At 44.8% G+C, this 123,538-nt stretch overlaps 2 protein-coding genes and 1 long non-coding RNA gene across 5 annotated transcripts; all 3 read left to right on the top strand.

Moving 5' to 3' along the window:
• Positions 1 to 6,220: 6,220 nt before the first annotated feature.
• On the top strand, positions 6,221 to 9,516 carry LOC118401551 (claudin-1-like). Its single transcript, XM_035799161.2, has 4 exons — positions 6,221 to 6,953; positions 7,322 to 7,486; positions 7,749 to 7,839; positions 8,457 to 9,516. The coding sequence occupies exons 1-4, from the start codon at positions 6,734 to 6,736 to the stop codon at positions 8,644 to 8,646; spliced, it is 666 nt and encodes a 221-aa protein (XP_035655054.1). The 5' UTR covers positions 6,221 to 6,733; the 3' UTR covers positions 8,647 to 9,516.
• A 1,634-nt stretch (positions 9,517 to 11,150) lies between these two features.
• On the top strand, positions 11,151 to 117,826 carry LOC118401550 (prolyl 3-hydroxylase 2). 2 transcript variants are annotated; one of them, XM_035799158.2, is made up of 15 exons: positions 11,151 to 11,244; positions 76,202 to 76,354; positions 78,521 to 78,710; positions 94,022 to 94,153; positions 97,996 to 98,123; positions 102,690 to 102,779; positions 103,179 to 103,219; positions 103,733 to 103,824; positions 104,590 to 104,717; positions 108,139 to 108,234; positions 108,971 to 109,121; positions 109,647 to 109,764; positions 113,753 to 113,828; positions 113,956 to 114,096; positions 116,453 to 117,826. In XM_035799158.2, the coding sequence occupies exons 1-15, from the start codon at positions 11,164 to 11,166 to the stop codon at positions 116,552 to 116,554; spliced, it is 1,719 nt and encodes a 572-aa protein (XP_035655051.2). In that variant the 5' UTR covers positions 11,151 to 11,163; the 3' UTR covers positions 116,555 to 117,826. The 2 variants fall into 2 exon arrangements, with proteins under 2 accessions (XP_035655051.2, XP_035655052.1); XM_035799159.2 differs by lacking the exon at positions 11,151 to 11,244 and adding an exon at positions 55,301 to 55,391.
• On the top strand, positions 70,814 to 73,738 carry LOC127910666 (uncharacterized). Of its 2 annotated transcripts, none has more exons than XR_008075706.1 (4): positions 70,814 to 71,070; positions 71,222 to 71,302; positions 73,290 to 73,424; positions 73,458 to 73,738. It is a non-coding gene; the product is annotated as an uncharacterized LOC127910666 (long non-coding RNA). The 2 variants fall into 2 exon arrangements; XR_008075705.1 differs by having other exon boundaries at positions 71,195 to 71,302.
• Positions 117,827 to 123,538: the final 5,712 nt, after the last annotated feature.

Raw genomic sequence — 123,538 nt, 5'->3', positions numbered from 1 at the left:
ATGAGACGGTGCTCACACATTAGCATTATGTCTCCTCTATGTTGGACTCCACAGAAACACAAAAATAACCACATAAATATTCCCTTACCTTTGATGTTCTTCGATCATAAGCCGTGGAAGTAGTCATACTTACCAAAAACTGTGTTTGGTTTTCAAGTCTGTGTCTTTGGGCTATCAAACACGACAAATTCCGTCTGAAATGCAGCCAAAATTCTAGTGGATGCGCATCTAAACTTCAAAATTACATATTATATGTCGACGAAACTGGTCAAACTAAGTGCAGAATCAAGCTTTAACATGTTCTGAACATGCAAACCAATCCTTAGCTCGAACAGACAAACAGACATCGTTTGGTCAACCCTGGAAGAAAGAGAGCTCTGGACCCGACGTGCGCATCAAAGTGCATATATTTTCGCTTGACCTGAAGGTTTCAGCCCACCAAAAGTGGAGGCAGCGCGCGATTCTCACAATGACAAGCCCCATTGAAAGCAGACATAGAAACTGTTCCCAGATCTGTAGCTGGTTGGGAAGGGTGGGGGCGATGACGTCAAAGTTGGCCCAACTTTCATGATGACAAGAGAGAGTTTGGGAGAATGGCTGCCCTGAGAGTTCTGCTTTACATACAGACAGAATTTGAACGGTTTTAGAAGCTTTAGAGTGTTTTCTATTCAATTATAATTATTATATGCATATATTAGCAATTTTGGACAGATTTTTTTTCTGTTTACTATGGGCACGCAATTCCTCCAAAGGGGGCAGTAGTCAGCCCTATCTTTGCTCAATCGCCACATTCTTCAATAACCTTTGCCCCCTCTCCACGTGTGAAGGTACACACTGTCCTCTAGTCTTTTTTCATCTCTTCCACACCCACTTTGCTGAACTTAAAACTACAGTCTTTCCTTATTTGGTACATTATGCATGAATATGAAGGCTCAGCATTTGTTGTTTGCATGTCGTGTAAATTTGCTAATCTTGTCATCAAAAAAGTGAATAAACTGGTTGGCAATATCAAAGGGTTTTGATATAAACAAGCCATTTGCCTCAATGAAGGATATAAGTTCCTTATTTTTGTTTAGTTACGTGATTTCTAAATGTGCTGTATTTTTGCCAGTCTGCTATGTTGTCAGACTTATTTGCTATTCTCTTTGCCTCATCGCTCTCATCCATGCAGTTTTACAATTCATCGTCTCTCCATGGGGATTTGGCAGTTCCAACAATCCATTTCTTGATGGGTGCATGCCTATCAAGTGACTCCTAAGTGGCGCAGCGGTCTAAGACACTGCATCTCAGTGATAGAGGCATCACTACAGGCCCTGGATCAATTCCAGGCTGTATCACAACTGCCCGTGATTGGGAGTACCATAGGGTGACGCACAATTGGCTTAGTGTCGTCCGTGGTAGGCTGTCATTGTAAATAAGAATTTGTTCTTAACTGACTTGTCTAGTTAAATAAAATATCAGCAACAGAAGAAGCAGTTCCATAAATGCTTCAAGTGTAGTGTCAGGCTGTTCCTCAGAACAACAAATATTTTTTACTTATTCGACATAGGAATCATTGCAAAACCTCTTGAATTATGGTTACTACACAACTTTAGGTCCGGTCTTTGGAATATTTTTTTTCTAAATATGTCTATTATATTATGATCACTACATCTGGTGGGTGTACACTCCTTTAGTGAAGAGGCGACTCCAGGATGCTGGCCTTCTAGGCAGAGTTGCAAAGAAAAAGCCATATCTCAGATTGTCCAATAAAAAAAAGATTAAGATGGGCAAAAGAACACAGACACTGGACAGAGGAACTCTGCCTAGAAGGCCAGCATCCCGGAGTCGCCTCTTCACTGTTGACGTTGAGACTGATGTTTTGCAGGTACTAATTAATGAAGGTGCCAGTTGAGGACTTGTGAGGCGTCTGTTTCTCAAACTAGACACTCTAATGTAGTTGTCCTCTTGCTCAGTTGTGCACCCGGGCCTCCCTCTCCTCTTTCTATTCTGGTTAGAGCCAGTTTGCGCTGTTCTGTGATGGGAGTAGTACACAGTGTTGTACGAGATCTTCAGTTTCTTGGCAATTTCTCACATGAAATAGCCTTCATTTCTCAGAACAAGAATAGACTGAGTTTCAGAAGAAAGATCTTTGTTTTTGGCCATTTTGAGCCTGTATTTGAACAAACAAATGCTGATGCTCCAGATACTCAACTTGTCTAAAAACAGTACTTTGTTGAAGCACCTTCGGCAGCGATTACAGCCTTGAGTCTTCTTGGGTATGATGCTACAAGCTTGGCACACCTGTAATTGAGGAGTTTCTCCCATTCTTCTCTGCAGATCCTCTTAGCCTATGTCAGGTTGGATGGGGAGCGTTGCTGCATAACTATTTTCAGGTCTCTCTAGAGATGTTCGATCAGGTTCAAGTCCGGGCTCTGGCTGGGCCACTCAAGGACATTCAGAGACTTTTCCCTAAGCCACTCCTACGTTGTCTTGGCTGTGTGCTGTCATGACGTTGGCCTGGGGGGTAGGTTTATGACAGTCATGAATACCTCTTTCCCCCCTTTTCCTCTCTCTACCCTACTGATGTTACATTTGCAAAACCATTGGTTAACAGAGATTCTGGGAACATCAGAAGGTGGGGGGAAATTAACTATATTCTGGTAATGCGACCAATTGAACATGGTACTTAATGAATATGATGTCAGTTTGGTTGTCATCTGAGAAAGTCTCATCAATGTTAAGATGACAAACTCTACAGTGGAAAGTCTACACATCAGAGTTATCGGATTCACATGGAATTATCGTTCAATTTAAATGTTTGAATATGAAATTATTCAAGATGGGCTGAAATGTGATTTCAGCTTCTAAAATGTGAGATTTGGGTTTTCATAAGACTGGGTTCTGCTCAATCAGTGGCTCGCCCCTGTGAAGGGACATGGGCTATAAAACTTTTCAAACACGCCCTCCTCTCCCTTCCTATATAAGCCCTTGACGACAATATTAACCTCCTGTACCGAGGATGTAGGGCGACGGTCCGATGTCAGAATGGTTCAGATAATAACTACAGAATGAAGCTAACATCAGCGTGAGCTTTGGTTGCGAATGGTATGAACTTTGAACTCTTATTCACTACAGAAGTGATACCTCCTAGCCGTTGAGTTAGCAACAGCAGATGCAACGAGGGTTAGGAAGGAACAGACAGAGTATCCCGTCTATCACCCAACAACGTTACTACAACGTATCCAACTGACAGAGACATTCTTCAAAGGACTCGGTTTGGCAACACGGCCTTCCATCTACCACCAACCAACCTACAGCGCAGCTCAGAGTAAATGTTTATTGCATTTTCCTTTTCCAAATGGGCGGTAATTTAGAATGCATCAGATACTGTATTTACGATAGCACAGCTTCTCCCTGTGTCAATCAGTCTTCCCGCTCTTTCACTCAAACCCAGCCCTTTTCCTTTGTGTAACAAGCTGTCATATCTGTTCCGCCCACTAGGGACGTTTTCCTTTATGACGTCATTTGTAATCAAGTTTTGATTTAATTATGTGTGTGTAATTAGTTAGGTATTTAGTAAATAAATAATTAAACCCAATTTTGTATTGCTGATTCAAATTGTTAGCCAGGGTTCGTGCAGATAACCAACAATTTACAACTTTCAGATGAGACTGAATTAAGATAACGATTGATATTGACTGCTATTGATGTAAAATATTACTAGGTCTTTAAGAGTTTATTCGGAAGATAACACCTCTATAAATAGTATTTTGTGGTGCCTGACTCTCTAGTTAATTACATATACATGATTAGCTCAATCAAGTGATATTAATTACGGAGAAATTATTTTATAGATTAGCATGTCATATCACTTAATCCGGCATAGCCAAAGACACGACAGTGTTTAGGGTCATTGTCCTGTTGTAAGGTGAACGTTTGCTCCAGTCTGAGGTCCTGAGCACTCTGGAGCAGGTTTCCATCAAGGATCTCTCTGTACTTTGCTCTGTTCACCTTTCCCTTGATCCTGACTAGTCACCCAGTACCTGCCACTGAAAAACATCCCCCCAGCATAATTCTGTCACCACCATTCTTCACCGTAGAGATGGTGCCAGGTTTCCTCCAGACGTGACGCTTGGCATTCAGGTCAAGGAGTTCAGTTTTGGTTTCATCAGACCAGAGAATCGTGTTTCTCATGGTCTGAGAGTCTTTAGGCGCTTTTTGCCAAACTCCATGCGGACTGTCAGGTGCCTTTTACTGAGGAGTGACTTTCGTCTCTTTCACTCTGCAATAAAGGACTGATTGGTGGAGTGCTGTCGAGTTGGTTGTCCTTCTGGAAGGTTCTCCCATCTCCACAGAGGAACTCTATCAGAGTGACCATCGAGTTCTTGGTCACCTCCCTGACCAAGGCCATTCTCCTCCGATTGCTCAGTTTGGCCGGGCGGCCAGCTCTAGTAAGAGTTTTCGGTGGTTCCAAACTTCTTCGATTTTAAGAATGATGGAGGGCACTGTGTTCTTTGGGACCTTCAATGCTGCAGACATTTTTTGGTTCCCTTCCCCAGATCTGTGCCTTGACACAATCCTGTCTAGGAGCTCCATGGACAATTCCTCCGACCTCATGGCTTGGTTTTTGCTCTGACGTGCACTGTCAACTGTGGGATCTTATATACACAGGTTTGTGCCTTTCCAAATCATGTCCAATCAATTCAATTTACCACAGTTGTAGAAACATCTCAAGGATGATCAATGGAAACAGGGTGCACCTGAGCTCAATTTCGTGTCCCATAGCAAAGGGTTTGAATACATATGTAAATAAGGTATTTATGTTTTTTATACATTTGCAAAAAATTCTAAAAACCTGTTTTCACTTTGTCATTATGGGGTATTGTGTGTATATTTGTACATTTTCGAATAAGGCTGTAACGTAACAAAATGTGGAAAAATTCAAGGTGTCAGAAAACTTGTATGTAAATGTGATGTTTCAGCTTTTATATACATATATATAAAAAATTGCAAAAATTCATTAAAAAAGGTTTTTGCTATGTCATTATGGGGTATTGTGTGTAGATTGATGAGGGTGGGGAGACGATTTAATACATTTTAGAATAAGGTTGTAACGTAACAAAATATGGAAAAAAGTCAAGGGGTCTTTATACTTTCCGATTGCATTGTATGTAAACATAAACTGTGTTTGTGAAACATTTAAATACAGTAAACATGGCTAACATAAACTCACGTAAATTCGTACATCGCCTGGGTCTGTACAATTGCCCTTATTTTAGCGCCCCGAAAACGTAATACTTCCAGATCAACTGTAATGTCAATACCATTGTAAAGCACAATTTCTCCCCTTTCCAACAGAATCAATTACATGACCTAAACGCTGCCCGTTTCTGCATAATTCAAGAAGGCAATGAGCCCCGTCGGGTCTTTTTAAAAATGGCGGGTGGGGAAGCTAAACTAATGCGTGATAGTGAGAAGGAGAAAATAGCTTTTTTCACTCGGTCTGTCCAACATCACCTTATCGCCTCTAAAATGTAAATAAAACACTATAAATACTTTATATACTGTGTCATTACATACCTATTTGAAGGTTTGTGTCAAATTTGAATAATGATGCTAAAGTGACCTTAGAAGTAAACAGTAGCTTTGAGAATGATGATCACATGCAATGATGATGAAAAAAATTACTAGGTATCCCCCCTTACCCCTGTCACTGTCCATTTCTTGTTTTTAAAGGATGATAGAAGTGCTACACCTGGTGGAGAGAGATTGTAAGACAGAAATAGTTGCTGTATGCCTGATGTACATTACGACATGACACGTCAAGATGTAAAGGAGGGTCAGTTTTCTCAACTTTTCTCCAATACTATAGATCCATTACCATGTCATCAACGCTTGACTAGAAACCTAATTCACACCCCCGATGTTGATGTTGCGGTTGCGCACATTTGTACGGAATGGGGTGAGTTTACATTAGTTTTAAATACAAATTGCATACAAAACCTGACAATCCTGAAAATGTAAGACCATTACATAGGCCTAAAATCAACTGCATTGATTGGATTTAAAACTGGTTTGGATTTTGTGTAAACTGGGGAAAAAATCACCAAGGGTTTGATTTTCATATGGGTTGGAAAAACGTAATGATAAGCAAACTCATTTAACAGCTCAGACTATGTCATAAGCATATAAATATGAATTATGTGGAAGGCCATCTAATGTGAATATATTGTAATGAAATTAATAAAACACAATTATCACAAGTAGGATGTGAGTGACTATAGCAGATTAATACACATCACAGCTTTAGTTTTGTGCCGTGGAATAAATTTGTCTTAGTTGATTTTCACGTAGTTCTTAAAAATAAAAAAAATAGGGCATGAATGGTAGAGGGAAAGACTATCACACCCATTATGAGAACGTGCTGAGCTTTTCATAGAAATCGATCTATGTATAACCACTAGTATGCGCTCGAGAATTGTCCCGCAGACGGTTTAAATAGCCAAGAGTGGATGCACTAATCACTGAACACAGGCGCAATGCTGAGAGTACGAGATAACGGTCCACAACGCGGCAGGAATTAAACTTTAACGGAGTTCGGTTTGCTTCAATAGATTTAACAGACATTGAGAATCAAGGACATTTCAACAATTTAAAGATTCGATTTTCCACTGTTCATGTATTTTGTCTATTTTTCATCAACCCCCATTTTAGTAGCCTTTATTATCAATCATAATTTCATCGGAATACCATGACGAGCTCTGCGGTTCAACTTCCCGGTTATGCTCTTGCTTTGATCGGTCTTGTTGGCTCAGCGATTGCCACCACTATGGTGGAGTGGAAAAGGCACTCTTACACAGAGAGCACGATAACATCAAAGGAAACGTACCTGGGGTTATGGATGTCATGCACCGTCGACGCCACAAGACACACGATGTGCGTCAATTACAAGTCACTCTTTCACCTGCCAGGTACGTTTTCCTTAGTGTCTGCCATCATCACCCACTATTCGATCACTCGTGGTCACTCACCTTCATAGCAGGCACAATATAGCTTAATATAATGGTGGGCTACTTGTTGATGTCCGATTACAATGAAAAGATACAAATAAGCCTAATAATACACAATACATGTTGATAATTGAAACAGATGACTACAAACATTTATTATTACAAATCATACTTGTTCACACACTGTTCCAGTGTCTATGTTCTTTCTCTCAGTAAGTTTCACACTGACTTGTGACTTTGATATGGATGTGTTCAATGTAGCCATATTCAATCTCCGACTGAGTGTTGAGAGTTTGCGTTGGCCTTTGACATTTGCCCTGTGCGTATAGCGGAGATTCTGACCACCCGAGTGGTGATGATCCTCAGTGTCCTGTTGTCAGCCATTGGGGTGCTGGTAGCCACGCTGGGGATGAGATGCACTCGATGCCTGGAGGAGGATGAAAAGCAGAAGGATAGAGTTGCCATTGTTGGAGGATTCCTCTTCACCATTGCAGGTACAGTTGGCTACATTATCATATCAGTAATGAAAGTTGTTTTTATTGATTTAGCTCTGAACAGTAAATGCTACATTGTGAAATGCCAAAAAATGGTCCCATCTGATACTACATAACTCTGTGCTTTAGCATACAGCTCTGTACCATAGCCCAAAATGCTGCTTTTACCACTGAAAATGCTGATAGTTTTAACTCTAGGTGTGAGAGAAGCTGATATGAAATTGTGTGTAATAAGATGTTCTAATATTGCTCTTCTCTGTAGGTGTTCTGGCCATATCGGTAACCTCCTGGTTTGCCAACGCCATCATCCAGTCCTTTGAATTCTCAGACTCACCTACTTCCTTACATAACAGGTACTGTCGAGTAGCACGGTAGCAGAATCATCCACAACTCTGTCTGTTAAGAATTGTAATAGTCTTTAGGCTGAGCCTTATGAATGCACTAATTTTGACCAAGGACCCATAGGGTGGATCTAGTCAAAAGAAGGGGACAAAATAGGGAATAGGGTGCAATTTGTTGTACAAGCTAAGAAACTACACCTGGCTGTAGTGCAATTAATATCAAATTGTTATTTCGATTTAGAATTCTACACATAGTTTATTTAAGCAATAAGGGACGAGGGGGTCTAGTGTATGTCCAATATACCACGGCTAAGGGATGTTCTTACGCACAACGCAACGCATTGTGGAGTGTCGAGATACAGCCCTTAGCCGTGGTATATTGGTTATATACCACCAACCCCCGAGGAGCCTTATTGCTATTATAAACTGGTTACCACTGTAATTAGAGCAGTAAAAATAAATGTTTTGTCAGACCCGTGGTATACGGTCTGATATACCACGGCTGTCAGCCAATCAGAATTCAGGGCTCGAACCACCCAGTTTATAATCTGTGTTTTGTGGCTGATGTGGACTACATTCTGTGGTGTTGACTGGGTGTGTTATTTTGTGTTTCTTTTTTAAACCGATAGGTTTGAGTTTGGCAACGCTGTGCTGGTGAGCTGGGGTGCAGGTATCTGCTCTGTGGTGGGCGGATTTCTCCTGGGCTGCAGGTATCTGTGGAGTTGTCCCCAGGGCTCACGCTCCGTCTCATCCTTCACCCAACGCAAAGTCATTCCTGGCACCAGGCCTGGCACCAGGCCTGGCACCCACTATGTTTAATGGGCCACACTATGCCTAGAGGACGCCCAAGGAAGCTCAATTCGTTGAGGCTTAAACCAGAGAGCCTACTACTCACACTGAAGGACTACAGTAGAGCAGAATACGTGTAGTTACTCAAGTACTCTACTGTGTGTGACTCGCCTACATTATGATTGTGAGAGTTCATTTGGGAGGTTTGTGTGCTCCATGAAAGTATTTTTGTTATTAATTGTGTTTGGATGTGTGAAGATGGTTGGCTGTAGTCATGATGTGTAACACCTGCCATATCTCTGTTTTCAACCTCATGTCAAGTTCCTCCACTAAAGGAATTTTCAAATATAGCCAATGTAGCTACCATTTCATTATATACCATCACCAATGTACAGTGCTGCAGAGTAGTGTTCCTATGACTCTCAAAATGTACAGGGGGAAATAAGCAGGAAATCCGGAATCCCCTAACAAGGGCTTCTGGGAAAGCTAGGAATTCTGGTAATGTTACTGGAACTGTGCAACTCTACTGCAGAGTAAGCTTCCATAAATATCAGCTTGATTGAACTGTGCCTGATTGTGTTTTGTTTGGGGCCAACAGATTAGAATACACCTTCCATTTAAATGATTTTCACTTTTCACCAAGGGAAAGTATTGGTTTGGACATGCAGATGTGCAATCTGTGCCGTAGGTCAACCACCTGTATGCACATGACAAGAAACTTTATTTATTCAAATTTCTTCACATTTGTACATTTGAAACGTGCAATTTAGAGTGTACTGTACTGCAATTTTCCCTTAATTTAGTACTTGATCACGTGCTATATATGGTAAACTTGTCATAAATCTGCTGTTATTATTATCAAGATGAATTTGCATAAAGATACTTCATTAGATAAAGATACTACTGAATGTGTGTTATGTTTTACAGCCTTCAAATTATGTCCTTTTTACATTCTCTTTCTTTTCTTCTATTTGACTCTTTCAGGTTTCAGGGTTTTACTACCATACCCCGTTCAAAGGCACTTAAAACCTACTACCAAACCCCATTCAAAGGCACTTATAACCTACTACCATACCCCGTTCAAAGGCTCTTATAACCTACCACCATACCCCGTTCAAAGGCTCTTATAACCTACCACCATACCCCGTTCAAAGGCACTTATAACCTACTACCATACCCCGTTCAAAGGCTCTTATAACCTACTACCATACCCCGTTCAAAGGCTCTTATAACCTACCACCATACCCCGTTCAAAGGCTCTTATAACCTACCACCATACCCCGTTCAAAGGCTCTTATAACCTACCACCATACCCCGTTCAAAGGCTCTTATAACCTACTACCATACCCCGTTCAAAGGCACTTATAGCCTACTACCATACCCCGTTCAAAGGCACTTATAACCTACTACCATACCCCGTTCAAAGGCACTTATAGCCTACTACCAAACCCCGTTCAAAGACACTTATAGCCTACTACTATACCCCGTTCAAAGGCACTTATAGCCTACTACCATACCCCGTTCAAAGGCACTTATAACCTACTATCATACCCCGTTCAAAGACACTTATAGCCTACTACTATACCCCGTTCAAAGGCACTTATAACCTACTACCATACCCTGTTCAAAGGCACTTATAGCCTACTACCATACCCCATTCAAAGGCACTTATAACCTACTACCATACCCCGTTCAAAGGCACTTATAGCCTACTACCATACCCCGTTCAAAGGCACTTATAACCTACTACCATACCCCGTTCAAAGGCACTTATAGCCTACTACCATACCCCATTCAAAGGCACTTATAACCTACTACCATACCCCGTTCAAAGGCACTTATAGCCTACTACCATACCCCGTTCAAAGGCACTTATAACTTACTACCAAACCCATGTTCAAAGGCACTTCAATATTGGTATTGCCCATTCACCCTCTGAATGGCACACATACACTATCCATGTCTCAATTGTCTCAAGGCTTAAAAATCCTTATGTAATCTGCCTCCTACCCTTCACCTACACTGATTGAAGTGGATTTAACAGGTGCCATCAATAAGGGATCATAGCTTTCACCTGGTCAGGCTATGTCATGGAAAGAGCAGGTGGTCCTAATGGTTTGTCCACTCAGTGTATAATAATCAGTTGTAAATTCAAACATAATACTGTACTTGCATCAGCATCAAATTATTTTGCAAATCATCAAATGTCTGCATTTCTCTCTCTCCATGACCAGGGTTAGCTATTGGAAATCCCATACACATGTAACAGGCGAGAACTGAAACGATCCGCACTTGGCGTCCATTTTAGGGCAGAGTCTATTTAAGGCCGTTTCAATAAAAAACACTCAGAAACACTTCTGATTCCTGGTCCTTTCAGTGAACAACCTGTCAGTTGTTTGTCATGTGACAGTAGGCCCATGTTTCTCATACCATTTGAAACAAGCACCCGTTTGATTCCGCCTCCATGGACCTGCAGTTCTTTGACGTGGTTCTCCGAAGATCCTATTGTCAGAACGAGTGCATTGAAGAAAAGTTGGAACACAGTCCATGCACAAAATCAGCGAGGATGTCATCCAGGATTTCCACAGGCGAATCCCGTACAACTATCTTCAGTTGGCTTATCAGAAGGTAAAATATTTTTTTTGTAAATCTCACCAACAACTTTTGATGTAGTTATTATATTAGTCATCTTTATTAGGCTACAGTGCATCATTCGGTGTCCTACACAGGCCACTGCAATAAGCTGTATTCTCACCCAGCTGCTGCTGCTGCTGAGCAACGTGACGCCGTTTCTACCCGGTGAGCTGTTGGCTGTGTTACAGTGCTGTCCTTTCCGTAGCGACGGGAGAAAATACACAATGTTACGCTCAAGTATATCTGGTATAGCCTACTGTATCAGTTTTGTTGCAAATCATTTTGGGGACTTGAGTAAAACTGTCTTTCCCCATCCCTACTGTATCTAATTACTAGCGTAAATATAACACAACGGGCTATAGTAGCACATGTCCGACACTAAGAGGGTAATTTCCGTCAGTTATATGAAGCATCTTCACAAAACGTACTATTTCTCTAAAGCTAGCACGACTTTCTCAAACACGCATGCACATCCATAGTAGGCCTACACACACCGCAGGTTATGGAATTGTGATGGCACCTCCCCCACTATGTCTCTCCCTGCATTCATTCATAACGTTTTCCAGACAATGCCTCTGCCATTGAATCGAAACAGGTACACACACACATCGGTGAACTTGTTCTCCATCAGAGAATTTCACGGTTCCTTTTTTTATGGCCTGATGGTGTGCCGTGTCATGCCAACAGCTGGCAGCAGCCACTGAAGTGTGTGTATGTGTTTGCTTTGGCTGCCAGTTACTCCTCGGATAACCAACCAGCCCATTACACAGACACTGGTATCTGATTACTTATATTTGTATTTATTTAACTAGGCAAGTTGGTTAAGAACAAATTGTTATTTACAATGACACCTACCTGGCCAGACCCCAACGACCCTGGGCCAATTGTTTGCTGCCCTATGGGACTCCAATCACGGCCTGATGTGATACATGGTGGTGCCCCTCAAATCCAGATTTGACATTGGACTGTCTAAAAACACATATGCCTGCCTAACAACATTTCAAAAATAGCGAATTATTCCTATCTCTAAAGCACCAACAACATCATCTATTTGATCAAGATCTATTTGAACTGTGAAGAAATCTCAAGTGCCCCGTTCACCGCTCACCTCTCCTCTTTAACATTAGAACCGCTAAAGCAGTCATTTTCACTGGTCATGATTTTATAGTTGCTATTACTCTGCTATTTAAAAAAAATTAAAAAGTCAAGCCCCCTTACTTCATTGACTTGTCCTATATAAGTCTACATAACACACTGTGCTTGTTAGAATCTTAATATCACAAACAGAACTGGAGTGGAGTTATAACCAGTTTTATGAGGCCATGTCACTTAAAAAAAAATGTTTTTCCACCGTTGCTCCTCCTTTTCTTGACAGTAGGGCCTGCTCCTTCTTCTGACAGTAGGGCCTGCTCCTTCTTCTGACAGTAGGGCCTGCTCCTTCTTCTGACAGTAGGGCCTGCTCCTTCTTCTGACAGTAGGGCCTGCTCCTTCTTCTGACAGTAGGGCCTGCTCCTTCTTCTGACAGTGTAGGGCCTGCTCCTTCTTCTGACAGTGTAGGGCCTGCTCCTTCTTCTGACAGTAGGGCCCGCTCCTTCTTCTGACGGTAGGGCCCGCTCCTTCTTCTGACGGTAGGGCCCGCTCCTTCTTCTGACGGTAGGGCCCGCTCCTTCTTCTGACGGTAGGGCCCGCTCCTTCTTCTGACGGTAGGGCCCGCTCCTTCTTCTGACGGTAGGGCCCGCTCCTTCTTCTGACGGTAGGGCCCGCTCCTTCTTCTGACGGTAGGGCCCGCTCCTTCTTCTGACGGTAGGGCCCGCTCCTTCTTCTGACGGTAGGGCCCGCTCCTTCTTCTGACGGTAGGGCCCGCTCCTTCTTCTGACGGTAGGGCCCGCTCCTTCTTCTGACGGTAGGGCCCGCTCCTTCTTCTGACGGTAGGGCCCGCTCCTTCTTCTGACGGTAGGGCCCGCTCCTTCTTCTGACGGTAGGGCCCGCTCCTTCTTCTGACGGTAGGGCCCGCTCCTTCTTCTGACGGTAGGGCCCGCTCCTTCTTCTGACGGTAGGGCCCGCTCCTTCTTCTGACGGTAGGGCCCGCTCCTTCTTCTGACGGTAGGGCCCGCTCCTTCTTCTGACGGTAGGGCCCGCTCCTTCTTCTGACGGTAGGGCCCGCTCCTTCTTCTGACGGTAGGGCCCGCTCCTTCTTCTGACGGTAGGGCCCGCTCCTTCTTCTGACGGTAGGGCCCGCTCCTTCTTCTGACGGTAGGGCCCGCTCCTTCTTCTGACGGTAGGGCCCGCTCCTTCTTCTGACGGTAGGGCCCGCTCCTTCTTCTGGCCCGGTAGGGCCCGCTCCTTCTTCTGACGGTAGGGCCCGCTCCTTCTTCTGACGGTAGGGCCCGCTCCTTCTTCTGACGGTAGGGCCCGCTCCTTCTTCTGACGGTAGGGCCCGCTCCTTCTTCTGACGGTAGGGCCCGCTCCTTCTTCTGACGGTAGGGCCCGCTCCTTCTTCTGACGGTAGGGCCCGCTCCTTCTTCTGACGGTAGGGCCCGCTCCTTCTTCTGGCCGGTAGGGCCCGCTCCTTCTTCTGACGGTAGGGCCCGCTCCTTCTTCTGACGGTAGGGCCCGCTCCTTCTTCTGACGGTAGGGCCCGCTCCTTCTTCTGACGGTAGGGCCCGCTCCTTCTTCTGACGGTAGGGCCCGCTCCTTCTTCTGACGGTAGGGCCCGCTCCTTCTTCTGGCGGTAGGGCCCGCTCCTTCTTCTGACGGTAGGGCCCGCTCCTTCTTCTGACGGTAGGGCCCGCTCCTTCTTCCGACGGTAGGGCCCGCTCCTTCTTCCGACGGTAGGGCCCGCTCCTTCTTCCGGCGGTAGGGCCCGCTCCTTCTTCCGACGGTAGGGCCCGCTCCTTCTTCCGACGGTAGGGCCCGCTCCTTCTTCTGACTGTTAAAAGTGCATCTGATAATCACCCTGATAATTGCCTCAACTGAACCTAAAGTATTCCCGAAACAAATTTCACACATATAACAGCAGATTAAATACATTAAGAAAATTATGATGGGGTAGAATGGGCGAGTTAATGAAGCGAACAATGAATAATTATGCAATCACCAATTGTGAATGAAGAACAGGTCTGGCCATTTATTATATTGATCCATTCTAATCTTAGTGGTATGTACCCGATATCAGTCCACTAAATAAAAGCAGTAGTCTATTCTGACATACTTGGAGAAGGCCACACAGTGACAGCGTGCGTAATTGTACATGCTGAACAGCTTTCAATATCTGGGAAAATATCCACATTGGGCAGCGGGTGAGCAAGTGTCTGAGAATGTGGTGGTGAGGCTTGTTGAACTTTAATGTCACCATGGACAATTTCTTCACTTCACTGTCAATGGCGAACAAGTTGCTTGCAAAGAAAACAAGTCTGGCCCGTCCCCATGAACAAATACAGGAGCTCCCTCCCTCTGCACCAAATAAGGCACCTGCACAGCCATGGTACAGCACAACAGTGCTGAAGAATGACAAGATGACAGGGACACGATAAAGAGAAAACCGGAGACATAGACATTTCTGATATTGGCAGAAAGCTTAAATTATTGTTAATCTAACGGCACTGTCCAATTTTCAGTAGCTATTACAGTGAAATAATACCATGCAATTGTTTGAGGAGAGTACACAGTTTTGAACATGAAAAGTTATTAATAAACAAATTAGGCACATTTGAGCAGTATTGATACAAAATTTTGAATAGAAATGCAATGGTTCATTGGATCAGACTAAAACTTTGCACATACACTGCTGCCATGTAGTGGCCAATATCTAAATTGCATCTGGGCTGGAATAATACATTATGGCCTTTCTCTTACATTTCAAATATGATGCTACAAAACAATACCATTTTTTTTGTTGTATTATCTTTTCACCAGATCTAATGTGTTATATTCTCCTACATTCCTTTCACATTTCCACAAACTTCAAAGTGTTTCCTTTCAAATGGTATCAAGAAAATGCATATCCATGCTTCAGGTCCGGAGCTAAAGGCAGTTGGATTTGGATTTGTCATTTTAGGTGAAATGTTAAAAAGGGGGATAATCCTTAAGACTTGCCTAGTTAAATAAAGGTTACACACCACACTGAACAAAAATTTTTTTTTTTTTTTTGGCATTTACGGAAATGACCAGTAAAACATAATCAAAACCTATTTATTTCACTTACTTGCTGTGCTGTTTTGTTGTTCATTTGTTCAGATGTTCCATTCTCAACCAGGATTTCTATGAAACGCCGTTTGGGTCTTTGTGTGTCAAAAAAAGATACACAATTTGACGTGTCAAATAAGCTTGTTGACCAATCAGGACCTGAATATGACTGCACATCACATAATAATTTAACGCGGCCATAATTGTTATTAACGTAGTTATTACACATTGATTACACTATCACTCGTATTTCATATGTCTCAACGATTCATCGATATGCATGCTATGATGCTGGTAAAGTTGTCTCACACACCTACAGTGCTGGTCATAAAAACAGCTAGCTAGCTCATGGATGCAAATGATGTCCTTCCCCCAAAAACATAGCAAAACGACATCTGTTTCAGTTGCTATATAGTTACCTAGCTGATTATATAGCTAGGTGTCATCATCTAAAATAACCCTAATTTATAAGACCTGTCTTATTTGATTAATGGTGGTCGTACCCGTCTGAGAAGCTAGCCACAATAAAGATTAGCCACAATAGTGGACTTTGCGGTTAGCCTTCAAAATAAAAGTATGTCATTGACAGTGAAATAAATGAATTCAAATAGTAGAATTATGCCAGAATTGAATAGATGATGCTAAACGAGGTTGGAATGCTATTTTATAAAATGACAATTTGTTAATTTGACAATCTGTTGAAATCACACTGTATTCGACTTTAGAATTGCATTGGGGGTATACTCATTACACTGTACAGCCTTACCTGTGGATCAATGACATGGGGTATCAGTCTACTCAGTGACACCCAGAAAACGTTCGCGTCGTAGCTCTTATTGCGGGACTCTGAAACAACTGAATTGAGCCACATTTATTGTCAACCTATGTGTATTGAACATTATTCCTGAGGAAAAACAATACTGCGTGGATGTTTTGGAGAAAATTGAAAAAATATTTGGGGTATTGAGTAGCCTGATACCCCGTTTCATTGATCCCCAGTCCTTAGGCAAAGCTGTACAGTGCAATATGAATGTAAACACACAATAGGCTGACTGGGGAGGTGATTTCACACAGTCACAGTCCTGCGATAAGAGCTACAACGCTAATATTTGCATATACTCTTCACAGTTGTGTTCTGTGGGTGTCACCGAGTAGACTGATACCCCATTTCATTGCTTCACATGCCAACCTTGTTTAACATTATCTCTGCTAAATATGGCATGATTCCACCAATTTTAACCTTCTGCATCACTTTCAAAGAGGTACTTTTATTTTGAAGGTTAACCACAAATTCCACTGTTGTGCCTAATCCTTATTGTGGCTGGCTTCACAACACATAACCCAGTCCGGTCGAGTGTCATTATCCAGATGAAACTAGCTGGCTGATTATAACGTTAGCTTTGGGCAACAGGGTTAAGAAGCTGGTTAGCTATTTATTTTAATGAACTGAAGTTAAATTTCAATAGGCAAGTGGCTACCTAGCTAATAGTTACTCACAAAGATTCCTAAATCATTGCTAAGAATAATGAAAATGACTGCAGTTTCTACTGGTCATTGTTTTCAGGCTGGTTGTATTGGTGCTAGCTAAGTACCAAGCTAAAGCTAGCTAGCTGCCCCAGCAGTGGCGTCGATCAAATAATGCTTTATTACCAACGCAGTATTGTAAACACATTGTTCATGGCCGGTGTTTGCTTGTTTACAGACTTTTTTGTACAGCTTTGACAGTGCTACTGATAGTAGTGGTGGCACTTGGCTTGCACATGCAAATTCAGAACACTCTATGATAGGAAATAGTTCCATAGTCTGTATGTCGTGATGCTGTTGCTGTAGTGCAACATCTGAAAAATAGTGCTGAGAGTGTGTGTATGTTGGCATCGTCTACCACTTAGGCCAGATGTCCTCGCAGAACCTTCACTGTACATCCCATGGCTTCCCCAAAACTCTGGGTTATGTATGTCACGACCCTCACGGAAAGACTCTATAGAGTTATTTCACAAGAAGATGTTCCACTGGCTTACACAGCACCCCAAGCAGATTAGCTTGGTTGATGGATGGAATGTGGAGAGAGTTTGAGAAGAGGATGCCTGGGATCTGGCAGGTCCTGATGACCATAGCAGTCGGTTTGGGGTCATGCCTTTTGGATAACAAAGCCTTTGTCTTGTGAAATAAACCTGAGTAATAGCACTAGGGAGAGAGTAATCGGGTTTATGAGAATTGAGCATTCTTCGTTGGGATTCAATCAAATGCAGTTGACTGACTGCTTCCTGCCAAGGTCATAACCCTGTGAAGATTCCACATGGGGTGTTGGGTTGGAGAGGTAGCTATTACTTGTCTTAACCTCCCCTGACCAATATGGAAGAAAACCTCCAGTGAGTGTGACAGCTTAGACATCAGTGTCCCCTGACTTGGGCCACACATGGTCCCTGTTTGTACAGGGCTTGTTTTTGTTGTCTTAGCTATATAAAAAGACACTCCACAAGCTTAACCCCCAGTTCAACCTTTCAATGTTTCCCTTATGTCAGAGTCCTGTTAAGTGAAGTTTTACATGTGTTCTCTGGAAGTATTCGGAATGGAATATATCTTTGCTGGTAGTGAGTCTCAGGACTAGCTAGCTCTCCCTGGTGGAGTCTTTTGACTTGCTGTGGAGATTCCTCGTTAGAATGACTTAGTTCCTGGCGAGAACAGACCAGTCCAGCACAGATGACAGACAGCTGGTGCCCCTGTCTGCAGTGAGGAGATGAGGACTGTTTGAAAAGCAGTGTAGAAAGAAGCCATGTAACCGGCTAGCCACTGAGATCCGCTAAAGCAAATTACAGAACAAGGGAGTAGATTGTGTTGTGTGCATTTAAAGAGAATGAGCAGGTCTATTTACAATTGGTCTTCATGATCGAGACCTTGCCAAATGGATGCTGTGATGTGTACACAACTAGAACAAACTCTGCTTTCGTGTTCCCAGGAAAGCAGGCAGCACAAGCTGTGCTCTCTGCATTTAGTACTGAAGGCTTACTTGGAGAAGGAGGGATAATGAGGAAGGATTCACTCTCACTTTAAACTTCTGCCATTGAAACAGAGTAAAACCTGCTTAAAATTCTTAGACAAGTATTAGCTCAAGTAGTCTGCTATCGATAAACATGTGTGCAGAGTTTTATTTTACAACTGTTTTTACAACGCCTGCCTGCGCTTGACTTTTATTAGGGTCCTGTCAGCTTTATTTTCCAGGCTATTAACTTGTCATTAGGGTGCTAGTTTCAAAGTCAGATTTGCTGTGTAACATGGATGGGTAAGCCCTCCTCGTGTTCATTTTCACAGTCAGACTTGCTGTGTAACATGGACGGGTAAGCCCTCCTCGTGTTCATTTTCACAGTCAGACTTGCTGTGTAACATGGACGGGTAAGCCCTCCTCGTGTTCATTTTCACAGTCAGACTTGCTGTGTAACATGGACGGGTAAGCCCTCCTCGTGTTCATTTTCACAGTCAGACTTGCTGTGTAACATGGACGGGTAAGCCCTCCTCGTGTTCATTTTCACAGTCAGACTTGCTGTGTAACATGGACGGGTAAGCCCTCCTCGTGTTCATTTTCACAGGCAGACTTGCTGTGTAACATGGACGGGTAAGCCCTCCTCGTGTTCATTTTCACAGTCAGACTTGCTGTGTAACATGGACGGGTAAGCCCTCCTCGTGTTCATTTTCACAGTCAGACTTGCTGTGTGACAAGGTCGGGTAAGCCCTCCTCGTGTTCATTTTCACAGTCAGACTTGCTGTGTAACAAGGACGGGTAAGCCCTCGTGTTCATTTTCACAGTATGTCGAGGCTTTGTCTCCAGTCATGATTTTGAGGGAAAATGACTGCATTGCCAAAACGACGTCCACATGCGCTTAATAAGAGGCAAGGCATACGTCTTCCTGGATGCCTACACACTAAGGTGACCATAAAACTCTGGAAAGTAGAGGATGGGAGAGTAAACGAAAGAGATCCATTGCGGTGAAATCGCAAACATCGTGACAAACCCCCCTTAAGACCCCATGCAGAATAGATTGGAGTGAAGGAAGAGAGAGTTCTAGAAACTGTCTGCTTGTAGTCTCACGGACGTTAATGCTATCAAATAGCTGTATCTGACCACGCGTCCCTTAGGAAGATGTTTATTGGGTGGCATGTTTACATTTCTGTGTTTTGTCTCTGAAGCAACTTTGTTTTGTCAGGCTCCAATCTAACACAGAATTGGGCTTCATTGTAGCTATGCCTTGAGTATAGAGCTTTTTGAGGCTCTCAAGGCCACAGAGAGAGGGGGTTAGGGTAATTTTAGACAATGATTGTCCTAGATTTTTCTTCATTGGGAACATATTGTTTAGAGTTCTCTCAGCTGTTTTTCTGGGGGCTCACATAGTTATAGCATGTCCCCATCGGAACAGACTTGTCAGATGTGTGTACACAGAGCTGCTCCTCCTAATTCTCAGGCTTTCCCATCCCAATTAGCCTGGTAAATATAGATGTTTGGTGATCTACACAACTCCTTTCTGTGTACACGGTGGTGTCAGAGAGATCTATTTTGCGTATTGAATGAGATGAGAAAATGGATTCAAAGTGATTATATGTTGTAGGCCTGTTATGAGAACACAATTATTAGTTCAGCACATCACAGCTTGTATACACTGAATGTACAAAATATTAATAACACCTTCCTAATATTGAGCTGCACCCCCTTTTGCCCTCAGAACAGCCTCAATTTGTCAGGACATGGACTCTACAAGGTGTTGAAAGCTTTTCACAGGGATGCTGGCCCATGTTGACTCCAAAGTTTCCCACAGTTGTGTAAAGTTGTCTGGATGTACTTTGGGTGGTGGACCATTCTTGATACACATTGGAAACTGTTGAATGTAAAAAAAAAAAAAAACAGCAGCGATGCAGTTCTTGATACACTCAAACCGTTTATCTTTTTCTTAGCCATGCTGAAGCAACTACTCACATTTGCATATTGAACATGTTGCCAATGGCATGTCAGAATATGACTAATTGGGCTAAGTATGTATCTATCTAATGAAGGAGCCCCACATGAGATCAAATGCTTGGCAAGACAGTTTACAGTCTAGGAGAAATTAAATCAAGAAAACAATGCCTCTTTTTTTTTGTTCTTATACAGTGGGCTTCAGCTCAATGACTTGCCATATCAGATATCTCAATCTCTCCTAGCATTTCCTCAGAACATCCGGAAAACAATCATCTGGGCAATTCTCTCAATTCTCCTGCCATCTTTCAACTTGAAAATGACTCTCAAGAGCTTTCTCAGATATGCTCTGAAGTGTTCTCCGGGTTAGAGCAGAAGATTAAGGGTGAAGCAGCATTTTCCAGGATGTGGGGACCTTGCTGGTTCAGTGGAATCATTTCTGGGGAACTACAGTTTCATAAAAAGCTGACATCTTAGACATTTGATGGAGCTCATAGTTTCAGAGGCTGGCTTTGATGTTGGTTTACTAGTTAACCCTAAACTCTTGTAAAGTTAAGCCCAAACATATTCTCTCTTAATGATCTAAATAAGGGTATGCCACGATAGTTATGTGGTTTCAGTTAATTATAGGTGCTTATTCCTAAATACTTTTCACATGTTTACTCCATATGCTTATGCAAGAGAGAGAGACACTGGGATCTTGGTGGCCTACTGTACACAAATGTTAATATTCATTACTTAAATAAATTGTAAGGCAGACCTACATTGTGTAACTGAGTTAAGTCAGTTTGAGTAATTTTGGTCCTCACTATTCTCATGCAATAGGAATTTCTGAGGGGAACCCTCAAACCAAACCATTCCATGCTTTGCCTGAGTGAATAAATACTTCTACACAGTAGGACACAGTCACGTTCTACACAGTAGGACGCAGTCACGATTAACCACTTTGAGGCTGGTTGCTAAGCATCTGTGAAACAAACAGAAGGACCAATGAGTGGTCTGGTTCTCTATGTGGGGACTGCAAGCATCTCTTCATCAGGGTGGAATGTATTTATATGGGGCTGAGCTGATGGTGAGCCTCACTTCACTGTTCGCTTTGTGGCCTCTAGCAGATGGCTCACTCCTGATGCATACCGGACAGACCAGCTATGACATTCATGAGAAAATTAGGTCCATTTCCCAAGACGGTCTCCTAGCAGACTGATTCAGTCTGAATCAGAAGAGAAGTACAATATGCCGTTGTTCCACCATGGTATTTGGACCGTGGTTGGACAGATTGTTGGATATTAAACAACCAGCCTTTTATAGCTTTTTAGGGAGAAATTAACTCTGTAATGTAGGTTATTACCGTCTATGAAAGCGTCCATTGTTGCTTTTCATTTACAGTACATGCTCACCCGTTGTGTCAATATTAGCTTCATTCTAAATTTGATTTGTGCAAAATAATCACATTTTTTTGTGTTCAAAAGCATGCGACTATTGCATTTCAGACAATTTAATTGTCAAGGGGGGTGAAATTATCACTTACATTACTTTAAATGTCATAACAGTGCTGCCTGGAGTTGGAGGCAGAGGAGGCACCATAGTTCCCAGAGTGGTGGAGCAAAACGATTCCCTGGGCCCCAGCGATGCAGAACTCCCAAACAAGCTAAATGTGTTTTATGTTCTTTTTGAGGAATACAACACTGAGTCTTGCGCGAAAGCACCTGTTGTTCCGGAACGCTGCGTGATCTTGCTCTCCATGGCCGACGTGAGAAACTTTTTAAGCAGTTGAACACTCGCATGGCCGCCGGGCCAGATGGACGGCAGGTAGCCTAGTGGTTCGAGTGTTGTACTAGTAACAGAAAGGTTGCTAGATCGAATCACCGAGCTGACAAGGTAAAAATCTTTGTTCTGCCCCTCAACAAGGCAGTTAACCCGCTGTTCCTAGGCCGTCATTGTAAATAAGAATTTGTTCTTAACTGACTTGCTTAGTTAAATAAATGTTACATTTAATTAAATCACCAAGCTGGGGATCCTGGGACTTACCACCTCCTTCTGTAACTGGATCCTGGACTTCATGATGGGACAGTCCCAGGTGATGGGGGTAGGCAACAACACCTCCGCCACGCTGACCCTCAGTACGGGTGCACCTCAAGAGTGTGTGCTTAGTCCCCTCCTGTGCTCCCTGTTCACGACTGCGTGGCTGCGAACAACTCCAACACCATCATGAAGTTGGCTGACGACACGACGGTGGTAAGCTTTTATCACAGACGCCGATGAGACGGCCTACAGGGAGAAGGTCAGAGACTTGTCAGTGTTGCCATGACAACGACCTCTCCCTCATCGTTAGGAGTTGATTGTGGACTAGAGGAGAAAGAGGGGAGAGCACACCCCCATCCACATCGATGGGGCTGTAGTGGCAGCATCACCGCTTGGTATGTTAAATCTACCACCCTCTTCCACAAAGTGCTACAGAGGGTGGTGCGGAGAGACAAGTACATAACTGTTGCTGAGCTCCCTGCCATCCAGGATTTTTATATCAGGTGGTGTCAGAGGAAGGGCTGAAAAATTGCCAAAGACTCCAGCCACCCAAGCCATAGGCTGTTCAATCTGCTACCTTCGGCAAACAGTCCCTGAGCATCGGCTCAAGGACCAACAGGCTCCGAGAGAGCTTCTATCCTCAAACCATGAGACTAATAAATAGCCATAAGACTTGCTAAATAGTGAAGGGGACTATCTGCACTAACCCACAAAACTATGCACTATATACAGTACACACTCACACTTTTATACTTATCATATACTGCTGTTACATTCTTCATTTTACTCTTATCTATCCTGATGCCTAGTCACTTTACCCTGGTTTCATTGATTTATTCAACTAGGCAAGTCAGTTAAGAACAAATTCTTATTTACAATGATGGCCTACCCCGGCCAAAACTGGATCATTTGTGCACCACCCTATGGGACTCCCCATCTCCGCCAGATGGGATGCAGCCTGGGTTCGAACCAGGGACTACAGTGACGCCTCTTGCACTGAGAGGCAGTGCCTTAGACCGCTGCGCCACTCGGGACCCCTTCATGTACATAAATACATTGATCTGGTACTGTATATACAGTATCAGTCAAAAGTTTGTACACCTACTCATTCCAGGGTTTTCTTTATTTTTTATTATTTTCTACATTGCAGAAAAGTAGTGAAGACATCAACCTATGAAATAACACATGGAATTATGTAGTAACAAATCAAAATATATTTGAGATTCTTCAGTAGCTACACTTTGCCTTGATGACAGCTTTGCACACTTGGCATTCTCTAAACCAGCTTCATGAGGTAGTCACCCGGAATGCTTTTTAATTAACAGCTGTGCCTTGTTAAAAGTTAATTTGTGGAATTTATTTCTTTAATGCGTTTCAGACAGTCATTTGTGCTGTGACAAGGTAGGGGTGGTTTACAGAATATAGCCCTATTTGCTAAAAGTCCATATTATGGCAAGAACCGCTCAAATAAGCAAAGAGAAACAACAGTCCATTACTTTTAAGACATGAAGGTCAGTCAATCTGGAAAATTAAGAACTTTGAAAGTTTTTTCAAGTGCAGCTACAAAACCATCAAGCGCTATGATGAAACTGGCTCTCATGAGGATCACCACAGGAAAGAGTTACCTCTGCTGCAGAGGATAAGTTCATTAGAGTTACCAGCCTCAAACTGCAGCCCAAACAAATGCTTCACAAAGTTCAAGTAACAGACACACCTCAACATCAACTGTTCAGAGACTGCGTGAATCAGGTTCGAGTGTTGGACTAGTAATGGTCGAATTGCTGCAAAGAAACCACAACTAAAGGACACCGATAATAAGAAGAGACATGCTTGGGCCAAGAAACACGAGCAATGGACATTAGACTGGTGGAAATCTGTCCTTTTGTCTGATGAGTCCAAATTTGAGATTTTTGGTTCCAACTGCCGTGTCTTTGTGAGTTGCAGAGTAGGTGAATGAATTATCTCTGCATGTATGGTTCCCACTGTGAAGCATGGAGGAGGAGGTGTGATGGTGCTTTGCTGGTGACGCTGTCAGTGATTTATTTAGAATTCAAGGCACACTTAACCAGCATGTCTACCACAGCATTCTACAGGGATACACCATCCCATCTGGTTTGGGTTTAGTGGGACTATCATTTGTTTTTCAACAGGAAAATGACCCACCACACCTCCAGGCTGTGTAAGGGCTATTTGACCAAGAAGGAGGGTGATGGAGTGCTGCATCAGATGACCTGGCCTCCACAATCCCTGACCTCAACCCAATTGAGATGGTTTGGGATGAGTTGGACCGCAGAGTGAAGGAAAAGGAGTCAACAGGTACTCAGCATATGTGGGAACTCCTTCAAGATTGTTTAAAAATCATTCCAGGTGAATCCGGTTAAGAGAATGCCAAGAGTGTGCAAAGCTGTCATCAAGGCAAAGGGTGGCTACTTTAAATAATCTCAAATATAAAGTATATTTTGATTTGTTTAACACTTTTTGGGCGTTACAACATGATTCCCTGGTTATTTCATGTTATTTTATTGTCTTGATGTTTTCACTATTATTTTACAATGTAGAAAATAGTAAAAAATAAAGAAACTCTAGTATGTGTGTCCGAACTGACTGGTACTGTAGCTCCATTCTTGTATATTTTATTCCTCATGTTTATAATTAGTAGATTCTGCATCGTTGGGAAGCATTTCACGGTTAAGTCTACACCCGTTGTATTCAGTGCATGTGACAAATAAATCATTTGATTTGACAGGGATTAATCTATTGTTAAAAAGGTTTTCTGTGGGCTATGATGGAAAACTATACCTATTTTAACGCTTTTGTGTCTAATAAAAAAAAAAGCTATATCAAAAGTGGTGAGGCACTGCCCCACCTGGCTGAAAAGTGCTCGGGCAAATCCCAGCTCACCACACGCTTTCCAGTGGCTCTGCCTGGAGGAACAACTCTCCGTCCTCTCTGAGCTCACTGAAAAGGCAGTGTGGTCCTTGCATTAACTGCTCTCTCCCAGCCAACAGTAACCCCAGCTTCTTTTCCTCTCACTCGCCGAGCGTGATGTGGTCTGTCGAAATGTGCAGGCGTGTGATAGGCTCCCCGTTCTACAGTATATTTTCCATGAGCTGTGTCCCAGCCTCTACAGCAGAGGCTGGTCATGACGCCAGGCCACTGCGGTGGTTTTCTGCCCCGTCAGGCTGCAGGGAGGCCGTGTGGTGGGAAGCATAGTGAAAAGCCTCTAACGGGAAGGCCAGGGCACTAGGCAATGTCACACTCTGTATCGTGACCTCAAAGACAGAGTCGTTCTGGAATAGGACAGGATGGGACTGTAAAAGTAAATGAATTATATGGAAGTCTTTTGTACTCTCTGACTGTGCAACTGAATTTGCAGAGGTTCTGTTGCACTATCGATCCAGCCGTTACGTAACTAGCGTATTTGCTAGTCTACACTAGGACTACACCAAAGGTTAGCAGGGATTATGTGAGTGAGGAATTTGATGCTTTAGGGAGAAGTGTTGAGAAAATAATTTATGGCCTGAATGACTGATTTCAATCAGGGCCCCGCATCCATTGGGAATGCTGTTATGGATGGTAATAGCTGTCACCTTCAGTTCACCCTCTTTCCCCAGTGCCCTCAGACTTACTGCGACTCATTAGGTCTTGGACAAGGTTTCTAAACCAGTACCACCCTCTGGCTAGACTTTCTGGATAAGGGGGGAGTTATTTTTTGTTAATGACCAAGAACACCCCCCTCGAGTACAAGAAGTAAAAAGAAGCATCACACCTCTGTGGGAAAGCTGTATATGTCTAAGACATCTGTTATATTGTACCCTGTTAGCTGCGTGGGGCGACTTTCACTCACCATCACCTGGTTGACATTAGAAAGGAAGGTAAATGTTTGAAGGGTTTAGAGATGTCTTCAACCTGGCTTTCTTTTGTTAGCCCCACAACTAACAGCTGCTGCGGCTCTGTGTGGAAAACTCACAACACAAACTCACAAAACAAAACAGACATCTCTGTCCCTGGACAGAGGACAGGTATTATGGAAGGGTGTAACTATAGCTTACTACTACTACATGGCTGTGTGGAGTGCCTGGGGAGAGTTGAGCATGCAGACAAGTAGGTCACTTACCTGTCAACCCCGTCCTTGTATAATTAAGCATGCTCTTTGGGAATGACCTCCCTTTTTGAAAGATCTTACACTATGTTTAGACATTAACTCCGGTGGCTCCCAGCACATACCGTACATACACCCCAGGCTGTCACATAGCATTTCCCATTGTGAACCTTTGTTTTTACAGTGACGTTAAGACTTGGAATGCGACGCTGCAGCCTTTTTATTGCTGTGATTATTTCAGTTAGACTGCGCTGCTCCCTGCTATTTCGCTTTCTGTGCCACACACAATCAGGACCCCAGGACTGCTTACTGCTTGGCAGGGAAAGCTGTGGGGAGGATATTGTGTATGATTCCTGGTCAGGAGTGTATTGAATGAACCTGAAGGAAATAGCAGTCACGACTAGAGGCTTCATGCAGGGCTGTGTCAGGCCACTTCCCTTCCTCTCCAGTTGTGACAGGAGTCAGGAACTAAAGATCAAAGTGGAGCCCCCTGCAGGGTTCGTGCTCGGGGGTATGTATGCATGACCCCCGTCCCACCCCCGCCTAAAGAGGAAATTGTGTCAATAACTAATCAGGGAGTTAAAGGGATACCTTTTCTTCCACAGGCCCTGGTGTCCCAATCCCATCACCAATGATAGTCACTGTGTTCCCCAGTTGTTAATTTACGGTCTATGCCCTCCCCTGCCTGTTATTCTATGGAGAATCTCCCTCCAGGAATCTGTGGGAGGTCCCGCAGGATCCTGTTACTCCTCTGGCTGGCTTATCTCTCGGCTGAGTCCTCAAGCTGAAAGCCAGATGGTGGCTCTGTGAGTTTCCCAGACTGCTTTGTGTGCGGAGGCCTGATGGCATTGCTAGGGATTTCCTTTCGTCCCTGGGGATGGACAACTCTCCTCACCGTCACTCAGTGGGAAGATTCAAACTGCATATCTCACTCCTTTCGCTCTGTTCACCTCTTCTAACAGGTATGGGAGGTCAAGCAGTAGCTGACAGCACATGGTAAAGGTTTCATGCATTCAACATGGCTTACGCTTATCCAATACCTTTTACAGTAGATATATATAAAAGGGAAGCCAATAAGGGAAGCGAACAATCTAGCTGATTGAAATGGGGCCAGTCTGTACTCATGCGCTCCTGGCTCAGAGGCCGTCTGTAGAATCATGGCTTGGATCTGGAGAGACGCAGTACAATGGAAAGTACTGTGTGCTCCACCCATTTACCCTACAGGGGGTGAACTCTCATCCTTTCTGAAGAAACTCATCCCTTCATGCATTCCTCATCTACTGTCAGACTGGGCCTCACTATGTCACTCTGTCAGGGAGACATTTGAGAATAATGGGAAAGAGTTTTGAAAGCGTGGCTTACAGTACCTACAATGGAGCAGAAAGGGTAGGGATGTGTTTCCACATGAAGAACTTGAAGGTCAATACAGGATAGTGTGGAGAAAGATTTTTAAATGTGTTGTAGTACATTTATAGTTGATGGGCCATGGACAATACTGCAAACCTAATGAACTTGCTGAGGTTTTGAACCCAGGGAGGTTTTCTTGTTTCAGTACAAAACTATTGCCTGTGTTAGCATAGGATCATAAATCGTGTGGATTATTTCATGTGGGCTTGATGTTTCCTGCCAGGCTCTTACAAATAGTTAGACTTTTCCATCGGAGGGGTTCCTCAGTGGCCATGAGAGTGTGGGCCTTCCCCGGCAGGTCTTGTTAAACGGAAGAGTGATTTATGTTAACGCCGTTGTAAGGCCAAGACTGAAGTCAATCGCTTCTACTGTTGACTGATGAGGAAACCCCTGGACTTGGTGGGCTTGATGACAGAACTGAGGACTTTCGGGCGAGAGTATTTTTTTCCCCCAACCTGCCACATTTCTCCTTCTAAAAATCCTGCGCTTATGATGTAACAGATGATTTTAAACCTCAACTTATCAAATAACATTTTATTTGTCACATGCACCGAATACAGCAGGTGTTAACCTTACAGTGAAATGCTTACTGACAAGCCCTTAACCAACAATGCAGTTTTAAGAAAAATAAGTGTTAAAGTATTTACTAAAATAAACTGAAGTAAAAAAAGAAAAAAAAGAAGAAAATAGAAAAATAACAAATAATTAAAGAGCAACAATAACATAACAGTAACGAGGCTATATACAGGGGGTACAGGAGTCAATGTGCGGGGGCACAAGTTAGTTGAGGTAACTGAGGTAATATGCACATGTACACTACCGTTCAAAAGTTTGTGGTCACTTAGAAATGTCCTTGTTTTTTAAAGAAAAGCAGATTTGTTTTGTCCATTAAAATAAAATAAAATTGATCAGAAATACAGTGTAGACATTGTTAATGTTGTAAATTACTATTGTAGCTAGAAACGGCAGATTTTTTAATGCAATATCTACATAGGTGTACAGAGGCCCATTATCAGCAACCATCACTCCTGTGTTCCAATAGCACGTTGAGATAGCTAATCCAAGTTTATAATTTTAAAAGGCTAATTGATCATTAGGGGCGGCAGGGTAGCCTAGTGGTTAGTGTTGGACCTAGTAACCGAAAGGTTGCAAGTTCGAATCCCTGAGCTGACAAGGTACAAATCTGTCGTTCTGCCCCTGAACAGGCAGTTAACCCACTGTTCCTAGGCCGTCATTGAAAATAAGAATTTGTTCTTAACTGACTTGCCTAGTAAAATAAAGGTAAAATTTAAATTAAAATAAATAAAAAATTAGAAAAACCTTTTGCAATTCTGTTAACACAGCTGAAAACTGTTGTGCTGTTAACTGTAGTTGAACATCTTTTTCTGCTCAAACCATCTCTGTTTGATCCTCATTAGTCAGACCTAGAGCAGCCTGTCCTCCCTGTCATAACCCAGTCTAACCCAGTCCTAGCCCAGTCTAACTCAGCCACTGAATCAGTCTGCTCTCTGTCCTGGCCCAGTGTAACCCAGCCACTGAGTCACAGTCTGACCTCTGGGTTAGTTGTTAAACAGCTGTGTGTGGACAGTGTTCCAGACTCACCATCCAAGTTTAATACCAGTCTGGGACTACAGTGATGACGATAGACCTTTCAAGGAGGAGAGAGTGAGTGTGAAAGAGAACAGTTCAGAATATTTAAAGGGATACTTCGAGATTTTGGCAATGAGGCCTTTATTTACTTCCCCAGAGTCAGATGAACTTGTGGATTCAATTTTTTTAACATGCTAGCAGATACCCATAGACCCATAGCTAATGCTAATTAGCATTGGTTTTCACAACTATGTCTATCTTCCTTTATATTTGACCCAGAGACATAAACCATGGTATCCACGAGTTCATCTGATAAAGGACCTCATTACCAAAATCCCGAAATCATTACCAAAATCCCAAAATCATTACCAAAATCCCAAAATCATTACCAAAATCCCTACCAAAATCCCCAAGTATCCCTTTAAATATTCTGAACTTTTCTCTTTCACGCTCACTCTCTCCTCCTGTCTCTCTCACACACACATACACACATACACACACACACACACACACACACACACACACACCCCCTCTCGCTCTCTCTGTCAGAAAGGGAAGTCGCACATGGACGAGAGCATTCTCTTCTTGGTCCCACGGTTTCCCCCCTGCGAAGTCAGCACGGGCTGCTGGATGATGTTAGAACATGGATGTCTGTTTCTGGCCTGCTAGCTAGACGTGTCTTGACCAGACATTTGTTACTGGACATCACAGGGCAGATGCATGACATAGTAAAGGAAAAGAGGTAGGCTTACATGACTGGCTGCTAGTGAGGCTCTCTCTTTACTGCCTGTGAATGAGTGTGTGTCTCAGTTTGTCTGGGATAGATATTACTGTCCACTGTTCTGTGTTTTAGATTAGTTCATGCTGTGGTATTGTTGTAATACACTCAGACTATAATATTTATTTTACCTTTATTTAACCTCTTGCTCCTACCTGGCACGCAGGCGTCCCATCTAGAGCTCTGGAAATGCAAATGCGCTACGCTAAATGCTAATAGTATTAGTTAAAACTCAAACGTTCATTAAAATACACATGCAGGGTATTGAATTAAAGCTACACTCGTTGTGAATCCAGGCAATGAGTCAGATTTTTAAAATGCTTTTCGGTGAACGCATGAGAAGCTATTATCTGATAGCATGTAACACCCCAAAAGACCCGCAGGGAACGTAAACAAAATAATTAGCATATTCGGCGCTACACAAACCGCACAATAAAATATAAAACATTCATTACCTTTGACCATCTTCTTTGTTGGCACTCCTAGATGTCCCATAATCACTATTGGGTCTTTTTTTCGATTAAATCGGTCCATATATAGCCTAGATATCGATCTATGAAGACTGTGTGATAAACGGGAAAAAAAATAGCGTTTCGTAACGTAAAGTCATTTTTTAAAATTCAAAAAGTCGACGATAAACTTTCACAAAACACTTCGAAATACTTTTGTAATGCAACTTTAGGTATTAGTACACGTTAATAAGCGATAAAATTCATCAGGAGGCGATGTAAATTCTATAGGTGTCCGTCTCGAAAAAATGTCTGGAGAGAGCTCGACCAAAACATCCGGTCGGAGACCGGAGGGAATCGGTTCCCTTGATTCGGTTTGACCAAGAATCAAAGCCGAATCAAATGACAAGACTCTAGACATCGTGTGGAAGCTGTAGGCACTGCAACCTCAGCCTCATTTAATTCGGTTCACTTTGAACAATTCCTGGAAGTAGCGCAAGGATATTTATTTCCATTTTCAGTAATCAGATTTTCCTCCACTTTTCGATGAAACGCACGTTCTGTTATAGTTACAGCCGTGATTTAACCAGTTTTATAAACGTCTGAGTGTTTTCTATCCACACATACTAATCATATGCATATACTATATTCCTGGCCTGAGTAGCAGGGCGCTGAAATGTTGCGCGATTTTTAACAGAATGTTCGAAAAAGTAGAGGGTCGACTTAACAGGTTAACTAGGCAAGTCAGTTAATTAAGAACAAATTCTTATTTTCAATGACAGCCTAGGAACAGTGGGTTAACTGCCTGTTCAGGGGCAGAACGACAGATTTGTACCTTGTCAGCTTGGGGATTTGAACTTGCAACCTTCCGGTTACTAGTCCAACGCTCTAACCACTAGGCTACCCTGCCGCCCCGGCAGTATAAGTGCTGCTCATAATTTGGCTGATTTCCTTCCTATCCTTCTCAGTCTACTAAATTCTGTTATTTCTGTAGATTCATCCAATAGGAGACATAATGAACAGCTCTATAATGACCAAGATATTGACTTTCATTGGTTGTAAAATGTTTGAAAGTGTTGCTTCGTCTTTCATCACATCAAAGTTTGAGACCTCTTTCATGACATCAGTAATCGTGCTTGTCCTGTTCAATCCCCAAGGGCCCAATGTGTCTTTTCAGAAGCTCCTAAACACAAAGGCACACAAAAACACTTTCAAGGTTACCAGAAGGAGTGGGAGCCTGGGATTGCAGGATCAGAGGAAAAAGTTGAGCCTTTCAGGAAACCCTCTGTTGTTTAATGATGAATTGCTACATTGCTTCACAGTTACAGTGCTTTTGGGAATGACAGACTCTGACTGGTGTTTCTCAATGTGGTCCTGGCAGAAAGCCACACAAACTCGTTTTTAATGACCTTAGAAATAGCCCTGGCTGGCAACACCTCTCAACCATCTCAGTAGGTCAGAGGTGTTTTTTCAGCTTTTTAATGACAGCTACTTTGCGTTTCATAGTGTTGGTCAGCTGGAAAATGTCTTGAACTGAACAGCTTTCCATTTACTCTGACTTGAGACATGCGGTTGTTGTTTTAATTCAGGGTGGCACATCCGATCCCGAGCTTGTCTAGGCTACAGACTTCTACACTGTGCTTCTACACCTGCATTGCTTGCTGTTTGGGGTTTTAGGCTGTGTTTCTGATATATTAGCTGATGTAAGAAGGTGTATATAAATACATTTGATTTGGTTTACAGACGAGGAATTATTTTTTTTAATGATGGAGCATGTTCTGTGCAGTCTTAGTGGTGGGTGATTTTTAGGAAAAGGTGTTTTAAACTTCAATCGGGATCAGGTGAATATAATTATTTAGCAACATTCAGCACCTTGAAGAGACCTCTCAAGCTCTCCCTATCTCCCCCCACACACACCCTTCCCTCTTGCCACCTTGGCTCATTCCGAAATGACATCAATCCCCCAAATTTCCTGAAATACTTGTATAGTCCCTTGTGTCCAAAGCTGTCACTGAACTATGGGAATTCCACAGTAACAGAGTGATGCTGAGAATTTTTCCCATTAAAATGCATGTCAAACAAAAACCAATGATCATAAAGTTTAACAAACCATACAATTCTATGCACGAGGACTACTTGTAACAATTCACTGAAAAGTTTGCAAAGCATGTTTACTTGAAGAATAGTGCAGATGTAAAGTTTGTTAACAGAATGACGGCACAAACAGCTCCAACCTGGTGAAAACAAGCCTTTTGACTGATGTTTATACCTGTAAGTATACAACTGTAAGTGTTTTAATGCTCTAATTAGATCAGGTGAATATAAATATTTAGTGTCATTCATCCACTTGAAGACGTTGCTGTTTTCTTCAGACAGTCACAGGACTTGTGTTAGGTTAGGTTGTCATGTGAGACGTTGTTTGTGGGTAATGCCTTTTTAAAATGTCTGAATGTAAAACGGTGGAGAATGTATAGGGTTTGTAAATGTGCCATATCAGCAGCCAGACAGAACCAGAATTCCCCCAGAAAAGAGCTTCTGCATCCCAAATGCCATGATATTCCCTACATAGTGCACTACTTTTGAACATTGTGCACTACTTTTGAACGAGACACACACTGACCCAGGTCTAAATGAGCGGTAAAAGACCTAATTGGATTTAAGCTGGATCCTTATTGACTCTTTAACCTCCTGCTCCTAATCTCTGACATGTGGTTTTTATTTCAGAAGACCTCTGCAGGAAAAATACAATATTCAACTGTACCATATATATGCCGATCTTATTCCATCTGAGCCAAAGCGGGCAGGGTTGAAACCACTGCCAGGTGGAGTGTTTTAGTACAGACCCTGGGAGACCATGTGCCCCAAATGGCACCCTATTCTCAAAAGTAGTGGACTACCATATGGGCCCTGATCTAAATTAGTGCACTATATAGCAATTAGGCTGTCATTTGGGACTTAACCTGAGACTCTGTGTAGATGAATATCTCTCCCTCTGTAAGTGTTCCAGGATATTCCATTGTAGAAGCATTACAAAGTGTCTGTCAGTCACTGTCGTCCGTGGCATTGATGCCCCAAGTCAGAGGAAGGCCACATCTAGAAATGTTTAACTCATATGAACACTAGCCATCTCCTGTAGCTTCCTGTACAAAGGAGGTTGATTCAGCGTAATAATGTGCTGTCTGTCAGCCACAATGTCTCATCGGCGTAGATCTCTCAGGAGGAGGAACGTATAAGATGTTGCAGATCTCCAGTTGTTCCATCCAGGCAGGGGACCTCTGGGCCTCAGCCTGCCCAGGACAGGAGGCCTCTTTGTGGGTTGATGGTGGAGATTGCGCCGTTCTCCTGGAGTGCGGTAGCCTTCTGGCCCAGTTCACTTACTGTAAGTGGATCGACTGTTTAGGGCAATCCCTCAACATGCACATACCCATTCAGCAACCCAGTGGTCGGTGCCGTTTAAGATGAGGCAGATTGTTTTTTTTAACGAACATGGACTTATTTCTATTACAGCATATTAGATGACTGTCATTCGTATTCCATTCACCCAGTTCAATGTAACAGCAATAGGTTTAGGCTACTACATGATACTTACATTTCCCTGTACCTATCATGAGATTGCTACAACCTAGCCTATTAATGAAGGTTTACAACACAGTTGCGCACAGGTCAGGAGAGAAATTTGAGGTGACACACATGGACAGACAGTGACACATTCAATACCGCCTTGCACATACTTGCCTGCATCTAGCTGATCTAGGGTGTAATCATTAGTCCAACAGAATTGTCAGAATGAATACACCCCTGATCACACACACAGTTCACTTTCATAGCCACATGCAAACAGCTAGTTGTATTACTTCTTGTATCTACACACTCTCCTCATCTCACCTTTTTCCCTTCGCTTGTGGACCTCAATGCGTAACACATCAGCTTTCTGTGACCTGGCGAAAAAGCCTTTCCAAACCAAACCTTCATATCATAACACCCACATGCGGCCTATATCGTTGTCACCATATTAGCTAAAGTATCGCCATAGTCAACATGGCTAACAGAACTAACGTGATAATAAACCCCCTACAATAATGCAGTACAGTCAGTAAGCAGTTTAGCAGTTACACTGGCGGGCCTCAGTCCAAAAGCTTACTTGCCACTGAGCTTACCCAACTAGCTAACATAGCATCTCTCTGTTTGAGCCGGATGTTTGAGTAGGCTAAACTAGCTAGTTGCATTTGGTAGCTAAGTAAGTGAAAGTGAAAATAAATTACAATATAGCTAGTTGTCTCTCTCTCCCTCTCTCTTGCTCCTTCATATTTGAAAAAATTAATTTGTTCAAAATTGTTCAACTACTGTCTTTCTCTCTTTTGAGTCAACGACTCATCACATTTTATGCACTGCAGTGCTAGATAGCTGTAGCTTATACTTTCAATACTAGATTAATTATCTGATTCTTTGATTGGGTGGACAACATGTCAGTTCATGCTGCAAGAACTCTGATAGGTTGGAGGAAGTCCTCCAAAAGTTGTCATAATTACTTTGCAAGTCTATGGAAGGGGGTGAGAACCATGAGCCTTCTAGGTTTTGTATTGAAGTCAGTGTACCCAGAGGAGGACGAAAGCTAGCTGTCCTCCTGCTATACCATGGTTCTACCCTACAGAGTGCTGTTGAGGCTACTGTAGACCTTTGCAAAACAATGTTTTAGGCAATTATTTGGTGATGAGAATTTATTTTCTGTGGTTTTATCTAAAAATGAAACTTTTTTTTATGAAATTCACTGAAGATGGTCCGCCCCTTCCTCCTATGAGGAGCCTCAACTGACGCAACCCCCAAACTCCCCCCAAAACCCACATGCAATCATCCCCACATAGCCTACATACGCACAGAGATTTCCTCTCAGCCATACCCCAAACCCAGTCCCTGCTGAAGACATTCATAGGGACATGGATCATATTAATGGATTCCATTCCATATGGTTTGGGTTAAACTCAGCACCTTACAGGTGCTCAGCTCTGTGACCTTTAAATGCAATATCCAGAGCTCAGCGTGTGGCCAAGGGCTATGTGTGTCGTGTCTTTAAGTTTGCTAGTTAGACAGGATATGGACTAATAAATGATCAGACAGAGGGATGTGTGATTATAAACAAACCACAGCTGGGGTGGTCCTGTTCCCTAGTTGTTTTAGTCTGTGTTTCTGTTGGTGTTTGTCACACCATCCACAAATCAGGCCTGTGCTTGTTTTCTCTTGCGGTTGCTGGTGTTGGTGGCCTTACTGGCTTAGCTAAGAGCTCAGTTGCTCTGTAATGGGCTCAATCACATGGAATCATATAGATACTGAGCCAGGTTCTGGTTCTCACCAGGCACGGAATGAAAACCAAATGAACAAGCGGCCTACAGTACACTGCCATGGTCAATTGACTTCCACTAGAAGACGTCCGCAACCACTCCCGGCCATACCTCCAACAGCCAATGCTTAAGACTTGTGTTCTGAGGGAAGGTTTTTCAGCATAGCAATGAACAGTGGAGGTAGAAAAAGTCAATTGGAAACAGCCTTTTCATAATGAAGTATGAAAATCATGGCTAGCGGTTAGCCTTTTCCCCCTGAACAACACATGGACCACATTACCAATGTTTAGGGTTTTGAATTGGAGATTGTCAAGTGTTATGATAGCCTGGGGATACAATGTTCTGTGAATTGTTAATTCCTTACAGATTTAATTTGAAAATATGGTCTAAACTTCATTTCTTACCATGTGGAAGTGTATTTGAAGAAAAAAGTCTAAAAGTTATATCTTTATACCTACAGTGTGTTTCAAACCGTGTGCTGAACTTAACCACGGAAAAAATGACAAATGAAAGCGATGTCAATGTAATGTAATGACAAGGTTGTGCTGAGCCTGCGCCAGAGCTTCACGTTCCGTCCATGTCGTACGACCACAAATAACTTAATGACAGGACACTCACCGTCCCCTCCTAGACCTGCTAGCACATTTCCTTTCTCCCTTTTCTATTACAGGCCATCACCAAGGCCCTACAACTAGTCATCGGGCGATGGGAGGGCCATGACAGCATCGCGTTTGATCTGCTGCTCCCCGCAGGCGGACCCAGGTCTAAAACGGGAAGCTGCTCCTCATGTACAGATAGGCTAGTGGTTTGAAGGGTTCCACTGCTAGGAGATGCCAGCCTGCTCTTGGGTGGTTTCAATCTCTCCACTGCTGCCTAGATGATTATGATATCTGTCAGTAGGTAGGCGTCTCCCAATAGTCAAAAGTTTCTTCTTTGACCTTTCCTTGTCTCCTTTCCTTTGTCTGCACTAGACTGTGAAAAACTAGACAAGGGAAATCATTTCACCAGTTATTTTATAGCCTTGAAGATTGAAACAAGGAGAGAGACTTTAGACTATTGACACACAGAGGCGTTGAAGAACCCTGCTGATTGCTGACACTGTCCATTCCATGTGGCCGTGAACTCCGCCTCCAGAGACGTGTTCCTGAGTCAAGAAAATGTTCTTGGGTCAATCCATTGGGTCAATGGATTAAATTGAGATGTTTTTTTTTTTTTGTCACCCCCAGGGGTACACACAATGCTGTCGGCGGTACGCCAAATGAAAATGTGATTAACATTTTTTTTTTTGTAAATACAGTTGAAGTCGGAAGTTTACATGCACCTTAGCCAACTACATTTCAACTCCGTTTTTCACAATTCCTGACATTTAATCCCAGTAAAAATTCCCTGTCTTAGGTCAGTTTGGATCGCAATTTTATTTTAAGAATAAAATTCTTAGAGTGATTTATTTCAGCTTTTATTTATTTCATCACATTCCCAGTGGGTCAGAAGTTTACATACACTCAATTAGTATTTTGTAGCATTGCCTTTAAATTGTTTAACTTGGGTCAAGCGTTTCAGGTAGCCTTCCACAAGCTTCCCACAATAAGTTGGGTGAATTTTGGCCCATTCCTCCTGATAGAGCTGTTGTAACTGAGTCAGGTTTGTAAGGCCTCCTTGCTCGCACACCCTTTTTCAGTTCTGACCACACATTTTTTATAGGATTAAGGTCAGGGCTTTGTGATGGCCACGCCAATACCTTGACTTTGTTGTCCTTAAGCCATTTTGCCACAACTTTGTAACTATGCTTGGGGGTCATTGTCCATTTGGAAGACCTGTTTGCGACCAAGCTTTAACTTCAGGACTGATGTCTTGAGATGTTACTTCAATATATCCACATAATTTTCCTACGTCGTGATGTCATCCATTTTGTGAAGTGCAAACTTCTGACCCACTGGAATTGTGATACAGTGAAATAATCTGTCTGTAAACAATTGTTGGAAAAATGACTTGACAAAACTATAGTTTGTTAACAAGAAATGTATGGAGTGGTTGAAAAACAAGTTTTAATGACTCCAACCTAAGTATTATGTAAACTTCCGACTTCAACTGTTTACATTCACTTAGGTTGGAGTCATTAAAGAGGGGGTATGCAGCTGGAGGTTGAATGTTTGAAAGGGTACGGGACTATTAAACATTTGGGAATGAATGCCTTAGAGGAAGGAAACCGTTCAGGGATTTCACCATGAGGCCAATGGAGACTTTCAAACTTTTACAGAGTTGAATGGCTGTGATAGAAAAAAACTGAGGATGGATCAACATTGTAGTTACTCCACAATACTAACCTAATTGACAGAGTGAAAGGGAAGCCTGTACCGAATACAAATATTCCAAAACATGCATCATGTTTGCATCGAGGCACTGAAGCAATACTGCAAAACAATGTGGCAAAGCAATTCACATTTTATCCTGTTTGGGGCAATTCCATACAACACATTACTGATTTCCACTATCCATGTGTTCAAGCATAGTGGTGGCTGTAAATCCATACAACACATTACTGATTTCCACTATCCATGTGTTCAAGCATAGTGGTGGCTGTAAATCCATACAACACATTACTGATTTCCACTATCCATGTGTTCAAGCATAGTGGTGGCTGTAAATCCATACAACACATTACTGATTTCCACTATCCATGTGTTCAAGCATAGTGGTGGCTGTAAATCCATACAACACATTACTGATTTCCACTATCCATGTGTTCAAGCATAGTGGTGGCTGTAAATCCATACAACACATTACTGATTTCCACTATCCATGTGTTCAAGCATAGTGGTGGCTGTAAATCCATACAACACATTACTGATTTCCACTATCCATGTGTTCAAGCATAGTGGTGGCTGTAAATCCATACAACACATTACTGATTTCCACTATCCATGTGTTCAAGCATAGTGGTGGCTGTAAATCCATACAACACATTACTGATTTCCACTATCCATGTGTTCAAGCATAGTGGTGGCTGTAAATCCATACAACACATTACTGATTTCCACTATCCATGTGTTCAAGCATAGTGGTGGCTGCAAATCCATACAACACATTACTGATTTCCACTATCCATATGTTCAAGCATAGTGGTGGCTGCATCATGTTATGGGTGTGCTTGTAATTGTTAAGGACAGGGGATTTTTTTCAGGAGCTAAGCCAGGAAAAACATGGTTCAGTCTGCTTTCCACCAGATGCTGAGAGATATTAATTCACCTTTCAGCAGGACAGTAACCTAAAACACGAGGCCAAATCTACCCTGGAGTTTCTTTCCAAGAATACAGTGAATGTTCCTGAATGGGCGAGTTAAAGTTTTGACTTCAATCTGCTTGATAAGCGATGGCAAGAAAATAGTTGTCTAGCAATGATCAACAACCAATTTGACAGATTTTGAAGATGTATTTTTATTTTTATAATGGGCTAATATTGTACAATCCAGGTGTGCAAAGATCTTAGACTTATCTAGTAATACTCACAGCTGTAATTGCTGCCAAAGGTGATTCTAAATAAATTTGCACAATTTTCTAAAAACATGTTTTCACTTAGTCAATATGGGTGGGGTATTGTGTGTGTGTGTGTACAAAAATCAAATTATTTTGAATTCAGGCTGTAACACAACAAAATGTGGAATAATCAAGGGGTATGAATACATTCTTAAGGCACTGTAATTAAGACCGTGTCGTGGATGAGTTATACCAATTGATAAAGTATAGGCTTGAGGTCTGCAGTCATGGATCATGGGATTGTATTTATGGCCAGCTTTAAAGAACATGTGTTTTGGGGATTCTTGTGAAGAGAGTGGAATTCCCCTATTTAACCCTGTTGAACCTGTCCTGTCACACACTCCCAGCTTCTTACATTACCAATTATCACAAAAGCATAAGAAGTTAACTTTTTTTGGTCCATCAGCCACGGTGGCAGGTAGATTTAAAAAAAATCTCCCTGCTGATGATTTTTTTACCTACCCAAATATTTTTCTGTCGTAATTACACCAACAACAAACATGTTTTGGGATGAGCATGCTTTCTGTTTTTCTAAAACAATACATGTATTACTAGTAAGAATGAATGGGGTATATTGTTTAATTTGCATGTTAAAATAAATAATTTAGTACAATAATAAAAACAGGTAAGCAGTTCTAAAAGTGAACATCAAGAATTAACCTAGTGCCTTCCCAGCCACAAGGCTGAGTGATACGGCTTATTTATTATTAGAGTTAAGGGCTCTAGTGCCTTCCCAGCCACAAGGCTGAGTGATACGGCTTATTTATTATTAGAGTTCAAATCAAATCAAATTTATTTATATAGCCCTTCGTACATCAGCTGATATCTCAAAGTGCTGTACAGAAACCCAGCCTAAAACCCCAAACAGCAAACAATGCAGGTGTAAAAGCACGGTGGCTAGGAAAAACTCCCTAGAAAGGCCAAAACCTAGGAAGAAACCTAGAGAGGAACCGGGCTATGTGGGGTGGCCAGTCCTCTTCTGGCTGTGCCGGGTAGAGATTATAACAGAACATGACCAAGATGTTCAAATGTTCATAAATGACCAGCATGGTCGAATAATAATAAGGCAGAACAGTTTAAACTGGAGCAGCAGCACAGTCAGGTGGACTGGGGACAGCAAGGAGCCATCATGTCAGGTAGTCCTGGGACACGGTCCTAGGGCTCAGGTCCTCCGAGAGAGAGAAAGAAAGAGAGAATTAGAGAGAGCATATGTGGGGTGGCCAGTCCTCTTCTGGCTGTGCCGGGTGGAGATTATAACAGAACGTGGCCAAGATGTTCAAATGTTCATAAATGACCAGCATGGTTGAATAATAGTAAGGCAGAACAGTTGAAACTGGAGCAGCAGCATGGCCAGGTGGACTGGGGACAGCAAGGAGTCATCATGTCAGGTAGTCCTGGGACATGGTCCTAGGGCCCAGGCCAGTTGAAACTGGAGCAGCAGCATGGCCAGGTGGACTGGGGACAGCAAGGAGTCATCATGTCAGGTAGTCCTGGGGCATGGTCCTAGGGCTCAGGTCCTCCGAGAGAGAGAAAGAAAGAGAGGAGAGAATTAGAGAACGCACACTTAGATTCACACAGGACACCGAATAGGACAGGAGAAGTACTCCAGATAAAACAAACTGACCCTAGCCCCCCGACACAAACTACTGCAGCATAAATACTGGAGGCTGAGACAGGAGGGGTCAGGAGACACTGTGGCCCCATCCGAGGACACCCCCGGACAGGGCCAAACAGGAAGGATATAACCCCACCCACTTTGCCAAAGCACAGCCCCCACACCACTAGAGGGATATCTTCAACCACCAACTTACCATCCTGAGACAAGGCCGAGTATAGCCCACAAAGATCTCCGCCACGGTACAACCCAAGGGGGTGCCAACCCAGACAGGCCGACCACAACAGTGGATCAACCCACCCAGGTGACGCACCCCCCCAGGGACGGCACGAGAGAGCCCCAGCAAGCCAGTGACTCAGCCCCAGTAACAGGGTTAGAGGCAGAGAATCCCAGTGGAAAGAGGGGAACCGGCCAGGCAGAGACAGCAAGGGCGGTTCGTTGCTCCAGAGCCTTTCCGTTCACCTTCCCACTCCTGGGCCAGACTACACTCAATCATATGACCCACTGAAGAGATGAGTCTTCAGTAAAGACTTAAAGGTTGAGACCGAGTTTGCGTCTCTGACATGGGTAGGCAGACCGTTCCATAAAAATGGAGCTCTATAGGAGAAAGCCCTGCCTCCAGCTGTTTGCTTAGAAATTCTAGGGACAATTAGGAGGCCTGCGTCTTGTGACCGTAGCGTACGTGTAGGTATGTACGGCAGGACCAAATCAGAGAGGTAGGTAGGAGCAAGCCCATGTAATGCTTTGTAGGTTAGCAGTAAAACCTTGAAATCAGCCCTTGCTTTGACAGGAAGCCAGTGTAGAGGCTAGCACTGGAGTAATATGATCAAATTTTTTGGTTCTAGTCAGGATTCTAGCAGCCGTATTTAGCACTAACTGAAGTTTATTTAGTGCTTTATCCGGGTAGCCGGAAAATAGAGCATTGCAGTAGTCTAACCTAGAAGTGACAAAAGCATGGATTAATTTTTCTGCATCATTTTTGGACAGAAAGTTTCTGATTTTTGCAATGTTACGTAGATGGAAAAAAGCTGTCCTCGAAATGGTCTTGATATGTTCTTCAAAAGAGAGATCAGGGTCCAGAGTAACGCCGAGGTCCTTCACAGTTTTATTTGAGACGACTGTACAACCATTAAGATTAATTGTCAGATTCAACAGAAGATCTCTTTGTTTCTTGGGACCTAGAACAAGCATCTCTGTTTTGTCCGAGTTTAATAGTAGAAAGTTTGCAGCCATCCACTTCCTTATGTCTGAAACACATGCTTCTAGCGAGGGCAATTTTGGGGCTTCACCATGTTTCATTGAAATGTACAGCTGTGTGTCATCCGCATAGCAGTGAAAGTTTACATTATGTTTTCGAATAACATCCCCAAGAGGTAAAATATATAGTGAAAACAATAGTGGTCCTAAAACAGAACCTTGAGGAACACTGAAATTTACAGTTGATTTGTCAGAGGGCAAACCATTCACAGAGACAAACTGATATCTTTCCGACAGATAAGACCTAAACCAGGCCAGAACATGTCCGTGTAGACCAATTTGGGTTTCCAATCTCTCCAAAAGAATGTGGTGATCGATGGTATCAAAAGCAGCACTAAGGTCTAGGAGCACGAGGACAGATGCAGAGCCTCGGTCCGATGCCATTAAAATGTCATTTACCACCTTCACAAGTGCCGTCTCAGTGCTATGATGGGGTCTAAAACCAGACTGAAGCATTTCGTATACATTGTTTGTCTTCAGGAAGGCAGTGAGTTGCTGCGCAACAGCCTTCTCTAAAATCTTTGAGAGGAATGGAAGATTCGATATAGGCCGATAAGTTTTTTATATTTTCTGGGTCAAGGTTTGGCTTTTTCAAGAGAGGCTTTATTACTGCCACTTTTAGTGAGTTTGGTACACATCCAGTGGATAGAGAGCCGTTTATTATGTTCAACATAGGAGGGCCAAGCACAGGAAGCAGCTCTTTCAGTAGTTTAGTTGGAATAGGGTCCAGTATACAGCTTGAAGGTTTAGAGGCCATGATTATTTTCATCATTGTGTCAAGAGATATAGTACTAAAACACTTGAGCGTCTCTCTTGATCCTAGGTCCTGGCAGAGTTGTGCAGACTCAGGACAACTGAGGTTTGGAGGAATACGCAGGTTTAAAGAGGAGTCCGTAATTTGCTTTCTAATAATCATAATCTTTTCCTCAAAGAAGTTCATGAATTTATTACTGCTAAAGTGAAAGTCATCCTCTCTTGGGGAATGCTGCTTTTTAGTTAGCTTTGCCACAGTATCAAAAGGAATTTCGGATTGTTCTTATTTTCCTCAATTAAGTTAGAAAAATAGGACGATCGAGCAGCAGTAAGGGCTCTTCGGTACTGCACGGTACCGTCCTTCCAAGCTAGTCGGAAGACTTCCAGTTTGGTGTGGCGCCATTTCCGTTCCAATTTTCTGGAAGCTTGCTTCAGAGCTCGGGTATTTTCTGTGTACCAGGGAGCTAGTTTCTTATGAGAAATTTTTTTAGTTTTTAGGGGTGCAACTGCATCTAGGGTATTGCGCAAGGTTAAATTGAGATCCTCAGTTAGGTGGTTAATGGATTTTTGTCCTCTGGCGTCCTTGGGTAGGCAGAGGGAGTCTGGAAGGGCATCAAGGAATCTTTGTGTTGTCTGTGAATTTATAGCACAACTTTTGATGTTCCTTGGTTGGGGTCTGAGCAGATTATTTGTTGCAATTGCAAACGTAATAAAATGGTGGTCCGATAGTCCAGGATTATGAGGAAAAACATTAAGATCCACAACATTTATTCCATGGGACAAAACTAGGTCCAGCGTATGACTGTGACAGTGAGTGGGTCCAGAGACATGTTGGACAAAACCCACTGAGTCGATGATGGCTCCAAAAGCCTTTTGGAGTGGGTCTGTGGACTTTTCCATGTGAATATTAAAGTCACCAAAGATTAGAATATTATCTGCAATGACTACAAGGTCTGATAGGAATTCAGGGAACTCAGTGAGAAACGCTGTATATGGCCCAGGAGGCCTGTAAACAGTAGCAATAAAAAGTGATTGAGTAGGCTGCATAGATTTCATGACTAGAAGCTCAAAAGACGAAAACGTCGTCATTTTTTTTTTTTTTTTGTAAATTGAAATTTGCTATCGTAAATGTTAGCAACACCTCCGCCTTTGCGGGATGCACGGGGATATGGTCACTAGTGTAGCCAGGAGGTGAGGCCTCATTTAACACAGTAAATTCATCAGGCTTAAGCCATGTTTCAGTCAGGCCAATCACATCAAGATTATGATCAGTGATTAGTTCATTGACTATAATTGCCTTTGAAGTAAGGGATCTAACATTAAGTAGCCCTATTTTGAGATGTGAGGTATCATGATCTCTTTCAGTAATGACAGGAATGGAGGTGGTCTTTATCCTAGTGAGATTGCGAAGGCGCACACCGCCATGTTTAGTTTTGCCCAACCTAGGTCGAGGCACAGACACGGTCTCAATGGTGATAGCTGAGCTGACTATGCTAGTGGCAGACTCCACTATGCTGGCAGGCTGGCTAATAGCCTGCTGCCTGGCCTGCACCCTATTTCATTGTGGAGCTAGAGGAGTTAGAGCCCTGTCTATGTTGGCAGATAAGATGAGAGCACCCCTCCAGCTAGGATGGAGTCCGTCACTCCTCAGCAGGTCAGGCTTGGTCCTGTTTGTGGGTGAGTCCCAGAAAGAGGGCCAATTATCTACAAATTCTATCTTTTGGGAGGGGCAGAAAACAGTTTTCAACCAGCGATTGAGTTGTGAGACTGCTGTAGAGCTCATCACTCCCCCTAACTGGGAGGGGGCCAGAGACAATTACTCGATGCCGACACATCTTTCTAGCTGATATGCACGCAGAAGCTATGTTACGCTTGGTGATCTCTGACTGTTTCATCCTAACATCGTTGGTGCCGACGTGGATAACAATATCTCTATACTCTCTACACTCGCCAGTTTTAGCTTTAGCCAGCACCATCTTCAGATTAGCCTTAACGTCGGTAGCCCTGCCCCCTGGTAAACAGTGTATGATCGCTGGATGATTCGCTTTAAGTCTAATACTGCGGGCAATGGAGTCGCCAATGACTAGAGTTTTCAATTTGTCAGAGCTAATGGTGGGAAGCTTCGGCGTCTCAGACCCCGTAACGGGAGGAGTAGAGACCAGAGAAGACTCGGCCTCTGACACCGACCCGCTGCTTAATGGGGAAAACCGGTTGAAAGTTTCTGTCGGCTGATTGAGCGACACCGGTTGAGCGTTCCTACAGCATTTCCTTCCAGAAACCGTGAGAAAGTTGTCCGGCTGCGGGGACTGTGCCAGGGGATTTATACTACTATCTGTACTTACTGGTGGCACAGACGCTGTTTCATCTTTTCCTACACTGAAATTACCCTTGCCTAACGATTGCGTCTGAAGCTGGGCTTGCAGTACAGCTATCCTCGCCGTAAGGCGAGCACAGCGGCTGCAATTAGAAGGCATCATGTTAATGTTACTACTTAGCTTCGGCTGTTGGAGGTCCTGACGAATCGTGTCCAGATAAAGCGTCCGGAGTGAAAAAGTTGAGGAAAAAATAAATAAATATATGAACGGTAATTAAAAAGTGAAACCCGTAAAGTTGTCAGGTAGCAAAATAGGTTGGCAACAAAACGCACAGCAATTCGAAAACAAGCCTGCAAGTTTTGACCGGAAATGACGTAACTCTTTGAGTTAGTTCCTATTGCAACTCAGACAAATGACTGAATGGAGTTCAGGGCTCTAGTGCCTTCCCAGCCACAAGGCTGAGTGATACGGCGTATTTATTATTAGAGTTCAGGGCTCTAGTGCCTTCCCAGCCACAAGGCTGAGTGATACGGCTTATTTATTATTAGAGTTCAGGGCTCTAGTGCCTTCCCAGCCACAAGGCTGAGTGATACGGCTTATTTATTATTAGAGTTCAGGGCTCTAGTGCCTTCCCAGCCACAAGGCTGAGTGATACGGCTTATTTATTATTAGAGTTCAGGGCTCTAGTGCCTTCCCAGCCACAAGGCTGAGTGATACGGCTTATTTATTATTAGAGTTCAGGGCTCTAGTGCCTTCCCAGCCACAAGGCTGAGTGATACGGCTTATTTATTATTAGAGTTCAGGGCTCTAGTGCCTTCCCAGCCACAAGGCTGAGTGATACGGCTTATTTATTATTAGAGTTCAGGGCTCTAGTGCCTTCCCAGCCACAAGGCTGAGTGATACGGCTTATTTATTATTAGAGTTCAGGGCTCTACGCTGACATATTTTACGGGTACATGATGTGCTCGTAAGTAGAAATGTAGAAGCACACACAATAATCTAGAATAACAATTATAGTTTGATAAGAAATTACTAAATGTTTTCAGGAGTGATCAATGCTCATTCAAGCACAATCATTAGGTGAGACAAACATTTTTACCTGCCCCTCTAAGGAATGGGCCATTACCATGGTAACTTGGGCACTCGCTTGTCTGTGATGAAAAACTGACTGAGATGTTTTCCTAGCAGCAGACAGTTGCAGCAAACTCAAACTAACATTGAAAAACAACCTAGCGTGTGAACAAAATGATATAACTGTCCAGGAAACAAAGTCATTCTTTAGTAGCCTTTCTGGTCAATTCGACTAACTTCTACATGTGGCCTTTGGATAAAAAAAATAACTGTTCCCAAATGCTCCGTGTGACCACCCACCAATGTGGCTGGTGAAATAGACATTCTTAACCCTTTCTTACAATGACAAAATCTACCCGCATTTGTCAGATGGCGGCTGTTCATTTCCAACCCTGTTGAAGACAGGCCAGGAAACGTTATTCTCGAGAAGTAGATCAGCATATCATCCATACACATGTAAGCACACACACAACACAAACACATGCACAGACACATGCACAGACACATGCACAGACACATGCACAGACACAACACACACACAACACACACACAACACACACAGGGACAGTGAGCGAGTGAATGTGAAAGGGATATGTAATGTTGCCAACATGGCTGGGTGTCGGTGCTACAGAGCAGTACCCCTGAGGGAAGTAGCGAGTCACTGAGAATATGGACAAAAAGAGCTGGCTGTGAGGCTCCTAACACTGCCATACCGCCTGGTTCACTTCTACTGAAGAGTTATAGCTGCTGTCTTACACACACACACACACACACACACACACACACACACACACACACACACACACACACACACTGTGTCCTGCTGGTGCTATTGTTGTGTGTAGGACACAGTGTTTTATGGGTAGAATGATTTACTGTACATTCTATCAGGATTAAAGGGGAAGTTCGCCCAGATTACAAAATTACATATTGGTTTTCTTACCCTGTAAGCAGTCTTTGGACAAGATATGACCGCAATAATAATAATAATAATAATATATGCCATTTAGCAGACGCTTTTATCCAAAGCGACTTACAGTCATGTGTGCATACATTCTACGTATGGGTGAAATCCATGCTTTCAATTAGTTTCACAGGCACTATTTCCAAATGTTAACATTTTAGGATTTGTGGCCGATATTAGCATTTTCCACACATGTTCAAATCATCTAAAAGGGTATTTTTGTCATACCTTGTCCATAGACTGCTTACAGGAACCCAATGTGTCATTTTGTAATTTGGGTGAACTCTCCCTTTAACACATTTATCTCCTTTGTTCTCATTGTGTGCATCCCAAATGGCACCCTATTCCCTATATAGTGAACTACTTTTGACCAGGGTGACATTTAGGACTCCGCCATTATGTAACCAAAGACAGTGTTCAAACGTGTCTTTGTGGTGGAGTTTAGGTTGGCAGTTGCCTCCCTTTCCTCACTACTTTATATAGGGCCCTATCAAACCTGTGTTGCGGAGAATGCAGACGGAAATCACGGAATCTTGACATTATAACAGAATTCAACCATATTAAAACTTTATAGTAAATTAACTAAATGTATTGAATTTATTAGAACATGCATTAATTTGACCAAGTTTATCATAAGACATGAACAAAATCCATCTGATTATTCTTTTCCAGTAACTTTTGTAAAACAGGCACGCACCACACATTCACACTGTTATGTCTACTCTTTGTTTAGCCATTAGCGATGATGCTAATGATAACCGATTTCTGGTAGATGGAAAGGCTTTCCCAAAAATCTTAAACAGAGAACTGTATTTAGGAAAAAACTAAATGGAATCGGGTCAAAAATGTCATGGATTTTATAGGGTCCTATTTATACAACCAGTGCCAGTTTGTTAAGCCAATGTCAGCTTTTTAACAATACACTTTGTTTAAACTCCTGTGATTTATGTGTGTGTTTTTCATTGTGTGCAGCATATGTTTATGCGTGTTGCTTAATAGAGTTTAATGTTGCACTGTATTTATTCCTGGTATGACAGGATTTATGAGACATCCCAAATGACACCCTATTCTCTACATAGTGTACTACTTTTATGGGCACTGGTCAAAAGTAGTGTACTACATAGGGAATAGGGTGTCATTTGAGATGCATACTTTGTACAATAGGGGTTCTCTGAGGACTGGACATGAGTTCTGGGTCAGACTAGAGAGGATTCTTTTTAAGGACACAACCTCATAAACCTTCCCAGCACTGTCCCGTTTAGCTTTGAGGAGAGGACAGCCAAGGGGCTCGGACCATGACGGACTTCTTCCGTTTCACTGATCTTTGTAAAGAGTCATGAAGAGAAGCAGCAAGTACGTTAACGCTTAAAGGGACAGTTCACTCAAAAACCATCTCTCTGTATTTTGGTCCACTGTTAATACTATACCAACAAAATGGTGTATATCAACAGTCAAATTTTCAAGATTTCAGTCCAGAGCAACAAAAAAAACTGTGGGGATGATGATGCATTTTGCATCATGATGATTTAGTGGTCGCTATACTGTGAGAACCCCGAAGTTTAACTCTCTAATAGAGTTTGACCGATTAATCGGAATGGCAGATTTAATTTGGGCCGATTTCAAGCTTTCATAACAGTTGGTATTTTGGGGTGCCAATTTTATTTTTAATATTTTTTTTGCAAGTTCAAACCCCCGAGCTGACAAGGTACAAATCTGTCGTTCTGCCCCTGAACAGGCAGTTATCCCACTTCCTAGGCCGTCATTGAAAATAAGAACTACTAGATATTATCTAGCGTATCCTGCGTTGCATATAATCTGACTGAGCATACAAGTATCTAAATATCTGACTGAGCGGTGGTAGGCAGAAGCAGGCGCGTAAACATTCATTCAAACAGCAATTTCGTGCGTTGTGCCAGCAGCTCTTCGTTATGCGTCAAGCAGTGTGCTGTTTATGACTTCAAGCCTATCAACTCCCAAGATGAGGCTGGTGTAACCGAAGTGAAATGGCTAGCTAGTTAGCGTGCGCTAATAGCGTTTCAAACGTCACTCGCTCTGAGCCTTCTAGTAGTTGTTCCCCTTGCTCTGCATGGGTAACGCTGCTTCGATGGTGGCTGTTGTCGTTGTGTTGCTGGTTCGAGCCCAGGGAGTAGCGAGGAGAGGGACAGAAGCTATACTGTTACACTGGCAATACAAAAGTGCCTATAAGAACATCCAATAGTCAAAGGTGAATGAAATACAAATGGTATAGAGGGAAATAGTCCTATAATTCCTATAACTACAACCTAAAACTTCTTACCTGGGAATATTGAAGGCTCATGTTAAAAGGAACCACCAGCTTTCATATGTTCTCATGTTCTGAGCAAATAACTGAAACGTTAGCTTTCTTACATAGCATATATTGCACTTTTACTTTCTTCTCCAACACTTTGTTTTTGCATTATTTAAACCAAATGGAACATGTTTCATTATTTACTTGAGGCTAAATTGATTTTATTGATTTATTATATTAAGTTACAATGTGTTCATTCAGTATTGTTGTAATTTGTCATTATTACAAATGTTTAAAAATTCAATCGTCCAAATAATCGGTATCGGCTTTTTTTTTGGTCCTCCAATAATCGGTATTGGCTTTTTTTTGGGGGGTCCTCCAATAATCGGCATCGGCTTTTTTTTGGTCCTCCAATAATCGGTATTGGCTTTTTTTTGGGCCTCCAATAATCGGTATTGGCTTTTTTTTGGGTCCTCCAATAATCGGTATTGGCTTTTTTTGGTCCTCCAATAATCGGTATCAGCGTTGAAAAATCATAATCGGTCGACCTCTACTGTCTAACCCATATTGGATGCATTTTATGTTTTGATAAACTGTGCTCTGCTCTGCCTCCCCCAGAGCTTTCAGAAAACAAACTTCATCCCTGTGTCTTGTTGGCTAAGCCTCCCAAAGTTATTTGACCGGAGGAGTAAAACCCTCCTCGGCTGTTGTCCAGGTTAAATGGATTACTGTCCTTATAGTGGCCTCCCAGACTGCTCTTCTGTTTCCTGTTGCCTCCGCTTTGCTGTTATGTTGTCCTCCATGGGGAAACTCCTATGAGAGAGAGGGAGGGCGATGGAGAGAGAGAGAGGGAGAGGAGGGGTAAAGAGAGTCTGAGGGGGGCGAGTGAGACCGAGAGAGGAAGACATGTTCCTGAGCCAGGTCTGGTTCTATGTTCCATTGTGAGCCAGGTCTGGTTCTATGTTCCATTGTGAGCCAGGTCTGGTTCTATGTTCCATTGTGAGCCAGGTCTGGTTCTATGTTCCATTGTGAGCCAGGTCTGGTTCTATGTTCCATTGTGAGCCAGGTCTGGTTCTATGTTCCATTGTGAGCCAGGTCTGGTTCTATGTTCCATTGTGAGCCAGGTCTGGTTCTATGTTCCATTGTGAGCCAGGTCTGGTTCTATGTTCCATTGTGAGCCAGGTCTGGTTCTATGTTCCATTGTGAGCCAGGTCTGGTTCTATGTTCCATTGTGAGCCAGGTCTGGTTCTATGTTCCATTGTGAGCCAGGTCTGGTTCTATGTTCCATTGTGAGCCAGGTCTGGTTCTATGTTCCATTGTGAGCCAGGTCTGGTTCTATGTTCCATTGTGAGCCAGGTCTGGTTCTATGTTCCATTGTGAGCCAGGTCTGGTTCTATGTTCCATTGTGAGCCAGGTCTGGTTCTATGTTCCATTGTGAGCCAGGTCTGGTTCTATGTTCGGTTGTGAGCCAGGTCTGGTTCTATGTTCGGTTGTGAGCCAGGTCTGGTTCTATGTTCGGTTGTGAGCCAGGTCTGGTTCTATGTTCGGTTGTGAGCCAGGTCTGGTTCTATGTTCGGTTGTGAGCCAGGTCTGGTTCTATGTTCCATTGTGAGCCAGGTCTGGTTCTATGTTCCATTGTGAGCCAGGTCTGGTTCTATGTTCCATTGTGAGCCAGGTCTGGTTCTATGTTCCATTATGAGCCAGGTCTGGTTCTATGTTCCATTATGAGAATCCAGTAGAGTCGGCAGCCAAGAGAGCTGCATGCCAGGCAACTGTCAGAACTAAGGCTCAGTCTCCACTCCTTTCCAAAAATCCCAACTCTTTAGCCCCACACACAGACACTCACACAGACACTCACACCACCCTGCCACACTGATCTGCCAGCCTGCCTGGTTACTTTGTTAAATGACCCCACGCTGTGCTGCGAGACAATGGTCTTATCAGAACCTCTGGTGAATGGACTCTGCATATGAGCCCCCCCACCCACACACACACACACACACTCTGTCCCTCCCTCTTAAAGGAGTCTAGCAGTTATCTCATCTCTGTTATTGTCTCACTCAGAGCGGTTAGCCCTGGCTAACTGATTACATGGAGATAGACATTTACATTACATTTAAGTCATTTAGCAGACGCTCTTATCCAGAGCGACTTACAAATTGGTGCATTCGCCTTATGACATCCAGTGGAACAGCCACTTTACAATAGTGCATCTAAATCTTTTAAGGGGGGGGGGTGAGAAGGGTTACTTTATCCTATCCTAGGTATTCCTTAAAGAGGTGGGGTTTCAGGTGTCTCCGGAAGGTGGTGATTGACTCCGCTGTCCTGGCGTCGTGAGGGAGTTTGTTCCACCATTGGGGGGCCAGAGCAGCGAACAGTTTTGACTGGGCTGAGCGGGAACTGTACTTCCTCAGTGGTAGGGAGGCGAGCAGGCCAGAGGTGGATGAACGCAGTGCCCTTGTTTAGGTGTAGGGCCTGATCAGAGCCTGGAGGTACTGAGGTGCCGTTCCCCTCACAGCTCCGTAGGCAAGCACCATGGTCTTGTAGCGGATGCGAGCTTCAACTGGAAGCCAGTGGAGAGAGCGGAGGAACGGGGTGACGTGGGAGAACTTGGGAAGGTTGAACACCAGACGGGCTGCGGCGTTCTGGATGAGTTGTAGGGGTTTAATGGCACAGGCAGGAGCCCAGCCAACAGCGAGTTGCAGTAATCCAGACGGGAGATGACAAGTGCCTGGATTAGGACCTGCGCCACTTCCTGTGTGAGGCAGGGTCGTACTCTGCGGATGTTGTAGAGCATGAACCTACAGGAACGGGCCACCGCCTTGATGTTAGTTGAGAACGACAGGGTGTTGTCCAGGATCACGCCAAGGTTCTTAGCGCTCTGGGAGGAGGACACAATGGAGTTGTCAACCGTGATGGCGAGATCATGGAACGGGCAGTCCTTCCCCGGGAGGAAGAGCAGCTCCGTCTTGCCGAGGTTCAGCTTGAGGTGGTGATCCGTCATCCACACTGATATGTCTGCCAGACATGCAGAGATGCGATTCGCCACCTGGTCATCAGAAGGGGGAAAGGAGAAGATTAATTGTCTGTCGTCTGCATAGCAATAGCTATGCTATATGCATAGCAATAGCAAGCTAATCGGAAGTTCGCTAGCTGATGACATTGAATTCACTTAACTAAACTGTGCGTGAAGTTAGCTAGCTTGCAACCCAGTTGAGTTAGCCTTGAAATGCAACATTCAATATGGCAGCTCTTTCACAAACCTGACATTTTTAAAGAGATGGTGTACAATTTTCAATGTAATGCATCTCAATAGGAAAATTGTGCTTTTACACAATGTAGAAATCTATTCCACAAATAACTTTGTAATTTCAATGACAGTAGGGCACAACTATTTGTAGGTCTCTCTGGAGATGTTTGATCGGGTTCAAGTCCGGATTCTGGCTGGGCCATTCAAGGACATTCAGACACTTGTCCCGAAGCCACTCCTGAGTTGTCTTGGCTGTGTGCTTAGGGTTGTTGTCCTGTTGGAAGGTGAACCTTCACCCCAGTCTGAGATCCTGAGTGCTTTGGAGCAGGTTTTCATCAAGCATCTCTGTACTTTGTTCCATTCATCTTTGCCTCGATCCTGACCCGTCCCTGCCACTGAAAACATCCCCACAGCATGATGCTGCCACCACCATGATTCACCATAGGGATGGTGCCAGGTTTCCTACACACGTGACGCTTGGCATTCCACCCAAAGAGTTCTTGGTTCTCATGGTCTGAGAGTCTTTAGGTGCCTTTTTATTGAGGAGTGTCTTCCGTCTGGACACTCTACCATAAAGGCCTGATTGGTGGAGTGCTGCAGTGATGGAGAACCTTCCAGAAGGACAACCATCTCCACAGAGAACGGATACTATATACTTGTTGTTGGGGTGGGATTGGTGTGGGTTGTGTCTAACTCCTTGATATACATTAAAATTGCCAATTTGGGTGCAATCAGTATCTGAGATCAAATTATATTTCAACAAAATAATGTTGCAGGAATGTTCATCTTATCAGTTTCTAACGACAATGAGATGGTAGATGTCAAAATCCTCTTTCCTGTGCTTTTTGATTTTGAGATTTGGAATAGGAGCTGTGCCTGTGGGAGACTTCTCAGAATGTTCCTCTTTTTAAGGTAATGGCTGTGACTTGTGAGACTCAATATTGTGCTGTTTTTAAAAGTTTGTTTGAGGATGTTGATACACAGCAGTCCAGAGCGAAGATTAACATTATTTTGTGACATGTCAATGGTAATATCCTTAAGTGCAGAGCCACTTACAGCTAAAGGTTAGGGAGCTAGTAGAAAGGTTACGGAACATGTAAATGATGTATGTTTTGCATATTGTGACTGGTGGTCTTGAAGATCCGCTCTCCATTTTAAAATGATTTGGACAGCAGGTGGAAAACCATGTGAATGATCCATTAATTTGTGCTTTAAATTCATCTAGGATTCCCAAAGTGTCCATGTGTTTCCTTTAAGTAGAGCTTTTCAAATGGAGATGCCTGATACTGCAGTCTGTGTACCGCCTTCCTTTTAAGAACCTCTCATAACGACATGAGCAGATTGATTTCAACATGGAAAAATACATTTTATATTTCTCTGGGGAGGAGGCTGTGCCGGATACAGTGAATGCTGGGTGGCTGGATGAATGTTGGCATTGTCTGGGCACACACATACCATAGCCTCCCTTGTGCGTGAACAAAGTGCTGGCCTGCTTTTGATTTAACACTCTAACACTGCAGAGAATGACCCCTGACCTGTCTCAGAGGGGTCTGTCCATAAATGTTTCTGTGAAATGTGACATATTTCATGAATGTCATCCTCAGGTGGGAACCCCCCTTCAGAGTGATTCTGTGGGAGATAATTACACTTTAGAAGTTGTGCAATCTCATGTTATCTCCTCATTGGCGTTGGCCAGTTGTATGGGACCAAGAAGACATTTTGGTGATGAGGGTAGACACATGCTGGCCATTGGGGGGGGGGGAGGCTGCTGCCACAGCTTTGGCCTGCTGAGGAATGCCATATAGTGGCTGAAAGCATAGCTATGTATAGTCCACACACACACACAGGCTTACCCACAGACACACAAAATTTGATTTGATTTAACCCTACGGACTGACAGGGACAAAACACGTCTATTGGCTACATTTTCTGGCGCTAATATCTAATTGGAAATCTTTTCAGTTTTCCACCAGAAAGGCCTCCTTTTGGCCGGTGGAAATCATAGATATTTGAAATTGTGTGCAAGAGTGGTTTAAAATAACACAGCCAGGCCTGTTTTTAGAAGCTCCTGGGACAAAGGATTGAATGTTACTGTACACGGGGAGGGAAGGAGGGAGTGAACGTGAGAAGTTTAAAGCCCTGATTTCCACCCTGTCTGAAAGTCACACACTCACACCTTCTGTTTTCAGGATGCCACACAAAGCAGACCTTGTGAGTCAGCACAGTTCAAGAACAGGGGCCAGACTGCGGGGAGTGGGTGATGGTTGACTGAGGATACAGTAGCCAGTGTTGCTTCAGAATAGGTGAGGAGAAACGGCAAGTCTTTTAATGTGAGTGATTTGACAACAACTCCCATTGGGGTAGAGACATGAGTCCCTCAGGAGTCATAGGAAGTGGTCTGTCCTGTCCAATTACTGATCTCCAGAGAATAGTGATGTTTACCCACAGGACCAGTTTTGGTTACAGAGTACTGCTGTTAGAAACCAGAATAAACATCTACATTTTCCATCTGGCCAAACCCAGATTTCCACCAGGAGACTGGCATCTGAGATGCATCATAATGGGCACGAATTGTGTTTTGTTTGCTAATACGTTCTCTACGGTGGCCCTCTGTTTCCCACTCTGGGTCCTCTCTTTGTTTCCGACCGCAGTGACTGGGCCTCAGTGTTCTCTAATCAAAACCAGCTGGCCCCATCCAGACCACAGCCAGGGCACCTCTACTGTGTAAAGTGGCAAGATTATTACACCACTGTTTTCTTTGCTTTTCAACAAACATATCTGGACAAGGCCTTTAAAGAGGGGAGGGAGGGATAGGGAGGGAGGGATAAAGAGGGAGGGATAAAGAGGGAGGGATAAAGAGGGAGGGATAAAGAGGGAGGGATGAAGCCATATCCTGTCTCTTTAAGAGGTCTTGTCATAGTGAAAGGGTCTGTGATGTCTCCCGTCTCTTCAAGAGGTCTTGTCATAGTGAAAGGGTCTGTGATGTCTCCCGTCTCTTCAAGCGGTCTTGTCTTAGTGAAAGGGGCTTTGTGATGTCTCTTCAAGCGGCCCATCAGGCTTGTAAGGCATTTCTACCTTATTGGATGAACACACGTTGGGCCCTTGGTGGGGTGAGGACAGCCAGAATGGGGCCAGGTGGGGCGAGGACAGACATAATTGGGCCAGGGTGGGGCGAGGGATAGCTAGAATGGGCAAGGGTGGGGCGAGGGACAGCCAGAATGGTGCCAGGTGGGGTGAGGACAGCCAGAATGGGACCAGTGTGCAGAGCTGTCAACAGGAAAGGGGGAGGGAGGGAGGGAAGGAAGAATGGGGTGAGTGTAGGAGGGTTGAAAGCTCACAAGGAAGGCCCGAAAGCACACTTATGACATCACATAAGAATGTTCCCCTTTTCCACGTTTTTCTTAGTTAGACACATTTTCATTGAGATGTGCTTAACGTGTTATATACGCTAACCATGTCTATGTAATGGACACTGCAGCTGGCTGGCTGGCTGGTTTTAGTTGAGAGCTTGTGTGTTAGTGTTTTGTGCTTTAGAGGAGGGAAAACAAGTCCATGTCTTGTTAGTGTAACCGCTCAGCAGAAGTGATCAGAGTCCATGTACAGTAGCCTACTGACGATCTACAGTCCTTGTGTATGTAGCATAAAACGGCTTTAATTAATTAGCTTAACGACTTGAAATGTTTTGAAAGATTTATTTGGAGTGACGTCACAAGAAGCACTCTCTCGCCTGAATTCCACTAACGGGTTCGAATGTAGCCAAACGTAGCTGCTGCTCATGTTGGTATCTGTACTGATGGTGCAAAAGCCATGAGAGGGAGACATAGTAGAGTGGTAACGCGCGTGCAAGCAGTTGCTCCCGACGACACTTGTGTACACTGCAGCATCCACTGAGAGGCTCTTGCTGCCATGGGAATGCCTGACAGCATGAAAGCCTTTTTGGACACTACAGTGAAAATTGTTAACTTTCTTAAAGCAAGGCCCCTAAACTCTCATGTATTTTCTGCACTATGCAATGATATGAGCTGCGGCCATGTAATGCTTTTACAATATACAGAAGTCCACTGGTTATCAAGTGGCAAAGTATTGACAGGTTTTTATTAAATTGAGAGACAAGCTTAAAGTTTTCTTTACTAACCATAATTTTCACTTGTCTGACCGCTTGCATGATGACAAGTTTCTCACACGTCTGGCCTATCTGGGTGATGTTTTTCCTCGGCTGAATGATCTGAATCTAGGATTACAGGGATTCTCCGCAACTATATTCAATGTGCGGGACAAAATTGAGGCTATGATTAAAAAGTTGGAGCTCTTCTCTGTCTGCATTAACAAAGACAACACACAGGTCTTTCCATCCTTGTATGATTTTTTTTTGTGTGCAAATGAACTCAAGCTTACAGACAATGTCAAATGTAATATAGCGACGCACCTGAGTGAGATGGGTGCGCAGTTACACAGGTACTTTCCTGAAATGGATGACACAAACAACTGGATTTGTTATCCCTTTCATACTCTGCCTCCAGTCCACTTAACAATATCTGAACAAGAGAGCCTCATCGAAATTGCAACAAGCGGTTCTGTGAAAATCTGCTTTAATCAGAAGTCACTGCCAGATTTCTGGATTGGGCTGCGCTCAGAGTATCCTGCCTTGGTAAATCACGCTGTTAAGACACTGATGCCCTTTAAAACCACGTACCTATGTGAGAGTGGATTCTCTGCCCTCACTAGCATAAACTAAATACAGGCACAGACTGTGTGTGGAAAATACAACCTAACATTGCAGAGTTATGTGCATCCTTTCAAGCACACCCTTCTCATTAACCTGTGGTGAGGTATTCACAATTTCCGATGAACAAATAAAGTGTTATATGTAAGATGGTTAAATAAATCATCAATTATAAAATTATTGATTATTATTATTTGTGCCCTGATCCTATAAGAGCTCTTTGTCACAACCCGGCTTGTGGGAAGTGACAAACTCACACTCATTCTTATGTTTAATAAATGTATTGTATAGTGTGTGTGTGGCAGGCTTACAATGATGGCAAAAACCAACATTTGAGAGTGCGCTGACCCTGGTGCTAGAGGGGGCACAGCTGACCCTGGTGCTAGAGGGGGCACAGCTGACCCTGGTGCTAGAGGGGGCACAGCTGACCCTGGTGCTAGAGGGGGCACAGCTGACCCTGGTGCTAGAGGGGGCACAGCTGACCCTGGTGCTAGAGGGGGCACAGCTGACCCTGGTGCTAGAGGGGGCACAGCTGACCCTGGTGCTAGAGGGGGCACAGCTGACCCTGGTGCTAGAGGGGGCACAGCTGACCCTGGTGCTAGAGGGGGCACAGCTGACCCTGGTGCTAGAGGGGGCACAGCTGACCCTGGTGCTAGAGGGGGCACAGCTGACCCTGGTGCTAGAGGGGGCACAGCTGACCCTGGTGCTAGAGGGGGCACAGCTGACCCTGGTGCTAGAGGGGGCACAGCTGACCCTGGTGCTAGAGGGTTTACGCAGCTGGAGGGTGAATGTTTGAAAGGGGACGGGACTATAAAACGTTTGGGAACCACTGCTCTAATAGAACAGGTCATTGAACATACACACATTTTCCTATAGTTGGAGTACACAATGCAAAATACTTCTGCCAAAAACACAGCTACTACAGCCAGTAATGGCTGTTTACACAAATTAAATGGTTTGTTTGATGCGCTAGTGAGTGCATTTCCAATTACTGTTCTGGGCAAATAGATTTCCACTCATACTCCCAATTGATTTACAGTACACACTGTTGAATGGGGATGGTAGTTTTCTTGTACTTTTCGCCAGATGCTTTTATTGAGGTGCCAAGCAGTAATGAATTGTGTGGTAGCTTCTGAAAGTACCCGTCTGTTTTCCCAAACTTTCAGGCAGAATCCATATGAGCCAGTATGTTTACAGTGGAAACTAAGAGCACTGTTTGCGATGTATGAATAGGCTGCATCACATTTAATTAAATTCAATTCAAGGGCTTTATTGGCATGGGAAACATGTGTTAACATTGCCAAAGCAAGTGAGGTAGACAACATACAAAGTGAATATATAAGGTGAAAAACAACAAAAATGAACAGTAAACATTACACATACAGAAGTTTCAAAACAGTAAAGACATTACAAATGTCATATATGTATATATATATACACAATGTACAAATAGGGGGTTTATCCCTGTCATTATGTTTGAAGACACATAAGGGTCTGCTTACAGTTTGGGACAAAAACATACAAAGCCAAACTACTACAGCTGCTACTACTACCTACCTTCATTCATAGTAATAATCATTAAATGTGCCATTATCAGTACCGTTCTCTCCAAATGGCTTGATTTGACTTGTCTGTCCTTCACTGTTGAGCCTTTCTTCATGACTGCTATTGTCAGTGAGCAAAACAGATGTCAAGTGCCTTATTGGTATGTTCTGGAATGATCCAGTAGCATTTACAGATCCTTGTGAAGATTAAACAAAGATTAAAACACTCCCAATGTTGTGTCTAAGCAGATACATTTTTTAAACTTGTGTTTAGTCTATACAGACATAACAACTTGGCCTTAACATCTTCCTGATTAGACTGCCATACTGTAGATATTCTGTTGAATGCCTCCCTGTTTGGGTATGCAACCCCAGTCCAAATATGACTCAACCTCATAATTATTGAGTTAGCAACAGTAAACAGTAAAAGGACTGTCTTTAGACCAGTAAATATTATAACACATCATCAAATTAAATGTAGTCTATATTAGTACAATATCTTATATTTTATTGCCAGCATTACATAGTGACTTAAGTGTTGACTGGAATGTACTGTCTGTGGCACAGTTGGTAGAGCATGGCGCTTGTAACGCCAGGGTAGTGGGTTCGATTCCCGGGACCACCCATACGTAGAATGTATGCACACACACTGCTAAATGGCATATACTTATACTACATATACTTATGTGAAGAGCGCTAGATGATGTAAGTAAATGTTGTCTGATGGAATGACGAGTGACAGATTGTACAGCACGGTCTGTGCAGCTCTGTTTCATGTTGAAATATGCTCCATACATCAGACTTCTTCAATATCCACCACCTGGTTTGTGACTTGACTTGAGAAACAATGTCTTCTTTCTAGACTAGGGGTCTCAAACTCATTTTGACCGGGGACCACATTCGGTCTTGCCTTCAGAATTGGCATAAAAATTGTCCTCTATCCATCGATTTTGGAATTTACGATGCTCCCTGATTGTCTAGCTTTCTTTTGGGTGATTATTAGTGAGCTGGACACAGTCAACAAACGAAGAATGTAGGTCCATTATCATTTATACACAATTTCGATTTGGTTTTAGATATTTTAAAGTATATTGAGTTTGTCAACAAAAACACTAAAAATAGCACCCCGTATACCCTGTAATGGTACAGAAATGGTATGACAGTATGAACATGTGGATTTCACCCAACCCGAGTGCTAAACTGGTGGCAGTTGTGAAAAAAGTAAATAGTTGGAAGAGTTGGTTGAATATAATGCCACTGTTAGTTAGATGTTTTTTTTCATTAACCGGGCTATTTTCTCTTGAACAGTATGGAAACTCGTGGACAATATGGACACAGATATATTATACATTCTATTATAAATTACCTAAATTAAAATAGATTGCCATAGATTACCTGTTAATTACCAAAAATTCTAGTAACTTTAATAAACTGCCAGTAGTTTTGCAACCATAGAGATAATGGATATAATATCAACAAAACAAGTTTCCTCTTAGATACCTTCTCTGACAGATGTTTAAATTCTACGCTAGTCAGCAGTGCTAGTCAGCAGTGACCAGTGCTAGTCAGCAGTGACCAGTGCTAGTCAGCAGTGACCAGTGCTGGTCAGCAGTGACCAGTGCTGGTCAGCAGTGACCAGTGCTGGTCAGCAGTGACCAGTGCTGGTCAGCAGTGACCAGTGCTGGTCAGCAGTGACCAGTGCTGGTCAGCAGTGCTGGTCAGCAGTGCTGGTCAGCAGTGCTCAGTGCTGGTCAGCAGTGCTGGTCAGCAGTGCTCAGTGCTGGTCAGCAGTGCTAGTCAGCAGTGCTAGTCAGCAGTGACTAGTGCTAGTCAGCAGTGACTAGTGACCAGTGCTAGTCAGCAGTGCTAGTGACCAGTGCTAGTGACCAGTGCTAGTGACCAGTGCTAGTGACCAGTCAGCAGTGACTAGTCAGCAGTGACTAGTGCTAGTCAGCAGTGACTAGTGACCAGTGCTAGTCAGCAGTGCTAGTGACCAGTGCTAGTCAGCAGTGCTAGTGACCAGTGCTAGTCAGCAGTGCTAGTGACCAGTGCTAGTCAGCAGTGCTAGTGACCAGTGCTAGTGACTAGTCAGCAGTGACTAGTGCTAGTCAGCAGTGGCTAGTCAGCAGTGGCTAGTCAGCAGTGGCTAGTCAGCAGTGGCTAGTCAGCAGTGGCTAGTCAGCAGTGGCTAGTCAGCAGTGACTAGTCAGCAGTGACTAGTCAGCAGTGACTAGTCAGCAGTGACTAGTCAGCAGTGGCTAGTCAGCAGTGACTAGTGACCAGTGCTAGTCAGCAGTGACTAGTGCTAGTCAGCAGTGACTAGTGACCAGTGCTGGTCAGCAGTGCTGGTCAGTCAGCAGTGCTAGTCAGCAGTGCTAGTCAGCAGTGGCTAGTCAGCAGTGACTAGTCAGCAGTGACTAGTCAGCAGTGACTAGTCAGCAGTGACTAGTCAGCAGTGGCTAGTCAGCAGTGACTAGTGACCAGTGCTAGTCAGCAGTGCTAGTGACCAGTGCTCGTCAGCAGTGCTAGTGACCAGTGCTCGTCAGCAGTGCTAGTGACCAGTGCTCGTCAGCAGTGCTCGTCAGCAGTGCTAGTGACCAGTGCTCGTCAGCAGTGCTAGTGACCAGTGCTAGTCAGCAGTGCTAGTCAGCAGTGCTAGTCCCCCCCCCCAAAAGTGCAGACTCCGGCCGCAAAACCTGACTATAGGGGAGGGTCCGGGTGGGCATCTAACCTCTGTGGCGGCTCCGGTGCCAGACGTAGACCCCGCTCCGTTCGAGGATCCGCCCGCTTCGGTGGCGACTCTGGTGCGGGAATCGTCGCCGGAGGCTCCGGGCCATGGATCCTCTCTGGAGGCTCCGAGCCATGGATCCTCTCTGGAGGCTCCGGGCCATGGATCCTCTCTGGAGGCTCCGGGCCATGGATCCTCTCTGGAGGCTCCAGGCCATGGATCCTCTCTGGAGGCTCCGGGCCATGGATCCTCTCTGGAGGCTCCGGGCCATGGATCGTCGCCGGAGGCAGGCTCCGGGCCATGGATCGTCGCCGGAGGCAGGCTCCGGGCCATGGATCGTCGCCGGAGGCAGGCTCCGGGCCATGGATCGTCGCCGGAGGCAGGCTCCGGGCCATGGATCGTCGCCGGAGGCAGGCTCCGGGCCATGGATCGTCGCCGGAGGCAGGCTCCGGGCCATGGATCGTCGCCGGAGGCAGGCTCCGGGCCATGGATCGTCGCCGGAGGCAGGCTCCGGGCCATGGATCGTCGCCGGAGGCAGGCTCCGGGCCATGGATCGTCGCCGGAGGCAGGCTCCAGGCAAACCAACAGCTCTCTCCCATCACTCTCCTCCTCAGTCTCTGACTCACCCCTCAGCTCCGCCGGCAAACCCCGTGTCAGCAGTGCTAGTCAGCAGTGACCAGTGCTAGTCAGCAGTGACCAGTGCTAGTCAGCAGTGACCAGTGCTAGTCAGCAGTGACCAGTGCTAGTCAGCAGTGACCAGCGCTAGTCAGCAGTGACCAGCGCTAGTCAGCAGTGACCAGCGCTAGTCAGCAGTGACCAGCGCTAGTCAGCAGTGACCAGCGCTAGTCAGCAGTGACCAGCGCTAGTCAGCAGTGCTAGTCAGCAGTGCTAGTCAGCAGTGCTAGTCAGCAGTGACCAGTGCTCGTCAGCAGTGCTAGTCAGCAGTGACCAGTGCTCGTCAGCAGTGCTAGTCAGTAGTGCTAGTCAGCAGTGACCAGTGCTAGTCAGCAGTGCTAGTCAGCAGTGACCAGTGCTAGTCAGCAGTGCTAGTCAGCAGTGACCAGTGCTAGTCAGCAGTGCTAGTCAGCAGTGACCAGTGCTAGTCAGCAGTGCTAGTCAGCAGTGACCAGTGCTAGTCAGCAGTGCTAGTCAGCAGTGACCAGTGCTAGTCAGCAGTGCTAGTCAGCAGTGACCAGTGCTAGTCAGCAGTGCTAGTCAGCAGTGACCAGTGGTACTCAGCAGTGCTAGTCAGCAGTGACCAGTGGTACTCAGCAGTGACCAGCGCTAGTCAGCAGGGCTAGTCAGCAGTGACCAGTGCTAGTCAGCAGTGCTAGTCAGCAGTGACCAGTGCTAGTCAGCAGTGCTAGTCAGCAGTGCTAGTCAGCAGTGACCAGTGCTAGTCAGCAGTGCTAGTCAGCAGTGACCAGTGCTAGTCAGCAGTGACCAGTGCTAGTCAGCAGTGCTAGTCAGCAGTGACCAGTGCTAGTCAGCAGTGCTAGTCAGCAGTAACCAGTGGTACTCAGCAGTGACCAGCGCTAGTCAGCAGTGCTAGTCAGCAGTGACCAGTGCTAGTCACCAGTGCTAGTCAGCAGTGACCAGTGCTAGTCAGCAGTGCTAGTCAGCAGTGCTAGTCAGCAGTGCTAGTCAGCAGTGACCAGTGCTAGTCAGCAGTGCTAGTCAGCAGTGACCAGTGCTAGTCAGCAGTGCTACTCTACTATTACCTCAGAAGTCAGAAACCATTGTTGGCAGATGTTGGTGTACTTTAGTTGTCACACAGACATATCTTCTATTGGAATGTGTGTAATGCAAATGACCAGGGCTAAGGAGCTCACTGTACTGTACTTCTCTAATCGGTGAACCTTTTTAGCGAAGGTAAAACTTCTGTCAGTGAAGGATTAGCAGGCTATGCCGGGTGTTTTAGCAGTGAAGAATGTTTATACATGTAATAGCCACTGGCATACATTTGACACCTCAAACGCTACATGCACTCAATGCTATTAGAGTGTAGTTAGGGTGTTGTTGTTCTACAGGTCCCAAGAGAAGGCTCACTCAGTAATAGGCCTGGATGAGGCTAGGGAGTATTGACATCTCTGCTTGTTTCCATTTCTGTGTCCTGACTTCAGATATACTGTAGCGTCCACAGTGTGGTACTGTGGAGTTTTGGCATAATGCCTCTAAATCTACCCACCCCCCACTACAATGGAGCAGGTTTCAACACATTCAAGCTATCTCTGGCATATCTGTGAATTTCACTTTTTCTCAATGCAGTTCATCTCCATGTCAGCTATTTCCATCAAGGTGTGGGTATGTGCGTTGTGTGTTTCCAGAAAGCAGCTTACGTAAAGAGGTTTTTCCTTTGTGTGCAGGCCATTGGCTGCCAGATTTCCCCAGTTCTTCCCAGTTTGTTGGAAGGCAGTAGATGCTGGTTGCCAGGTTGGTGACTGCTACTGACTCTTGATGCCCATGCTTGTCTCCCGATCATTTGAGAGGGAGGGATACAGTACGTGCTTGTCTCCCGATCATTTGAGAGGGAGGGATACAGTATGTGCTTGTCTCACGATCATTTGAGAGGGAGGGATACAGTATGTGCTTGTCTCACGATCATTTGAGAGGGAGGGATACAGTATGTGCTTGTCTCCCGATCATTTGAGAGGGAGGGATACAGTATGTGCTTGTCTCCCGATCATTTGAGAGGGAGGGATACAGTATGTGCTTGTCTCCCGATCATTTGAGAGGGAGGGATACAGTATGTGCTTGTCTCCCGATCATTTGAGAGGGAGGGATACAGTATGTGCTTGTCTCCCGATCATTTGAGAGGGAGGGATACAGTACGTGCTTGCCTCCCGATCATTTGAGAGGGAGGGATACAGTACGTGCTTGCCGTGACAGCGGCCTGGCTACAGCACTATTTACATATTTAAAGTGAGTGGCTCCTAGGGAGAGAGACATGCACATTTGACTTGAGTTTCTCACCTATCCCACATCAAGAGGTTTTTACTCAGAGTGAGTAGCAGGGTTTCTAGAGTACTAGCATCTCTGAACAGAGAGCGGGCTGTGATTTGCAAACCAAGTGCAATGCGAAAATGTCAGCAGTCAGACGTCCATCAGCAGGTGGTCCCTAAAGCCAAACGAACGGCCGATCAACATTCGGTGTGTGTGTGTGGTCCCTAACACAGGTTAGTGTTTAGCTGGGAGGGCAGAGTGAGGGCACTAGTTATTTCCCCCAATACAGGTGCTCCTTTGTACAAGGAGTGCTGGTGGTTAATGGTAGGGTTGTGAGCTTTGAAGTTAAACAGGTGATATACATATTCGTGTGTAGACATTTTTTTTTCTCTTTTGAAATGAAATGAAAAATCGAACATGTTGTTGTGGGGAAAGCCTTCTAAAGAACCGTTGATGACAAGGATTTGGGAGGTCAACTGAAAGCAGTTGATCTATTTTGGAAAACTTGCTACTGGAAGACCGTCTGTATCAGAATGATAGTGATTCTGTGGGAACCGTACATTTTCTCATCCATCCCACTCATCCCAACCTCGCATCCTGGTTAGGGGGTCAAACCTCCCCTATTTACTAATAGTCTGTCACCACGGCAACTCAACACAGCCCCGGAGAAATCCCACCGATGCATGTAAGAGAGATTATGACTGTTGGGAGTCCTGACTAGAAAAAGAGAATATATGGCTGATTCAACTTCACTTTTTGAAACGAGTCTCCTTTCTTGATAATGGAAAGATGTTTGATATACCAGCACTACCTGTGCTACCAAACACCATTTGATACTGTTAGTCTAGCGTGCTGTAATCCATCTTTAAACATTTGATCTGCACTGTCATACTCAGGGGATATTTTGACTCATTTCAGGGGGTTTGATTTATGTGCACATGTTTCTAATGAAATAATCTGAGTGGTTGAATCATGCTTTAATATGTGACAGTTTGATACTCCTGGAAGTCTCCTCCAAGCCCCTCCAGCCTCCCCGATCTTTCCTCTCTCCATAAACCAGCGACCTCACTGGATGTGTGAGGTCAGCACTGTGGAGTTTCGCTGTAAATCTACCATCACTAGAGAATGAGTCACTCAGCACGGCTCCTCCAGTCCTATCTGTTGCCTGTGGGATACCCCTGAGGTCCTCATGTTAGTCTTTCATAGGGAACCTTCACGCTTACTTCATCGTTTTTTCTTTTAATTGCGCCATTTTTTTTAAACATCTGTTTTTCCAAGAGGAAACTACTTCACACAATGTAGATTTAAGCAAATGTTGAGAGAACTTTACTTTTGGCACTTTGACCTTCTCTAAGGGTTTTGATGTTGATATAGAATTGTGAACAGAGATTTGTGATGGTTTGGTGGCTCCCCATGATCAAAGCTGGATGGCAGTCTCCTCCGCTTTCTCTCGCTAGTCTCTCATGTCTTGGGACAATCGGTCTGGCAGTGCTAAGACGCAGCTGTGTTTGTACTGCAGTGGCGTGCTGGACTTTATCCCCATTCCTCCTGCTGACCCTCTCTGGGGGGGTTGGGGGAGAGGAGAGGGGTAGGTGGGGTTAGTCACTCCCCAGGTGGCTGAATCTCCCCCATCTCCTCTCCTGGACGCCACAGCCCTATCATTGGCTCTTACTCTCGGACGCAGAAAACAATGGTGGAATTAGCTGTGATTACCGGAAAATTGGAGAGGTCAGCATTTGGATGGGACACAAAAATGCCTCCCCCGTCCCCCCGGCTGTCCTGCCGACAGGCCGTCAGCCTCGGCATGGGCAGTAAGAGGGAGAGGTGGACTGTGCAGGTATGCAGTCGACGGCAGTTTACTGTTTTGCCTTTCAGAGGTAACCAAGCATGTCCACACAGTTTTTCTTTCCCCTGTTCCTCTCCGGCAGAGATAAAAGAGGCTGCTTGGAAAAGGAGAGGGGGGGAGGAAAGAGGATTATTGTTGATCGCACACCCCCAAGAAAAAGGCTCAGCGGCTAGCCTTTCTGGTCAGGAGAGAGCCTAGAGCCAGCCTTTCTGGTCAGGAGAGAGTCTGGAGCCAGCCTTTCTGGTCAGGAGAGAGCCTAGAGCCAGCCTTTCTGGTCAGGAGAGAGTCTAGAGCCAGCCTTTCTGGTCAGGAGAGAGTCTAGAGCCAGCCTTTCTGGTCAGGAGAGAGTCTAGAGCCAGCCTTTCTGGTCAGGAGAGAGTCTGGAGCCAGCCTTTCTGGTCAGGAGAGAGCCTAGAGCCAGCCTTTCTGGTCAGGAGAGAGTCTAGAGCCAGCCTTTCTGGTCAGGAGAGAGTCTAGAGCCAGCCTTTCTGGTCAGGAGAGAGTCTAGAGCCAGCCTTTCTGGTCAGGAGAGAGTCTAGAGCCAGCCTTTCTGGTCGGGAGAGAGTCTAGAGCCAGCCTTTCTGGTCGGGAAAGAGTCTAGAGCCAGCCTTTCTGGTCGGGAAAGAGTCTAGAGCCAGCCTTTCTGGTCGGGAAAGAGTCTAGAGCCAGCCTTTCTGGTCGGGAAAGAGTCTAGAGCCAGCCTTTCTGGTCGGGAAAGAGTCTAGAGCCAGCCTTTCTGGTCAGGAGAGAGTCTAGAGCCAGCCTTTCTGGTCAGGAGAGAGTCTAGAGCCAGCCTTTCTGGTCAGGAGAGAGTCTAGAGCCAGCCTTTCTGGTCAGGAGAGAGTCTAGAGCCAGCCTTTCTGGTCAGGAGAGAGTCTAGAGCCAGCCTTTCTGGTCAGGAGAGAGTCTAGAGCCAGCCTTTCTGGTCGGGAGAGAGTCTAGAGCCAGCCTTTCTGGTCGGGAAAGAGTCTAGAGCCAGCCTTTCTGGTCGGGAAAGAGTCTAGAGCCAGCCTTTCTGGTCGGGAAAGAGTCTAGAGCCAGCCTTTCTGGTCGGGAAAGAGTCTAGAGCCAGCCTTTCTGGTCGGGAGAGAGTCTAGAGCCAGCCTTTCTGGTCGGGAGAGAGTCTAGAGCCAGCCTTTCTGGTCGGGAGAGAGTCTAGAGCCAGCCTTTCTGGTCGGGAGAGAGTCTAGAGCCAGCCTTTCTGGTCGGGAGAGAGTCTAGAGCCAGCCTTTCTGGTCGGGAGAGAGTCTAGAGCCAGCCTTTCTGGTCAGGAGAGAGTCTAGAGCCAGCCTTTCTGGTCGGGAAAGAGTCTAGAGCCAGCCTTTCTGGTCGGGAAAGAGTCTAGAGCCAGCCTTTCTGGTCGGGAAAGAGTCTGGAGCTGGTTGTGGAGTTCATAGCTTGGAGCTGGGTCTTTGGTCCCTGGTCTCAGACTATTCTTAACTGTAGTCCCAAGGTAAAAAATGTTGCCTTTATGTTCCACACATCTGGAAGTTCTCACAAAGACTTGTACAATAGCCCACCTGTGCTTCATAACTGCAGCGGTGCTGGTGAAGACAGGAGAATTAAGTCCTCAACTTTCACAGCACAGGATGAATCATGTCTGTCTGCTGAGGGCTCAGTGCTGTTATTGAATGATGCTGTTCGTCTGGTTATATTCACCAGCTATGGAGCCTTTGCACAGTTTCCCAAATGGTGCTATGGTACTCACTGGTGTGTCTTGGCTATTTCAAAGGAACGAAACCTTGGCTAATTCCATTTGTCTGGAGAACAAATGGAAATAGCATGTTGTCAATAATGTTATAAAATCATTAGGTTTTTGGCCAAAACCACTTAAGAGCTACTGCCTTTGAGAACTTTTAGAATAACACTACATGTATGGGGAAATATCGGTGTCGAAACAGACCTGCTGGTAGTCAACACATGTCACACAGGTCACTGAAAGCACCATTGGGCCTGTACAGTATCCATGTCACTATTACTAAAACACGCTATCAGGCCTCTGATAGTGGTTAGTTCAGGAGGCCTCTGATAGTGGTTAGTTCAGGAGGCCTCTGATAGTGGTTAGTTCAGGAGGCCTCTGATAGTGGTTAGTTCAGGAGGCCTCTGATAGTGGTTAGTTCAGGAGGCCTCTGATAGTGGTTAGTTCAGGAGGCCTCTGATAGTGGTTAGTTCAGGAGGCCTCTGATAGTGGTTAGTTCAGGAGGCCTCTGATAGTGGTTAGTTCAGGAGGCCTCTGATAGTGGTTAGTTCAGGAAGCCTCTGATAGTGGTTAGTTCAGGAGGCCTCTGATAGTGGTTAGTTCAGGAGGCCTCTGATAGGTGGTTAGTTCAGGAGGCCTGTACAATATCCATGTCACTATTACTAAAACACGCTATCAGGCCTCTGATAGGTGGTTAGTTCAGGAGGACTCTGATAGTGGTTAGTTCAGGAGGACTCTGATAGTGGTTAGTTCAGGAGGCCTGTACAGTATCCATGTCACTATTACTAAAACACGCTATCAGGCCTCTGATAGGTGGTTAGTTCAGGAGGAATCTGATAGGTGGTTAGTTCAGGAGGACTCTGATAGTGGTTAGTTCAGGAGGCCTGTACAGTATCCATGTCACTATTACTAAAACATGCTATCAGGCCTCTGATAGGTGGTTAGTTCAGGAGGACTCTGATAGGTGGTTAGTTCAGGAGGACTCTGATATGTGGTTAGTTCAGGAGGACTCTGATAGGTGGTTAGTTCAGGAGGACTCTGATAGTGGTTAGTTCAGGAGGCCTGTACAGTATCCATGTCACTATTACTAAAACACGCTATCAGGCCTCTGATAGGTGGTTAGTTCAGGAGGACTCTGATAGGGGGTTAGTTCAGGAGGACTCTGATAGGGGGTTAGTTCAGGAGGACTCTGATAGGGGTTAGTTCAGGAGGCCTCTGATAGGTGGTTAGTTCAGGAGGCCTGTACAATATCCATGTCACTATTACTAAAACACGCTATCATATATATATATATATATATATATACATGCCATTTAGCAGACGCTTTTATCCAAAGCGACTTACAGTCATGTGTGCATACATTCTATGTATGGGTGGTCCCGGGAATCGAACCCACTACCCTGGCGTTACAAGCGCCATGCTCTACCAACTGAGCTACAGAAGGACCACAGGTGGTCAGGAGGACTCTGATAGGTGGTTAGTTCAGGAGGACTCTGATAGTGGTTAGTTCAGGAGGGCCTGTACAGTATCCATGTCACTATTACTAAAACACGCTATCAGGACTCTGATAGGTGGTTAGTTCAGGAGGACTCTGATAGTGGTTAGTTCAGGAGGCCTGTACAGTATCCATGTCACTATTACTAAAACACGCTACCAGGCCTCTGATAGTGGTTAGTTCAGGAGGCCTCCATGTCACTATTGGTTAAACACGCTACAGGCCTCTGATCAGGAGGACTCTGATAGTGGTTAGTTCAGGAGGCCTCTGATAGGTGGTTAGTTCAGGAGGACTCTGATAGTGGTTAGTTCAGGAGGACTCTGATAGTGGTTAGTTCAGGATCAGGCATGGTGGTTAGTTCACTATAGGTGGTTAGTTCAGGAGGACTCTGATAGTGGTTAGTTCAGGAGGCCTGTACAGTATCCATGTCACTATTACTAAACAGGCCTCTGATAGGTGGTTACGCTACCAGGCCTCTGATAGTGGTTAGTTCAGGAGGCCTCTGATAGTGGTTAGTTCAGGAGGCCTCTGATAGTGGTTAGTTCAGGAGGACTCTGATAGTGGTTCGTTCAGGAGGACTCTGATAGTGGTTCGTTCAGGAGGCCTATACAGTATCCATGTCACTATTACTAAAACACGCTACCAGGCCTCTGATAGTGGTTAGTTCAGGAGGCCTCTGATAGTGGTTAGTTCAGGAGGACTCTGATAGTGGTTAGTTCAGGAGGACTCTGATAGTGGTTAGTTCAGGAGGACTCTGATAGGTGGTTAGTTCAGGAGGACTCTGATAGGTGGTTAGTTCAGGAGGACTCTGATAGGTGGTTAGTTCAGGAGGACTCTGATAGGTGGTTAGTTCAGGAGGACTCTGATAGGTGGTTAGTTCAGGAGGACTCTGATAGGTGGTTAGTTCAGGAGGACTCTGATAGGTGGTTAGTTCAGGAGGACTCTGATAGGTGGTTAGTTCAGGAGGACTCTGATAGGTGGTTAGTTCAGGAGGACTCTGATAGGTGGTTAGTTCAGGAGGACTCTGATAGTGGTTAGTTCAGGAGGCCTGTACAGTATCCATGTCACTATTACTAAAACACGCTATCAGGCCTCTGATAGGTGGTTAGTTCAGGAGGAATCTGATAGGTGGTTAGTTCAGGAGGACTCTGATAGGTGGTTAGTTCAGGAGGACTCTGATAGGTGGTTAGTTCAGGAGGACTCTGATAGGTGGTTAGTTCAGGAGGACTCTGATAGGTGGTTAGTTCAGGAGGACTCTGATAGTGGTTAGTTCAGGAGGCCTGTACAGTATCCATGTCACTATTACTAAAACACGCTATCAGGCCTCTGATAGGTGGTTAGTTCAGGAGGACTCTGATAGGGGGTTAGTTCAGGAGGCCTGTACAATATCCATGTCACTATTACTAAAACACGCTATCAGGCCTCTGATAGGTGGTTAGTTCAGGAGGACTCTGATAGTGGTTAGTTCAGGAGGACTCTGATAGTGGTTAGTTCAGGAGGCCTGTACAGTATCCATGTCACTATTACTAAAACACGCTATCAGGCCTCTGATAGGTGGTTAGTTCAGGAGGAATCTGATAGGTGGTTAGTTCAGGAGGACTCTGATAGGTGGTTAGTTCAGGAGGACTCTGATAGTGGTTAGTTCAGGAGGCCTGTACAGTATCCATGTCACTATTACTAAAACATGCTATCAGACCTCTGATAGGTGGTTAGTTCAGGAGGACTCTGATAGGTGGTTAGTTCAGGAGGCCTGTACAGTATCCATGTCACTATTACTAAAACACGATCAGGCCTCTGATGGTTAGTTCAGGAGGACTCTGATAGGTGGTTAGTTCAGGAGGACTCTGATAGGTGGTTAGTTCAGGAGGAGGCCTGGAGGCCTCTGATAGGGGGTTAGTTCAGGAGGACTCTGATAGGGGTTAGTTCAGGAGGACTCTGTACAGTATCCATGTCACTATTACTAAAACATGCTATCAGGCCTCTGATAGGTGGTTAGTTCAGGAGGACTCTGATAGGGGTTAGTTCAGGAGGACTCTGATAGGGGGTTAGTTCAGGAGGACTCTGATAGGGGGTTAGTTCAGGAGGACTCTGATAGGTGGTTAGTTCAGGAGGCCTGTACAGTATCCATGTCACTATTACTAAAACACGCTATCATATATATATATATATGCCATTTAGCAGACGCTTTTATCCAAAGCGACTTACAGTCATGTGTGCATACATTCTATGTATGGGTGGTCCCGGAATCGAACCCACTACCCTGGTGTTACAAGCGACATGCTCTACCAACTGAGCTACAGAAGGACCACAGGTGGTCAGGAGGACTCTGATAGGTGGTTAGTTCAGGAGGACTCTGATAGTGGTTAGTTCAGGAGGGCCTGTACAGTATCCATGTCACTATTACTAAAACACGCTATCAGGACTCTGATAGGTGGTTAGTTCAGGAGGACTCTGATAGGTGGTTAGTTCAGGAGGACTCTGATAGTGGTTCGTTCAGGAGGCCTATACAGTATCCATGTCACTATTACTAAAACACGCTATCAGGCCCCTGATAGTGGTTAGTTCAGGAGGCCTGTACAGTATCCATGTCACTATTACTAAAACACGCTACCAGGCCTCTGATAGTGGTTAGTTCAGGAGGCCTCTGATAGTGGTTAGTTCAGGAGGCCTCTGATAGTGGTTAGTTCAGGAGGACTCTGATAGTGGTTCGTTCAGGAGGACTCTGATAGTGGTTCGTTCAGGAGGCCTATACAGTATCCATGTCACTATTACTAAAACACGCTATCAGGCCCCTGATAGTGGTTAGTTCAGGAGGCCTGTACAGTATCCATGTCACTATTACTAAAACACGCTACCAGGCCTCTGATAGTGGTTAGTTCAGGAGGCCTCTGATAGTGGTTAGTTCAGGAGGACTCTGATAGTGGTTAGTTCAGGAGGACTCTGATAGTGGTTAGTTCAGGAGGACTCTGATAGGTGGTTAGTTCAGGAGGCCTGTACAGGTCACTATTACTGATAGGCCCCTGATAGGTGGTTAGTTCAGGAGGCCTCTGATAGGTGGTTAGTTCAGGAGGACTCTGATAGTGGTTAGTTCAGGAGGACTCTGATAGTGGTTAGTTCAGTTAGGTGGTTAGTTCAGGAGGTCACTCTGATAGGTGGTTAGTTCAGGAGGACTCTGATAGGTGGTTAGTTCAAAACACTGGTTAGTTCAGGAGGACTCTGATAGGTGGTTAGTTCAGGAGGACTCTGATAGGTGGTTAGTTCAGGAGGACTCTGATAGGTGGTTAGTTCAGGAGGACTCTGATAGGTGGTTAGTTCAGGAGGACTCTGATAGGTGGTTAGTTCAGGAGGACTCTGATAGGTGGTTAGTCTGAGGTGGTTAGGACTCTGATAGGTGGTTAGTTCAGGAGGACTCTGATAGGTGGTTAGTTCAGGAGGACTCTGATAGGTGGTTAGTTCAGGAGGACTCTGATAGGTGGTTAGTTCAGGAGGACTCTGATAGGTGGTTAGTTCAGGAGGACTCTGATAGGTGGTTAGTTCAGGAGGACTCTGATAGGTGGTTAGTTCAGGAGGACTCTGATAGAAGTCAAAGATGCTTGGAAGGCCCTGTTTCATCCCTCTGTTGTTATTCTAGTTGCATTTGTCTGTAATGGAAGATAATGCTTGGGATTGGGATCATTATTTCACGCCAATATGCCAACATTTTTGATTCCCACATGTTTCAGATGAGGGTGATGTTGACTGAATGAATGGCGGATTTCCATACCGACATGATGTGGATAAGAACAGTGTGTCCTTTAAAATCACTATTCTTCTCTCCTGATGATCTCTTGCTCAACCAGAAGCATTCATACTGCAAACTAGATAACTTCATGAATGATAGGCTGCAGGAGGCCTTTTGTAAATAAGTATTTTGTATTTTTATGCACAAGTCAGCCCTGGTTTTACGGTCCTCTTTGAACTGGAGCTAATGATATGCCACTTTCTTAGGGTACGGTAGATTCCATGCCAATCCTACATCTTAATGAATACTATCTTTTGTACAGAAAAGGTGTCAGGTCATGAACCTGACCCCGTTCTTTGAATGGCACGACATACACCACATTTACTTCATGTTCTCTCTGCTACCGCACGGCAAGTGGTATCGGAGCGCCAAGTCTAGGACCAAAAGGCACCTTAACAGCTTCTACCCTCAAGCCATAAGACTGCTGAACAATTCATAAAATGCCCCCCCCCCTCCATTTGTTTTGCACACTGCTGCTACTCGCTGTTTATGATCTATGCATAGTCACTTCACCCCTACCCTACCCCTACCTATATACAAATTACCTCAGCTAACTTGTGCCCCCTCACACTGACTCAGTATTGGTACCCCCTGTATATAGCCTCATTGTTGTTTTTTTTATTGTTACTTTTTATCATTTTTTTTACTTTAGTTTATTTGGTAAATATTTTCTTAACTCCTCTTGAACTGCACTGTTAGTTAAGGGCTTGTAAGTATGCATGTCACGGTAAAGTCTACACTTGTTGTATTCGCCGCATGTGACAAAGTTTGATTTGATTCGAAAGCTGCTGCAGTGTCTGCACTGTCAGCATCAATATAATCAAAGACTTTGAGACCATTGCCTCAGGGTGATTACAGGCAATTGGAGTGGCCACTTCTGTAGAAGTAATCAATACCCTTAGGGCTTGTCTCGGTGTAGGAGGCTGGGAAAGCTCGTCTCGGTGTAGGAGGCTGGGAAAGCTCGTCTCGGTGTAGGAGGCTGGGAAAGCTCGTCTCGGTGTAGGAGGCTGGGAAAGCTCGTCTCGGTGTAGGAGGCTGGGAAAGCTCGTCTCGGTGTAGGAGGCTGGGAAAGCTCGTCTCGGTGTAGGAGGCTGGGAAAGCTCGTCTCGCTGTAGGAGGCTGGGAAAGCTCGTCTCGGTGTAGGAGGCTGGGAAAGCTCGTCTCGCTGTAGGAGGCTGGGAAAGCTCGTCTCGCTGTAGGAGGCTGGGAAAGCTCGTCTCGCTGTAGGAGGCTGGGAAAGCTCGTCTCGCTGTAGGAGGCTGGGAAAGCTCGTCTCGCTGTAGGAGGCTGGGAAAGCTCGTCTCGCTGTAGGAGGCTGGGAAAGCTCGTCTCGGTGTAGGAGGCTGGGAAAGCTCGTCTCGGTGTAGGAGGCTGGGAAAGCTCGTCTCGGTGTAGGAGGCTGGGAAAGCTCGTCTCGGTGTAGGAGGCTGGGAAACTGGGAAAGCTCGTCTCGGTGTAGGAGGCTGGGAAAGCTCGTCTCGTCTCGGTGTAGGAGGCTGGGAAAGCTCGTCGGAGGCTGGGAAAGCCGCTCTGTAGGAGGCTGGGAAAGCTCGGTGTAGGAGACTGGGAAAGCTCGTCTCGTCTCGGTGTAGGAGACTGGGAAAGCTCGTCTCGTGTAGGAGGCTCGTCTCGGTGTAGGAGACTGGGAAAGCTCGTCTCGTCTCGGTGTAGGAGACTGGGAAAGCTCGTCTCGTCTCGGTGTAGGAGACTGGGAAAGCTCGTCTCGTCTCGGTGTAGGAGACTGGGAAAGCTCGTCTCGTCTCGGTGTAGGAGACTGGGAAAGCTCGTCTCGGTGTAGGAGGCTGGGAAAGCTCGTCTCGGTGTAGGAGGCTGGGAAAGCTCTCGTCTCGGTGTAGGAGGCTGGGAAAGCTCGTCTCGCTGTAGGAGGCTGGGAAAGCTCGTCTCGCTGTAGGAGGCTGGGAAAGCTCGTCTCGGTGTAGGAGGCTGGGAAAGCTCGTCTCGGTGTAGGAGACTGGGAAAGCTCGTCTCGTCTCGGTGTAGGAGACTGGGAAAGCTCGTCTCGTCTCGGTGTAGGAGACTGGGAAAGCTCGTCTCGGTGTAGGAGACTGGGAAAGCTCGTCTCGGTGTAGGAGACTGGGAAAGCTCGTCTCGGTGTAGGAGACGTGTCGTCTTTGTGTGAGATCAGTGCCATCCTTTGTGTTTCATGTGAAGGGGGCGGTGATGAGAAGGAGGGTCAGGGTGTGTCTCCACTTCCTGAGGTGAACACTGTCATTAATATACTCCATTGTCCTGTACTTACCTCGGCCACACTGATGTAGTTGGTGTTCTGTGCTAATGTCTCTCACTCTTTCTCTCTCTTGCTCTCTCTCTCCTCCTCCATCCTCCCTGTATAGTTGAAACAGTTGGACAAGGCAGCGGCGGCGGCCCACACCTATTTCCAGGCAAACCCGGAGAGCGTGGAGATGGATCAGAACCTGGAGCAGTACAAGGCTCTGGAGGGCACCAACCTGGACCACTTTGTGGACAGAGAAGCACGGCCACATCAGGTGAGAGTGTGGAACAGGGGACCTTTTTGTTTCGGTTTTCCAGACTCAGATTAAGCCTAGTCCTGGACCCTGATGTATTTTCAATTGAGTTTTTCTTTTGAGAATGATTTTGAATCCAAGACCAGGCTTAATCTATGTCCTGAAATCTCCCCTCAGTGTCGGTGTTCTTTAGACTGTCATTGATCCATTGAATTTACTGAGGGCCTTTTTGATTATTTAACAAATTCAGGCCTTGTTCCAATACCTTTAATTCAATCCTTCTATTCTGTTTTCCCTGATGGTCCTTCTGTGGCACAGTTGGTAGAGCATGGCGCTTGTAACGCCAGGGTCGTGGGTTCGATTCCCGGGACCACCCATACGTAGAATGTATGCACACATGACTGTAAGTCGCTTTGGATAAAAGCGTCTGCTAAATGGCATATATTATTTATATTATATTATATAACTAATCTGACATGGTTGGATTGGCAATAGTGTGCTAAGGAACCATGCTTTTACTTATCCAATCACTTATGGGTCAGTAATTACCTAAAGGGAGAAAGGATGCATTTGAATGCTATTGGAACAGGCCCTGATACAGATAGAGGCTCCTCAGAGCACCCAGTGCTTGCCTTATCGTTGCTTTGGCAGGACCAGGCAGGGTTGCTCTCTCTTAAACCCTCTTGCCTCTTTCTGCCAAATAGAATTTGGTATACAGTCTTGGAGTTGAACGTGATGGTGTTGTCAGGTCTTCGTATTGCATTGAATACCGTATGAATCCTGACTACAGTACAGTTCATAGTCCGTGCCAGTTAGCGTCAGCTGAACCAGGGTGCTGTTTTTAACTTTGTTTTCCTGCTTCCTTTCTCTCTTTTGTCGTTCGAAATTAAACTTTATGTGGCTGCATTCTTTGTCTAAATGGTTGTTTTGTCTTTTGTGGAAACATTTTCATGTCTTTAGGATGACAGTGGTCACTACAGTTTAATGAGAGGAGAAGTTTAGGCCATTGACCTTTGCTTGCAGAGAGCACGGAATCCAATAAAGGTCTGATTGTGGAGGGCTGTGTCAATGCTCGCACACACTGTTCTCATTCTGTGGAGGGCTGTGTCAATGCTCGCACACACTGTTCTCATTCTGTGGAGGGCTGTGTCAATGCTCGCACACACTGTTGTCATTCTGTGGAGGGCTGTGTCAATGCTCGCACACACTGTTGTCATTCTGTGGAGGGCTGTGTCAATGCTCACACACACTGTTCTCATTCTGTGGAGGGCTGTGTCAATGCTCGCACACACTGTTCTCATTCTGTGGAGGGATGTGTCAATGCTCGCACACACTGTTGTCATTCTGTGGAGGGATGTGTCAATGCTCGCACACACTGTTGTCATTCTGTGGAGGGCTGTGTCAATGCTCGCACACACTGTTTTCATTCTGTGGAGGGATGTGTCAATGCTCGCACACACTGTTTTCATTCTGTGGAGGGCTGTGTCAATGCTCGCACACACTGTTCTCATTCTGTGGAGGGATGTGTCAATGCTCGCACACACTGTTCTCATTCTGTGGAGGGATGTGTCAATGCTCGCACACACTGTTCTCATTCTGTGGAGGGCTGTGTCAATGCTCGCACACACTGTTGTCATTCTGTGGAGGGCTGTGTCAATGCTCGCACACACTGTTGTCATTCTGTGGAGGGCTGTGTCAATGCTCACACACACTGTTCTCATTCTGTGAAGGGCTGTGTCAATGCTCACACACACTGTTCTCATTCTGTGGAGGGCTGTGTCAATGCTCACACACTGTTGTTATTCATTGTATCACTCTGTGGTGTCTGTCTGTCTCCACATACAGACTACACTACACAGGTTTACTCTTATGTTTTCGTCATGTAGCAGGCAGATGCAACTTGTATTGAGTAGCTCACAGTAACTGTCTTGGCTGCAACTCTGTGTGTATAGTTATCATGGTCCCAAGCTCAGCTAAATTCTTCCTCCTCTTTTTCTCCCCAATGCTCCCCTCACTTATCCTCTCTAAATCCTCTTCTTCCTACCTCTCTCCCCCTCTATCCTATTCTCAACCTTCTCTCTTCCCCTCTCTCTCTCTTCCCACACTCTACCCCTCTCTCTCTCTATCTCTTCCCACCCTTCATCCCTCCCTCTCTCCCCATTCCACTCTCCCCTTTTCTCCCCACAGCGGTCCTTCTCAGCGGGGGTGAAGCTGTATGACAATGCAAACTATGAGGAGGCCATCTCCCTGTTCGAGGAGGCCCTCCAGGAGTACTACAGGGCTGACGTGGAGTGTCGGGCCCTCTGCCAGGGGCCCCAGAGGTTCGAGGAGCAGGACCATGTCCTCTACCGCTACAGCCTCTACCAACTGGTCTCAGGTCAGTCACTATCTTGTCCTATGTTTTGTCATTCTAGTGTCTATAACACCTCCTTTGTGGTGTCTATGTAGAGTCTTGAAAACCTATGTAGGGTCTAGAACACATCCTATGTAGGGTGTATAACGCCTATGTAGTGTCTATAACACCTATGTAGTGTATATATGTAGGGTCTATAACACCTAGATGAAGTGTGTAACAGCTATGTAGTGTCTATGACACATGTGTAGTGTCTAAAACCTATGTAGTGTCTATTAACCCCTGTATGTAGTGTCTATAACACCTATGCAGTATCTATGTAGGGTCTATAACACCTATATGTAAGCGTCTATGTTGTGTCTTATATGTTATGCTATGTTATTCATATTGTCTCATGTTTTGTTTTATATACTTTTATTTTTACATATTGTTTTACTGAAATCAGAGTTTGCATTTGTTGGCTCTGAAAGAATTAAACTCTTGTTGTACTCTGATGCTAGGTGACTCAGTTTGTTGACATGAATAGACATACATGAATATGTAGTATGTGGTGTATGGATGTGACCTGCTTGTTCCGTGTGCTGAGTGTGGCTCCACAGTGCCAGACCAGAACACCTTAGGTCAGAGGTGTCAAAATCATTTTGCCTCGCAGGCCGCATTTGGTCTTTACCGAGGTCCGGAGGACCCCACTTAAAATTGGTTATATTGCCTCTATTCATCACTTTTGGCATTGTTGATACCCCTGACTGTCTAGCTTTCATTTTTAAGTCAATAGTCTATACATGTAGATACATTAGAATTTCTACAGTTATTTTTTACATTTTAAATTACTTGAAACGGTCTACTTTAGTAGTTGATTTTTCTGTTTTACAGCTAAGAGAAGGGGTGAAGCTGGACTAAAAACAGCTCTCTTCTTTCAGCGGGTGGTTAACATTGTTTACAAAGCCCCTGGTGCAAAATGTAACTCTCCCCCTCAGAGAAACACAGCCTTGAGTTAAAACAGCAACTTATCATGTTATGGAAGTGTTGCTTTAATGTAGGATGAGAAACTGCTCCTGGTGAAGTGTTTTGATATGGCGTAGACCCTTTTTTAAATCTTATCATGACTTTTCTCCCAACACTAGAAATGATGTACTGATTTGTTTTTGATGCCACACTTTTTGTGTTGAAGATTAGTCATTGATTGCAACTTATTTGAATGAGGTGAAGTTTGAGATGGCTGCCATGGTTGGGTCAACATTTGCTCAGATTAAGAAGAATTAGCTGAAACGTTCTTGCAAACAGAATCTTGATTGATTTGACAAGAATTACTCCCTTGCTTTGGAAATTGTAAAAAATGTTCATGGTATGAGGTCAAAACAACATGAATGTTCAAATAAATGGACTGCTATTTCATTTTGAAGGGAGTACCGGTAAACTCTATTTAACAGCAGTTATCCCTACGCCATATCTCGTGTGGTTGTGCCATTTCATTTTCAAGGAAATCTACTTACCGTAAATTACCTCCTCGAGGATCCTTTTTTCAGATAAATTATTTTTCTACCTGGACTGCTTTATGGCAGAGCTCATTTTGAATGTTTTTTTATTATTTTTATTTATTTTACCTTTATTTAACCAGGCAAGTCAGTTAAGAATAAATTCTTATTTTCAATGACGGCCTGGGAACAGTGGGTTCAGCTGAACTGCCTGTTCAGGGGCAGAACGACAGATTTGTACCTTGTCAGCTCGGGGGTTTGAACTTGCAACCTTCCGGTTACTAGTCCAACGCTCTAACCACTAGGCTACCCTGCCGCCCCATGTACCTCCCTTCATCTCTGTTGGCCGCTCAAAGGAAATGTCATGCAAGACTTGATACACCAATGACTCCTCAAAACTCCTCAAACATATTGTCGTTCTTGGCCTTTCCTGTGTAATATCCTGGTAATATCCTGGTATAGAGTTACTCTTTGGCTAAGTGATCCAACAGACCACTGAACATGTTGAAAGGAACTCTAGAAGGGTGAAGATGAGTGCAGGAAAAATGAATTGCTAGTCCAGAGAGTGTTTCAAGGTAACATATTGATTGTTTTAAACAACACAGACAGAGTGTAATGTGTACTTCACGCATTCCTCCTTAGTGAATGGTGTGTGTTTGTGGTGGGATACTGTGTTAGCCGTGTGTGTATGTGTGTGTACGACTGCACATGCATAGCCTCATAGGATCTGTATGACGTGCTCCTTAACTATCTTAGACCAGTCTATCCCAACTACGGTCCTCCAGTAACCCCAACAGCACAAAACAGCTGATTCAGTTTGTCAAGGGCTTGATGATTAGTTAACAAGTAGAGTCAGGTGTGTTTGTCTGGGGCCACAACAGAAATATTCCCATTCCAGTTAAGGCTTCATCCGTACTAGGACGGTGGATATTGTTCGTCCTCCTGCTGCGAACTCTAGCATACTTGTAACTGTGCATGTATGACGCACATGACTAATCGAATGCCAAACTCTTCATTTAGCTGAAACATCAATCCATGTGCGAGACAGAACTCTTCATTGAGACGATGCTGAAACATCAATCCATGTGCGAGTCAGAACTCTTCATTGAGACGATGCTGAAACATCAATCCATGTGCGAGACAGAACTCTTCATTGAGACGATGCTGAAACATCAATCCATGTGCGAGTCAGAACTCTTCATTGAGACGATGCTGAAACATCAATCCATGTGCGAGTCAGTGGCACATTTTCCATTGGTGCCAAAATGGAGGAAAGGTTATCTTGCAAATTCAGCAGGCTATGGTGTGAAATAGGTTTTCAAAATGTTGTCTTTATTTGATTATTTATCGTTGGTGTGCTTATCAATGCACGAGCACCTTTTTTTCCTCATTCCGATTAATATTTTTGTCATTTTATTCTATCAAATGTGTTACTTTTGTGTGAAGTTTGAAATGCAATCTGTGATATATTTTAACATTACCATTTTTTTACACAGAAAACCCCATTTTACAAATAAAATATTTTGTCAGTTGTCTCCCTCGAAGTGGATGATGACGGAATCTGATTTCATTGGTCCTCAACTCGCAGCTTAGTCATTTAATTCAGGATAAGTGGCGTTAATCATGAGTTAGCCTGCCCGCTGTTATACCAAGTTGAACTCAGAGTTGACTAAACTCCTTTAAACCTGCTTCGTAGGATTCCCCTCTGCTCTGAACCAGTTCCTATCGACACATTTACTGACTTTACAATTTACATACATTTAAAAACATTAACATGTAGTGTGCATCTATCAGTTGCACATACATGTCAGTACATACACACAACAAGTAGGTCACATGTCAGTACATACACACAACAAGTAGGTCACATGGGGGAGAGGTGTTGTGCGTTGTAAGGCGTTGTAAGTTCACTATGCAAACAAATTGGAATTTAACACATTCATGTTTCTTAGAAAAACAAGAAGTGGTGCAGTCAGTCTTTCCTCAACTCTTAGCCAAGAGAGACTGGCATGAATAGTATTAATATTAGCCTTATAATTACAATAAAGAGCAAGACATGCCCCTCTGTTCTGGGCCAGCTGCAGCTTAACTAAGTCTTTCTTGGCAGGACTTGATCATGTGACTGGACAATAATCAAGATAAGATAAAACTAGAGCCTGCAGGACTTGCTTTCTGTGGTGTCAAAAAAGCAGAGCATCTCTTTGTTACGGCCAGACCTCTCCCCATCTTTACAACTATTGAATCTATATGAAAGATTAGTGGAATCTGTGTGGGTTGCTGGACAGGTAGGATGACTGACAGTGAAGGTGAACAGGTGGTCACGTGTCAGGTGACAGAGGAATGTATGAGACTGAGGCAGGAATTCCTTTAACCATAAAGTGGTATATTTACTGAGTAGTCTGCTGCATCACAAAGGAAACAAATAACATGTATACAATCAAATTCATAATCAAAGATCAAATCATATCAGTCATTATTAACACAAGTTAAGGAATTCAACAGTCCAGTTCATTAAGAAGTCAATAGTAATCATCCGTGAGTCATTTAGGCTCATAAATAATTATCATAAATCATGAAAGAATACAAACAGTGAATGGTTATACAATCTATAATCCCCATGATCAAAGTCAATCCGTTAGCAAACAATGATGTTTCTCATTTCACGCTTTCAGTTGTCTTCATGTGTACATATAATTAATTTCAATACACATGAACCATATCGATTGCATAATTGGCCTATGAGGATCCGTAGGGCCGTGATCATTGACAATTCACATTACACAATATGTTTGAAGCTGCGCTCCAAGCCGCGCTCCGCGGTAATAACTATTAACAGTAACTGAATGGCCCACTCTCCCGATCGCCACTGATAATTCAGAAAGGTAACATGAAAGGTAACAGAGTCGGTGGACTTACGTGGATTCATGGACGCACAGAACTTCTGGATGAGATGGAGTTAAGGAAGAGAAAGCAGCGAGATCAGGCGATGGCAATTTCCTCCTTTTATGGAGTTGAGATCTGTCAGACATTTCCACCTGACCTAATTAAAGCGCCCCTGGCCCAGCTGAGTAAATGGCAATGAATTAAAGGAGTATTCCACCAACTCCATGGGCCTTTTCTACAGCCACCCCGGAAATTTGTTAAATTCCACATTCCTCAAAAAAGGCTCATTGCTCCCCGTCCTCTGTCATCTCAGGGAGAGGAATTAGTCGGGCAACTGGCCGGATATATGTCCGGTTCTTCACCTGGATTTCCACTGATCTAACACGACCATCGGTCCCAGGCATGGTCTTAGTTATACGGCCCACCGGCCAGGAGGCTCGAGGCAGATGAGGGTCCACCATCATTACTACTTGGCCAGTTTCCAGGCTGGCCATTTCTCTACGCCATTTCCCTCTGTGCTGTAGACTTGGTAGGTAATCCCGAATGAATCGGGCCCAAAAATGGTCAGCTAAGATTTGGCTGTGTCGCCACCGGCGTCTGCCTACGAGGTTGGTATCAGCATACATGGCTTGAGGAAGTGACGCATCTCGGCGTCCCATCAAGAGCGTATTCGGTGTAACCGGATCGGGGTCAGCGATGTCTGCAGAGAGATATCCCAAGGGTTTGGAGTTCAGAATCCCTTCCACCTCTATCAGGAAGGTCCTCAAGACAGTTTCAGTGACAGTTTGGTCCCCCAGGACGACTCGTAAGGCCGTTTTTACAGATTTGATCTCTCGCTCCCATGTTCCTCCAAAATGAGGAGCGCCTGGAGGGTTAAATTTGAATGAGATTTGTTGGTCCATCAGCTGATCCTGGAGGCTGGGTTCCATGGCTTGGAAGGCTTCCTCCAACCTGGCTTCTCCTGCCTTGAAGTTCGTACCTCTGTCAGCCAGGATCTCGTAGGGTTTCCCCCATCGGGAGATAAACCGCCGTAGGGCCATGAGGAAGGCTTCCGTATCCAAACTCTCCAGTAGGTCCAGGTGGACACATCTGGTTGTCAAACACTTGAATAGAATGCCCCAGCGCTTTTCCACACGACGACCTAACTTGATCATCAAGGGGCCAAAGCAATCTACTCCTGTTGACCAGAAGGGTGGTTTAAGGAGGCGCAAGCGAGAAGAGGGTAAATCTGCCATTTTGGGCACCGTAGCTCCGGCCCACCATCTCTGACATTCTACGCAGGCGTATTGGTGCTTACGAATGGCTCCTCGTCCTCCAATTATCCAGTACTTCCGCCTCATCTCCCCATAGACCCTCTCTGGCCCTGGGTGGAGAAGCCGCTCATCATCTTGATGAGGAGCCTGGTAAGAGGGTGTCTGGAGTCAAGGATAATTGGGTGGATAGCATCTGGGTCCAAAACCTCTGCTTGGCGCAGCCTCCCTCCGACTCTGATCACTCCAAGGATTGGATCATATTCTGGGGCAAGAGAGAGAAGACGGCTGTCCTTAGCCACTTCCCTACCGGCTTTCAGAGCTTTTAACTCCTCAGGGAAGCTAACTGCTTGTGTTTGCTGGAGGAGTAGTGTCTCTGCCGCGAGGGAGGTAGGTATAGAAGCCACCCCATCTGAGGTCTGGTTTGTGGTGGTGATCAGATCCGGCAGTGTTTGGGATTGTGTTAGGTCAGGGAGAGCCGTTGTTGGTTCCGTAGAAATGCTGTAGCATTGGGCGGACTTCCTTAACTCATGAGCTTCAGTTGGTTGCGGAGGGGCCGCATGCCTGGGGGCTGTCGGCCACTCTTTCTCTGGTTGGGACAAGAATGGTGGTCCCAAGCTCCAGCGATGGGGTTTAGCCAATTCCTTAAGGGTTTTACCTCTAGTAACGTCATCAGCAGGATTGTTTATGCTATCAACATACCTCCAGTCCTGGACTTCTGTTAGGTCTTGGATTTCCGCAATGCGAGTTCCGACGAACACCTTATACCTGCAGGACTCCGACTTGAGCCAGGTCAATACAGTGGTCGAATCACTCCAGTAGATGACCCGTTGGATTGACAAGGTGAGCTCGGCTCGCAAGGTAGAGGCCAACTGGGCTCCGGAAAGGGCAGCACTGAGTTCCAGCCTAGGCATTGACAACTGCTTCTTGGGTGCGACCCTGGACCTGGCCATGACAAAGGAGACATGGGTGTGGCCTGCCTTATCCTCCACTCTAAGATAGGAAACCGCCCCATAAGCTCGCTCCGAAGCGTCACAGAACACATGCAGTTCCAGGCATGATCCCGGTTGGTCAGCACAGGATGGTACATAACATCTTGGCATTTGGACATCAGAGAGCTCCGTTAACTCAGTTTCCCAACAGATCCATCGTTCTACTAGGTCAGCCGGGTGGATTGGTTCATCCCAGTCCCTCTTGGTCTGCCACAGGTCCTGGACTAAGACTTTGGCCCGTGTTGTGTATGGCAGGATATACCCAAGGGGATCGTATTGACTGGCCAGGGTCCGATAGATGGTGCGCAGAGTGGGGGTTTCGGTACTCGGGGATGAGCGGTGCTTATACCCCAGGGTATCCGGTATGCAGCTCCACCTCAGTCCTAGAGTGGGCTCTTCTGGGTTAGCACCAGCCTGCGTTAGCCATAGTTCACTGCTACTGGACCTAGCTTGTGGCGGGAGGTGCTGGATAACCTCCGCTCTGTTACTAGCCCACTGTCGGACCTCAAATCCCCCTTTGGACAGGAGATTCCGTACTTTATCAAGGAGTGATTTCGCTTCAGCCGTGGATGGGATGCTCTGTAAGCAGTTATCCACATAGAAGGCATTTTCCACTGAATCCAATACTTCTGGGTCACTGTCTGGATGCTCTCGTGCGTGTCTCTGCAGAGCGTATATGGCACAGCAAGGACTGCAGGTGGTGCCAAATGGGAGTACCTGCCATTCATAGATTGTGGGCTCTGCATCTCGTTCCATATCTCGCCATATGAACCGGAGCAGTGTGGTGTCGGAAGGCAGTAAACGAATCTGATGAAACATGGCTTTGATGTCTCCACTGATGGCTGTAGAGTGCTGCCGGAACCGGAGAAGGACACCGAGCAAGGAAGGACCTAAGGTTGGTCCGGGGAGTAGACAGTCATTCAGGCTTTGACCAGCAGCTTGGAATGAACAGTTGAAGACAAGTCTATACTTCCCACCATGTTGCTGGATAACATGGTGAGGGAGGTACCAGGATTCACGGAGTGTGTTTCCCTCTTCATGAGCTGTCACTTCAGTGATGTAGCCTGCCTTCACAAGGTTATGAATCTCCCTGTTATGAACTTCTGCAAGCTCAGGATTCTTCACCAGGCGTCGCTCCGTTCCACGCAGTAGTGGGAGTACAGCCCGTGTCGTGGTTGCCAGAGGAGGATGGTTGGGCACCCGTAGCAGTGGGGTTGCATACCTGCGAACGCCATCCATTTCAGTGGTGGTGGTGCTCTTCTCCAGGAGGTCTAATGCATAGGAGTCATTTTTTGAGCGAGTGACCTCCTGTAGCTTCCGGTTGGAAAAGGTGTCCATCTTCCAGAGCATCTCAACATTCCGAAGGAGGTCAGTGGCTGCATCTGGATTGCTTCTGGTGAAGAGGACTTGCTGTGACTGTACAGCTTGGGTGGAGAGAAGTAGATGGGATGGACCTTGCACAGCCCAACCCAAGGATGTATGGACAGCAATGGGTCCTCCTTCTGGTCCAGCTCGTATAGGCTCAGTCGGGGTGACGAGATGTGGGTGGTCTGACCCAATCAGGATAAGTGGTGCTACTCTGCCCATGTTAGGAAGAGGCAATCCTCGTAGATGAGGATATTGTTTCTGTAGAACACTTACCGGGCAGGAGTGCTCTGCGAGATTCAAGCCATCTGCCGTGAAGGCATTGGTGATGTTATAGGCCACGTCCCGGTTTCCTGAAGGTGAAATGTTAAAGGTTACAGCAGAGCCTTTCATTTGGATAACATCATGTCGCACCGTTCTGAGATTAAGGGTCTCGGGGGTCCCCTCCAGGTTAAGCTGACGGGTGGCCGCCGTGAGAATGATCGTTCTTTCTGACCCATCATCTAGAACGGCGAATGTATCAATGCTTCTCCCTTCACTTTGCAGAGTGACCTTGACCACCTTCAACATGACCCTTGGAGACCGGTTCTGCTGGTCGAGATACAGCTCCTTTGCAGCTCCTACCATGAGCATACTCTGCTCCTTCTTTGCTTGGGGAATTAGATCATGCAACACGGTGAGATGGATTTCTTTACAGTGGTTGCAGGGTTTCCTCAATGTGCAGGTCTCCACCTTATGGCTACGGGCACACTTGTAGCATCGCTCGCCTGAAGTGATCCAGGCCTTCAATTGAGTTTGAGTGAGCTTTTTTACTCTGGGGCATGAGCCAAGGAAGTGCCCCTTACTATTGCAATATGGGCAGTAAGGCTGGAATTTGATGTTCTTGCTCTTGAGAGGGGTCTTCTCCCCGGCCTCACTATTTAAGTACATGGTAGTGGGATTTTGCCTTTTCTGTCCCTGCTGGCGTTCAAACTCCTTCCTTCCCCCGGTGGCTATGGCGGAGATTGTGGCCTGGTGAGCGATGCTCTTCGCCTTTGCCTTCACCTCCAACCATGCGGCCAGGTCTCTGAGAGCATAGGTGCTTCTCGAGCCCTCTTTCAGGATGCCCTTATTCAAACAATGTTCAATGAAACTGTCTCTGAGGTACACTGGAAGTTTGCTAAGAAGCCTGTCCACGTGGGAGCCACATTTCAGCTCGTTCCCGTCTTCTCCTTCAACAGATTGGAGCAGATAGAGGTCAGGGATTGTACAGCCAGGGAGAATTCTTGGAAGGCAGCATGGTCTCCCATTTTAATTGGAGACGTGTTCAGGATGTTGTTTAGTTAATTCTGGACTAGCTGACGTGGCTCACCATATCTCGCCTTCAGGGCCTGGAGAGCTGCAGTGTATGGTGTTGCGGAGTGCATAAAGGATTGGGCCAGCCTGTATGCACTGGGAAACCGCAAATGATCCATTAGTACTTGGTATTTGTAGCGTTCTGACAGATGACTGTGAATACCCAGTAGGCTCTCCAATGCCATTTCCAAAAGGACAAATTCACTCTCCTTTCCATTTTCAAATTATGGCAGTTTGGGTCTGGGAATTCCATAGGCTGAGGCTACTAGAAGTTTCATAATGTTTGCTTCCTCTTCTGGTTGTGTGAAGGATAAACCCGGGACTTCTGATGAGCCCACTGTGGCCTCATTGGGCCTGTCCCCTACTGTCCCAGACCCTCCATTTGTGGCAGCCGGAATTGGGCGAGAGCCCTCCGACCTGTTGTATGAGGACTGGCCTGGCCCTGGACGAAAGGAACGTTTTGCCTTGGTTGGTAATTGGCGGAAAGGCGAAGGAGTGATGCTTTGTCCAGATGGAGGAATGCTAACTTGTGTCACTGGCATAGAGGGCGTTGGCGGAGCGGCCCGTCTCCCATGCTCCGTGTTGGCTGTTGAACCCGGAGCCTCCGAGGACTGTGTGCCATGCTGTACCAGAGGGGCAGATTGGGAAAGAAAGGCAGACAGTTCAGGTCCATGTGGAGGGGTGGTCAGGTCAACTCCCTGTTCATTCACACAAAAAAAGGATGAGACCATCCGTGCCTCCTCTAATTCCCTTCTGGCTTGACGGTGCCGTCGCTGCTGTGCCAGGTCCTTGGCAATGAATTCCCTTTCCTGTAGAGTTCTACGGGCCTGCACATCCAATTGGTGACATCGTTCGTCAGCCTGTCGTTCCTCCTCAATCTGACGCTCAATTTCCTCCAAAGCTAATAGTTTCATCCTCTCTTGTAGGACAGCGGTCTGTGAATCGCTGAGGGCTAGTGAATGGCGGCTGCCATGGCCACTTCCAAAGGGGTATCCACTGGTCAAACTCCCACTCCGTCTAGAGTGCTTTGACGATTTCCCATTAGTTAAGGGGTGAGCGGAGCCTGCCTCTGGAAGCTGGTCGACCTGTGCAGTAGGAGTTACCTCCTCCATAGGTTCTTCACGTAGACCACTTTCCTGCTCCAAAGCAGTTTCCGGTCCTTGGCTCAGAGGGGATGGTTGATGGCTGAAACGTATAGTTGATCCATCAACACTTTGAGCTCTGGTGGGCTTGCCCTTTGATGTCGGAAAATCGACCACATAATCCTTAAGATAACCAGGTGCTTGCCTGGTTCTTCTGGTGTTGCTGGTGGTTGAGGATGAAGCCTTTGTTGCTTTAGGCTTAGCTCCTGGATATTTCCTTTGTTCCAAGACCTTTCCCTCAGCTGCTCTCTCCTCCTCGCTTCTTCCTTCCAGTGGAGACAATTCTTCCCTCTCCGCCTCCATTTCCTTTTCACCTGTCTTTGGTTCAGTCATCATCCGGCTCAAAGGACCATTGAAAGATTAGTGGAATCTGTGTGGGTTGTTGGACAGGTAGGATGATTGGCAGTGAAGGTGACAGAGGAATGTATGAGACTGAGGCAGGAATTCCTTTAACCATAAAGTGGTATATTTACTGAGTAGTCTGTGCTGCATCACAAAGGAAACAAATAACATGTATACAATCAAATTCATAATCAAAGATCAAATCATATCAGTCATTATTAACACAAGTTAAGGAATTCAACAGTCCAGTTCATTAAGAAGTCAATAGTAATCATCCGCGAGTCATTTAGGCTCATAAATAATTATCATAAATCATGAAAGAATAGGCTAACTGTAGTACACCTCTGTGACCAGGCTAACTGTAATACATCTCAGCGTCTCAGTGACCAGGCTAACTGTAATACACCTCAGTGACCAGGCTAACTGTAATACATCTCAGCGTCTCAGTGACCAGGCTAACTGTAGTACACCTCAGTGACCAGGCTAACTGTAATACACCTCAGCGTCTCAGTGACCAGGCTAACTGTAAATACACCTCAGCGTCTGTGACCAGGCTAACTGTAAATACACCTCAGCGTCTCAGTGACCAGGCTAACAGTAATACACCTCAGCGTCTCTGTGACCAGGCTAACTGTAATACACCTCAGCGTCTCTGTGACCAGGCTAACTGTAATACACCTCAGTGACCAGGCTAACTGTAGTACACCTCAGTGACCAGGCTAACTGTAGTACACCTCAGTGACCAGGCTAACTGTAATACACCTCAGTGACCAGGCTAACTGTAATACACCTCAGCGTCTCTGTGACCAGGCTAACTGTAAATACACCTCAGCGTCTCAGTGACCAGGCTAACTGTAATACACCTCAGCGTCTCAGTGACCAGGCTAACTGTAATACACCTCAGCGTCTCAGTGACCAGGCTAACTGTAGTACACCTCAGTGACCAGGCTAACTGTAGTACACCTCAGTGACCAGGCTAACTGTAGTACACCTCAGTGACCAGGCTAACTGTAGTACACCTCAGTGACCAGGCTAACTGTAGTACACCTCAGTGACCAGGCTAACTGTAGTACACCTCAGTGACCAGGCTAACTGTAGTACACCTCAGTGACCAGGCTAACTGTAGTACACCTCAGTGACCAGGCTAACTGTAGTACACCTCAGTGACCAGGCTAACTGTAGGACACCTCAGTGACCAGGCTAACTGTAGGACACCTCAGTGACCAGGCTAACTGTAGGACACCTCAGTGACCAGGCTAACTGTAGGACACCTCAGTGACCAGGCTAACTGTAGGACACCTCAGTGACCAGGCTAACTGTAGGACACCTCAGTGACCAGGCTAACTGTAGGACACCTCAGTGACCAGGCTAACTGTAGGACACCTCAGTGACCAGGCTAACTGTAGGACACCTCAGTGACCAGGCTAACTGTAGGACACCTCAGTGACCAGGCTAACTGTAGGACACCTCAGTGACCAGGCTAACTGTAGGACACCTCAGTGACCAGGCTAACTGTAGGACACCTCAGTGACCAGGCTAACTGTAGGACACCTCAGTGACCAGGCTAACTGTAGGACACCTCAGTGACCAGGCTAACTGTAGGACACCTCAGTGACCAGGCTAACTGTAGGACACCTCAGTGACCAGGCTAACTGTAGGACACCTCAGTGACCAGGCTAACTGTAGGACACCTCAGTGACCAGGCTAACTGTAGGACACCTCAGTGACCAGGCTAACTGTAGGACACCTCAGTGACCAGGCTAACTGTAGGACACCTCAGTGACCAGGCTAACTGTAGGACACCTCAGTGACCAGGCTAACTGTAGGACACCTCAGTGACCAGGCTAACTGTAGGACACCTCAGTGACCAGGCTAACTGTAGGACACCTCAGTGACCAGGCTAACTGTGGGACACCTCAGTGACCAGGCTAACTGTGGGACACCTCAGTGACCAGGCTAACTGTGGGACACCTCAGTGACCAGGCTAACTGTAATACACCTCAGTGACCAGGCTAATTGTAATACACCTCAGCGTCTCAGTGACCATGCTAACTGTAAATACACCTCAGCGTCTCAGTGACCATGCTAACTGTAAATACACCTCAGCGTCTCAGTGACCATGCTAACTGTAATATACCTCAGCGTCTCAGTGACCAGGCTAACTGTAGGACACCTCAGTGACCAGGCTAACTGTAGGACACCTCAGTGACCAGGCTAACTGTGGGACACCTCGGTGACCAGGCTAACTGTGGGACACCTCGGTGACCAGGCTAACTGTGGGACACCTCGGTGACCAGGCTAACTGTGGGACACCTCGGTGACCAGGCTAACTGTGGGACACCTCAGTGACCAGGCTAACTGTGGGACACCTCGGTGACCAGGCTAACTGTGGGACACCTCGGTGACCAGGCTAACTGTGGGACACCTCGGTGACCAGGCTAACTGTGGGACACCTCGGTGACCAGGCTAACTGTGGGACACCTCGGTGACCAGGCTAACTGTGGGACACCTCGGTGACCAGGCTAACTGTGGGACACCTCGGTGACCAGGCTAACTGTGGGACACCTCGGTGACCAGGCTAACTGTGGGACACCTCGGTGACCAGGCTAACTGTGGGACACCTCGGTGACCAGGCTAACTGTGGGACACCTCGGTGACCAGGCTAACTGTGGGACACCTCGGTGACCAGGCTAACTGTGGGACACCTCGGTGACCAGGCTAACTGTGGGACACCTCGGTGACCAGGCTAACTGTGGGACACCTCGGTGACCAGGCTAACTGTGGGACACCTCGGTGACCAGGCTAACTGTGGGACACCTCGGTGACCAGGCTAACTGTGGGACACCTCGGTGACCAGGCTAACTGTGGGACACCTCGGTGACCAGGCTAACTGTGGGACACCTCGGTGACCAGGCTAACTGTGGGACACCTCGGTGACCAGGCTAACTGTGGGACACCTCGGTGACCAGGCTAACTGTGGGACACCTCGGTGACCAGGCTAACTGTGGGACACCTCGGTGACCAGGCTAACTGTGGGACACCTCGGTGACCAGGCTAACTGTGGGACACCTCGGTGACCAGGCTAACTGTGGGACACCTCGGTGACCAGGCTAACTGTGGGACACCTCGGTGACCAGGCTAACTGTGGGACACCTCGGTGACCAGGCTAACTGTGGGACACCTCGGTGACCAGGCTAACTGTGGGACACCTCGGTGACCAGGCTAACTGTGGGACACCTCGGTGACCAGGCTAACTGTGGGACACCTCGGTGACCAGGCTAACTGTGGGACACCTCAGTGACCAGGCTAACTGACACCTCAGTGACCAGGCTAACTGTGGGACACCTCAGTGACCAGGCTAACTGTGGTACACCTCAGTGACCAGGCTAACTGTGGGACACCTCGGTGACCAGGCTAACTGTGGGACACCTCAGTGACCAGGCTAACTGTGGGACACCTCAGTGACCAGGCTAACTGTGGGACACCTCAGTGACCAGGCTAACTGTGGGACACCTCAGTGACCAGGCTAACTGTGGGACACCTCAGTGACCAGGCTAACTGTGGGACACCTCAGTGACCAGGCTAACTGTGGGACACCTCAGTGACCAGGCTAACTGTAGGACACCTCAGTGACCAGGCTAACTGTAGGACACCTCAGTGACCAGGCTAACTGTAATACACCTCAGTGACCAGGCTAACTGTAATACACCTCAGTGACCAGGCTAACTGTAATACACCTCAGTGACCAGGCTAATTGTAATACACCTCAGCGTCTCAGTGACCATGCTAACTGTAAATACACCTCAGCGTCTCAGTGACCATGCTAACTGTAATATACCTCAGCGTCTCAGTGACCAGGCTAAATGTAGTACACCTCAGTGACCAAGCTAACTGTAATACACCGCAGCGTCTCAGTGACCAGTTAGTTCTCATTTACAACTGCGACCTGGCCAAGATAAAGCAAAGCAGTGCGCAAACAACAGAGTTACACACAGTCTATATACAGTGTGTGCAAATGTAGTAAGATTAGGGAGGTAAGGCAATATATTGGCCATAGGGGCAAAATAATTACAATTTTGCAATTAAACACTGGAGTGATAGATGTGCAGAAGATGAATGTGCAAGTAGAGATACTGGGGTGCAAGGGAGCAAAAAAGATATAACAATATGGGGATGAGGTTGTTGGGTGCGCTGTTTACTGATGGGCTGTGTACAGGTGCAATGATCGGTAAGCTGTTCTGACAGCTGATGCTTAAAGTTAGTGAGGGAGATATAAGACTTTGCAATTCGTTCCAGTTTTTGGTAGCAGAGAACTGGAAGGGAAGGCGACCAAAGTAGGAGTTGGCTGATGGAGTTGGCTGGTGATAACAATCAAGAATGTATAATAACCAGTGGAATGAAAAACACCGTATGAAATACCAACGTTAGGGTAGCCAAATATTGTTAGTGGTTCATCGTCATTATTATACAACTCAATGCTTTTTTCTGTGCTTTACATGAGTAATTAATTAATTGACCTGTATCCTCTCCACCCTCCTGTGTGTGTTTCAGACCACTTCACCCAGGTGCTGCACTGTGAACACGAGTGTGTTAGAGACCTGTCCACTCGGCCCGGTCGTCTCTCTCCCATGGAGAACTACCTGCCTCTGCACTACGACTACCTGCAGTTTGCCTACTACCAGCGTGAGTAATATTACCTTACACTGCCTCTACACTATGACTACCTGCAGTTCACCTACTTCCTGAGTGAGTAACATTACCTTACACTGCCTCTACACTATGACTACCTGCAGTTCACCTTCTTCCTGAGTGAGTAATATTACCTTACACTGCCTCTACACTATGACTATCTGCAGTTCACCTACTTCCTGAGTGAGTAACATTACCTTACACTGCCTCTACACTATGACTACCTGCAGTTCACCTACTTCCTGAGTGAGTAACATTACCTTACACTGCCTCTACACTATGACTACCTGCAGTTCACCTACTTCCTGAGTGAGTAACATTACCTTACACTGCCTCTACACTATGACTATCTGCAGTTCACCTACTTCCTGAGTGAGTAACATTACCTTACACTGCCTCTACACTATGACTATCTGCAGTTCACCTACTTCCTGAGTGAGTAACATTACCTTACACTGCCTCTACACTATGACTACCTGCAGTTCACCTACTTCCTGAGTGAGTAACATTACCTTACACTGCCTCTACACTATGACTATCTGCAGTTCACCTACTTCCTGAGTGAGTAACATTACCTTACACTGCCTCTACACTATGACTATCTGCAGTTCACCTACTTCCTGAGTGAGTAACGTTACCTTACTGCACCTTACTGAATCTTACTCTGCCCTACTGCACCTTATTGAACCTTATTCTGCTCGACAGCACCCTACTGAACCTTACTCTGCTCGACAGCACCCTACTGAACCTTACTCTACCTTACTGAACCTTACTCTGCCCTACTGCACCTTACTGAACCTTACTCTGCTCTACAGCACCCTACTGAATCTTTCTCTGTCCTACTGCACCTTATTGAATCTTACTCTATCTTACTGCACCTTACTGAATCTTACTCTGCTCTACAGCACCCTACTGAACCTTACTCTGCCCTACTGCACCTTACTCTTCCCTACTGCACCTTACTGAACCTTCCTCTACCTTACTGAACCTTACTCTGCCCTACTGCACTTTGCTGAACCTTACTCTGCCCTACTGCACCTTACTGAACCTTACTCTGCCCTACTGCACCTTACTGAACCTTACTGAACCTTACTCTGCCCTACTGCACCTTACTGAACCTTACTGAACCTTACTCTGCCCTACTGCACCTTACTGAACCTTACTGAACCTTACTCTGCCCTACTGCACCTTACTGAACTACTGCACTAAATAGGGAATATGGTGGCATATGGGATATAGGTTATTATGATTACCTGAAGTTCACCTACTACCAGCATGAGTATTACCTTACTTCACCCTACTTTACCCTGCTTGACCTTGCTTGCAGACAGGGTGTGTTGTTCAGACTACAGGGGTGGCCAGCCCTCATCCTGGAGGGTTGTCGTGTGTACAGGCTTTTGTTGAATGACTAACACACCCACACCCATCTTAAATGAGATAAGTATTCACCTGATGACTCACACAGAGAGCTGGGAAATGCTCTGTGGAGAAAGACTAGGAACTGTATTCATAAAGCTTCTCAGAGTTAGAGTGCTGATCTAGGATCAGCTTTTCCTTTTAGATTGGGATGAATGGACAGAACTCCTAATCTGTGATGTTTTGTGAGTACAGGCCTACACAATCCACACCCAACAGACCAGGACCACACCTCAGTAGGAAACCACACAAACTCATTCAGCAACATCTGGTGTCCGTATCTAAAAATATATGCACGCATGACTGTAATTCTCTCTGTTCTCTTCTCTTCTCTTCTCTTCTCTTCTCTTCTCTTCTCTTCTCTTCATCCTAAATGGCACCCTATTCACTGCATAGTGCACTACTTTTGACCAGAGTCCATAGGGAAATAGGGTGCCTAAATACGGAATAGGGGGCCATTTGGGACTGTCTGTGTAGTCTGGGCTGATTGGGGATCAGATGTTAGAGGGAGAGAGAGACGGGTTGGCAGGACAGTACAGCAGCGGAGAGAAGGAGGGAAAAGACGATGTGATGAATACTTATGAGCTCATCAGATCATGTCTAATGCCCCTGCACCACATGTCTAATAAAACAAGTGGATCGTGGGATTCTAGGAAAAACAGAGCTCAATGAATCATTCCTAACAGCGGCACTTACTGTGTCGTCTTCCGTATATAGTGCACTATTCCCTATATAAAGGACAGGGTACCATTTGGGACAGATCTGTGTGAATACTGTGTGAATACTGTGTGAATACCGTGTGAATACCGTGTGAATACCGTGTGAATACCGTGTGAATACCGTGTGAATACCGTGTGAAGCTCTGCAAGGCTCTACAGTTGATGTTACTTGGAGACTGTGGGAGATGCCGTTAACCATATAATTAGTTATTTAATAGGATCTCTATGCTATTGACAGTGAGGAGTGTCAACGCTGAGTCTATAGCAGGCTGGACTTTCGAGGCAAAGGAGAGATTTTCAGTCCGGTTTAAATGCAAAGGCCTTGTCACCCTTTGAGATCGTATGGGGTCTCTTGGTCTCTTTTACAAGGCCCCCATGTCTAACTTGTACATGGGGGGAGAGAGGTAAAGAGAGAGAGACAGATTGAGAAAAAATAGCAAGAAAAAGTGTCTTCAATGTTCCAAAAAGTTTTTTATTGTCTATTGTTGCACTGTTTCATGTCATGCCAATAAACATTTTTAAATTGTTAAAATGGAAATTGAGAGAAATAGAGAGAGAATGCGCAGTCATCCATCAACGTCTCTAATTGCTTGTTAAAAAGACAAGTCTCCTCACTCAGCAGCCTCTCATTGCTCTGCGGGAAGCCGTTTCCTCAGTAATCCGTGCGGTGACATTGTCGTTTTTATAGCCTGAAAGCCCCTCGCTGTTTAAGACCTGGGAACCAGGGGAACCTGAAGAGACGTGCTGACCACAGAAACACTCGCTGCCTTTGCCCCTCCAAGAAGTGGTTTCAGAACCAAGCTGCTTTACAAGCTAGTAAAGCACGTGGGTGTGGGGGAGGGGGGTGTACAGTGTTACTAGCAAGTCACTACTCGCTTTAAGATCTTTAGATACAGCAGATATACTGCACATCCTCCTCACACCTAGTCAGTCCCACCAGCCATCCTCCCCAGTCCCAGTTCTCTCCTAGCCTGGAGCAGCAGTGTGGGTGTGTGGGAGTGCGTTTCTGTGTTTCCACTATCTCACACAGCCTCTGACTGCCTGTCACTGCTCTAGCGTCTTTCTCCAGTGTGCTCATGGTTCTGGAATGTTCAGCTGCTAGACTTCCAGAAGCTCCAGACACACATCTCATCCATGGCCTAGGGGGCTTTGTTACATGTGGCTTTGTCTGTGCTGACCTGTATGAGTGGGACCTCTCTTCCTCAACAGTGCAGAATAAGTGTAAAGTAGCAAAACTATCAATATACATTAGTGCACTCTATAGGGAACAGAATGCCATTGGGGACACTGCCTTACAGGGTAGTTCAGGGAGGGAGTCTGAGGTGTGGTGACTGGTCCTCACACCTAATTCTGTTGATCATTTTTCTCTCGCACTCTTTGTTCATCTCGCTCTCTTTTTCTCTCACTCCTTACCCACGTCTTTCAATTTCAGTATTCAATTCAATTTTCAATGTTCAGCTTTATTGGCACAGTAGGAGCCAGCCAGTGTCGCCAAAGCAACAGAACACAGTAATATCGATATCTACCTGATAATGTGCACTTTCTCTCACTGTCTCTCCAGTCAATTTCAATATTCAATACCGTTTTCAATTCAAACGAGCTTTATCGACACAAGACCCTCACAACGTTGCCAAACAATACAACAGAACAAAACACTACTGTCCATTTCTTAATGTCTTCTTTCTCTCTCTGTCTCTCCAGTTAACAAGGTGGAGGAGGCCTTGGCGTGTGCCCAGTCCTACCTGCTGTTCCACGAGGGGGACGAGTTTATGACAGAGAACGTGGAGTACTATAGAGAGGCTATAGGTCACGACCTCAAACCCCGGGAGGTAAGACCTTGGCTCCGTCCAAAATGGCACCCTATTCCCTATATAGGGAACAGGGTTCCATTTAGAACAGTATACATTCTACATGGAACACTGCTGTCTACATAGGGAACAGGGTTCCATTTAGGACTGTATGCATTCTACATGGAACACTGCTGTCTACATAGGGAACAAGGTTCCATTTAGAACAGTATGCATTCCACATGGAACACTGCTGTCTACATAGGGAACAGGGTTCCATTTAGGACCGTATGCATTCTACATGGAACATTGCTCTCTACATAGGGAACAGGGTTCCATTTAGGACCGTATGCATTCTACATGGAACACTGCTGTCTACATAGGGAACAAGGTTCCATTTAGAACAGTATGCATTCCACATGGAACACTGCTGTCTACATAGGGAACAGGGTTCCATTTAGGACCGTATGCATTCTACATGGAACATTGCTCTCTACATAGGGAACAGGGTTCCATTTAGGACCGTATGCATTCTACATGGAACATTGCTCTCTACATAGGGAACAGGGTTCCATTTAGGACCGTATGCATTCTACATGGAACACTGCTGTCTACATAGGGAACAGGGTTCCATTTAGAACAGTATACATTCTACATGGAACACTGCTGTCTACATAGGGAACAGGGTTCCATTTAGAACAGTATACATTCTACATGGAACACTGCTATCTACATAGGGAACAAGGTTCCATTTAGAACAGTATGCATTCCACATGGAACACTGCTGTCTACATAGGGAACAGGGTTCCATTTAGGACTGTATACATTCTACATGGGACACTGCTGTCTACATAGGGAACAGGGTTCCATTTAGGACCGTATGCATTCTACATGGAACACTGCTGTCTACATAGGGAACAAGGTTCCATTTAGAACAGTATACATTCTACATGGAACACTGCTGTCTACATAGGGAACAAGGTTCCATTTAGGACTGTATACATTCTACATGGAACACTGCTGTCTACATAGGGAACAAGGTTCCATTTAGAACAGTATACATTCTACATGGAACACTGCTGTCTACATAGGGAACAGGGTTCCATTTAGAACAGTATACATTCTACATGGGACACGTGTGTGTGTGTGTGTGTGTGTGTGTGTGTGTGTGTGTGTGTGTGTGTGTGTGTGTGTGTGTGTGTGTGTGTGTGTGTGTGTGTGTGTGTGTGTGTGTGTGTGTGTGTGTGTGTGTGTGTGTGTGTGTGTGTGTGTACTGTGCGGCTAATGACTGGTCACTACTAGTTTTGTTTGTATTCCTCAAACCTTCATTCCATATCAAATTCAATTTAAGGGGCTTTATTGGCATGGAAAACACATGTTTATATTGCCAGAGCAAGTGAAGTAAGATGATATACAAAAGTAAAATTAACAATAACATTTTTTATATTAAACATTACACTCACAAGTTCCAGAACAATATAGACATTTAAAATGTTATATTATGTCTATATACAGTTAAAGTACAAAAGGGAAAATAAATCAACATAAATATGGGTTGTATTTACAATGGTGTTTGTTCTTCACTGGTTGCCCTTTTCTTGTGGCAACAGGTCACAAATCTTGCTGCTGTGATGGCACACTGTGGAATTTCACCCAGTAGATATGGAAGTTTATCAAAATTGGGGTTGTTTTCTAATTCTTTGGGTCTGTGTATTCAGAGGGAAATATGTCTCTCTAATATGGTCATACATTGGGCAGGAGGTTAGGAAGTGCAGCTCAGTTTTCACCTCATTTTGTGGGCAGTGAGCACATAGCCTGTCTTCTCTTGAGAGCCATGTCTGCCTACGGCTGCCTTTCTCAATAGCAAGGCTAGGCTCACTGAGTCTGTACATAGTCATAGCTTTCCTTAAGTTTGGATCAGTCACAGTGGTCAGGTATTCTGCCACTGTGTACTCTCTGTTTAGGGCCAAATAACATTCTAGTTTGCTTGTTTTTTTGTGTTAATTCTTTCCAATGTGTCAAGTAATGATCTTTTTGTTTTCTCATGATTTGGTTGGGTCTAATTGTGCTGTTGTCCTGGGGCTCTGTAGGTTGTGTTTGTAAACAGAGCCCCAGGACCAGCTTGCTTAGGGGACTCTTCTCCAGGTTAATCTCTCTATAGGTGATGGCTTTGTTATGGAAGGTTTGGGAATTGCTTCCTTTTAGGTGGTTGTAGAATTGAACAGCTCTTTTCTGGATTTTGATAATTACTGGGTATCGGCCTAATTCTGCTCTGCATGCATTATTTGGTGTTCTACGTTGTACACAGAGGATATTTTTGCAGAACTCTGCATGCAGAGTCTCAATTTGGTGTTTGTCCCATTTTGTGAATTCTTGGTTGGTGAGCGGACCCCAGACCTCACAACCATAAAGGGCAATGGGTTCTTTAACTCATTCAAGTATTTTTAGCCAGATCCTAATTGGTATGTCAAATTTGATGTTCCTTTTGATGGCATAGAAGGCCCTTCTTGCCTTGTCTCTCAGATCGTTCACAGCTTTGTGGAAGTGACCTGTGGCGCTGATGTTTAGGCCGAGGTAGGAATAGTTTTTTGTGTGCTCTAGGGCAACGGTGACGAGATGGAATTTGTATTTTGTGTTCCTGGCGACTGGACCTTTTTTGGAACACCATTATTTTTGTCTTACTGGGATTTACTGTCAGGGCCCAGGTCTGACAGAATCTGTGCAGAACATCTAGGTGCTGCTGTAGGCCCTCCTTAGTTGGTGACAGGAGCACCAGATCATCAGCACACAGTAGACATTTGACTTTTGACAGATTCTAGTAGGGTGAGGCCGGGTGCAGCAGACTGTTCTAGTTCTAGCTTCATTTTGTACTCTTTTCGTACCTTAGTATTTTATACATACACAGGGTATTGTATTATCTCTGAACAGCAGGAGGCAGCTTCTAAGGCCTCTACATTTGGTTGGAGTAGCCGGTTTGATTCTCTTGCCATTGTTGGGCTAAAGGGCTTTGACACCTGTCATTGGACACGTCAGTGCTAGTTGAAGATGCATCTCTTTGTCCTAGCAGCTTGGTAGCCTAACTTAGCATTCAGTCCTTATAAAGTCAAATCTATCGTTGTAATGTATTTTTCTTCTTGGCTTTTGAAAGTTAAAAAAATAGCTTCAGACTAAACATTACTCACTCAGTTCCAGGTTGGATGGTGTTTTCAGTTTGTTTGCCAGAGCATTTGCTTTATAGCTTGGGCCTTCCAGGTAATTCTGTAATTCTGTCCAAAATCAGGTTGTAGGTTTGGAGTTTTGATTTGAAGTGAAGGTTATGTTGTGGAGGGTAGCGTCCTGTATGTGACCCTGCCAAAAAATACAAGTTTATCTAACTCTAAATTTATATTCTTTTAAGAACATGCTGAAAAAATGCAGGAGCTCATCTGCTCATGACCTCTCTCTGTCTCTCTCTGTCCCTCGCGCGCTCTCTCTCTCGCTCTCACCCTCCCTATCTCTTTCTCTGTCTCCCTTGCTGTCTCTCTTTCTCTCTCTCACTCTCTCCATCCCTCTCTCATTTCTCTCTCCCTCCTTCCCTCTCTCTCCCTCCTTCCCCCTCTCTCTCTCCCTCCTTCCCCCTCTCTCTCTCCCTCCTTCCCCCTCTCTCTCTCCCTCCTTCCCCCTCTCTCTCTCCCTCCTTCCCCCTCTCTCCCTCTGCTCTCCCTCTCACCTATTTCTCCCTATCTTGCTCTCCCTATCTTGCTCTCCCTATCTTGCTCTCCCTATCTTGCTCTCCCTATCTTGCTCTCCCTATCTTGCTCTCCCTATCTTGCTCTCCCTCCTTCTCGCTCTCCCTCCTTCTCGCTCTCCCTCCTTCTCGCTCTCCCTCCTTCTCGCTCTCCCTCCTTCTCGCTCTCCCTGCTTCTCGCTCTCCCTGCTTCTCGCTCTCAGGGACCTCATTTACTCAGTAGAGAGCTGTGGTCTGCCTCCCTGCCAAATAGACCTTTCAGCAACAGGGAGTAGGGGGAAATCATGTCCCAATGCCCACAGAAACAATTTAGGAGCTGTTTGCATTACGGGTGAAAAGAGGATTTTTCTGGAAACCACAAACGCTACTGGCTGCTCTCTTTCATAACAAAGCGTCACTCCTTTTCATCTATTGCAGATCTTCGCCCATTCTTTCTCCCTCTCCTCTTCTCCTACTCCCAGCTACTATAATGTAAGTCCAAGACGAGACTTTTTTATCGGGTCATGTCCATGCTTAAGAAGCGTCAGGCTGCGTTCCAGCCGCTCCGGTCACAGCAGTCCTCCTTTAAGGCCCTGCCAACTAGTAAAAAGCTCATCTGTGAAATGCTGAGATGGCAAAATATAACAGCCATTGGGTTCATCACTGAGGAGAGGAGAGGATGGTACCCCCCACTGGGTCAGGCCTGTAGGATGCTTGGCAGCTGAAAAGGAAGAGGTATTAGGGTAGGGATGTACGTACAGTGATATAGTACTACAGATGTGTAGTGGTTAGGGACATGGTCTTCCTAAATGTTATGCTTCAAGGGAGATTCAGTAGCTGGGTGATGTGCTAAGTCAAAATGGATTGTACCTGTGGAGATGAACAGCCCAGTGTGTCTCCAGAAGGCTGAGTGGTACCTGCGGCGCCATGAGCAGGAGCTGGAGCTACTGATGATCGGCAGTGACAACATGCACGTGGAGCTTACAGAGGGGGTGAGTAGTACGCTGAGGACCAATGGCAACGTAGCCTCTTATTGGAACTCTTTGGGCTGTCTGTAAAACTTGTGAATGGCTTTCCTGACTAATGACAGAGCTTAGGCCGTATGAAGCGTCTCAGAGTAGGAGTGCTGATTTAGGATCAGTTTTTGCCCTTTAGATGATAAAATGAATACGATAGCATGGATGAAGGAGGACCAGATCCTAGATCAGCACTCCTACTCTGAGACACTTGATTCATAGTGTGCAGCACAGTAACAGGTGCCTGGTAGTTACACCATTACTCTCTCAGCACACAGCACCACCTGGTGGTCATGATGGATAACCATTGGTGCTGTGTGCTGCATCATTTCCATGTTGTGGACATTTTCTGATCTGTCAATGTTTTACTTGTAGCATTATTGGACCAGCACAGGAGGCAGAGAGGATTCTAACCGGTGAGCAAGCCCTGAAATATCCCCTTGGAGATGTTCAATAGTTCTAATATATTTTTTTAATTGTATAGCTTACAAAGATATGCGTTTTACATAGACCATTAGTAAAACCAGGCTGTATCACATCAGGCCGTGATTGGGCGTCCCATAGGGTGGCGCACAATTGGCCCAGCGTCGTCCGGGTTTGGCCATGGCAGGCCGTCATTGTGAATAAGAATTTGTTCTTAACTGACTTGCCAAGTTAAATAAAGGTTAAGTAAGGAATCTATCTATCTATCTGAATACTTCAATATGTGGTACTTTGAACTGGAATACTATGTCTTGTATAAGATTGCACTGACATCTACTGCATACTTCTAGTATGGCAGCCTATATGATGTCACTAGTCTCGTAGTTACTCCCATGTAAAAGACCTTGACGAGAGGCAAAGAACAGTGTATTTCACCTGTGTTGATGGTTTCCGCCTTATTTAAATGAACTTGATGTACTGACTCTGTTCTTCCATTCCCCCTGCAGGATCCCTTCTGGTACTGATGGATGGATGGAGTACGTGCCCATCTCAGAGAAGAAGAACTTCACCCTGGCCCCGCCACAAGAGCTCAGAGAAGGTACGACTACATACTCTGTTCTCTTCACAACTGCTCAAATGTAATGGAATTATTCAGTTAGAATTGACAAAGACATAAGTCAAAAAGGTAATGCCTCAAAATATTACCATTTGGTCAACTCCAGCCCCCTTTCCAGTGTTGGGGAACATCCTCTTGTTGGCGTAGAGAACATTTAGCAGGTTAAAAGATTATTTCCTGTAATTCTACACATTTTGACATGAGGTGCAGAGAACATTTTGCCATTTTTAAGCTCATTTTCTCAGCGTGTTCATGTGATATTTGAGTGACTAGAACATTACAACAAAATCTATGGACTTAAAAACCTAGCTAAAAAACTCTGCTGACATGGGCTAGTTGATCTGGACATGTCTGACAAGTTATAAATAGCTCTCTAAGGTCTGTAATGACTGATATGACAAGAGAAACTGATTATTCACTACCCACTTTCAAAATGGCAACCTTTGTATTGTACTATTGCAAGAGTCAGTTGAAAGCCGGACTGGGTTCTTTTTTTGTGGGGGGCCACAGTTTGGGAACCACCTCTATTGAGGGGTTAACACGTTTCCTGATCCTCTGTGCTGGTCTGCGTGTGTTCTGCGTGTGGTCTGCGTGTGTTCTGCGTGTGTTCTGCGTGTGTTCTGCGTGTGTTCTGCGTGTGTTCTGCGTGTGTTCTGCGTGTGTTCTGCGTGTGTTCTGCGTGTGTTCTGCGTGTGGTCTGCGTGTGTTCTGCGTGTGTTCTGCGTGTGTTCTGCGTGTGCTCTGCAGGAGGACCTCTGGTGTATGACAGTGTGCAGCTGATCCAGAACTCACAGGCCCTGAACGGAACTCAGAGGGTTCTCCTGGATGATGTCATGTCTGTGGAGGAGTGCGCCGAGCTCAAAAACCTGGCCCATGTAAGATCATTGATATTAAACATATATTAACTGCAGTCGATTTGATGTATTTTATCATATTTACACTGGGAACAGTATTGACGTATACACTGTGTACACGGTGACTGGGTTCATCAGGAAGTGTATAGAGGATGTTGTTCCTACTGTGTCGATTACTACTTCCAAACCAAAAACAGTTGATAGATGGCAGTATTCACACAAAACTGAAAACGCGAACCACCAAATCTAATTTTATTGGTCACATACACATGGTTAGCAGATGTTATTGCGAGTGTAGTGAAATGCTTATAGTGTAGTGAAATGCTTAACCACGGCAAGATGACTGGGAATATGTGTACAAACAGACCAGCTATGCCCTCCATACAACAATCAAATAGGCAAAATGACAGTACAGGGACAAAGTGGAGAAGCAGTTCAATGGCTTAGACACGAAACACGTGGCAGGCACTCCATACAACTACTGACTATAAGGGGAAAGCGGACACCGTCGCCTCGCTCCCGGACAAGTTGAACACCTTCACACTCTTCGAGGAAAACAACGCAGTGCCGCCCGCGAGGACTGTGGGCTCCACAGGTGGATTGTATTTATCATCATTAGTCATTTAGGTCAACATTGGATCATTCAGAGATCCTCACTGAACTTCTGGAGAGAGTTTGCTGCACTGAAAGTAAAGGGGCTGAATAATTTTGCACGCCCAATTTTTCAGTTTTTGATTTGTTAAAATAGTTTGAAATATCCAATAAATGTCATTCCACTTCATGATTGTGTCCCACTTGTTGTTGATTCTTCACAAAAAAATACAGTTTTATATCTTTATGTTTGAAGCCTGAAATGTGGCAAAAGGTCGCAAAGTTCAAGGGGGCCGAATACTTTCGCACGGCACTGTACTTGCGTACTATTGTTTGTACAGATGAACGTGGTACCTTCAGGCGTTTGGAAACTGCTCCCAAGGATGAACCTGACTTGTGGAGGTCTACACTTTATTTTCTGAGGTCTTGGCTGATTTCTTTAGATTTTTCCATGATGTCAAGCAAAGAGGCACTGAGTTTGAAGGTAGGCCTTGAAATGCATCCACAGGTACACCTCCAATTGACTCAAATTATGTCCGTTAGCCTATCAGAAGCTTCTAAAGCCATGACATAGATTTCTGGAATTTTCCAAGCTGTTTAAAGGCAGGGTCAACTTAGTGTATGTAAACTTCTGACCACCTGGAATTGTGATACAGTGAATTATAAGTGAAATAGTCTGTAAACAATTGTTGTAATAATTACTTGTTATGCACATAACCAACTTGGCAAAACAATAGTTTGTTAACAAGAAATTTGTGGAGTGGTTGAAAAACGACTTTTAATGACTCCAACCTAAGTGTATGTAAACTTCCGACTTCAACTGTATGTAAATTAGGTATTTAAGTTTTGTATTTATTTTTTTATTTTACATAAATTAGTCAAATTCAAAAACCTGTTTTTGCTTAGTCATTATGGGGTATTGTGTGTACATTGATGGGGGGGATAAAACCTGTTTTTGCTTAGTCATTATGGGGTATTGTGTGTACATTGATGGGGGGGATAAAACCTGTTTTTGCTTAGTCATTATGGGGTATTGTGTGTACATTGATGGGGGGGATAAAACCTGTTTTTGCTTAGTCATTATGGGGTATTGTATGTACATTGGGGAGGATAAAACCTGTTTTTGCTTAGTCATTATGGGGTATTGTGTGTACATTGATGGGGGGGGGATAAAACCTGTTTTTGCTTAGTCATTATGAGGTATTGTGTGTACATTGATGGGGGGGATAAAACCTGTTTTTGCTTAGTCATTATGGGGTATTGTATGTACATTGGGGAGGATAAAACCTGTTTTTGCTTAGTCATTATGGGGTATTGTGTGTACATTGATGGGGGGGATAAAACCTGTTTTTGCTTAGTCATTATGGGGTATTGTATGTACATTGATGGGGGGGATAAAACCTGTTTTTGCTTAGTCATTATGGGGTATTGTGTGTACATTGATGGGGGGGGGTAAAACCTGTTTTTGCTTAGTCATTATGGGGTATTGTATGTACATTGATGGGGGGGATAAAACCTGTTTTTGCTTAGTCATTATGGGGTATTGTGTGTACATTGATGGGGGATAAAACCTGTTTTTGCTTAGTCATTATGGGGTATTGTGTGTACATTGATGGGGGGGATAAAACCTGTTTTTGCTTAGTCATTATGGGGTATTGTATGTACATTGGGGAGGATAACCTGTTTTTGCTTAGTCATTATGGGGTATTGTGTGTACATTGATGGGGGGGATAAAACCTGTTTTTGCTTAGTCATTATGGGGTATTGTGTGTACATTGATGGGGGATAAAACCTGTTTTTGCTTAGTCATTATGGGGTATTGTGTGTACATTGATGGGGGGATAAAACCTGTTTTTGCTTAGTCATTATGGGGTATTGTGTGTACATTGATGGGGGGGATAAAACCTGTTTTTGCTTAGTCATTATGGGGTATTGTATGTACATTGATGGGGGGGATAAAACCTGTTTTTGCTTAGTCATTATGGGGTATTGTGTGTACATTGATGGGGAGGATAAAACCTGTTTTTGCTTAGTCATTATGGGGTATTGTGTGTACATTGATGGGGGGGATAAAACCTGTTTTTGCTTAGTCATTATGGGGTATTGTGTGTACATTGATGGGGGGGATAAAACCTGTTTTTGCTTAGTCATTATGGGGTATTGTGTGTACATTGATGGGGGGGATAAAACCTGTTTTTGCTTAGTCATTATGGGGTATTGTGTGTACATTGATGGGGAGGATAAAACCTGTTTTTGCTTAGTCATTATGGGGTATTGTGTGTACATTGATGGGGAGGATAAAACCTGTTTTTGCTTAGTCATTATGGGGTATTGTATGTACATTGATGGGGAGGATAAAACCTGTTTTTGCTTAGTCATTATGGGGTATTGTGTGTACATTGATGGGGGGGATAAAACCTGTTTTTGCTTAGTCATTATGGGGTATTGTGTGTACATTGATGGGGGGGGATAAAACATTTTTTAAATAAAGCTGTAACGTATCAAAATGTGGAAAAATTCAAGGGGTCTGAATTCTTTCCAAAGGCACAGTTGACAGCATTTGGATTTATTGTTACAGTGCTATTTCTTTTAATTGTATTCGTGCCTATATTTCAATATTTCTTCCTTTTTTAAATGTTGTATTATTTGTGTACTTGTTTGATGTTGTATTGCATTGTTAGGAGCTAGTAACATAAGCATGTCGCTGCACCCGCTATAACACCTGCTAAACTGGGTACACCACCGATACACTTTGATTTGTGTTTTAACATGTTTACATTTTACATCGTCATTGACACGTTATCATTGTCATGAGTGCAGGGGTTTATGCGTCTCTGTGTTTGGTCCACAGACTATCACTATGGCAGGAGATGGATACAGAGGGAAGATGTCTCCTCACACACCCAACGAGAGGTTTGAGGGAGCCACTGTGTTAAAAGCACTGCAGGTAAGCAAGCTTCTATACAGAGAGACACATTGGAGGAGATAAAACGAGCCTCCGTTTGAAACCAGATAGTAATGATTACATTATGAACACTTACTTAACACTTCATTTGTATTGCCCTTTTGATATAATAATCTCTCGGTAACAGTCTTTTCTTGACGTTATCAAAAGTCACTCTTTCAGTACCTTAGTGGGCAACTAGAGAATATTTTCAGTTGCTTCTCAGACAACATGTTGAAGTGAATGTTTATACCATGTTTCTACTGTGTTCTACCATGTTCTGTGTTTTACCATGTTTCTACTGTGTTTTACCATGTTTCTACTGTGTTCTACCACGTTCTACTGTGTTCTACCACGTTCTACTGTGTTCTACCATGTTTCTACTGTGTTTTACCATGTTTCTACTGTGTTCTACCACGTTCTACTGTGTTCTACCACGTTCTACTGTGTTTTACCATGTTTCTACTGTGTTCTACCATGTTCTACTGTGTTTTACCATGTTTCTACTGTGTTTTACCATGTTTCTACTGTGTTCTACCACGTTCTACTGTGTTCTACCACGTTCTACTGTGTTTTACCATGTTTCTACTGTGTTTTACCACGTTCTACTGTGTTTTACCATGTTTCTACTGTGTTTTACCATGTTTCTACTGTGTTTTACCATGTTTCTACTGTTTCTACTGTGCTTCTGCTGTGTTTTGTTTCTACAATGTTGTTACTGTGTTTTTTTTACCTTCAGTATGGCTATGAGGGCCGTGTCCCTCTGAAAAGCGCTCGTCTGTTTTATGACGTCAGCGAGAGGGCAAGGCGCATCATCGAGTCTTACTTCCTGCTCAACTCAACACTTCACTTCTCCTACACACACCTGGTGTGCCGTACCGCCATCACAGGTGAGCCACATGTTCGATAATGCAGGCATATGTTAAATGATTGATCGACAAATCACCTTGCATCATACATAACTTATTTAATTATTTATAGATCAGTCACAACTTACCCACAATGTATCACAGAATTAATGCTCTCAAACATGCCCATTGATTATTGTATCAATATATCTGTTGTTGAGTTCCTGCCCGACCTAGATTTGTAGGCATTGCATCAATCAATGGTTGCGTTCCATGTCATTGACGGTGCTGTCGAGCATCAGATGGCTGTATCCTTTCATATAGCTGATATGTTAAATACCAATCCAGGCGTTGTAGGATCTGGCATGCGTCTGCAATGAACTTGACCCATATCAAACTTTCCTTATAGTGTCATATAACTTTGAACATCATGTGAATTTCAGCATGTTGGTTCAGTCAAATTTGGTTTGTTTGCCTCTGTGTAGGTTAAGTAAACTTAGTCTGTTTTGGGGTTTCTAAAGTTGATCTCTGTTTGGTGTTAATAAAGTTGATCTCTGTTTGGTTCAGGGCAACAGGACCATAGAAATGACTTGAGCCATCCCATCCACGCTGACAACTGTCTGTTAGACCCAGAGGCCAACAAGTGCTGGAAAGAAGCACCAGCCTACACCTACAGAGACTACAGGTTAGGGCTTATACCTTAAGCAATAAGGCCCGAGGGGGTGTGGTATATGGCCAATATACCACGTCTAAGGGCTGTTCTTAGGTACACCGCGTTGCTTCGTGCCTGGATACAGCCCTTAGCTGTGGTATATTGGCCATATATCAAAAAACCCTGAGGTACCTTAATGCTATTATAAATGGGTTACCATTGTAATTAGAGCAGTAAAAATAACTGTTTTGTCATACCCATGGTATAATGTCTGATATACCACGGCTTTCAGCCAATCAGCATTCAGGGCTCGAACCACCCAGTTTATAATGCATTTTAGGGTTGAAGTTTAGCTCTGGTCCAAGGCTAAGCTGCTTCCTAACTACACTGAACCAAAATTGAAATGCAACAATTTCAGATTTTACTGAGTTACAGTTCATATGAGGAAATCAGTCTATTGAAATACATTAATTTGGCCCTAATCTATGGTAATCTACAGATATCTGTTGGTCACAAATACAATTGTTTTTAAAAGGTAGTTGCGTGGATGAGAAAAGTATTCGGTATCTGAAGAGACCACCATTTGCCTCATGCAGTGCGACACATGTCCTTTGTGTATGGTCTCATCAGGCTTTTGACTGTGGCCTGCGGAATGTTGTCCCACTCCTCTTCAATGGCTGTGTGAAGTTGCTGGATATTAGCACGAACTGGAAAATGCTGTTGTATGCGTTGATCCAGAGCATCCCAAACATGCTCTACGTGTGACATGTCTGGTGAGTATGCAGGCCATGGAGGAACTGGGACATTTTCTGTCAGGACCCGCTTACGAACTCTGGTCTCCAGTGTGAGAAACAGTCACTTAGTAAACTAAGCCACTAATAGTCGGCAGAACCCAGAAGATGAGGCAGACACCGCAGGACTTGAGACGGTGATTTAATAAAGAAAAAAGAAAAGATCTTCAGGCAAAAATATAAATACACAACGTCAAAAGTAATTCCAAGAGAAAAAAATGTGTATCCTCCAAGACACGGAAAATCCACAAAGTGGGAAGAACAGCAGGGGAAAAAACAAACCTCAAAAGAATAATAAAAATTAAACAAGAACAAAACCAGAGTACCTCAAGAAAATCCAACTTGAGAAACAAAAGTTCACAGCATGGCTGGGTGCTAACATACAAACACAGAGCAAAGAACTGAGGAACATTTAGGGTTTAAATACATTCAAGGGAAATTAGGCACAGGTGCAACTAATAACTAGACCAAGGGAAAAACAAAAAGGGTCAAAAAAGCACAATGGGGGCATCTAGTGACCAAAACCTGAACAATCCTGGCCAAATCCTGACAGAATCCCCCCCTAGGAACGGCTCCTGACGTTCCTACCAGCCTTCTCAGAGTGGAGGACCCTGAACTGTCGAATGATGTCAGGGTCCAGTATGTCTTTGGCAGGAACCCAGGAGCGCTCCTCGGGACCGTAGCCTTCCGAGTCCACCAGATACTGCCAGGACCCCGCTGCACCCGGCGGGAATCCAGTATCCGATGGACGGTATAAGCCGACTGGCCTCAGATGACACGGGCGGAGGTCTGCCTGCCGAGATAAGGGGAGAAAAAACAACAGGTTTTAATAAAGAAATGTGGGATTAATCTTAAGGGATCTGGGTAAGTGCAGGCAATAAGTAACGGGATTCACTCTCCTGGCAACCTTATAGGGACTGATGTACTTCTGGGACAGCTTGTGAGACTCCACCCATAGCGGTAAGTTCTTAGTTGAAAGCCAGACTCTCTGGCCGAGGCGCAGGGTAGGCCCGGGACGGCGATGTCTGTTGGCCTGCCGTTGGTACCGCTGTGAGGAACGCAGAAGATTAAGACGGGTCTTCTTCCACGTAAGCCGACAGCGTCTGATGAACCTCAAGGCTGAAGGCACTCTGACTTCTGCCTCCTGGTACAGGAACAATGGAGGGGCATAGCCAACCTGCCACTCGTGCAGGGACATACCAGTGGAGGAGGAGCGCACGGTGTTGTGCGCATACTCGGCCCAGACAATGAAGGACGACCATGTGGACGGGTTGTTGGAGACCATACATCTGAGGGTGGTATCCAGCTCTTGATTCATCCTCTCGGTTTGGCCGTTGGACTCCGGGTAGTACCCTAAAGATAGACTGGCAGTGGTCCCTATGAGTTGGCAGAAGGCCTTCCAAAACCTTGATGCGAACTGGGGACCTCTGTCGGAAACCATATCTTGAGGAATGCCGAAGACTCGGAACACATGGTTAATCACCAACTCAGCTGTTTCCTTGGCAGAAAGTAACTTAGTCAAGGGGACGAACCTGGCCGCCTTAGAAAACCTGTCGATTATGACTAGGATAGTAGTATTACCATGGGATGGAGGAAGGCCAGTAATAAAGTCCAACGAGATATGGGACCAGAGACTGTGGGAAATGATGAGGGTTGCGGATCGAAGGAGAGAGAACATTGGGTGAAAAACCCCTTACAAGCACTCGGATCACCTGAGAACCGTTGGGGAGGCGGCAGACGAGGTTCAGCCAGGGGGTTAACTGCCACGGGCACTTGAATCTGATGTACTGGGGCAGGAGCGGTTGCCGGGGAAAGTCTATCAGATATTTGCTTTATGGAAGTCAGCATCTCCGACAGAAGTTGACAATGTCTAGCCATTAAGGCCTCTTGCTGAACCAGAGCAGCTTTGTGGCGTTGGACAGTCCCCTCGTGGTGGGACAGCATGGAAAAAAGGTCCTGGGTACTGGCTGCCTCTGGGTTTGTTTTGTTGGCTCTGTGTTTCTGTCAGGACCCGCTTACGAACTCTGGTCTCCGGTGTGAGAAACAGTCACTTGGTAAACTGAGCCACTAATAGTCGGCAGAACCCAGAAGATGAGGCAGACACAGCAGGACTTGAGACAGTGATTTAATAAGATCTTCAGGCAAAAATATAAATCCACAACGTCAAAAGTAATTCCAAGAGAAAAAAATGTATATCCTCCAAGACACAAGGAAAATCCACAAAGAGGGAAGAACAGCAGGGAAAAAAACAAACCTCAAAAGAATAATCCAAAATAAACAAGAACAAAACCAGAGTACCTCAAGAAAATCCAACTTGAGAAACAAAAGTTCACAGCATGGCTGGGTGCTAACATACAAACACAGAGCAAAGAACTGAGGAACACTAAGGGTTTAAATACATTCAAGGCACAGGTGCAACTAATAACTAGAACAAGGGAAAAACAAAAGAGTCAAAAAAGCACAATGGGAGCATCTAGTGACCAAAACCTGAACAATCCTGGCCAAATCCTGACATTTTCAGCTTCCAAGAATTGTGAACAGATCCTTGCGACATGAGGCTGTGCATTATCATGCTGAAACATGAGGTGGTGGCGGCGGATGAATGACATGACAATGGGCCTCAGGATCTTATCATGGTATCTCTGTGCATTCAAATTGCCATCAATAAAATGCAATTGTGTTCATTGTCTGTAGCTTATGCCTGCCCATACCATAACCCCACCGCCACCATGGGGAACTCTGTTCACAACGTTGACATCAGCAAACTGCTCACCCACATGACGCCATACATTTTTGAGAAATAAGCTTCTTTTTTTTTGCATTGTGTTGTGTGGCAAAACTGCACATTTTAGCGGTCTTTTTATTGTCCCTAGCACAAGGTGCACCTGTGTAATGATCATGCTGTTTAATCAGATTCTTGATATGCCTCACCTGCCAGGGGGATGGATTATCTTGGCAAAGGAGAAATGCTCACTAACAGGGATATAAACAAATATTTGTGCACAACATTTGAAAGAAATAAACTTTTTGTGCATATATGCAACGTTTCTGGGATCTTTTATTTCAACTCGTGAAACATGGGACCAACACTTTCCATGTAACATTTATATTTTTTGTTCAGTATACATTGAAATCTACTCATGCTACCAATGGCACCATACTATACCATTACCTAGTGTTCAATAAGCATGGCTATTATACATTACCAATGGTTTTCATTGTGTTCTCAGTGCTCTGTTGTACCTGAATGGAGACTTTGAGGGCGGGGAGTTCATCTTCACAGAAATGGATGCCAAAACAGTCACAGTGAGTCCTCTCCCAAGAAGGGACACTTTTTGTTGACTGTATTTCCTGACATTTTTATTAGTCTTACTATCTTACCCTTTCTTTGTACTTCAGTACTGACCGTGATCACCCCCTCCTCCTCCCCCAGGCTCAGGTGAAGCCAAAGTGTGGTCGTATGGTGGGCTTCTCGTCCGGAGGGGAGAACCCCCATGGGGTGAGGGCCGTCACCAGGGGGCAGAGGTGTGCCGTGGCCCTGTGGTTCACCTTGGACCCCCTCTTCAGAGAACTGGTAAACTGTCATGAGGACCCCATCTATCATAATATCTTCCATAGTGACACATATAGAGGATAGTACATCATGCTATGTATATTATTGCTTTTTATTTAGGAGTATGTTTATTGGTATTTGTTTAGGAAGATGTTTATTGGTATTTATTTAGGAAGATGTTTATTGGTATTTATTTAGGAAGATGTTTATTGGTATTTGTTTAGGAAGATGTTTATTGGTATTTGTTTAGGAAGATGTTTATTGGTATTTATTTAGGAAGATGTTTATTGGTATTTGTTTAGGAAGATGTTTATTGGTATTTGTTTAGGAAGATGTTTATTGGTATTTATTTAGGAAGATGTTTATTGGTATTTCTTTAGGAAGATGTTTATTGGTATTTCTTTAGGAAGATGTTTATTGGTATTTGTTTAGGAAGATGTTTATTGGTATTTATTTAGGAAGATGTTTATTGGTATTTATTTAGGAAGATGCTTATTGGTATTTGTTTAGGAAGATGCTTATTGGTATTTGTTTAGGAAGATGTTTATTGGTATTTGTTTAGGAAGATGTTTATTGGTATTTATTTAGGAAGATGTTTATTGGTATTTATTTAGGAAGATGTTTATTGGTATTTATTTAGGAAGATGTTTATTAGTATTTGTTTAGGAAGATGTTTATTGGTATTTATTTAGGAAGATGTTTATTGGTATTTATTTAGGAAGATGTTTATTGGTATTTATTTAGGAAGATGTTTATTGGTATTTATTTAGAAAGATGTTTATTGGTATTTATTTAGGAAGATGTTTATTGGTATTTGTTTAGGAAGATGTTTATTGGTATTTATTTAGGAAGATGTTTATTGGTATTTATTTAGGAAGATGTTTATTGGTATTTATTTAGGAAGATGTTTATTGGTATTTATTTAGGAAGATGTTTATTGGTATTTATTTAGGAAGATGTTTATTGGTATTTATTTAGGAAGATGTTTATTGGTATTTATTTAGGAAGATGTTTATTGGTATTTGTTTAGGAAGATGTTTATTGGTATTTATTTAGGAAGATGTTTATTGGTATTTATTTAGGAAGATGTTTATTGGTATTTCTTTAGGAAGATGTTTATTGGTATTTGTTTAGGAAGATGTTTATTGGTATTTATTTAGGAAGATGTTTATTGGTATTTATTTAGGAAGATGCTTATTGGTATTTGTTTAGGAAGATGCTTATTGGTATTTGTTTAGGAAGATGTTTATTGGTATTTGTTTAGGAAGATGTTTATTGGTATTTATTTAGGAAGATGTTTATTGGTATTTATTTAGGAAGATGTTTATTGGTATTTATTTAGGAAGATGTTTATTAGTATTTGTTTAGGAAGATGTTTATTGGTATTTATTTAGGAAGATGTGTATTAGTATTTATTTAGGAAGATGTTTATTGGTATTTGTTTAGGAAGATGTTTATTGGTATTTATTTAGGAAGATGTTTATTGGTATTTGTTTAGGAAGATGTTTATTGGTATTTATTTAGGAAGATGTTTATTGGTATTTATTTAGGAAGATGTTTATTGGTATTTATTTAGGAAGATGCTTATTGGTATTTATTTAGGAAGATGTTTATTGGTATTTGTTTAGGAAGATGTTTATTGGTATTTGTTTAGGAAGATGTTTATTGGTATTTATTTAGGAAGATGTTTATTGGTATTTATTTAGGAAGATGTTTATTGGTATTTATTTAGGAAGATGTTTATTGGTATTTATTTAGGAAGATGTTTATTGGTATTTGTTTAGGAAGATGTTTATTGGTATTTATTTAGGAAGATGTTTATTGGTATTTGTTTAGGAAGATGTTTATTGGTATTTATTTAGGAAGATGTTTATTGGTATTTATTTAGGAAGATGTTTATTGGTATTTGTTTAGGAAGATGTTTATTGGTATTTATTTAGGAAGATGTTTATTGGTATTTATTTAGGAAGATGTTTATTGGTATTTGTTTAGGAAGATGTTTATTGGTATTTGTTTAGGAAGATGTGTATTGGTATTTATTTAGGAAGATGTGTATTGGTATTTATTTAGGAAGATGTTTATTGGTATTTGTTTAGGAATATGTTTATTGGTATTTGTTTAGGAAGATGTTTATTGGTATTTATTTAGGAAGATGTGTATTGGTATTTATTTAGGAAGATGTTTATTGGTATTTGTTTAGGAAGATGTTTATTGGTATTTGTTTAGGAAGATGTTTATTGGTATTTATTTAGGAAGATGTGTATTGGTATTTGTTTAGGAAGATGTTTATTGGTATTTGTTTAGGAAGATGTTTGTATCATAATACATTGTTCCTACTTTTTCTCTCTCTCCCACCCCCCCCCTCTCTCTCCTCCAGGAGCGTCTACAGGCTGATGAGGTGGTGCAGGCATTGGACAACCAAAGCAGCCAATCAAAGTGGGACACGAGCCTCAACATCAACCCCAAAGATGAGCTGTAGTAGCCAACCAACACCCAGCTCTGCATCCCCAAATCTTTATGTCTATTTATTTAATGAAGTTTGGATCAGAACAATTTTATTTTTGTACTGTTTGATGTGCAAGGTTATATCGTTGTTGTTCTTAGTTTTGTTGTCGTCTTGGCTTTAGTGTTGTTGTGATTTTTATTTCTGTAAATGCCAGTACTTGAGTTCCCATTTGGGTCTTAGTTTTTCTCTCTGTTGGGTTGAAACCCAGTCGTTGTACCTCACACTTTAAAGTTTCAGGTAACTTCCAGGTCACTTCCAGGTCCCTTTGTGATTAACTTTAAAGTTCCAGGTCCCTTTGTGATTCATATACGAGGTTGTTTTAATACCACCCTGTCCTACATATGTCCAGTTTTTACTGCACTGTGAACCAGCCAAAGAGAAGAAAGCCAGTTGACATTGTTTCTCTCTGTTAGAAAAAATCAAATAAAAATGTCTGTTTATGCTTTGGTTTATAACGTTTAAAACATGCACTCATAAAACAATATTTCTTTCAGGCGGTGTGAACACAGTAAATGTTTATCTATTTATTCATTGAATTATTGTCTTGAATATGCATTTACCGAGAGAAAGCTGTCGGGCATTATTTTTACAAACAGGGAGCTATAATCCTTTTCAGTGACGGACAGTAATGTCTGTTCTTATCTGTCCCGACTTTATGTGCACTTTCTGTTTGTAGTGTGATAAAGACGGCATCCCTCCCTAGCTCTGGTCCATGACGTTAGTGCACCTTACTAGTGTTAGCAAGCCTTAGTAACGCCTCGGACCAGAGCTAATCCCTCCGTTCAGTGTAATCGAACACAGAGTAAGATAACTGTTTACAAGTTAGCTGACACAATGGTGTGTGTTTTAAAGATCGACAGCTGCTATTGCAATTGTCGGCATTTGATATTAGAACCTTTTTAATAAAAGATGTCATTTATTCCTGTTTAAAGGAATTATTATTTTAAGGTGGCGTAACAAGTGTCCTTTCCTTTCAAAACGTCCTAATTTCATGGGTAACAATAGACAGGCAGGCACATGCACTGTTATAGTCCAATGGAAAGAATGTGCCTTGTGTATACTGTGATATTTCAATGATACAACTGCTAACTAAATGTAACTTATCATTTTTAAGTTAATAGAGTAGAGTTTTAGCTTATCTTTTGATAGGGAGGATGGCCACTTGTCTAACTAATATTTAAATATGAATCCATCTCTTTTGTTGTAATGTGTACTTATAAATTAAAAAGACTATACCGCATAAAATAGTTTCAACCCTGTCCTTTATTTGGGAATGTTTACAGTTTGTCAACACATTTTAAATAGATTCAGTTAACAAACATTTAGAGAAGTGGTTTTGGAAAAATGTATTTGAAAATCTAGACATGAATATGACAGCAGTAAATCATTAAACAGCATGATCATTACACAGGTGCACCTTGTGCTGGGGACAAACACACTAAAATGTGCAGTTTTGTCATACAACACAATGCTACAGATCCCTCATGTTTTGGGGGAGCGTGCAATTGGCATGCTAACTGCAGGAATGTCCACCAGAGTTGTCAGAGAATTTTATGTTAATTTCTCTACCATATGCAGCCTCCATTGTTTTAGAGAATTTGGCAGTACCTCCAACCTGCCTCACAACTACAGACCACATGTAACCACACCAGCCCAGGACCCCCACATCTGTCTTCTTCACCTGCAGGATGGTCTGAGACCCGCAAACCGGAAAGCTGATGAAACTGGGTTTGCACAACCAAAGAATTTCTGCACAAACTGCCAGAAACCGTCTCAGGGAAGCTCATCTGTGTCCTCACCAGGGTTTTGACCTGACTGCAGCATCTGTACACAGTTCCTGAAGCTGAAAATGTCACAGTTCTCCCAAGGCCTGAATACTTCCCAGACATGTCCGCCATAAAGCATGTTTAGGATGCTCTGGATAAACGTGTACGACAGCGTGTTAAAGTTACTGACAATATCCAGCAACTTGGCACAGCCATTGAAGAGGCGTGAGACAACATTTCACAGGCCACAATCAACATGCTGATCAACTCTATGCAAAGGTGATGTGTCGCCCTGCATGAGGCAAATGTTGGTTACACCAGATACAGTCCTAGTCTGGGTTTTTCTGATCCAAGTCGCAACCTTATTTTTAGGTATCTGTGACCAACAGATCCATATTTGTATTCTGAGTTGTGAAATCCATAGATTAGGGCCTAATACGTTTATTTCAATTGACTGATTTCCTAATACTGTATGAACTCTAACTCAGTAAAATCTTTGAAATTGTTGAGTTTCTTTTTAAATCTAACATTTATAGTCATCTATGTCACTACTATAAATTAATAAACGTAAGAATAAACTTAAAAACACTCTTGACAAACAATTTAGGGTTCGATTCAATCCGTATCGCCGCAGTTGAATCTAGCCCTTAAAGTTATTATGGTAACAGTAAATGAAATCAAATGTATTTATATAGCCCTTCTTACATCAGCTGATATATCAAAGTGCTGTACAGAAACCCAGACTAAAACCCCAAACAGCAAGCAATGCAGGTGTAGAAGCAAGGTGGCTAGGAAAAACTTCCTAGAAGGGCCATAACCTAGGAAAAAACCGAGAGAAGAACCAGGCTCTAAGGGGTGGTCAGTCCTCTTCTGGCTGTGCCGGGTGGAGATTATAACAGAACATGGCCAAAATGTTCATAAATGACCAGCATGGTCAAATAATAGTATTCACAGTGAACAGGTCAGGGTTCCATAGCCGCAGGCAGAACAGTTGAAACTGGAGCAGCAGCACAGCCAGGTGGATTGGGGACAGCAAGGAGTCATCATGCCAGGTAGTCCTGAGGCATGGTCCTAGGGCTCAGGTCCTCTGAGAGAGAGAAAGAAAGAGAGGATTTGAGAGAGCATAGTTAAATTCACACAGGACACCGGATAAGACAGGAGAAATAAGAGCAGCAATATGGCTACCCACACTGGGACTGTCTACACAGACTAGGACTGTCTACTCAGACTAAGACTGTCTACCCATACTGGGACTGTATACTAGCTCTGAGACGACTGCCTACTAGCCCTGAGACCCTGAGACGACAGCCTACTAGCCCTGAAATGACAGCCTACTAGCCCTGAGACGACAGCCTACTAGCCCTGAGATGACTGCTTACTAGCCCTGAGACGACTGCCTACTAGCCCTGAAACGACAGCCTACTAGCCCTGAGACGACTGCCTACTAGCCCTGAGACAACATTCTACTAGCCCTGAGACCCTGAGACGACAGCCTACAAGTCCTGAGACGACTGCCTACTAGCCCTGAGACGACATTCTACTAGCCCTGAGACCCTGAGACGACAGCCTACAAGTCCTGAGACGACTGCCGACTAGCCCTGAGATGACTGCCTACTAGCCCTGAGACGACTGCCTACTAGCCCTGAGACGACTGCCTACTAGCCCTGAGACACTGAGATGACTGCCTACTAGCCCTGAGACGACTGCCTGCTAGCCCTGAGACCCTGAAACGACAGCCGACTAGCCCTGAGACCCTGAGACGACAGCCTACTAGCCCTGAAATGACAGCCTACTAGCCCTGAGACGACAGCCTACTAGCTCTGAGAAGACAGCCTACTAGCCCTGAGAAGACAGCCTACTAGCCCTGAGACGACTGCGCACTAGCCCTGAGACCCTGAAACGACAGCCGACTAGCCCTGAGACGACAGCCTACTAGCCCTGAGACCCTGAGACGACAGCCTACTAGCCCTGAAATGACAGCCTACTAGCCCTGAGACGACAGCCTACTAGCCCTGAGAAGACAGCCTACTAGCCCTGAGAAGACAGCCTACTAGCCCTGAGAAGACAGCCTACTAGCCCTGAGACGACTGCCCACTAGCCCTGAGACCCTGAGACGACAGCCTACTAGCCCTGAGATGACAGCCTACTAGCCCTGAAACGACAGCCTACTAGCCCTGAAACGACAGCCTACTAGCCCTGAGACGACTGCCTACTAGCCCTGAGACAACATTCTACTAGCCCTGAGACGACAGCCTACTAGCCCTGAAATGACAGCCTACTAGCCCTGAGAAGACTGCGCACTAGCCCTGAGATCCTGAGACGACTGCCTACTAGCCCTGAGATGACAGCCTACTAGCCCTGAGACGACTGCCTACTAGCCCTGAGACACTGAGATGACTGCCTACTAGCCCTGAAACGACTGCCTACTAGCCCTGAGACCCTGAAACGACAGCCGACTAGCCCTGAGACGACAGCCTACTAGCCCTGAGACCCTGAGACGACAGCCTACTAGCCCTGAGACCCTGAGACGACAGCCTACTAGCCCTGAAATGACAGCCTACTAGCCCTGAGACGACAGCCTACTAGCCCTGAGACGACAGCCTACTAGCCCTGAGAAGACTGCCCACTAGCCCTGAGACCCTGAGACGACAGCCTACTAGCCCTGAGATGACAGCCTACTAGCCCTGAAACGACAGCCTACTAGCCCTGAGACGACTGCCTACTAGCCCTGAGACAACATTCTACTAGCCCTGAGACCCTGAGACGACAGCCTACAAGTCCTGAGACGACTGCCTACTAGCCCTGAGACGACATTCTACTAGCCCTGAGACCCTGAGACGACAGCCTACAAGTCCTGAGACGACTGCCTACTAGCCCTGAGACGACAGCCTACTAGCCCTGAGACCCTAAGACGACAGCCTACTAGCCCTGAGACCCTGAGACGACAGCCTACTAGCCCTGAGACGACAGCCTGCTAGCCCTGAGACGACAGCCTGCTGGCCCTGAGACGACAGCCTGCTGGCCCTGAGACGACAGCCTACTAGCCCTGAGACGACAGCCTACATGCCCTGAGACGACAGCCCACTAGCCCTGAGATGACAGCCTACTAGCCCTGAGACGACTGCCTACTAGCCCTGAGACACTGAGATGACTGCCTACTAGCCCTGAAACGACTGCCTACTAGCCCTGAGACCCTGAGACGACAGCCTACTAGCCCTGAGACCCTGAGACGACAGCCTACTAGCCCTGAAATGACAGCCTACTAGCCCTGAGACGACAGCCTACTAGCCCTGAGACGACAGCCTACTAGCCCTGAGAAGACAGCCTACTAGCCCTGAGAAGACAGCCTACTAGCCCTGAGAAGACAGCCTACTAGCCCTGAGACGACTGCCCACTAGCCCTGAGACCCTGAGACGACAGCCTACTAGCCCTGAGATGACAGCCTACTAGCCCTGAAACGACAGCCTACAAGTCCTGAGACGACTGCCTACTAGCCCTGAGACGACATTCTACTAGCCCTGAGACCCTGAGACGACAGCCTACAAGTCCTGAGACGACAGCCTACTAGCCCTGAGACGACAGCCTACTAGCCCTGAGACCCTAAGACGACAGCCTACTAGCCCTGAGACCCTGAGACGACAGCCTACTAGCCCTGAGACGACAGCCTGCTAGCCCTGAGACGACAGCCTGCTGGCCCTGAGACGACAGCCTGCTGGCCCTGAGACGACTGCCTACTAGCCCTGAGACCCTGAGACGACAGCCTACTGGCCCTGAGACGACAGCCTGCTGGCCCTGAGACGACAGCCTGCTGGCCCTGAGACGACAGCCTACATGCCCTGAGACGACAGCCTACTAGCCCTGAGACGACAGCCTACTAGCCCTGAGACCCTGAGATGACAGCCTACTAGCCCTGAGACGACAGCCTACTAGCCCTGAGGAGGGGGCAACATCAGGCTGTGGCTGACCGTCTTTCTTCCCTCCCCACCTCCACCTCCAGGCTTGCTCCCATGCCCTCCTCCTTCAGCTTCATGTGGGGAGATTGTCAGCCTAGAGTGCTTCCCCGACACCTTACTCTCTACCTCCATGTCCTTGCCGTTAATCGGGCTGTGGCACTCCTGTTCTACCACCTCTGTCCTGAGGGTGGCACCACTGTCGCTCTCACTATACTTCAGCGGGGGCATCACCAGATCCACCAGCGTTTCTTTGAAGTGAAGGCGTAGGCGCAGAGTCATGTCCGGTGCTTTCTGATCTCGCAGCTGCCGATTGGCCAGCTGGATCTTCTCCATTATGTACTTCTCTGCATCAGGTAGGTCCTCCAGCACCGGAGGGGGCAGAGCTACAGGGGATCCGCCCTTATATGGACTAATCGAACTCCAGAGTTTCCATAAGCGAGGGCCACCTCTCCTCCTTGCACTCTCTCTTCTCTTTCGGGCTTTTCTTGTCCTTCCTTCCTTGCTTATTGTTTTCCTCCTCCTTGTCTATTTCGACTTTGATGTCCTCATAGTCAGGGTCCTGTTAAGGAGGAACAAGGGTGCATTATCATTAGTGCACACTGTAGCAAAACGTTTTTATTGGCCAAATTTCCAGTTTTGCAACGTTTGCTTTCGTTCGGTTCCGAGTGAATACATCCCAGGAGAGATCTGAGTGATAGTTATATCCACCCGAGTCTCACAACAGACAGTGTGTCAGCAAGCAATATGTTAACGAGGTACTTTGATACTTTATGAGAGACATGACGACTTTGTGTGTGTCTGTGTGTGTGGTTATCAATCATTTATCCAGTGCAGAGCCATATTCCCTGACACAGTGTCTGAATGTGATTCAGTAGCTAGGTGTCTGTCCAATTGGAGAATATTCTAAATTCTGCATGACTCCCACTAGAGATGTGTTTCCATGAAATGTACCTGTTGGGGATTTAAAAAAACTGTGTGGGATGACGTAGTGCACATAAACATACCTTTTCCACTTAATTTCCCATGTACCAAATAGATGTACCGTGTGCTGCTATCAATAATATATCACCGTGTGCTGCTATCTATAATATATCACAGTGTGCTGCTGTCAATAATATATCACAGTGTGCTGCTGTCAATAATATATCACTGTGTGCTGCTATCTATAATATATCACAGTGTGCTGCTGTCAATAATATATCACTGTGTGCTGCTATCAATAATACATTTACCGTGTG

This window comes from Oncorhynchus keta, chromosome 22 (assembly GCF_023373465.1).
Source record: "Oncorhynchus keta strain PuntledgeMale-10-30-2019 chromosome 22, Oket_V2, whole genome shotgun sequence".
NCBI lineage: Eukaryota > Metazoa > Chordata > Actinopteri > Salmoniformes > Salmonidae > Oncorhynchus > Oncorhynchus keta.
The sequence above is the reverse complement of the archived record's forward strand: the minus strand, read 5'-3'. Positions and strand labels throughout refer to the sequence as shown.

Coding starts and splice junctions, on each gene's coding strand:
- LOC118401551 (XM_035799161.2), top strand. CDS start 6,734: ATGACGAGCTCTGCGGTTCAACTTCCCGGTTATGCTCTTGCTTTGATC. Junction 6,954..7,321: donor GTCACTCTTTCACCTGCCAG/GTACGTTTTCCT, acceptor CTGTGCGTATAG/CGGAGATTCTGACCACCCGA. Junction 7,840..8,456: donor CCTACTTCCTTACATAACAG/GTACTGTCGAGT, acceptor TTAAACCGATAG/GTTTGAGTTTGGCAACGCTG.
- LOC118401550 (XM_035799158.2), top strand. CDS start 11,164: ATGCACAAAATCAGCGAGGATGTCATCCAGGATTTCCACAGGCGAATC. Junction 98,124..102,689: donor ACGACCTCAAACCCCGGGAG/GTAAGACCTTGG, acceptor GTGTGTCTCCAG/AAGGCTGAGTGGTACCTGCG. Junction 114,097..116,452: donor ACCCCCTCTTCAGAGAACTG/GTAAACTGTCAT, acceptor TCTCTCCTCCAG/GAGCGTCTACAGGCTGATGA.